The 128,143-nt window shown below is 51.6% G+C and overlaps 4 protein-coding genes and 2 pseudogenes across 4 annotated transcripts; 4 read left to right on the plus strand and 2 right to left on the minus strand.

Annotated features, from left to right (window-relative positions):
* Nucleotides 1-537: 537 nt before the first annotated feature.
* LOC110483738 (uncharacterized) lies at nucleotides 538-66,203 on the plus strand (annotated as a pseudogene).
* LOC146763994 (olfactory receptor 14J1-like) lies at nucleotides 35,068-36,000 on the plus strand. Its single transcript, XM_085565575.1, has one exon. The coding sequence runs from the start codon at nucleotides 35,068-35,070 to the stop codon at nucleotides 35,998-36,000; it is 933 nt and encodes a 310-aa protein (XP_085421701.1).
* Nucleotides 52,489-53,678, minus strand: LOC144246413 (olfactory receptor 14C36-like). The gene has a single exon (XM_077783811.2). The coding sequence runs from the start codon at nucleotides 53,595-53,597 to the stop codon at nucleotides 52,665-52,667; it is 933 nt and encodes a 310-aa protein (XP_077639937.2). The 5' UTR covers nucleotides 53,598-53,678; the 3' UTR covers nucleotides 52,489-52,664.
* Nucleotides 66,204-72,573: 6,370 nt separating the features above from the next.
* On the plus strand, nucleotides 72,574-74,127 carry LOC144246359 (olfactory receptor 14J1-like). Its single transcript, XM_077783744.2, has one exon. The coding sequence runs from the start codon at nucleotides 72,628-72,630 to the stop codon at nucleotides 73,654-73,656; it is 1,029 nt and encodes a 342-aa protein (XP_077639870.2). The 5' UTR covers nucleotides 72,574-72,627; the 3' UTR covers nucleotides 73,657-74,127.
* Nucleotides 74,128-89,047: 14,920 nt separating this feature from the next.
* Nucleotides 89,048-90,231, minus strand: LOC146763995 (olfactory receptor 14A16-like; annotated as a pseudogene).
* Nucleotides 90,232-101,724: 11,493 nt separating this feature from the next.
* LOC146763996 (syncytin-2-like) lies at nucleotides 101,725-107,252 on the plus strand. The gene is made up of 2 exons (XM_085565424.1): nucleotides 101,725-103,346; nucleotides 107,246-107,252. The coding sequence occupies exons 1-2, from the start codon at nucleotides 102,037-102,039 to the stop codon at nucleotides 107,250-107,252; spliced, it is 1,317 nt and encodes a 438-aa protein (XP_085421550.1). The 5' UTR covers nucleotides 101,725-102,036.
* The last annotated feature ends 20,891 nt before the right edge of the window (nucleotides 107,253-128,143 follow it).

Genomic DNA, 128,143 nt, shown 5'->3' on the forward strand with positions numbered 1-128,143 from the left:
GCTACCATCACCCTGATTATCAGGGTGTCAGGTTATATCCTGACTCTGTCAGGTTAAGGCAGTGTTTCTGTATCATTGCCTTGATCTTAATTTTCTTACTCAATTGTGATTCTGGCTTAGACTCTGTCCCTGTTTTGCTTTGAAACAGTACAAAACTCACTGTGCTCATCCCTTGTTTTCCTCCCAAAACAGGATTTCCCATCCCAAAACCTTCACGAAATGGAGAAGGAGGCTGCGAGGAAGAGGAAGGAGCCCTGGGACACCGAGGCGGGTGAGGAGGAAGTCAGTGCCCCTTTCTTCCTCTCTCCTGCTCCATCTCCCAGCCCAGCCTGGCCCCCAGCTGCAGGACAGCCCCGCTGCCGGTGCCCTCCTGCTGGGGACACACTGGGGGGATCTCCCTGCCCTTCCCTCTGGCACAGAGGCAAATCCCATCCTCTCCTTGTCCTTCCTCCCGCAGATGAGGTGCTGAGGGTGGAGAGCAGAGAGGACAAATCCCCATGGCAGAACCTTGTGGAAGACGCTGTTTTGAGTGGTTCCATGGTGCAGGAACCCAATGGGAGCTGCACGAGGAGGGGCTGCAAACGCAGATCGAGGGGATCTGAGGAGGAAAGATGCACTCTGGTCCAGGAAGGTGGACAGAGCTTCAGCCAGAGCTCAGGGCTGGTGGTCCCTGAGCAGCTTCATGATGAGGAGAAGCCCCATAAGTGCTCGGAGTGCAGGAAGAGCTTCAGGTCAAACTCCAACCTGATCCAGCACCAGAGGATCCACACTGGGGAGAAGCCCTATGAGTGTGAGGAATGTGGGAAGAGCTTTTTGTCAAATTCCAATATGATCCAGCACAAGAGGATTCACACTGGGGAGAGGCCCTACGAGTGTGGGGAATGTGGGATGAGCTTCAGGCGGATCTCCCACCTGAGCAGCCACAAGAGGATCCACACTGGGGAAAGGCCCTATGAGTGTAGGGAGTGTGGGAAGAGCTTCAGGCAGTGTGGTGCCCTGATTGTCCACCAGAAGATCCACACTGGGGAGCGACCCTACGAGTGTTCCAAGTGTGGGAAGGGGTTTCAGACTCACTCCTATCTCCTCTTGCACTATCGAGCTCATACAGATGAGAGGCCCTTCCTCTGCCCTGACTGTGGGAAGGGATTCAAGCACAACTCCTCCCTTGTCAGGCACCGGCGCATCCACGCTGGGGAGAGGCCCTACGGGTGTCCCCAGTGTGGGAAGAGCTTCACCCAGAGCTCTCACTTGACCAGACACCAACAGAGGCACCAGTAATGGAAGCCCCAAGAGTGTCCCGCCTGCAGGAAGAGCTTCGTGCTCTGCTCCAGCTCCATCCCCCACTGCAGGACTCACATTGGGCATAGGTCTGGTGCCCATGGATCACATTCCCTGTGATCCATGTTGGGAACAGACCTGGTTGCTTCTCCTTTTGGTTTGGCCCTAATTTTCCTCTGATTCATCTTTATTCTTCAAACACAGCCAAAACAGGGTTAAATTAAAGAAACTGATCAAAAATATCTGAAGTGTCACCATTTCATAGGAGTTTGAGGGGGAAATTAGGATTTAGGGACACATTCTGTGTGGAGTGCCCCTGTTGCTAAGAGGCAGGAGTTTGATCTCACCCTTCTTTGTGGGAACCCCAGGTTTGGCTGGGGTTCTCGTGTGGTGGTAGAGCTTCTCCTCCAACCCGCGTTCCCAAAGGAAAACTCCACAGTCTCTTCTTGTTCGGTCTCAAGATGTTTTATTGCTAGTTATCTAACAGATTAAGTTCTCGGTCTGCGGCCCTTTGGTCAGCGGCCCAGGCAGAGAGGCACACACTCCTGACACCCTGACTGTCTGGTGTCTTCTCCTCTCTCCCCGCCCAGGGCTGCTGCTATCTTTTATAAGATATATTACGTATAACATGTTTACAATTATTCCCCAATACCTATTACCTACGTTACCAAGTGTTTTTCTATTCTAAACCAATCTGTGAGTGCCAACATCACCAAGAACATGGAGGTAAGGAAGAAGAAAGAAGAAGGATGGGTTCAGCCCACTTTCCTCCATCTTAGAACTTCTCACCCCCATGTACAAAGTAAAAACCCCCCTGTACATGCACTAAAACCCCCCTGTACACTACCAAAAAATATTTCCCTCTACTTTGTGACTACATTTACTATACTATCTAGCACTTTGTGACTGCTTGTTCTACCTTCAAAGTTGGTAATTCATTCCATGGTTCAAACTCGAAATCACAGCTAAATCCAGCTGCCTGCTGGGGTCCAGACTGTGTCTGACCACGGCCTGGAACCTCTAAAAATGTCTGAGAGACATTTTGAGTTCCCACATCTCCCCTCCCTGTTTGAACCAAAAACACCTGCTTTGCTACTTTGTTCAAGGCCCTTCGAATACACATGAAAATGCATGGCATGACAAGCAGAAGAACTACAAGCCCTATAAGAATATATGATATTACTTTCAAAATTTCATTCCACACTGGTGAGAGATCAAAAAGGTTAAAGAAATCATCCCACCAGGACCCTGTTACTTTTTTCAGCTTGGTGATACTACTTTCTATTTGTTTTATATTTTCATGAATGGATTTTGAATGATCTGACAAGTTCATGCAGCACATCCCCTCAAATTCTTCACATCCGTGCCCATGTGACAGCAGCAAATAATCAGTTGCCGCCCTGTTTTGAAGCACTGCCTGTCTTGCACTGCTGATGTTTGTTAACATGTCACTCAGTGCAGACGAAATGGCACAACTGTGTTTACTCAACCAGCAAGCTATGTGGTCCAATTGTGTCAAGGCCACCCCCGATGCTGTTTGGGGCGAGAAAATTGCAACTGCAATTCTCCGAGCCTTGTCCCAGGTATAAACATCATCATCACAATTCGGACTATATTGATCAAGGGATCTTTTTTCCCTGCGTGTCTGCTCCTTTAAAGTTTTCAAATCAGGTGCAATCAATGAGAGTTCCCCAATGCTGCATGGACTGCCCTTGACTTTTGCAGGGATAGCAGGACAAACTCTGTCCCCGCAAATCAGAAACACTCCCTTTGGTAAAGTGGCTGGGTGTTGAAGGGATGCTTTGCTTGTCACCTTGGTGTAATTGCACCAGGATGATGCATTTTTATAAAAAGATTGATTTGGAGTGACATCTATTGTATGATTATCTGTCTTTGCCACTCCCACTGGATCAAATTTGATGCAATATTTCATTTTTGTTGACCCAAAAATGTCTAGCTCTGGAGGTTCCAGGTGAGCCACAGGAAGGTATGGTGTCCAAACATGCCATCCTTCCATAGGATCTGAAAAGGTTTTTAAAACCTTTAGAGGGATATTTTTTGGAATTGGCCACTCCTTCACTGGCACACCTACCAAACATGTTGAAAATGGTTTCCCTGGCTTTAAATGAGTCAGACAAATACTGTCCAGACCCGCTGCCTTTGCCAAAGTTTCCCACACATTTTCCCTTGGTTGTTTAATGGGAAAGTCTGTCTCATTGTCCAAAGCAACGGACAAGAGAATGAGACACATGAACACTGCCTGTCTAAACTCCATGTCCATGTCCCCAACCTTTGTGAAAAACCCTGCAATGCAGCAATATTCAAATGACACTTAATTTCCCCGAAAAACCCCAAGTCTCTGAATAATTAATTATTGTCTGACGAGACGTCTGCAGCGTCCTTGTCTGCCTCCGTCTGCGTGCTCTCTTCTTTGCTTCTCGGGTCTGTGTCCACCTGCGTCTGCACCCGAAAAGGTTTCACGTGCCTCACTGACACCCACTTCGGTCCTCGCTCTGTGGAAACACAAGCGAAACCCTTGCCCCAAGTTATTAATGTAAATGGACCTTCAATTTGTCCTGATTCCGGGTTTCTGATCAAAACCAAAGGATTTTCCCTAAACTTTGCTTGTGTACTGTTTGTAAAATGCCTAACAATTGGTGGTGTGGGCTCTGAGAAAGAACCATTTAAAAAATTCAATACATACAGAGCTTTGTTCAGCCGCATATAAGGTGTTGAACCTGCCTCTCCCCTTTTCTGTTTATCCAAAAGGGATTTCAGGGTGTGATGTGTTCTTTCAATGATTGCTTGACTTGAGGGAGAATAAGGAATACCAAAAATGTGCTTCACTCCCCATTTTTTCAGAAATTTGTCAAGCACTATGCCTGTATAAGTCGGACCATTATCTGTTTTTATTTCTTGTGGCACCCCGAGTGATGCGAAAGCTTGCAAAAAGTGTCTGCAGGCATGTTCTACGGTTTCCCCTGTATGTAATGATGCAAAAATTGCCCCTGAAAATGTGTCAACTGAAACATGGATATTTTTGAGCCTCCCAAAAGATGGGTATTTTGTAACATCAGCCTGCTAGAGCTGAAGACTCTGCAATCCCCTTGGATTGACAACTCCTGTAGACGCAGGAGGCTGCACAAGCTGACAGTCTGGACAAGCATTGATGATCTCCCTCGCCTGACTTTTGGAGAGGCGAAAGGATTCCATCAGTGCCTGTGCATTCTGATGGAAAAATGCATGGCTCAATTTTGCCTGCTCAAAAATATCCGGCAATGTCTGAGATATGGTCATTGTGAGTCTGTCTGCTTGAGCATTTCCCTCTGCTAAGAACCCTGGGAGTGATGAGTGTGCCCTGATATGTGTAACAAAATATTTGTGTTCTCTATTTTCCAAAATTGTTCTCATGCATGACAGATATGAATATAAAATTTCATTGTCAGTGTGTTTCAAAAGTGACCCCTCCAACCGTTTGACCACATTTGCAACATATGCTGAATCTGTGACCAGATTGAGAGGTTCCTGAAACAATTGAAAAACCCTGACAACTGCTGCCAATTCCACAATTTGTGGCGAACCCTGTACCATTCTTATGTCTTATTCCCACTCCCCTGTTTTTGAATTTTGCCATGTAACTACTGATTTATGAGTTTTTCCTGAACCATCGGTGAACACTGTCACCCCATCCACTGGTTCCTGGCTTATTTTTGGCTTTTCTCTGAGACTTACTTTCGCATTCAGCATCCTGTGAGCTGGAAAATGAACTGTACAAATTCCTGGATAACCTAACAAAGCAATTGCAAAATCCTGTGATTTCTGCATCGCCCATTCAAAATATACTTTTTTCAAAGGAACATGAATAACTGAGAAATCTCTGCCTGACATTGTCAACAACCTGGTTCTCGCCTTAATGATAATCTGTGCTACCATTTCTAGATCCGTAAGAATTGTTTTTGAGGGCCTGTAAGCTAAGAAAACCCACTCTATCAACAAAAGAGGGTCCATTTGAGACAAATCCCATTGGAAAATCAACCCATATAACTGTGCTGTTTCCCCCAACACTGCTAAATGAAAAGGCAATGATTCTACAAAGCGATGTGCTTGTCTCTGCTGAATCATGTCTGTGATCTTTTCAATATCCTTTTTTGCTTCAGGCGTCAGAGTTCTGGGAGATTTGATGTTATTGTCCCCTCTCAAAAGATCAAGCAACGACGAGATGTCATCATTGGTGATTCCCAGGATCGGTCTCATCCAGTTGATCTCCCCCAAAAGCTGTTGCAAGTCCTGGAGATTGGTGACCTTTGTGTTGACTTTCAATTTCTGTGGCCTTATTGTTTGTTTCATGATCTTCCACCCCAGGTATTTCCAAGGTGCAATTTCCTGTATTTTTGGTGTACTAATTTCCAGTCCTGCTTTTTGCACCTGCGCAATCATACAGTCACGAATTTCTTGCACCTCTTGTTTTGTTGGTGCTGCAATGAGCAAATCATCCATATAATGGATAATTTTTGCTTTTGGATGTTTTTCTCGTGCTGGATGCAAGGCTTGGGCCACGTACCATTGGCAAATGCTTGGAGAGTTTTTGAGTCCCTGAGGAAGAACCGTCCAGTGGTATCTCTGCAAAGGTTCTTCTCTGTTGATGCTTGGGACAGAAAATGCAAAGCGTGAAGCATCATCTGGATGAAGTGGAATGCTGAAAAAACAGTCCTTGAGATCAATGATCACAAGCGACCAGTCCCTCTGGATCATCGAGAGAGATGGAAGCCCAAGCTGCAGTGGCCCCATGTCCTGATGACCTCGTTGATTTTCCTGAGATCATGAAGCAGTCTCCAAGACCCTGAAGTTTTCTTGTGAATGACAAACACTGGGGAATTCCATGGGCTGTCTGTTGGTTTGATGTGTCCCTTCTGCAGCTGTTCCTGGACCAACTTTTTCAATGCACTCAATTTTTTCCGCTCTAGGGGCCACTGATCCACCCAAACAGGATCATTTGTTTTCCAGGTCAGTTTCAAAGTGCCACAGTGACCCCTGTTAAAAATCCAATTCTAATTTCAGTCCCCATTGTGCCAAAAGGTCCCTTCCCCATACTGTGATGGGCTTTTGCACGATGAAAGGACGGATAACTGCTGTCTTTTTTCCTGGGCCTGTGACAACAATTGCATTCTCACTCTGCATGCATAGGGAACTCCCCCCTATGCCTGTGAGAGAACCCAAAGGTGCAACCAAGTCCCATTCCCGAGGCCAAAAAATGTATGAAATAACTGTAACATCCGCTCCTGTGTCAAGCATCCCTGTAATAGCAATTGTCTTCTCGTTACAAGTCAACTGACAAGTAACAATGGGCCGATCCCGGCTCAAATGTTTCACCCAAGATGCATGCACCTCTGCTTGATCACCAGGAAAAGAGTCCCGTTTGTTGAACACCGGCATGGCTTGCCTTTCTGGATGAGATGGCAAAGCCATGGCTCGAGCAATCGGTGTGTTTTGTGGAATTGTCAGAGGTGGTCGCAAGGCTTTTGCCGTGACCATCAACTCCTCATTATGGTTTGCTGAAATCAAAGATGGATAAACAACAAGTCCAAGGATACTGCTCCTGTCCCTGGCCATTATTAAAAAGTCCTGCCTTTTCCAAGAAGTCCCTGTGACACCTGTAGGTATCACTGCATGGCTATTGTCCAAAAGACACGTCAATTTGGAGGTTGCCAAGATGCATTGGAATCCGGGTGGTACCAAGTCTGGGTCGCTGGGGATTTTGGAGATTGCTCTGCTGAGGGGTTCTGTTTGTTGCTCCCCGAGGATTGTCCCTGCTGGTTCTGTGTCACTGCCAGGATTTGTGTCTGAGAGCGCTAGCGTTGATTCGCGCTTTTTCCCGTTTCCCGGAATAGGAAGAAGTTTCCCATCCATATCTGTCTGTGAGTGACACTCACTTGTGAGATGTTTCCCTCTCCTGCATCGAGGGCAAAGGTCTGGTGGTTTGTTGGGCTTTGCAAGTTGTGGGAAGTTCCTTTTAATATGTCCTTTTGCCCCACACCCAAAGCACTGTCTCTCTGCATTGGAGTTGCCCTTTGTATAATTTGCAAGAGCTTCCCTAACACGTTTTTCAATTTGATCCCCCAAGTGTTCCTCCATGATGGAAGCAACATGTTGTGGTGTCCCCACCTTGCTGCAAGCCTTGATCATGTCTGCCAAGGTGGCCTGGTGCGCATCATTCTGATGATCCATCTGCACTCTGGATTGGCATTGGAGAACACGAGGCTTTTGACCAGGTGTGGTTTTGCTCCCTCCTCGGTCACCTGCCGCTCCACCGCCTGAGAAAGACGATCCACGAATGAAGAAAACGGCTCCAAAGGACCCTGTTTGATCTCGGTGTAGATGGTGTCCTGGACCCCCACTGGAGCAATCTGAAGAATCGCCCTCCATGCTGCCTCTTTGATGTCGCTGAGCACGTGATGCAGGAGTCTCACTGCCTGTTGAGTTGGATCGTCCTCAGGAGGATCACCAGCAAGCTGCGCCATGGTGAGGTTCGCATTCGGCCCGCCCTGGTATCTGGCTCTCAGCTCCTCCAGGGATCTCCTCCACACCTTCTGCCACACAAGAGCTTGGGTGTCTGTAAGAACTGATGTTGCAAGATATTTAGGATCGTATGGTGTTAAATCATACATGCCAAAAATGCTTTTTAACATCTGCTTGAAATATGGTGATGACAACCCATTGTCCCTAATGGCCTTAGCTAAATCTTTGATTGCTCCACGGTCCAGGCGTTCCCATCTCGGGTTTTGGCCCTGAGCGTCATAGCTCACCGGCATTATTATGTTTCCCGAGCCCTGCAATAAACCTTTCTCTTTCTCCAACTCTGCTTGAATGTCCTGCCAGTCCACTTTTGCGCTCTGCAAAGCTGTAAATTCAGTGGGTACTTGCCTGTAGAGTGGAGTCATCTGTTGTGGCTGCAGCTCTGGTGCAGCAGCACTCACCGATACTAACGGTGTCTGCAGCATCTGCGAAGATGAAGGCTGGAAGTCTCTGGAGAAAAGTGAAGCATCTGCTGTGGAGGAGAACACACGACTGCCTTGCATTATTTGGAAAATTTTTGGAAGATGAACCAACAGTTCTGGCTGTCACTCCAAGGCTGTGCTTAAATATTGTAAAAGAAATTCAACAACCCCCTTTGATATTAAAATTGACTCTCCGTGCCCCGAAAGTTTGGCAGACCTTGATTTTGGAATTGTCCAAGATGGGACACCCTCCGAAGCGGTGATGCGTATTGTTTCCTCCCGTTGCTGCGCCTCAGCAGAAGTGTCCTGAGTCCCGCACTGTTCCGGTGTCAGTGGAGGTTCCTGCTGCCGTGCAGATGTGACCTTTTTCACCCTGGAGTTTTTCTTATAAGAAACTGGAAAAAAGTCCTGCAATGTCACAGTCCCACCACTGGGTGGCGCAGTGCCTTGACCGGCCGAGTTCTGCGAAGCCTGTTGCAATGTTGTGGTTCCGCCGCTAGATGGCGCTGCCGCCTGACCAGCTGAGGTCAGAACCGCACTCTGCTCTTCAATCTGCACTTCGATAAACATTTGAGCATCTCTTCTGTCAACTGATTTACATTTGCAAATCCCGCACTAATTCCCGATAAACCTTTGAGCATTTCTCCTAATAACTGATTCACGTTTGCAATCCCTGCAGTTGGTGAAACTGACTCTTGTTGTAATAACTGTTCAAATTTGGTCATGTCAGAAGCCGACAGGGGTTGGCCATGGGCTTGGGCTGTCTGTTGCCATGGGAACTGTGACGGAACGGTGCCCTGAGGAATGTTTACCTCCTGGCCACCCTCCATCCCTGCCTGCGTCATCTCAGGGGAGTGAACGCTCCTGCTTCGAACCTGGCTATGCTTTGGCCTCTCTCTGCCCCGCACCGCCTCTGAATCAGAGCCACTGCCGTCTCCCCCAAGACTGACGTATCCACCCTCCTGTTCCCATTCCAGCCCCGATGTCTCCGTCTCACTTTGCCCTGGCTCCATGCCAGCACCCACAGCCTGCGCACGCCGGCTCCGCCCCCTGTGTGCCCGTCCCGCGCGTTCAAAATGTGAGAAATCCCCTCCACCCGTGGCTGTCGGGTTTTGCTCGACCTTCGCACACGTGCCCGCCGCCTGAGCTGCAGCGAGGAACGCCTCCCGCTGTCCCTCTGCCGCTTCCTCAGCAGCCCTGGCTGCCGCGGTCAGGGAGCTAAGTTCCCACGCCCTTTGGGCGGCCACTTCTGTGGCCTCACGGATTCTCGACACCGAACGCGTCCCCGGGCGCTCCGAGCGTACCACCGCCGCACTCGCATCCCCCGCTTTCGCCCCGATCCGTCCCGCCCCCGCCGCTCCCCCCGGCCTCACTTTCTGCGTGGGCTGTTTTGAACTCCCAGCCCGCGCAGATGTGGAGGCGCTTTCCTCTCCCTCCTCCCCCTGCTCTGCACTCACGTTCGCATCCTCCCCCACCGGAGCTGCTGCCGCCGCCGCTGCCGCCCCACCGTGGGTTTGGATTTGGGCAATGCCTTCCTCCCACTGAGGGTCGCGGCTGTGCCTGGCTCGCCTGCCTCTGTCTGGGGAATTTCTGCATCGGAGGAGCTTAGGGACTCTTGGGAAACTGAGGAACAGTGAGAACCCGGGGACACGGGACGCGATGGGGTATCATTTCCCTGATGTTCCACAGGAAGCAATCCTGCCTGTCCTGTGTCTGTGGTGAGAGGGGATGTCCCAAGCTGCTGGCTGGACTGTCCCCCGCTCTGTTTGTCACCAGGAGCCGTAGCTGCCTGGCTTGAGCTGCCGCGTTGTGAGAGTGACTCTAAAACTGTTCTTGCTGAAGATAAAAGTTTTGCAGCAAGCTTATAATTTTTTATAGCCTGATAATATAATTGCTTATTAATTTCCTGCCAAAAATTTGGCTCATACAATAAATCTGGATCTGAGTGTGGGAAGTTACACCTCACCCATAATAATAAATCTTTCAGCTCCTTTTGAGCAATCTCCACCGGATGGGCAGAGATGATGCCCTGGAAGGCAGATACTATTTCTTTTTCCTCTTGGGAGAATTCCCCCCCCATGTTCTTAATTTTGACCGTTCTCACCAAAAGCTGTGTCGGCCCGAGGTCAGTCTGGAGATGGCACTGATCACCATCCAGCAGGTCACAGGTGAGAGATCCCAGGCGCGCTTCTGGGTCGTCTCCTCCCTGGAAATTCCCCGAGACGAGTTGTTTCGGTGAAGGTCAGGTTCTTATCTCGAGCTGTCTGCTCCCTCTCTTCTTGGAATATGCAGCGAGTGTGTGTGCTCTGCTCTTCTTTTTTTTTTTCTTCTCCGCTGATGAAGGTTGGAGGTTACTTGATATTTCTTTTCGTTCTTCTTGCTGATGCCTGCACAGGGACGCCAGATGTGAGAACCCCGAGTTTGGTTTGGGGTCTCATATGGTGGTAAAGCTTCTCCTCCAACCTGTGTTCCCAAAGAAAAACTCCGCAGCCTCTTCTTGTTCGGTCTCAAGACAATTTATTGCTAGTTATCTAACAGATTAGGTTCTCGGGCTGCGGCCCTTTGGTCAGCAGCCCAGGCAGAGAAGCACATGCTCCTGACACCCTGACTGTCTGGTGTCTTCTTCTTCTCTCCCCCGCCCAGGGCTGCTGCTATTTTTTATAAGATATATTACCTATAACATGTTTACAGTTATTCCCCGATACCTACTTACCTATATTACAAAGTGCTTTTCTACTCTAAACCAACCTGTGAGTGCCAACATCACCAAGAACATGGAGGCAAGGAAGAAGGAGGAAGAACAGGATCAGCCCACTTTCGTCCATCTTAGAACTTCTGACCCCCATGTACAAAGTAAAAACCCCCCTGTACAAGTGTTAAAACCCCCCTGTACAATACTAAAAAAAAATTCCCCTCTGCTTTCTAACTACTTTTACTATACTATCTAACCCTTTGTGACTGCTTGTTCCACCTCAAAGGTTGGTAATTCATTCCATGGTTCAAACTAAAAATCACAATTGTTCCCAGCTGCCTGCTGGGGTCTAGACTGTCTCTGACCAAGGCCTGGAACCTCTAAAAATGTCTGAGAGACATTTTGAGTTCCCACAACCTGAGAGCCTTTGGCAGTCCCTGCCCTCAGTGGAGCCCAGTGATGCTCCAAGGGACTTGGAATTTTGCTTCTGACTCCTTGAGCAGCTTCTTCAGCCTTCTCTCAGTGCCTGAGTGTTCCGGACTCAGTCCCAAAACCACGGTGGGGATCATCAAAATACAGAAAGCCCTCAGGGGCGCTTTGTCTTCATTCAATGGTCTGCAAATCTCCAGGGCTTGTGCAGCTGATTGGAGTCAGTCTGCAGTTCTGTTAAGGAGGAAGATTTCCAAGTGCACGTCATGACCTTTTATTCTTCAATCAAATTAGTGGGGTTTTTTATTTCCCAGTTTGGAGAAGAGCGGATAGAAGCATTCCCCAGGTGATCTTGACACTGAAGTTCTCCTTAGGAGGTCTAGACATGTAGAAGAATGAGCCCCGTGAGGGCTGACCCTGTTTGGACAAGCTGCTCCTCACCCCCAGCCTCACCATGTATGACATCGCCCACCTGGCACTGACATCCCTGTGCCCTGCAGCAGAACCTTGTCCCTGAGCTCTGCAGCTCCATGTCCCAGCCCATTGCACCGTGTCCCACCTGCTCTCCTCAGGGCTCTGCCTGCACACAGGCCCAGGAGAAGTTTTCCTCTTGGGAAAGAAAGAACGGAAAAGCCTGAGCAGGTTTCCTGAACAACAAACCCCACTCAGGAACCACCTGCTCAGTACAGGCTGCCTGGAATGGTGTCACCTTTCTACAAGGCACAGTGTGACCAGAAATGACCTCTGGAATCAGAATTGTCTGAGTCTCCCAGCTGAATTCTCTGTCCCAGCCCTTTCCCTGGATCTCTGTTGCAGATGGAAGCTGCTGGTGCCATCCTCACCTTTAACCTCTCTTTGGAAGGCAAATAGATGTTTGCAGCTGTGTTAAGCAGGATTTTCTCAATCTTTCTATAAATCTTTTGTGCTCCCCATGGAACGAAGGGGCCATTTTGGCACTGAGTGGGTGACGTGGAAGCAATAAGTCAATTGTGACGCTGGGGTCCCATGGAACCAAGGGGCCATGGTGACACAGCAGGGCCATGTGGATCCAGTGGCCCATTGTGACACTGTGAATCCAAGGAGACCATGGAGACACCCCCAGAACCTCATGGAACCAAGGAGTCCATGGTGACCCAGTGGGGCTGCATGGAGCCAATGGTCCATGGTGACACTGCCCATCCAAGGAGGCCGTTTGGACACTGCAGAAGCTCATGGGACGAGGTAAGTAATTGTGATACTGAAGAACTTCATGACACCAAATATCCATGGGGACACAGCAGGGCATCATGGAACCCAGGAACTACTGTTGGCAGTGTGGAAACTCCTGGAACCAGGGGCTGTTGTGGCACTGCAGCACCAACACAGCTGCTGCACCTTGTCCCCTGTCCTGCACAGCTCCTTGGGAGGCACAGCAGGAGCAGCACCCTGGGAGCCTCGGGAATGCACCTCTGGGATCCATGGCACACACTCCCAGGGCCTGGAATTCCAGTTCCCAGCCAGGAAAAGATGTTCCTGCCCTTGAAGGAAAAGCTCTTATGAAGGAGCCAAAAGCCAAGTAGAGCAGGATCCTACAGTGACATTTCACTGCCAGCCTTCCTAACTTCACCCATGGTTGTCGTAGCTCATGGATTGGGAATGAAATCAGGACAGGGTCTTTGGTGGGAGCTGCCCTGGGTCAAAGGAGACACTGAGAGAGAAACAGAGCAGGCAAAGGAAGGCAGGAGAGAAAGGAGGTGTTTTAGTTTGGAAAGACAGGTGTCTTCTAAGGAAGGCAGGAGCCTCCCCTGAAATGGAAAAATGTAGAATCTTTCAGAATTGTTATAAATTTGAAATTAAGGGGGCCTGTCAGGTAAAAAAATATGGGAGCAGGAATAACAGTTTTTTATTAGGGAAGAAAATAGAACTATAAAATAAACAATGCAGTAAACTAAAACAACAATGACAGAGTGAGAATACAATGTGACTCCCTGTTGGACAGGGTGTTGGCTGGAGTCCAATGGGAACTGTGGGTGCAGTCCTCCAGGAGTGTTAGGTGTGGTTCTGTTGGAGAAGTGATCCTGTAGGAATGGGTGTCTTCTTCTGAAGAGGAAGAGGCAGCTGTTCCTCTGAGAAATCCAGCCCAGAAAAAGCTGTGTTGGTGGGCCAGAATCTCAAGACTAGATGCAGGTAGGAATGCTTGGCTCCTCCCTCTGGGCGGAACATCTCACAATGGGATGTTACAGTTCTTATCAGTCATGCAGTGACATTCAATAGCCCATTATCAGCAGATGTCTCCCCTGAGGGAGGATTGACTGTGGAAGAGATAAGGAAAAACTGCCCACTTAACACAGGACAACTGCCATACAGATGGCAAATAGAACACATCTTGCTTTTCAGTCAGGGACAGGAGGACACAAACACAATCAGCTGAGAAGGCAGCACTCTGAAAAGCAAACCAGAACTGACAGAAAATGAATGGGACAGAAATCAGTAATCCTGAAAGTTTTATTTATTATCAAAATAAATGACACCCACCCGTCCCCACACAATCCTGATCCCACACCCTCAAATTTGGATCTCACTTCTCCCAATCACCTTCCAACCCCATCTCATCCTGGAGGCTGAGGAATTGAGTAATTTTGGCATGGGAGTGAGGTGGGAACCAGCCATTTTGAGGTGGGATTGAGTCATTTTCGGGTGACAGACAAATCCACCTTGGCTTTTAGAGCGCAAAAATATGGAGAATACTCCCAGATAACCCCCAAGAACCCACAAATCCTCCAGAATATGTTCCCAAACAGTAAATTCCACCTCAAATACCTCTTAAATGGTGGGACTTTTGACATCTCTGGTCAATACTCTTTTTAGTCATTTTTCAGGTGTTTTTAAGTGATAAAGACAAATCAGAAGAAAATTAGGGCCAAACCAAAACCCAAGACCCCTTGAGCATCCCCTGAGCACTGGACAAAACATTCAGCAGAAATCAAATTTAACCCTCTATAAAATGCCTTGAGGAAGTTTTGCTCTTCCCACAAGTCACTTCTGATGGAAACACAAACAAATCCCAAATATTAATAGACCAACAACAGAAGCAATTCTGTGGTAATTCCAAATTTCATGAGTTCCAGCACAGCTCCAGCTCAGATGCTGGCAGGTTCCAAAAAACAAAACATTGAAATTTGTCCCAGTACAGATTATTAAAAGGAAGGGAACAGTCTGTGTGGCTGTCACAAAGGTGACAGGGATGAAGAAAATAATGATTCTCCCCCCAATCTTGTGAATTCAGGAGTTATTTCGGAATAACTTGAGCTGGGCTTCTTGTAGGACTTTAGTAGCCTTGTGTTCCTCACCTTGGGGTGAATGATCCTTGTCAGTCTCGCTGGTATCATTTGTTCCCTTTCCTCCAGTGATTTTAACAGACTTTTCAAAGCAGGAAAACAAAATATTTTCTTTACCCTGGCCACCCACAGCTTCCACTTTCCTCATAAGTTCTCCCAAAAGTTGCTCAGAGGAAGCTGCATCGAAGTTTCCAAGAGTTCCTTCGGAAAGAAGCAGAACCTCTGCAGAGGAGGGAACCAGGCTGTTGTCAAAGACACTTGGGGTCAGCCAACAGTGCCCTGAACTCACTGTGCAAAGTAATGCAGTTTGGTTAATAAAATTGTTAGAGAGATGCCCCTGCCCCAAATAAGGTGCTAACAACACCAAATCCAAAGTGAATTTTACTGACCAGTAAATGTGAGGTAGAGAGAGATGGAAAGGAAGAGAGAAGGGGAGAAAGCAAGGGAGTGACAGGGACAGAGATCTCCCCTGGTGCAGGGCAAGTGTGACATTGTCCCCTGTGTGAGTGGCCTTCCCAGGGTGGGGGTTTTACACCTGAGCCAGTTTGGGTAAGGGGGGTGGTGTTCACCCCCCACCCCGAGTAGGGATTGCCTCACTGTTTCAGGTTACAGTGTCAGATGTAACCAAAAGTGTTTTCAGTCACCATCTCCATAAACTGTTATCAACAGGTGGGGCAGTGTTCTTTATCTCTTCCATGGCTCAGCCCTGATAACGCCCTCCAGGGTCCATCTTCTCTTAATGGGCCATTGAGTGTCACTGCAGCACTGATAAAATTACATCATCCCATTGTGGGATGCTCCGCCCAGGGGGAGGAACCAAGCATTCCTGCCTGGATATAATCTCACCCTTGCAACACCACGATCACCTTGCCTACTGCATTCCCAGAGGACAAGAGCTCCATAACCACCACTGGATCTTCAGAGGAAGACCAGACCCTTCTACAGGATCGCCACTTTGACAGAATCACATTCATCACTCCAGCTGGACTGCAGCCACCATTTCATCAGACTGCTACCACCACCCTGACCAGCGGGGTGTCAGGTTATATCCTGACTCTGTGAGTTTAAACCAGTGTTTCTGCATCATTGCCTTGATCTTAATTATCTTATTCGATTGTCCTTCTGGCTTAGACTGTCCCCCTGGTTTGCCTTCCAACCAGTAACAAACTCACTGTGCTCATCCCTTGTTTACCTCCCAAAACAGGATTTCCCATACCCAAACATTCACCAGATGGAGGAGAAGGTTGCAAGGAAAAGGAAGATGCCCTGGGACACCGAGGCAGGTGAGGAGGAAGTCAGTGCCCCTTTCCCCCTCTCTCCTGCCCCATCTCCCAGCTCAGCCTGGCTCCCAGCTGCAGGACAGCCCCACTGCCGTTGCCCTCCTGCTGGGGACGCACTGTGGGAGATCTCCTTGCCATTCCATCTGGCACGGAGGCAAATCCCACCTACTCCTTGTCCTTCCTCCCCCAGACAAAGAGAAGAAGATAAAGACCAGGGAGGATAAATCTCCGCAGCAGAACCTCTTGGAAGAGGCCATTTTGAGCAGCTCCATGGTGCAGTAATACAACAGTGAGGAAAAGCCCCAGAGATGCCACAGGAGGAGGGGCTGCAATGCCAGCCCAGGGTGTTCTGAGGAGGAAAGTCCCACTCTGTGCCGGGAAGGTGGGCAGAGATTCAGCCAGAGCTCGGAGCTGGTGGTGCCTGAGCAGCATCATGATGGGGAGAAGCCCTACAAGTGCTTGGAGTGTGGGAAGAGCTTCAGGAGGAGCAACAACCTGATCCACCACCGGATGATCCACACTGGGGAATGGGCCTACGAGTGTGGGGAGTGTGGGAAGAGCTTCAGGAGGAGCAACAACCTGATCCACCACCAAGTGTGAGCAATGTGGGAAGGGCTTCAGCCAGAGGTCCAACCTCATCATCCACCAAATGATCCACACTGGGGAGAGGCCCTATGAGTGTCCTGAGTGTCAGAAAAAGTTTAAGACCAGCTCTAATCTCCTCTGCCATCAGCGGATTCACATGGATGAGAGGCCCTTCCGCTGCCCCGAGTGCGGGAAGGGCTTAAAGTACAACTCCTCCCTTGTCAAGCACCGGCGCATCCACACTGGGGAGAGGCCCTACGAGTGTCCCCGGTGTGGGAAGAGCTTCAGCCAGAGCTCTCACTTGACCAAACACCAACGGAGGCACTAGTAAGGGAAGCCCGGTGAGTCCCCCAACTGCATGAAGAGCTTTGTACACTGCTCCAGCCTTATCCCCCATGGGAAGACCCATGCTGTGCACAGGCCTGGTGACCCACATTCGCTGTGATCCATGTTGGGAAGACACCTGACTGGTCATCTTTTTGGTTTGGCCTTAACGTTCTTCAGATATGTCTTTATCAATTAAAACACCTGAAATAGGACTGAAAATAAAGTAATTATTCAGATATTCCCAAAGTCCAACCCTTTAACAGGTATTTGAGATTAAATTTATAGTCTGGGGACATATTCTGAAGGATTTGTGGGTTCTTGGGGGATTTCAGGCTGTGTTCTCCACAGCTTTGCACTCCTGAAGACAAGATGGATTGATCTGTCACCTCAAAATGACTCAGCCTCACTGAAAACACCTCAATCTTACCCCAAAAGAGCTCAATACCACATCAAAATGGCTTGTTTCCGCCTCAAAAAACTATAACCCATGACAAAATACCCAATTCCACAACCTCCAGGGTGAGATGGGGTAGGAGGGAAATTGGAAGAAGTGGGATCCAAATGTAAAGGGCGTAGGATTATGATTGTGTGCAGCTGGGTGTATGGGATATATTTTGAAAGTAAATAAAACATTCAAAATTATTGCTTCCTGTCCCATTAATTTTCAGTCAGTTCTGTTTTGCTTTTCAGAATGACACCTTCTCAGTTGATTGTATTTGTGTCCTCCTTTCTCTCCTGCCTTCCTTTGCCTGCTCTGTTTCTCTCTCAGTGTCCCCTTTGACCCAGGGCAGCTCCCACCAAAGACCCTGCCCTGATTTCATTCCCAATCCATGAACTCCAACCACCATGGGTGAAGTTAGGAAGGCTGGCAGTGAATGTCACTGTAGGATCTTGCTCCACTTGGCTTTTGACTCTTTCACAAGAGCTTTGCCTTCAAGAGCAGGAACATCTTTTCCTGGCTGGGAACTGTAATTCCATGCCCAAGGAGTGTGTGCCATGGATCCCAGAGGGGCATTCCCAAGGTTCTCAGGGTGCTGCTCCTGCTGTGCCTCCCAAGGAGCTGTGCAGGGCAGGGGACAAGGTGCAGCAGCTGTGTTGGTTCTGCAGTGCCGCAACAGCCCCTGGTTCCAGGAGTTTCCACACTGCCAACAGTAGTTCCTGGGTTCCATGATGCCCTGCTGTGTCCCCATGGATATTTGGTGTCATGAAGTTCTTCAGTGTCACAATGACCACCTCGCTCCATGAGCTTCCGCAGTGTCCAAACAGCCTCCTTGGATGGGCAGTGTCAGCATGGACCATTGGCTCCATGCAGCCCTGCTGGGCCACTATGGACTCCTTGGTTCCATGAGGTTCTGGGGGTGTCTCCATGGTCTCCTTGGATCCACAGTGTCACAATGGACCACTGGATCCACGTGGCCATGCTGTGTCACCATGGCCCTTTGGTTCCATGGGACCCCAGGGTCACAATTGACTCCTTGCTTCCACGTCACCCACTCAGTGCCAAAATGGCCCCTTTGTTCCATGAGGAACACAAAAGATTTATAGAAACATTGAGCAAATCCTGTTTAACGCACCTGGGAACATCTGTTTGCGTTCCAAAGAGAGGTTAAAGGTGAGGATGGCACCAGCAGCTTCCATCTGCAACATGGATCTAGGGAATGGGCCAGGACAGAGAATTCAGCTGGGAGACTTAGAGAATTTTGCTTTCAGAGATCATTTCTGGTCACACTGTCCCTTGTAGAAAGGTGACACCACTCCAGGCAGCCTGTACTGAGCAGGTGGCTCCTGAGTGGGGTTTGTTGTTCAGGAAACCTGCTCAGGCTTTTGCATTCTTTCTTTCCCAACAGGAAAACTTCTCCTGGGCCTGTGTGCAGGCAGAGCCCTGAGGAGAGTAGGTGGGACACGGTGCAATGGGCTGGGACATGGAGCTGCAGAGCTCAGGGACAAGGTTCTGCTGCAGGGCACAGGGATGTCAGTGCCAGGTGGGCGATGTCAGACATGGTGAGGCTGGGGGTGAGGAGCAGCTTGTCCAAACAGGGTCAGCCCTCAGGGGGCTCATTCTGGTACATGCCCAGACCTCCTCTGGAGAAGTTCAGTGTCAGGATCACCTGGGGAATGCTTCTATCCGCTCTTCTCCAAACTGGGAAATAAAAAACCCCACTCATTTGATTGAAGAATAAAAGGTCATGAGGTGCACGTGGAAATCTTCCTCCTTAACAGAACTCCAGACTGACTCCAGTCAGCTGCACAAGCCCTGGAGGCTTGCAGACAATTGAATAAAGACAAAGCACCCGTGAGGGCTTTCTGTATTTTGATGATCCCCACTGTGGTTTTGGGACAGAGTCCAGGACCCTCAGGCACTGAGAGAAGGCTGAAGAAGCTGCTCAAGGAGTCAGGATCAAAACTCAAAGTGACCTGGAGCATCACACGGCCCCACTGAGGGCAGGGACTGCCAAAGGCTCCCAGGTTGTGGGAACTCAAAATGTCCCTCAGATATTTTTAGAGGTTCCAGGCCTTGGTCAGAAGCATTTTTGACCCTGGCAGACAGCTGGAAACAGCTGTGATTTTGTGTTTGAACCATGGAATGAATTACCAAATTTGAAGGTGGAACAAGCAGTCACAAAAGGTTAGATAGAATAGTAAAAGTAGTTACAAAGTAGAGGGGAAATTTTTGTTAGTATTGTACAGAGGGGTTTTAGCACATGTACAGGGGCGGGGTTTTCTATTGTACATGGGGGTCAGAAGTTCTAAGATGGACGAAAGTGGGCTGATCCCATTCTTCCTCCTTCTTCTTCCTTGCCTCCATGTTCTTGGTGATGTTGGCACTCACAGGTTGGTTTAGAGTAGAAAAGCACTTGGTAATATATGTAGTAGGTATCGGGGAATAACTGTAAACATGTAATACATAATATATCTCATAAAAGATAGCAGCAGCCCTGGGCTGGTAGAGAGAAGAAGACACTGGACAGTCAGGGTGTCAGGAGTGTGTGCGTCTCTACCCAGGCCGCTGATCAAAGGGCCGCAGCCCAAGAACATAATCTGTTAGATAACTAGCAATAAATCCTCTTGAGACCAAACAACAAGAGGCTGCAGAGTATTTCTTTGGATGCACGGGTTGGAGGAGAAGCTTTACCACCACACGAGACCCCAAACCAAACCTGGGGTTCTCACATCTGGCGTCCCTTTGCGGGCATCAGCAAGAAGACCGAAAAGAAACATCAAACAACCTCCAACCTGCATTAGCGGAGAAGAAAAAAAAGAGAAGAGCAGAGCACACACACTCGCAGCAAATTCCAAGAAGAGAGGAAGCAGACAGCTCGAGATAAGAACCTGACCTTCACTGAAACAACTCGTCTCGGGGACTTTCCAGGGAGGAGATGACCCAGAAGTGCACCTGGGATCTCTCACCTGTGACCTGCTGGACGGTGATCAGTGCCATCTCCGGACTGACCTCGAGCCGACACAGCTTTTGGTGAGAACGGTCAAAATTAAGAACATGGGGGGGGAATTCTCCCAAGAGGAAAAAGAAATAGTATCTGCCTTCCAGGGCATCATCTCTGCCCATCCGGTGGAGATTGCTCAAAAGGAGATGAAAGATTTATTATTGTGGGTGAGGTGTAACTTCCCACACTCAGATCCAGATTTATCATTTGAGCCAAATTTTTGGCAGGAAATTAATAAGCAATTATATTATCAGGCTATAAAAAATAATAAGCTTGCCGCAAAACTTTTATCTTCAGCAAGAACAGTTTTAGAGTCACTCTCACAACGCGGCAGCTCAAGCCAGGCAGCTACGGCTCCTGGTGACAAACGGGGGGGGGACAGTCCAGCCAGCAGCTCGGGACAGCCCCTCTCACCACAGACACAGGACAGGCAGGATTGCTTCCTGTGGAAAATCAGGGAGATGATACCCCATCGCGTCCCGTGTCCCCGGGCTCTCACTGTTCCTCAGTTTCCCAAGAGTTCCCAAGCTCCTCCGACACCCAGTTTCCCCAGACGGAGGCGGGCGAGCCAGGCACAGCCGCGACCCTCAGTGGGAGGAAGGCATTGCCCGAGTCCAAACCCACGGTGCGGCGGCAGCAGCTCCAGTGGGGGAGGATGCGAACGTGAGTGCAGAGCAGGGGGAGGAGGGAGAGGAAAGCGCCTCCACATCTGTGCAGGCTGGGAGTTCAAAACAGCCCACGCAGAAAGCGAGGCCGGGGAGAGCGGCGGGGGCGGGACGGATCGGGGCGAAAGCGGGGGGTGTGAGTGCGGCGGTGGTACGCTCGGAGCGCCCGGGGACGCGTTCAATGTCGAGAATCCGTGAGGCCGCAGAAGCGGCCGCCCAAAGGGCGCGGGAAGGCAGCTCCCTGACTGTGGCAGCCAGGGCTGCTGAGGAAGCGGCAGAGGGACAGCGGGAGGCGTTCCTCACTGCAGCTCAGGCGGCGGGCACGTGTGTGAAGGTCGAGCAAAACCCGACAGCCACGGGTGGAGGGGATTTCTCACATTTCGAACGCGCGGGACGGGCACACAGGGGCGGAGCCGGCGCGCGCGGGCTGTGGGTGCTGGCATGGAGCCAGGAGACGGGCAAAGTGAGACAGAGACATCAGGGTTGGAATGGGAACAGGAGGGTGGTTGTGTCAGCCTTGTGGGGGACGGCAGTGGCTCTGATTCGGAGGCGGTGCGGGGCGGAGCGAGGCCAAAGCATAGCCAGGGTCGGAGCAGGAGCGTTCACTCCCCTGAGATGACGCAGGCAGGGATGGGGCGTGGCCAGGAGGTAAACATTCCTCAGGGCACCGTTCCATCACAGTTCCCATGGCAACAGACAGCCCAAGGCCACGGCCAATCCCTGTCTGCTTCTGACATGACCGAATTAGAACAGTTGTTACAACAAGAGTCAGTTTCATCAACTGCAGGGATTGCAAACGTGAATCAGTTGTTAGGAGAAATGCTCAAAGGTTTATCGGGAATTAGTGCGGGATTTGCAAATGTAAATCAGTTGACAGAAGAGATGCTCAAATGTTTATCGAAGTGCAGATTGAAGAGCAGAGTGCGGTTCCCACCTCAGCTGGTCAGGCGGCAGCGCCATCTAGTGGCGGAACCACAACATTGCAACAGGCTTCGCAGAACTTGTCAGGTCGAGGCACTGCGCCACCCAGTGGTGGGACTGTGACATTGCAGGACTTTTTTCCAGTTTCTTATAAGAAAAAATCCAGGGTGAAAAAGGTCACATCTGCACGGCAGCAGGAACCTCCACTGACACCGGAACAGTGCGGGACTCAGGACACTTCTGCTGAGGTGCAGCAACGGGAGGAAACGATACGCATCACTGCTTCAGAGGGTGTTCCAGCTTGGACAATTCCAAAATCAAGGTCTGCCAAACTTTCGGGGCAGGGAGAGTCAATTTTCATATCAAAGGGGGTTGTTGAATTTCTTTTACAATATTGAAGCACAGCCTTGGAGTCACAGCCAGAACTGTTGGTTCATCTTCCAAAAATTTTCCAAATAACGCAAGGCAGTCGTGTGTTCTCCTCCACAGCAGATGCTTCACTTTTCTCCAGAGACTTCCAGCCTTCATCTTCGCAGATGCTGCAGACGCCGTTGGTATCGGTGAGTGCTGCTGCACCAGAACTGCAGCCACAACAGATGACTCCACTCTACAGGTAAGTACCCACTGAATTTACAGCTTTGCAGAGCGCAAAAGTGGACTGGCAGGACATTCGAGCAGAATTGGAGAAAGAGAAAGGTTTATTGCAGGGCTCGGGAAATATAATGATGCCAGTGAACTATGACGCTCAGGGCCAAAACCCGAGATGGGAACGCCTGGACCGTGGAGCAATCAAAGATTTAGCTAAGGCCATTCGGGACAATGGGTTGTCATCACCATATTTCAAGCAAATGTTAAAAAGTATTTTTGGAATGTATGATTTAACACCGTATGATCTTAAATATCTTGCGACATCAGTTCTTACAGACACCCAAGCTCTCGTGTGGCAGAAGGCGTGGAGGAGATCCCTGGAGGAGCTGAGAGCCAGATACCAGGGCGGGCCGAATGCGAACCTCACCATGGCGCAGCTTGCTGGTGATCCTCCTGAGGACGATCCAACTCAACAGGCGGTGAGGCTCCCGCGTCACGTGCTCAGCGACATCAAAGAGGCAGCACGGAGGGCGATTCTTCAGATTGCTCCAGCGGGGGTCCAGGACACAATCTACACCGAGATCAAACAAGGTCCTGCAGAGCCGTTTTCTTCATTCGTGGATCGTCTTTCTCAGGCGGTGGAGCGGCAGGTGAGCGAGGAGGGAGCGAAACCACACCTGGTCAAAAGCCTCGCGTTCTCCAATGCCAATCCGGAGTGCAGACGGATCATCAGCATGATGCCGCACCAGGCCACCTTGGCAGACATGATCGAGGCGTGCAGCAAGGTGGGGACACCACAACATGTTGCTTCCATCATGGAGGAACACTTGGGGGATCAAATTGAAAAAGTGTCAGGGAAGCTCTTGCAAATTATACAAAGGGCAACCCTAATGCAGAAAGACGGTGCTTTGGGTGTGGGGCACAAAGACATATTAAAAGGAACTGCCCACAACTTTCAAAGCCCAACAAGCCACCAGACCTTTGCCCTCGGTGCAGGAGAGGGAAACATCTCGCAAGTGAGTGTCACTCACAAACAGATGTGGATGGGAAACTTCTTCCTATTCCGGGAAATGGGAAAAAGAGCGCGAATCAACGCCAGCGCGCTCAGACACAAATCCTGGCAGTGACACAGAACCAGCAGGGACAATCCTCGGGGAGCAACAAACAGAACCCCTCAGCAGAGCAATCTCCAAAATCCCCAGCGACCCAGACTTGGTACCACCCGGATTCCAATGCGTCTTGGCAACCTCCAAACTGACATGTCTTTTGGACAATAGCCATGCAGTGATACCTACAGGTGTCACAGGGACTTCTTGGAAAAGACAGGACTTTTTAATAATGGCCAGGGACAGGAGCAGTATCCTTGGACTTGTTTATCCATCTTTGATTTCAGCAAACCGTAATGAGGAGCTGATGGTCATGGCAAAAGCCTTGCGACCACCTCTGACAATTCCACAAAACACACCGATTGCTCGAGCCATGGCTTTGCCATCTCATCCAGAAAGGCAAGCCATGCCGGTGTTCAACAAACGGGACTCTTTTCCTGGTGATCAAGCAGAAGTGCATGCATCTTGGGTGAAACATTTGAGCCGGGATCGGCCCATTGTTACTTGTCAGTTGACTTGTAACGAGAAGACAATTGCTATTACAGGGATGCTTGACACAGGAGCGGATGTTACAGTTATTTCATACATTTTTTGGCCTTGGGAATGGGACATGGTTGCACCTTTGGGTTCTCTCACAGGCATAGGGGGGAGTTCCCTGTGCATGCAGAGTGAGAACGCAATTGTTGTCACAGGCCCAGGAAAAAAGACAGCAGTTATCCATCCTTTCATCGTGCAAAAGCCCATCACAGTATGGGGAAGGGACCTTTTGGCACAATGGGGACTGAAATTAGAATTGGATTTTTAACAGGGGTCACTGTGGCACTTTGAAACTGACCTGGAAAACAAATGATCCTGTTTGGGTGGATCAGTGGCCCCTAGAGCGGAAAAAATTGAGTGCATTGAAAAAGTTGGTCCAGGAACAGCTGCAGAAGGGACACATCAAACCAACAGACAGCCCATGGAACTCCCCAGTGTTTGTCATTCACAAGAAAACTTCAGGGTCTTGGAGACTGCTTCATGATCTCAGGAAAATCAACGAGGTCATCAGGACATGGGGCCACTGCAGCTTGGGCTTCCATCTCTCTCGATGATCCCGAGGGACTGGTCGCTTGTGATCATTGATCTCAAGGACTGTTTTTTCAGCATTCCACTTCATCCAGATGATGCTCCACGCTTTGCATTTTCTGTCCCAAGCATCAACAGAGAAGAACCTTTGCAGAGATACCACTGGACAGTTCTTCCTCAGGGACTCAAAAATTCTCCAAGCATTTGCCAATGGTACGTGGCCCAAGCTTTGCATCCAGCATGAGAAAAACATCCAAAACCAGAAATTATCCATTATATGGATGATTTGCTCATTGCAGCACCAACAAAACAGGAGGTGCAAGAAGTTCGTGACTGTGTGATTGCGCAGATGCAAAAAGCAGGACTGGAAATTAGTACACCAAAAATACAGGAAATTGCACCTTGGAAATACCTGGGGTGGAAGATCATGAAACAAACAATAAGGCCACAGAAACTGGAAATCAACACAAAGGTCACCAATCTCCAGGACTTGCAACAGCTTTTGGGGGAGATCAACTGGATGAGACCGATCCTGGGAATCACCAATGATGACATCTCGTCGTTGCTCGATCTTTTGAGAGGGGACAATAACATCAAATCTCCCAGAACTCTGACGCCTGAAGCAAAAAGAGACCTTGAAAAGATCACAGACATGATTCAGCAGAGACAAGCACATCACTTTGTAGAATCATTGCCTTTTCATTTAGCAGTGTTGGGGGAAACAGCACAGTTATATGGGTTGATTTTCCAATGGGATTTGTCTCAAATGGACCCTCTTTTGTTGATAGAGTGGGTTTTCTTAGCTTACAGGCCCTCAAAAACAATTCTCACGGATCTAGAAATGGTAGCACAGATTATTATTAAGGCGAGAACCAGGTTGCTGACAATGTCAGGCAGAGATTTCTCAGTTATTCATGTTCCTTTGAAAAAAGTGTATTTTGAATGGGAGATGCAGAAATCACAGGATTTTTCAATTGCTTTGTTAGGATATCTGGGAATTTGTACAGTTCATTTTCCAGCTCACAGGATGCTGAATGAGAAAGTAAGTTTCAGGGAAAAAACAAAAATAAGCCAGGAACCAGTGGATGGGGTGACACTGTTCACTGATGGTTTGGGAAAAACTCACAAATCAGTGGTCACATGACAAAATTCAAAAACAGGGGAGTGGGAATCAGACATAAAAATGGTACAGGGTTCACCACAAATTGTGGAACTGGCAGCAGTTGTCAGGGTTTTTCAATTGTTTCAGGAACCTCTCAATCTGGTCACAGATTCAGCATATGTTGCAAATGTGGTCAAACGGTTAGAGGGATCACTTTTGAAACACACTGACAATGAAATTTTATATTCATATTTGTCATGCATGAGGACAATTCTAGAAAGTAGAGAACATGAACATTTTGTTACACATATCACTCATCACTCCCAGGGTTCTTAGCAGAGGGAAATGCTCACGCAGACTGACTCACAATGACCATATCTCAGACATTGCCGCATATTTTTGAGCAGGCAAAATTGAGCCATGCATTTTTCCATCAGAATGCACAGGCATTGATGGAATCCTTTTGCCTCTCCAAAAGTCAGGCGAGGGAGATCATCAATGCTTGTCCAGACTGTCAGCTTGTGCAGCCTCCTGAGTCTACAGGAGCTGTCAATCCAAGGGGATTGCAGAGTCTTCAGCTCTGGCAAGCTGATGTCACAAAATACCCATCTTTTGGGAGGCTCAAAAATATCCATGTTTCAGTAGACACATTTTCAGGGGCGATTTTTGCATCATTACATACAGGGGAAACTGAAGAACATGCCTGCAGACACTTTTTGCAAGCATTTGCATCACTCGGGGTGCCACAAGAAATAAAAACAGATAATGGTCCAACTTATACAGTCAAGGTGCTTGACAAATTTCTGAAAAAATGGGGAGTGAAGCACATTTTTGGTATTCCTTATTCTCCCTCAGGTCAAGCAATCATTGAAAGAACACATCACACCCTGAAATCCCTTTTGGATAAACAGAAAAGGGAGGCTCAACACCTTATATGCGGCTGAACAAAGCTCTGTATGTATTGAATTTTCTAAATGATTCATTTTCAGAGCCCACACCACCAATTTTCAGGCATTTTACAAACAGTACACAAGCAAAGTTAAGGGAAAATCCTTTGGTTTTGATCAGAAATCCGGAATCAGGACAAATTGAAGGTCCATTTACATTAATAACTTGGGGCAAGGGTTTCGCTTGTGTTTCCACAGAGCGAGGACCGAAGTGGGTGTCGGCGAGGTACGTGAAACCTTTTCGGGTGCAGACGCAGGTGGACGCGGACCCGAGGAGCAAAGAAGAGAGCACGCAGACGGAGGCAGACAAGGACGCTGCAGACGTCTCATCAGACAATGATTGATTACCCAAAGACTTGGGTTTTTTTGGGGGAAATTAAGTGTTTTTTGAGTGTTGCTGTATTGCAGGGTTTCTCGCAAGAGGTTGGGGACATGGACATGGGGTTCAGACAGGCAGTGTTCATGTGCTTCATTCTCTCACCTGTTGCCTTGGGCAATGAGACAGACTTTCCCATGAAACAACAAAGGGAAAATGTGTGGGAAACTCTGGCAAAGGCAGAGGGCCTGGACAGTATTTGTCTGACTCATTTAAAACCGGGGAAACCATTTTCAACATGTTTGGTAGGGATCTTTTTTCCCTCAAACAATATAGTCCGAATTGTGATGATGATGTTTATACCTGGAACAAGGCTCGGAGAATTGCAGTAGCAATTTTCTCACCCCAAACAGCATCAGGGGTGGCCTTGACAGAATTGGACCACGTAGCATGCTGGATTGAGCAAACAAACTCGAGCCATTTCGTCTGCATTGAGTGACATGTTAACAGACATCAGCAGTGCAAGACAAGCAGTGCTTCAAAACCCTGTGGCAATTGATTATTTGCTGCTGTCACATGAGCACGGATGTGAAGAATTTAAGGGGATGTGCTGCATGAACTTGTCAGATCATTCAAAATCTATTCATGAAAATATAAAACAGATAGAAAGTAGTATCACCAAGTTGAAAAAGGTTACAGGATCCTGGTGGGATGATTTCTTTAACCTTTCTGATCTCTCACCAGTGTGGAAAGAAATTTTAAAAATAATATTTTACATTCTTATAGGGCTTGTAGTTCTTCTGCTTGTTCTGCCATGCATTTTCATGTGCATTCGAAGGGCCTTGAACAAAGTGGCAAAGCAGGTGTTTTTGGTTCAAACAGGGAGGGGAGATGTGGGAACTCAAAATGTCTCTCAGACATTTTTAGAGGTTCCAGGCCTTGGTCAGAAGCATTTTAGATCACAGCAGGCAGCTGGAAACAGCTGTGATTTTGAGTTTGAGCCATGGAATGAATTACCAACTTTGAAGGTGGAACAAGCAGTCACAAAGGGTTAGATAGTATAGTAAAAGTAGCTACAAAGCAGAGGGGAATTTTTTTTAGTATTGTACAGGGGGTTTTTAGCACATGTACAGGGGGGTTGTTATTTTGTACATGGGGGTCAGAAGTTCTAAGATGGAGGAAAGTGGGTTGATCCTGTTCTTCCTCCTTCTTCTTCCTTGCCTCCATGTTCTTGGTGATGTTGGCACTCACAGATTGGTTTAGATTAGAAAAGCACTTGGTAATATAGGTAGTAGGTATTGGGGAATAACTGTAAACATGTTATACGTAATGTATCTTATAAAAGATAGCAGCAGCCCTGAGCGGAGAGAGAGAAGAAGAAGACACCAGACAGTCAGGGTGTCAGGAGTGTGTGCTTCTCTGCCTGGGCCACTGACCAAAGGGCCGCAAACAGAGAACCTAATCTGTTAGATAACTAGCAATAAATCATTTTGAGACCAAACAAGAAGAGGCTGCGGAGTTCTTCTTTGGACGCACGGGTTGGAGGAGAGACTTTACTACCACATGAGACCCCAAACTAAACCCGGGGTTCTCACAATGAAGTTCTTCAGTGTCACAATGGCCACCTCGCTCCATGAGCTTCCACAGAAGCACAAGAGAAAGGCAGCAGATCTATAGAAAGACACGCACACAGGCACCAACTGCTCGGGTTCCAGAATCACCAACAGAGGAACCCCAGGAGAAGGCAGGATCCAGACCATGGGCTGGCCTCGTGCTCTGGCTTTTAACCCCCTGGGCCTCCATGGGCCCGCCCCTGGGTTGGGACTGCCAGGTGATTGACCAATCAGAGTCAGGGTAGGCACCAGCTGCTGGTGTGTGATTGGTTGACAGCTCAGCCAATCAGCACCGCCCCTGCTGTGTGATTGACAGCTCTGCCAGGCCAGGCTGGGGGCGGGGCTCTGTCCCACCACAAACCAAGGCCTGACCCGGCCCCGGCCCCACACGGGCATTCCGAGCATCCCAAGGTGTCTCGGGACATGGATCTCATCCAGCCTCTGACAGCGACCACGGGGACACTGGGGAACCTCATGGAACCAAGGGTCAGTTGTGACAGTCCAGGTCCAAGGACACCACGGTGACACTGCAGAAATTCATGGAACCAAGGAGCCATGGTGACACCATGCTCCATCATGGAATCAAGAAGACCATTGTGGAACTCAGAGAGCCCAAGGTACCAAGGGTCCATGGTGACCTTGTGCAGCCGCAGTGTCACAGCGAGGGCACACGGAGCCGAGGGGCCATTGTGACACATCAGGGCTCTGTGGAACCATGAAGCCATTGTGACATTGCAAGGGCTCATGGAAGCATGGGGCCATTGTGACACTGCAGAAGCAAGGGGAACATTGTAACACTCCAGGGCCTCATGGAACCAAGGAGACCATTGTGACACTGTGGGGTCCCACAGAACCAATGGAACATGGAACAGGTCTGGCTGCCTGGACCACCCAGGGGCCAATTCTCATCTGCCTATGAAACACTGGGACCATGTAGTTTTCTTTCTTATGGGAAAAAACATTCACCTCAACTAGGCGCACATGGCCAAAATTGGGCATCTGACACCAGAATTCCCTATATCTAAGGATAGCTCCCAGAAAAAAGGTGCCAGGACTGACAAGTTTGGCTGGCCTTGTCTTCCTGAGGGCTGGCACCTATCTGCTTCAGAAACATGGGGGCTCTTGGCTTTCCTTCCTAATAAAATGGCCAAAATTGAGATTCCACCTCCAAAATGCCATATGTCCAAGGATAGCCCCTAAACAAAAGGGGCCAGGAGAGCCAGATCTGGCTGGCTTGGCCTAAGGCAACCTCTCGTCTTCTTCCAGAACACTTGGAGTTCACGCTTCTCTTACCCATAGGAAAAAACCCATCCATCTTGACCAGGCGCCCATGGCCAAAACTGGGATTCTACCTCCAAAACTACATACCACCAAGGATTTCTCCCAAGTGAAATGCCAGGAAAGATAATTCTGGCTGCTTTTGGACCCTTGGGGGCTGCCTCTCACCTGCCTCGAAACACTGGGGCTTGCTGCTTTCCTTCCTATGGAAATTAACTGTCCTTATGTATGAAGAAATGACCAAAAACGGAATTCAACCTCCAAAATTCCCTCTATCCAAGAGTTGCTTTCAGAAAAAAGCTACCAGGACAGAGAGGTCTGGCTGCCTTAGGCCTCTAGTGGCTACCTTTCATCTGCCCCACAAACACCGGTGTTCCGTGCTTTTCTTACCATGCAAAGAACAGACCTTCTCCTCCGGGTGTCCATGTCTGAAACTAGGATGCCACCTCTAAATATCCCTATATTCAAGGGTTGCTCCCAGACAAAATCTGCCAGTACCATCAAGTCTGGCTGGCCTTGGCCTCTGGTGGCTGCCCCTGCCACACTGGGGCTCGGTCCTTTCCTTCCCATGGAGATCACTGTGACACTGTGGGCACCTCATGGAACCAAGGGGATCATTGTGGCACCACTGGAGCCCATGGAACCAAGGGGCCATGGTGACACCGTGGGGCTTCATGGACCCAGAGACCATTATGACTCTGTGGGGCCTGGTGGAACCATGGGGACCTTTCCGACCCTTCAGGGCCTGGTGTCACCAAGGGGGCATTGTGACACCTCAGGGCCTCCTGGAAGCAAGGGACCATTGGGACACTGTGGGGCCCCATGGGATAGGAGAACATGGACCAGGTCTGGCTGGCTTGGCCTGCCATGGGCCACCTGACCAGTCTAGCTGATCTTGGAATGTCAAGGCCTGCCCCTCATCAGCTCCTGGAGCACTGGGGCTCAGTGCTCTTCTCTGTATGGAAATAACTGTCTGCTATTTCAGATGTCCATTGCCAAAATTGGTACCCTCTCTAAAAAATTTCCTATTTGTAAGGGTATCTCTTAGAACACAATCAGGCAGCTCTGGATGGCCTTTGCCTCTGGTGGTCAACTCTCATCCACCCCTAAAACAGTGGCACTCTGTTTCTTCATTCATGTGGAAAAGAACTGGTCTTCATGTCCAGGGACCATGGCCAAAACAAGACTTAGCCACCAAGCTCAGCCGGGCTCACGGAACCATCTGCAGCCCCGGGAGATATTGACTCTGCCAGTGCTGCCATCCTCCCTCCAGTGAGAGAAAAGGACACAGGGCAGGCACACAGAGGAGCAACATGGACACACCGAGGGCAGGGAAGAGGAAGTTGAGTCCCAGGTGGGAGGGATGAGGAGATGCCTTGATCTTGGGGCTGGAATCCTCTGCTAAAGCTATGGAGAAGGATGTCATTGATACATCAGACTCTCTTTTTGCCTATAAGGCATTGAAAACTATGGGGAGATGACTTGCTCAGCAAAGGCCTCCATGCTAAAGTGAGCAAATGTTGCAGTAGCTGTGATCCCATGAGAAGTTTGAACCAAGAAAGAGAGCACAGTGATGAGACCCCGTGCCCTCAGGGAGAGAGGAAGACCTCTGTTCCCAGAGATGAAGATGATTTTAGAAATAGAAGGAGAGAAGTTTTGCTTTTAACAGCTCTTCTTTAAACTAATACCCCATAAACTGACATGGCCCATAAACACAGCTGTGAGAAAGGCTGTGAGAAAATTGGAGGGACTTCACAATTGCAGATTTTTCTGAGCAGCTGCTATTTGTGGAAGCTAAAAGCCATGCGATAACTGTTTTCTTGTGGAGATGCCTCCGTAACATAAACAAGAGGAACTTCTCTCCCTAAGTGAACAGAAGAAAGACAATTCTAGAGATGGTAAACTGACTGAAAATATTTGGTTTTTTCTCTTTACATTTTCAGGTTGTCAGGAGATAGGAAGTGTTCTGAAAGTTTTGTTCTGGTCCTTAATGCTCCTTCTTTTATTTACTGTTAGTAAACTTTTCTTTTTACTCTAAAAGTTTGACCTTTGCCTTTCTCCTAATCCTACCTCACAGCAGGAATTGAGTAAGTATATTCTAGTGTGTGCACTGATAATTAGCCAACACTGAACCCACTACACTAGTCGATGCATTGGCTGAGAAATCTCAAATTGGTGAAGCAAAACCAGTAAAGGAAATGTTCATGATGAGCTGCATTACAACAGTGGCAAATCAAGGCAGAAGCATGGTTTGTCAGGACTTACTTGATCCTAATGAGCCCCGTGGTGCACTTGGAGCTGAGCCTTGGAACCTCAGGGCCTGAGAGGAGATTGCAAAAAAACTTCCAGAAGTTAAAATCAAGAGGAAAAACCCAAAGTGTCACGAGGTACTAATGGGACTTACTTAGGTCCATCCCGAACACAGGCTCCTCATGGACTCCTTGGAGGAGAGAACTGGAGGCCAGGATGGCACAAAAACTTCTCAGTCTGGAAATGAAAATTCCAAAGTAGCTTACAAAAGTTAAGTATCTCAAAGCATTAAAGAGCTCCTCTAAGTGTCAGTGCAAAGCTCTCAAGGGACTCTTTAAAGCAAATCATTGGGGCCATGATTGCACAAACCTCCCATAGAGTCTGTATCAAAAGGGAAACACCAAGTTCCTTAAAAGAACTGAAGTACCTTGAAGCATTAATGAGCGTTGTTCCTGACAAAGCCTCTCCAGGGACTAATTACAGCAGATAATTGGAGGCCATGATTGCAGAAAGCTCTCAGAGACTCCAAGGCCAAAGGAAAAGCCAAAGTCCTTTGAAAAACCTGCAGTCCCTGGGAGCATGAAGGAGCCCCCAGGGCCATTCCTGACCAAGGCTCCCCAGGGACTCCTTCCAGCAGATCCTTGAGGCCACTGGGATGTAGGCATGGGGGGATGCTGAGGGCAGGACCAGGGGCTGACAGTGCCCAGCTTGGCTGGGGCTGTGCCAGGAGGCCCCAGGGCCTCAGGACAAGGTGTCTCCTCATAGCCCTTGGTAGCACAGACCCTGCTGTGCCCCAGGGCACCAAGACTTGGCTTCTCTTTGTCCTCACCTGGCATCAGTGCCTCCAGTTCTCTGCTCTGCCTGGGGCCTGGGGACACTTTCTCAGTCGTGTCCCTCAGTGGGACCCATTAAAAGTCCCAGAAACTTTGGAGCTGGATTGCGACTTGGAGTTCTGCAGAGGTTTCTGCAGCTCCCTGTCAGGGCCTGATGCTCAGGGCCTGAGCACAAAGCCCCAGAGGGTCATTAAAGTCCTTGTGCTGTGTCTGTGCTGCTGAGCTGGGCCGGGCTCCTGGCACAGAGGGTGATCCTGGTAACCAAGCAGAGCTTCAAAAGCACATTTCTCTTGCTGAGCAGCTCTTCTCCCAGCCCAGCAGGGCTGGGGCACTGCCTGCAGCCAGCCCGGGCACAGCACAGAGGCACAGAGAGCTTCAATCAGTCAGGGCTGGGAAGGGGCTGAGAAGTGCCTGGGGCAGAATCACTGCCAGCCCTTGGCACAGGAACCTCTGGCTGCAGGACAATGCAGCTGCAGCTCCTGCAGTGATCTCCTAAAGCTGGAACATCCCAATGCCCACAGACCCTGTGAGTACAACTCTGAGTATTTCTGGTGCAGGGCAGGTGAAATGCTCATGAAGCTCTGACATGCTGAGGGGTTCTGATCATTCATAGAATATTTCCAAGACAAAGATTTTGATAAAAATGAGAAAATATCGTAAGACTTTTTATTCACTTTCCTGTTATTGGAGAGTGGCAGGGAAGGGGGATTAATATTAATGGTGGATTATGAATTTTGACAAGCGCATGAGACATTAGAACTGTTATTTTAGTGATCAATAGATTCACAAGAGATCCCTAATGTGCTTTCAGCCTATCTGTCCATGGACAGCAGCAGCATCACGTTTGCTGGAGCCATCAGGCTCAGTCTGAGCTGTCCTTTCTCCAAGCTGCAAACAGAGCCTGCCCCCAGCCAGTGCCCTGCAAACAGGCAGGGTTCTGTCAGGCCAAGGAGAGTGCACAGAGATTTGGGGTCTGGGAGTGCTGGCACAGAGAGATCAGGCACAAGGAAACAGCTGCAGGAGGAAAATCTCCAGGAAGCAGAGAGAAGATCAGGGAAGGAGAGAAAACAAATCCCAGAAATGCTGTGGCAGGGAGGGTTTAGAGATGCCCAGAGGATCCCCTCCAGTGCAGCCCCTCCCTCTGCACAAGCCCCCTCCCTCCTGTGCCCCAGCCAAGCCTCTGCCCTCAGGGCCGGGGCTCCAAGGCGTGCAGCCCCTCCTGTGCAGGCAGAGCTGCAGCAGAGCCGTGGGGCAGCTCTGCAGCCCCGGGCCCAGTTCCCTCTGCAGAGCACAGGGCTGGGAGCAGCTGCCCGGCACTGGGGGTCTGGCAGGGGGCACAGCTGGCTCAGGGTGACACAGCTGTCCCCAGTGCCCGGCTCTGGGCAATGCTGGCAGTGCAGCCAGGGAAGGAGCTGCACCTCCCTTCATCCAGTGCCATCGGAAGGACACTTGGAAGTGTCCCTGAGATTTCAGTCCAAGCTGGGAGCTTCAATCCAGGGTGCAAACCTGTCCTAGAGCATCTCTGAGTTATAAGATTGATGGGAAAAGGCAGAGGTTTTGAGACACTGAAAATACCACTGGGTTGGTGAAATAAGCAATGTGAGTCCTTGGCTACAAATGTGGAGCTGGGCTGTGGTGGATCCATCTCCTCTCAGCTGTACCTGGGGGTTTTTTAGGGAAAATGTGGGAAGCTGATCATCCTCCTCGGGAGAAAGGTCAAAGCCCAGAGAAATTCTAAAAAGATCAGAATATCAGACCATCTCCCCTCACCCTCCTCTCATCACTTTGCCGCACATAATGTGCTCTGCTCTCCCTGAGTGTACCAGAAATGCTGAAGGTTTCTGATTTCCAGGAACACGAGGACTGATATAAGGGTGTTTATGAAGAAAACCCCAGAACTGTAGAACACAAAAGGCTGTCTATGTGTGCTCCAGGGGAGGGTGTATGGGAAATGTCTTTGATTTTGGTTACAGGTATCGCCTCTAACTCTTCACTGTCCTTTCTCCATGAACAGGTGCCCATGTGCAGCCACAGCAAATGTCCAACAGCAGCTCCATCAGCCACTTCCTCCTGCTGGCACTGGCAGACACGCGGCAGCTGCAGCTCCTGCACTTCTGCCTCTTCCTGGGCATCTCCCTGGCTGCCCTCCTGGGCAATGGCCTCATCATCAGCGCCGTAGCCTGCGGCCACCACCTGCACACGCCCATGTTCTTCTTCCTGCTCAACCTGGCCCTCAGCGACCTGGGCTCCATCTGCACCACTGTCCCCAAAGCCATGCACAATTCCCTCTGGGACACCAGGAACATCTCCTACACAGGATGTGCTGCCCAACTATATTTTTTTGCGTTCTTCATCTCAGGAGAGTTTTCCCTCCTGACCATCATGTGCTACGACCGCTATGTGTCCATCTGCAAACCCCTGCACTACGGGACCCTCCTGGGCAGCAGAACTTGTGCCCACATGGCAGCAGCTGCCTGGGCCAGTGGCTTTCTCAATGCTCTGCTGCACACAGCCAATGCATTTTCCCTGCCCCTGTGCCATGGCAATGCCCTGGGCCAGTTCTTCTGTGAAATCCCACAGATCCTCAAGCTTTCCTGCTCCAAATCCCACCTCAGGGAACTTGGGCTTCTTGCTGTTAGTGCCTGTTTGGCATTTGGGTGTTTTGTGTTCATTGTTTTCTCCTATGTGCAGATCTTCAGGGCTGTGCTGAGGATCCCCTCTGAGCAGGGACGGCACAAAGCCTTTTCCACCTGCCTCCCTCACCTGGCCGTGGTCTCCCTGTCCCTCAGCACTGCAGCATTTGCCAATCTCAAGCCCCCCTCGATGTCCTCCCAATCCCTGGATCTGGCCCTGTCAGTTCTGTACTCAGTGGTTTCTCCAGCCCTGAACCCCCTCATCTACAGCCTGAGGAACCATGAGCTCAAGGCTGCAGTGAGGAGACTGATGACTGGATGCTTCCAGGGACATTAAACGCCTGGCCAATTTCTGCAAATCACTTGTAATAAAAGTAATTTTTGATACTTCTTGTTGGTTTCATTTTGAAGGTGCTTTTTCTTTGTTTTACTTTTTAATGTTATCAACAAAGAAATGCCTTTGCTTGTGCCATTTCTCATTTTGTTTCTCTGCACCTTCCCTGTGGCCACAGACTGTGTCAATGAGAGTCTGCGCTCTCAGTGGCTTTCAAGGAACTAAAGGATCTCCCAGCACAGTTTTCTGCAGAGATGCCCTTTTGTTGCCTTCTCTGGAGCTGCAGCAGCAATGTCTGTGTGCAGAGCTGGGGCAGATCCGGGCTGGCACAGCAGCTGTGCCCAGGAGCAGCAGCACTTGGTGCTGCCAGTGCTGCTCCCGTGGCCCTGCCCCGCTGCCCTGGTGGCCCTGGTGTTGCTGCAGGGCCTGAGTGCTCTCGGGGCCGGGCACAGTCCTGGGGGTGGCAGTGCCGGGGCTGCAGCAGGGACAGGCCATGGGCACTGCTGGGGCAGCACTGACGCCTCAGGCCAGGGCCTGGGGGCTCCAGGCTCCTTGCCCAGGCTCTCTCAAGAACACGGCCAGGCCAATGCTCAGCACAGAAAACCCCCGTGAGCAGCCCCAGGCTGGCCGTGGGCAGGCTGGGGGCAAACAGCATGGCTGGTGCTCTGCAAGGGCCCTGGGGGAGACGAGAAGGAGCAGCAGAGCAGGGGCTGATCCATCCCCAGTGCGCTGGACAGCCCAGGGCAGCGTCCCAGAGCGTCCTCAGGGAGCTGCCAACAACATCCCCCCTCTGCAGCCCTGGCCTCTCCCCCAGCTCACAGAGGTGCCGCATCCTTGCAGGCACAGACACGGCAGCACTGGCTCAGCAGCCCCTGTTTGCATTGCACACAGCAGGCGGGAGCACCCCCATGCTGGGGCTGTGGGGACATGAACCTGAGGCAGCACAAATGCCATCAGCCCCTGGGGCCAGGAAGGGCTGGGGGATGCCAGGGAAACCACTCAGCTTTGTCCTGGCCTCTGCAGTCAGCCAGAAAGTTTGTTCCCATCAGCTGGGAGTTTCCTGTCCCACTGCAGACGCTGCTGCTCAGAGCCAGGGCTGCCTGGCAGCCACCCCCAAACTGCCCTGAGCATTTCCTTGGCTTCACCTTTGCTTTCTTTACTCTTCCTGATACAAATTTCTTCCTCTTGCCCAGTCCTGTTCCCTCCCCTGCACACAGCCTAACCCTGTTTGCCCTTTCCTCTCTGGCCCCACTCCCCATTGCAGTTCCTGACTTGGCACCATGGGAACATCCCTTGGGGAGCAGGATCATCCCACAAGTGCTGCAGGAATTGTCTGCAGGCTCCTGCAGTGCCTGGTGCTGTTCTTTTGCCAGAGGCACCCCGGGCCAGGGGGGCACATCTGGGCTGCTGTGTCTGGCTGTGGGGCTCCCTGTTCTGGGCAGTGAGGAGGAGCTGCAGAGGCTCTGCAGGACTGACAGGATGGGCTTTGGAGCTGTGAGGAGAAGCTGAGGGACCTGGGCTGCTGGAGCTTCTGAAGAGGAGGCCCAGAGCTCCTCCTGCAACTGCTCCAAGGGTGGTTTCAGGGAATCCCAGAATCCGTAAGGTTGGATGAGACCTAGGAGAACATCAAGTTCAAGCTATGCCCTGACACCACTTTCTCTCCCCTGAGCCTCCTCTTCTCCCAGGATCAACAACCCCAGCTCACTCAGCTGCTTCTCACAGGACTTTCTCTCCAGACACCTCCCTAGGCTTGTTGCCCTTCTCTGGACATGCTCCAGACCCTCCATGTCCTTCCTAAATTGGGGGCCCAGAACTGGACACAGCACTCGAGGTGCTGCCCAACCAGTGCCCAGCACAGGGGAAGAATCACTGCCGTGCTCCTGCTGGCCACACCATTCCTGATCCAGGCCAGGAGCCATTGGCCTTATTGGCCACCTGGGCGCTCTGCTGGCTCATGTCCAGCCTGCTGTCCATCAGTCCCTGCAGGTCCCTTTCTGCCTGGCTGCTGTCCAGCCCCTCTGTCCCCAGCCTGTAGCACTGCAGGGGTTGTTGTGGCCAAAGTGCAGGACCCGGCACTTAGACTTGTTAAACCTCACCTTGTTGGGTTTGGGCCCTGGATCCAGCCTGTCCAGGTCCCATGCAGAGCCCTTCTACCCTCCAGCAGATCTACACTCCCAGACAGCTTGGTGTCACCATGGTTCCAAGGGGCCCCAGAGTGTCCCAATGGTCTCCATGATTCCATGAGGCCTCCCAGTGTCACAATGTCCCTTTGCTTCCATGGGACCCCTTGATGTCACAAAGTTCCTTGGATCCTTGGGCCCTGCAGTGTCACAATGTCACCGTGGTCCCCCAAGGCCCTGCAGTGTCACAGTGGATCCTTGGTTCCATGAGGTCTGGCAGGGCAGCAATGCTCTCCTTGGTCCCACAGTGTCACAATGGCCTCTTGGTCCCAAGGGTCACCACAGTGTCAAACATGTTTCCTTCATTGAATGAGTCCCTGAGGAGCAGCTCAGGGCCCTTGGTTCCATGGAGCCCTGCAGGGTCACCATGGCCCCATCATGACATGAGGTCCTGCTCTGTCACAAAGCTCTGCATGGTTCCACAAGGCCCTGCAGGGTCACTGTGGCCTCTTGGTTCCATGCGGCCTTAGAATGCCACAATGAATTCCTTGGTGCTGCAGTGTCACAATGGAGCCCTGGTGATACAAGCCATGAGGGACCCTTGGTTCCATGGGGCACCACAGAATAACAGTATTTCCTTTCCTTCTCAGAGTCCTTGATTCTTGTCGGTCTCAGAAATGCCTCAGAATATAGTGGGGAGGGAGTGGGGACAAAGTGGTTTTGATTGTCAGACATGAAGAGTCTTGATTTTCATATCACTTCAGGCTGCATTACAAGGTTCTGGGGGTCAATATCAATTGGACATTGCTGATATCATTCTATATACAGGAAAAGAAAACAGGACAAAACAGTCCTCTCGGCATTGTTTTTAATTTAGTATATTGACTTTGAATACACTTCTGTAATCTGTTTCATTAAACAGAGCAGTATTGAAAACGTAATATATTCCCAGCAGCTTTTCTTTTTTGTGCATTTTGAACAAATATTTATAAGCTTTTCTCACTGAATTCTGTAACTGAAGAGCTCAAGAAAGAAGAGGTCTCCGGAGTAGGAAATTTGATCAGCAACCTCCAAGTGGCTGAGGGTGCATCCCCATCAGAGCAGCAATGAGCAGAAATGGGCACAGCTCTGTGGCTGCCCCAGCTCTGGGATGGGCCCTGGACCTGGAGCAGGAGCAGCTCTGGAGGGCCCCAGGGCCGGGGCTCTTGTGCTGGCCTGGGCAGATGGGATGGCAGGAGGGGCTGCAGAGCTCTCAGCACCTCAGGCAGAGGGGAGCAGGGCAGGCAGGGAGCTCCTTTGGCCTTGGCCAAGCCCCTTCCCCCATGGTGGGGCTGAGTCCTGGCTGAGCTGCAGCTGCTGCTGTGCCCTTGGCAGGGGCTGAGGCCGTGGGGCAGTGCCCAGAGCAGCCTGGGCTGAGCAGAGCTGTGGGGCCAGACCCGGCTGGGCTGTGCTGGGGAGAGGCCCTTGGTGCTGCCCAGAGCTCAGGGCAGCTGGCAGAGCTGGCAGGGAGCTGGGCTGGGCTGGGAGAGCCTGGCACAGAAACCATCAGTGTCCATGGCTGTACTGGAGACCAAGGCTGGAGCAGGGAAATGCAGGGCTGCTGTGCCATGGGGAGAGCATGGAATTCCAGCACACACCTCAGCTCTCTGATGGTCCCGGCACCGTGCTGGGCCCTGTTCCAGACTGGAGCAGAGCAGATGTTGATGGCACAGGAGCCCTGAGGGGCTGGCAGGGACCTGCAGCTTGCAAGGTGCTCTGCTCTCCCTCAGCTCCTCTCTGAGAGATCCAATCCCAGCTCGGCACCTCAGGGTGCAAGTGGCACTGCCTGTTCATGGGCACACAGCTGATGTCTGCCTGGAAAGGGGCTCAGGTGTTAATACTCATACATTTCATGTTCTGGAATCAAATTTTTATTATCTGGGTTACTTCAGTACTTTTAAGAAATGGAAAAATTTTCCCACCTGGAACAGGAATTTCCTAGAAGTGTACTGTTGGCAGGAGGAGAAATACTGACATTGCCTTCTACTTGTGTCACCAATATTCTGTTTATTTCCTCTCCCTCTTCCTTCAGGTGTTTCCCACTCTCCTTTTAAAATGGCCATGTCTAAGGACATCACTTCACTAGTCCAACTGGATTTATGTCCTTCCTGCTGCTCCCAGATTTCCTTCATCAGATGGTTTCTGGTCATTAAAGTGCCTCTCAACTGACTGGTTTCATGCTTTGAGCTTGCAGGAGTTGCCCAGTCTTTCAGAAGTTAATATAAATACCATATCAGTCAACATCCTTATTGTGCTTATATATATCAAAGAACTACCTTTTCTTATGTCTTTATCTGAAGTTGTTCCTGTACAGAAATCCCTTGGGTGTGGGGGACATGTCAGATGCTGCTGGGACATCCCAGAGAGCTGAGGGAAGAGCTGTGATGGTTATTAAACTGTTCCAATGTTCAACTTGTGTTTGTTGGCAAGAAACCTTTCTGTGCCTCTGAGTGTCACCATCCCTGAGCCCAAAGGACACAAACCTGATGAGTTGTGGTTCCCACTGCAGGGGCTGCACTTGGACCTTGACTCTGCACAGGAGAGCTCTTCATCCACTTTCCCTCTTTTCCTCCCTCTGGGCATGGAGGGAGCTTCTGCATTCAGCCTGTGACTCGTGTGTGCAAAGAGCAAATCTGGGCAGAATCGGGGCAGGGAGGGTTTGGGGGGACCTTGGGATCTGTGTTGGGCACAGAAGGTGTTTTCCATTGCTCTGAGACTGTCTGCTGTGCACAGTGGATTTAATAGCCAGCAGAGGAATGACTTTTGCATTTGATGGAGCTGTGCCTTCCCCAGGCTTTGTTGGTTGGCAAGAAATGAACATCCCTCTGTGTCTCGGGCAGCTCCTACTCCAAGGAAAGCTGGTGGGAGTTGGAGCCAAGGAGCTGAAACCTGCAGGTGCAGCCTGGACTGGAGGGAGCTGAGATTTGCACAAGGCTGCTCTGAGTGCCAGGGCTTGGATGGGGGAAATGGTGGGGTGGGGGTAGGGACAGAGTCTGATGGATTGTCAGCCATAAAGGCTCTTGATTTTCAAAACTATTCAAACTGCATGAGGAGGTACTTGGATTCAGTGTCCAATTGAGATTGCCCATATAAATGTATTAACAGGAAAAAAAAGCTAAATAGGATCTGAAAAAATATTTTCTCACTGTCTTTTTAAATATAGTGTATTCATTTTGAATACACTTCTGAAATCTGTTAAATCAACCACAAGAGATTTGAAAACTTAAATTATTCCCAGAGGCTTGGCTTGTTAAGGTGTTCTGAATGTTAATGAGCCCCAGGGCACTGAATTCCTGAACTGAAGAGCTGAAGGCTGAAGAAGCCTCTGGAGCAGTAAAATTCAGCAGCAGCCTCCAAGTTGCTGAGGATGTCAGCAGCCCCCACTGAGGCCATCCCTGCCCAGAGACCCTGGGGGAATGGGCAGACAAGGAGAGCATCCCTGGGGCTGGGGCAGCAGAACTCAGAGGCACCAGCGGCTCCAGCTGGGAAATGGAGTGTGGGATGGGGCTGTGAAAGCCCTGCCTGGGCTGTGCCAAGCAGGACAGTCAAGCCCTGACCCCCATCCACTAAAAAACTCTCTCAAGGAGACATTTAAAAGGAATTAAAATTGGTTGTGTCCTCTGATTTGGATGCACTGAAGCAATACTATCAAGAGTTTCTCAGGAGCTCCAAACAACAAAACAGCATTTACTGGGAAATTTAGAAAATCAGAGAAATTTTGGGAAACATTTTTATATGGCATTCAATCAACAAAAAACACTTCTCAAAGCATTATCTTGGCCCATTTAACTTCACAAACACTAACCTTGTTCAATTTTAAGTTAATCAAAATTTACAAGTGGATGGAAGTAGAACAAGAAAACAGAAAGAGAGAAAGACAAAAAATATTTAGAGAGGCACACGCACAGCTACCAGCTCCTGGATTCCAGCAATGTTCAGACAGAAATTCCAAGAGGAGGTAGGGTCAAGATGTGTGCTTGCCTTGTGGTCAGCCTTAAATACCCCTTGGTGTTCCTGGGCCCTTCCCCCAGGTGGGACTTGGGGTCATTTGGTCACTCAGGAGCTGGGCTGGGGCTCCAGAGGTGGCTGTGGAGCATTGCCTGTGCTGTGCCAGGGACTGGCAGACACTGCTGGGCTGGGATAGAGGCTCTGGGGGGATTGGGGTTCCAGGGCAGAGGGGGTTCCAGGGCAGGGCAAGGCTGGACTTGCCCTTTCCTCCCTCACACATGAAATTTTTCCAGCCAACATTTGCCTCCAGTCTGTCACAATCAGCACTTGAAGGTGAAATCCCAATTCTGGCCATGACCACCTGCAGGAGAAGGACAGTTCTTTTCCATAGGAAGAAAAGCACAGAGCCCCAGTGCTTGGGGGTCAGGTGAGAGCCTCACTAGGCCAAGGCCAGCCAGACATGGCAGGAATGGCAGATTTTGTCTGGAGGCAGCCTTTGGATATAGGGAATTTTGGAGACAGAATCCAAATTTTGCCCATGGGCACCTGGAGAAGCAGGACAGTTCTTTCCCATAGGAGGGAAAGCATGCAGCCTTCCCCAGTCTTTCGTGAACAGATAAGCAGTGACCCTTATGAAATGACTGCCAGCCAGATATATCCTGGCAATATTCCCATGGGAACAATCCCTGGATATAAGGAAACAGAGGTGAAATCTGAATTCTGGCCATGGATGCCTGGAGGAGAAGGACAGTTCTTTTCCATTGGAAGGAAAGCCCCGAGACCCAGTGCTTCAATAGCAGATGAGAAGAAACCCTCAAAATGCCAAGATCAGCTTTTAGGCAGCCCCTGGAGGCCAAACCAGCCAGACCTGTCCCATGTTCCCTTGGTTCCATGGGACCCTCAAGTGTCACAGTGGTCTCCATGGTTCCTTGAGGCCCCACAATGACAGGTGACTCCTCTGCTCCACGAGGCCCACAATGTCACGATGGACCTTTGGACCCTGGGGGTTTGTGGTGTCACAATGGTCTCCTTTGGCTCCACAGGGTCACAATGGAACACTGATGACACGAGGCCCTGCAGTGTCACAATGGACCTTTGGTTCCCTGCAGCCCTGCAGTGCCACAAAGGCCTCTTGATTTCACGAGGCCCCACAGTGTCACAATGGTCCTCTTGGTTATGTGGGGACCCCCGGGGTCACAATGGTCCTCTTGGTTCTGTGGGGACCTCCAGGGTCACAATGGTCTCACTGGTGCCATGAGGCCTCACAGTATTGTAGCATAATATCCCCATCGTGGTGATAGTTAGCATTGACTCCATGATTCCAGAAAGCTGATCAATCGCTTTATCATACTATACTATACTATACTATACTATACTATACTATACTATACTATACTATACTACACTATACTACACTATACTATACTATACTATACTATACTATACTATACTTATTAAGAAAAACTCATTGTGCTTACAGACAGTCCGATGCACTCAGACCAGATTGGTCATTGAATGCAAACAACAGCACCACTGGCCATTTAAGAAATCACCCTTTGGTAACAAATCTCCATAACACATTCCGCATGTTCGCAACAGCAGGTACAGCAAGAAAAGATAAGAATTGTTTCTCAATCTTTTCTCTGAGCTTCTCACAGCCTTCCCCAGGATGATGCCTGGGAAAGTTGTGCCTGCAGCTCTGTGGCCAGAGAGTTGCAGATACATCACAGTGTCACAATGCTTTGCTTATTCCATGGGGCCTCGTAGTGTCCCAATGGTTTCCATGATCCCATGAGTTCCCTCAGTGTCACAATGGAATCCTTGGTTCCATGGTGCCCCACAGTGTCACAATAGCCCCTTGCTTCCATGAGGCTGTGAAGTCTCTTAATGGTGTCTCCATGATTCCATGAGGCCTTGCAATGTCACAATGGAACTTTGGCTCCCTGGGTCTCGCCGTGTCACAATGGTTCCTTGGTCCCATGACACCCCAAAGAGTCATAATGGTCTCCACAGTTCCATGAGGCCGCACAGTGTCACAGTGTACCCTTGGTTTGATGGGGCCTCTCAGTGTCTCAGTGATCCCGACATTCCATGGAATCACACAGTGTCACAATGGACCCTTGGTTCCATGGAGCCCCACAGTGTCACAATGGTCCCTTGGTCTCACAGTGTCACAAAGGTCCCTTGGTCTCACAGGCCCCACAGTGTCACAATGGTCCCTTGGTCTCACAGGCCCCACAGTGTCACAATGGCCCCTTGGTTCCATGGTGCCCCACAGTGTCACAATGGCCCCTTGGTTCCATGGTGCCCCACAGTGTCACAATGGTCCCTTGGTTCCATGGTTCCTGTGCTGCTGCATTCCCCCCTCCCCTTCTCAGGCCGCCCTGCCAGCTGAGAAATGCTCGCTGGCCTCGGCCTTGGCCAGCAGCCCCTGGGCTCAGCTCCTCTGGAGCTCAGCACAAACACGCTCTGCTCCAGGCACTGCTGCTGCCCAGCCAGCTCCTGGCTGCTTTAGGAGCAGCCCTGGGAACTGTTTGTGTTCCCTCAGTGGCACAACATCCCTCTTCTCAGCCTGCCAAAGAAAGCTGCTGATGCCAAGTGCGGCCAGGATGAAACATGGCTGGGACTGCAGCCCCTCTCTTGGGGCCCTACAAACAGCACTCCAAAAGGAGTCCTTGGAGCTCTCCTGGGCCAGTGACTCCCTCTGAGTGGGGCCTCTCCGAGCCGGGAACTCTCCCGTTTGCTGCACTCGGGGATCCCCAACAACGAGGGAGCCTGGGCCGATCCCCCCACTCCTCCAGGCTCAACCCTTCCCTGCTGGGGAGATGCCAAAGCATCCCCAGGGAGCATTTCCCTTTGCTCAGGGGAATTTCTCACAGGTGCCCTGCACTGACTCTCTGTGTCTGTGTGCACACAGGAGTGCCTGTGCTGGGGAAATGTGGCAGAAATGCTGCTCTCTGAGGGGTCTGAGTGCCTTGGATAGCTGAGCCAGTCAGGCCTGTAAGTGAGGTTAAATCACAAGGTCTAAGTTAAGTTAAATGCTTCTAGGAGTTGTTGTTTTGATAAGTTGTTATGTTTAATATAAGTTATAGGTTGAGTTAAATAATGCTAAATGTAATTTCCCTGTTAAATTGCTAAGTTGTAGGTTATAAGTTAGGTTAAATAGTGTTAAGCTCTTCTCTTTTGCTAAATTGTGACTGTGAAACTATCATTTAAAGTTTAGATGTAAGTTAAGTCCTGTTAAGTTGGAGCTCTGTTAGGCTTTTAATCTATATTCCTTTTATCCTTGCTCTCACTGCCTTTTTGTCACACACACACACACACACACACAGTTCTTGGTTCATTTCTGGTTTGATTGCCTGGATTTTGTTTGGTTTTGTTGTTGCTTTGTTTCCTTGCTGTGCCTGAAGTGTCCAGTCAGGAGCAGAGTGACTCTTGCCAAGGAACTTTGTGCTGCTGTCACTTTAATATTAAATCTGGTTTTTGCTGGGGATTTTTTCAGTGCTCCCAAGCCCTCGTTGGTCACAGGGTGAAGGAGCCCTGGCCCAGGCTCTGGCCCTGGGGGACACGGGGACGCTGCCGGGGGGTCCCTGTCCCCCTGTCCCACCCCCCACGGCTCTAGCCCCGTCCCCGTGTCAGGCTCTGGGGTCGATCTCGTGGAACATCCTCTGGGGGAGGCTGCGGCACCAGGGGCAGGGGGACCCGGGGGGACAGGGGACCCCGCTGTGTACGAGCAGTGTTGGACTTCTCTGGAGGAACTGGGAGGGGAATGGGGCAGAGTGACCTCCCCAGTGACCTCACACAGCCCCTGTGATGTCACACAGCCCCTGTGATGTCACATCTCTATGACCTCACACAGCCCCCGTGATGTCACACTGTTGCACTAGGACACAAAATAACTCACGCACACGTATTTAGATTAAAAGAGTAAAAGGAAGTATCTTTTATTTTTGATTTATGTAATATACGATTTTTTTAAAGAGGAAATGATTTGGAGGATATAATTGCTACTTCTCTAACTTCACAGGTTAAACTAACAGTCCATCAAATCTCTCTTCTTATAATTAAAAATGTACAACAATTATTATTTACATGAACAGTGCATGAGAACTCTAGTAGAAATATGTAAACATTATGAGGCATAGAAAACCTTAAAAAGTGGATGGGGGTCAGGGTTTGTCTGTCCTGCTTGGCACAGCCCAGGCAGGGCTTTCACAGCCCCATCCCACACTCCATGTCCCAGCTGGAGCCGCTGGTGCCTCTGAGTTCTGCTGTCCCAGCCCCAGGGACGCTCTCCTTGTCTGCCCATTCCCCCAGGGTCTCTGGGCAGGGATGGCCTCAGTGGGGGCTGCTGACATCCTCAGCAACTTGGAGGCTGCTGCTGAATTTTACTGCTCCAGAGGCTTCTTCAGCCTTCAGCTCTTCAGTTCAGGAATTCAGTGCCCCAGGGCTCATTAACATTCAGAACACCTTAACAAGCCAAGCCTCTGGGAATAATTTGATTTAAGCTTTCAAATCATTTGTGGTTGGTTAGGCAGATTCCATTAGTGTCGTTGAAATGAATGACTTTTATTTACACAGGGAGTGAGAAAACATTTCTTAGATCCCATTTTGATTTTTTAGCTAATACATTGATATGTGCAATCTCCAATTGACACTGAATCCAAGTACCTCCTCCTGCAGTTTGAATAGATATGAAAATCAAGAGCCTTTATGGCTGACAATCCATCAGACTCTGTCCCTACCCCCACCCCACCATTTCCCCCATCCAAGCCCTGGCACTCAGAGCAGCCTTGTGCAAATCTGAGCTCCCTCCAGCCCAGGCTGCACCTGCAGGCTTCAACTCCTGGGCTCCCATTCCCACCTGCTTTCCTTGGAGAAGGAGCTGCCCCAGACACAGAGGGATGTTCATTTCTTGTCAGGCAACAAAGCCTGGGGAAGGCACAGCTCCATCAAATGCAAAAGTCATTCCTCTGCTGGATATTAAATCCACTGTGCACAGCAGACAGTCTCAGAGCAATGGAAAACACCTTTTGTGCCCAGCACAGATCCCAAGGTCCCCCAAAACCCTCCCTGCCCCGATTCTGCCCAGATTTGCTCTTTGCACACGAGTCACAGGCTGAAGTCAGGAGCTCCCTCCATGCCCAGAGGGAGGAAAAGAGGGAAAGTGGATGAAGAGCTCTCCTGTGCAGAGCCAAGGTCCAAGTGCAGCCCCTGCAGTGGGAACCACAACTCATCAGGTGTGTGTCCTTTGGGCTCAGGGACTGGTGGCACTCAGAAGCACAGAAAAGTTTCTTGCCAACAAACACAAGTTGAATCTTTGAGCAGTTAAATAACCATCACAGCTCTTCCCTCAGCTCTCTGTGATGTCCCAGCAGCATCTGACATGTCCCCCATCCCCAGGGGATTTCTGTACAGGAACAGTTTTAGACAAAGACATAAGAAATGGTAATTCTGTGATGGATATAAACACAAAAAGATCTCATTCATATTTATTAGAACTTAAGAAAGATTTGGTCACTCCCTGTTGCTCAAAGCATGAAACCAGTCAGTTGAGAAGCCCTTGAATGACCAGAGAGCCCCTAGAGGATGAAATCTGGGGACAACAGTTAGGACACAGAAACAGCTGGTCTGGTGAAGAGATGCCCTTAGACATGACCATTTCAACAGGAGAACTAGAAACCCCTGTGGAACGGGGGAGATGTTATAAAGAGAATATTGGTGACTCAAGAAGATGGGAAGATCAGTATTTCTTCTCTTTCCCCAACAGTACACCTCCAGGAAATTCCTGTTACTGGTGGGGAAAACTTTGATATTTATTAAAAGTAGTGAACTAACCCAGAGAATAAAAATGTCTTTGTATAACAAGATATCTTAAAACTATGCCCATTTCCAGGCAGATATCAGATGTGTGCCCATGGACAGGCAGTGCCACTTGTGCCCTGAGGTGCCGAGCTGGGATTGGATCTCTCAGAGAGGAGCTGAGGGAGAGCAGAGCACCTTGCAAGCTGCAGGTCCCTGCCAGCCACGCAGGGCTCCTGTGCCATAACATCTGCTCTGCTCCAGTCTGGAACAGGGCCCAGCACGGTGCCGGGACCATCAGAGAGCTGAGGTGTGAGCTGGAATTCCATGCCCTCCCCATGGCACAGCAGCCCTGCATTTCCCTGCTCCAGCCTTGGTCTCCAGCACAGCCATGGAGGCTCTTTGGGCTCCTGAGTGTTCCTGCAGCCCCCAAGGGCAGCTGAGCTCTGCCTTGGGCACAGGCAGTCCTGGCCAGCGCAGGCCATGCTCAGCAATTCCTTGTCTGTGCCCGGCCTTGCTGCCAGCCCCGGCAGCGGCTGCGTGGCCCCTCTGTGGCCCTGTGCTGGCCCAGCCATGGTGCCACAGCCCCTGTGCAGCCCAGCCCAGGACAGGAGCATTGTGGCTGGGAACGGCCCCTGTGCCGTGGGGCCCTGGGCAGCCTTGGGGCTCTGTGCCCCATGGCCTCCCTGCTGGGCAGCCTCTGCCAGCTCCTGCCGAGCCCGTGGCACCTGTGGGGCTGCACAGACAGCCCTGCCCGGGCTCTGCCGGCCTCGGGGCCAGCAGAGAGGCGGCCAGGGCTGGCCATGGCCGGGAACAGGCCCTGAGCCCCGCAGGAGGATGGAGCTGGGCCACAGCCAAACTCAGCCCAGGGCAGAGCTGGGCTCAGCAGCCAGGGCTGCCCAGGGCTGGCACAGACAGAGGCTGGCGCTGACAAATGTCCTGGGCCCCTCCCAGCTCTGTCCATGCCCCAAGGGCACAGAGCAGCCTCCTCTCTCGGGCTCTTGCCTGTTTTCAATGCCTGCTCAGGCGCTGGCCCTGCCCCACAAGGCCTGGGCTGAGTCCTGCCCCTGCCCGCTCAGCCAGGCTGAGATGGACACTGATGGTTCCTGTGCCAGGCTCTCCCAGCCCAGCCCAGCTCCCTGCCAGCTCTGCCAGCTGCCCTGAGCTCTGGGCAGCACCAAGGGCCTCTCCCCAGCACAGCCCAGCCGGCTCTGGCCCCACAGCTCTGCTCAGCCCAGGCTGCTCTGGGCACTGCCCCACGGCCTCAGCCCCTGCCAAGGGCACAGCAGCAGCTGCAGCTCAGCCAGGACTCAGCCCCACCATGGGGGAAGGGGCTTGGCCAAGGCCAAAGGAGCTCCCTGGCTGCCCTGCTCCCCTCTGCCTGAGGTGCTGAGAGCTCTGCAGCCCCTCCTGCCATCCCATCTGCCCAGGCCAGCACAAGAGCCCCGGCCCTGGGGCCCTCCAGAGCTGCTCCTGCTCCAGGCCCAGGGCCCATCCCAGAGCTGGGGCCGCCACAGAGCTGTGCCCATTTCTGCTCATTGCTGCTCTGATGGGGATGCATCCTCAGACACTTGGAGGTTGCTGATGAAATTTCCTACTCCGGAGACCTTTCTTGAGCTCTTCAGTTACAGAATTCAGTGAGAAAAGCTTATAAATATTTGTTCAAAATGCACAAAAAAGAAAAGCTGCTGGGAATATATTACATTTTCAATACTTCTCTGTTTAATGAAACAGATTACAGAAGTGTATTCAAAGTCAATATACTGTATTAAAAACAATGCAGAGAGGACTGTTTTGTCCTGTTTTCTTTTCCTGTATATAGAATGATATCAGCAATGTCCAATTGATATTGACCCCCAGAACCTTATAATGCAGCCTGAAGTGATATGAAAATCAAGACTCTTCATGTCTGACAATCAAAAACACTTTGTCCCCACTCCCTCCCCACTATATTCTGAGGCATTTCTGAGACCGACAAGAATCAAGGACTCTGAGAATGAAAGGAAATACTGTTATTCTGTGGTGCCCCATGGAACCAAGGGTCCCTCATGACTTGTGTCACCAAGGCTCCATTGTGACACTGCAGCACCAAGGAATTCATTGTGGCATTCTAAGGCCGCATGGAACCAAGAGGCCACAGTGACCCTGCAGGGCCTTGTGGAACCATGCAGAGCTTTGTGACAGAGCAGGACCTCGTGTCATGATGGGGCCATGGTGACACTGCAGGGCTCCATGGAACCAAGGGACCTGAGCTGCTCCTCATGGACTCCTGAATGAAGGAAACATGTTTGACACTGTGGTGACCCTTGGGACCAAGAGGCCATTGTGACACTGTGGGACCAAGGAGAGCATTGCTGCCCTGCCAGACCTCATGGAACCAAAAATCCACTGTGACACTGCAGGGCCTTGGGGGACATGGTGACATTGTGACAGTGCAGGGCCCAAGGATCCAAAGGACTTTGTGACACCAAGGGGTCCCATGAGAGCAAAGGGACATTGTGACACTGGGAGGCCTCATGGAATCATGGAGACCATTGGGACACTCTGGAGCCTCATGGAACCATGGTGACACCAAGCTGTCTGGGAGTGTCGATCTGCTGGAGGGTAGGAGGGCTCTGCACAGGGACCTGGACAGGCTGGATCCAGGAACCAAATCCAACAAGGTGAAGTTTAACAAGTCCAAGTGCCAGGTCCTGCACTTTGGCCACAACAACCCCTGCAGTGCTACAGGCTGGGGACAGAGTGGCTGGACAGCGGTCAGGCAGAAAGGGACCTGCAAAGACTGATGGACAGCAGGCTGGACATGAGCCAGCTGTGTGCGCAGGTGGCCAAGAAGGCCAATGGCTCCTGGCCTGGATCAGGAATGGTGTGGCCAGCAGGAGCAGGGCAGTGATTCTTCCCCTGAGCTGGGCACTGGTTGGGCAGCACCTTGAGTGCTGTGTCCAGTCCTGGGCCCCCAATTTAAAAAGGACGTGGAGGGGCTGGAGCATATCCAGAGAAGGGCAACAAGGCTGATCGGGGGTCTGGAACACAAGTGCTGTGAGGAATGGCTGAGGGAGCTGGGATTGTTGATCCTGGAGGAGAGGAAGCTCAGGCGAGACAAGGTAGTGTCAGGGCAAAGGTTGGACTTGATGGTCTCCTAGGTCTCATCCAGCCTTGCTGATTCTGGGATTCTCTGAAACCACCCTTGGAGCAGTTGCAGGAGGAGCCCTGGGCCTCCTCTTCAGAAGCTCCAGCAGTCCAGGTCCCTCAGCTTCTCCTCACAGCCCCAAGGCCCATCCTGTCAGTCCTGCAGAGCCTCTGCAGCTCCTCCTCACTGCCCAGAACAGGGAGCCCCACAGCCAGACACAGCAGCCCAGATGTGCCCCCCTGGCCTGGGGTGCCTCTGGCAAGGGAGTAGCACCAGGCACTGTAGGAGCCTGCAGACAATTCCTGCAGCACTTGTGGGATGATCCTGCTCCCCAAGGGATGTTCCCATGGTGCCAAGTCAGGAACTGCAATGGGGAGTGGGGCCAGAGAGGAAAGGGCAAACAGGGATGGGCTGTTTGCAGGGGAGGGAACAGGGGTGGGCAAGAGGAAGAAATCTGTATCAGGAAGAGTAAAGAAAGCAAAGGTGAAGCCAAGGAAATGCTCAGGGCAGTTTGGGGGTGGCTGCCAGGCAGCCCTGGCTCTGAGCAGCAGCATCTGCAGTGGGACAGGAAACTCCCAGCTGATGGGAACAAACTTTCTGGCTGACTGCAGAGGCCAGGACAAAGCTGAGTGGTTTCCCTGGCATCCCCCAGCCCTTCCTGGCCCCAGGGGCTGATGGCATTTGTGCTGCCTCAGGTTCATGTCCCCACATCACCAGCATGGGGGTGCTCCCGCCTGCTGTGTGCAATGCAAACAGGGGCTGCTGAGCCAGTGCTGCCGTGTCTGTGCCTGCAAGGATGCGGCACCTCTGTGAGCTGGGGGAGAGGCCAGGGCTGCAGAGGGGGGATGTTGTTGGCAGCTCCATGAGGACGCTCTGGGACGTTTCCCTGGGCTGTCCAGCGCACTGGGGATGGATCAGCCCCTGCTCTGCTGCTCCTTCCCGTCTCCCCCAGGGCCCTTGCAGAGCACCAGCCATGCTGTTTGCCCCCAGCCTGCCCACGGCCAGCCTGGGGCTGCTCACAGGGGTTTTCTGTACTGAGCATTGGCCTGGCTGTGTTCTTGAGAGAGCCTGGGCAAGGAGCCTGGAGCCCCCAGGCCCTGGCCTGAGGCGTCAGTGCTGCCCCAGCAGTGCCCATGGCCTGTCCCTGCTGCAGCCCCGGCACTGCCACCCCCAGGACTGTGCCCGGCCCCGAGAGCACTCAGGCCCTGCAGCAACACCAGGGCCACCAGGGCAGCGGGGCAGGGCCACGGGAGCAGCACTGGCAGCACCAAGTGCTGCTGCTCCTGGGCACAGCTGCTGTGCCAGCCCGGATCTGCCCCAGCTCTGCACACAGACATTGCTGCTGCAGCTCCAGAGAAGGCAACAAAAGGGCATCTCTGCAGAAAACTCTGCTGGGACATCCTTTAGTTCCTTGAAAGCCACTGAGAGCGCAGACTCTCATTGACACAGTCTGTGGCCACAGGGAAGGTGGAGAGAAACAAAATGAGAAATGGCACAAAAAAATGATTCTTCTTTGTGGAGAATATGAAAAAACTAAAACAAATGGAAAAAAATCCCCACAACTAAACGAACAAGAAGTGTCAAATATGACTTTTATTACAAGTTTTTTGCAGAAATTGGCCAGGAGTTTAATGTTTCTGAAAATATGCAGTCATCAGATTCCACAGTGCAGCCTTGAGCTCCTGGTTCCTCAGGCTGTAGATGAGGGGGTTCAGGGCTGGGGGCACTACTGAGTACAGAACTGTCAGGGCCAGATCCAGGGATGGGGAGGACATAGAGGGGGGTTTAAGGTGAGCAAATATAATAGTACTGACAAACAGGGAGACCACGGCCAGGTGAGGGAGGCAGGTGGAAAAGGCTTTGTGCCGTCCCTGCTCAGAGGGGATCCTCAGCACAGCCCTGAAGATCTGCACATAGGAGAAAACAATGAACACAAAACACCCAAATGCCAAACAGGCACTAACAGCAATGAGCCCGAGTTCCCTAAGATAGGATTTGGAGCAAGAGAGCTTGAGGATCTGGGGGATTTCACAGAAGAACTGGCCCAGGGCATTGCCACGGCAAAGGGGCAGGGAAAATGTATTGGCTGTGTGCATGAGAGCATTGAGAAAGGCACTGGCCCAGGCAGCTACTGCCATGTGAGCACAAGCTCTGCTGCCCAGGAGGGTCCCGTAGTGCAGGGGTTTGCAGATGGACACGTAGCGGTCGTAGCACATGATGGTCAGGAGGCAAAACTCTGTTCCCATGAAGAAGATGACCAGAAAAACCTGAGCAGCACATCCCTTGTAGGGGATGTTCCTGGTGTCCCAGAGGGAATTGTGCATGGCTTTGGGGACAGTGGTGCAGATGGAGCCCAGGTCGCTGAGGGCCAGGTTGAGCAGGAAGAAGAACATGGGCGTGTGCAGGTGGTGGCCGCAGGCTACGGCGCTGATGATGAGGCCGTTGCCCAGGAGGGCAGCCAGGGAGATGCCCAGGAAGAGGCAGAAGTGCAGGAGCTGCAGCTGCCGCGTGTTTGCCAGTGCCAGCAGGAGGAAGTGGCTGATGGAGCTGCTGTTGGACATTTTCTGTGGCTGCACATGGGCACCTGTTCATGGAGAAAGGACAGGGACAAGTCAGGAGAGGCTGCTTGGAGCCAAACCTGGGCCATTCCCTCCAGACAGTCCTGGTGGGACTCACCCACCCTTGTTCCTGCTCTGGGAAAACCTTCATCCCTGTCCCTGCCTGAGCTCCAGTTGTGCTGGCTGAATATGCCAGAAGCAGCCAGGCCTGTTCGTGGGGGCTCTCGAGGAGCCATCCCTGCCCTGCTGCCCTGGGTTTGTGGCCATGTGTCAGAGGGATAAGGCTGGATATTCAGAATTTGTCAGGGGAATCACTCCTGATGCAGAAAGGCTTGGTACCATCTGCATTCAGACTTCTGAAGGAATTTCACTTTATTTCCGAAGGAAATAGGTGGCAGGAGTTTGTTTTAGGAATTGTTTTTGTACCCACACATCATTCCTGGCTCTCTGAGGTCAGAAATCCCCAGCATTCCTGCTGCACTCAGAGTTTGCCACAGAGAGATGTGAGAGGCAAAGGATTCCTTGTGGCTGAGGGAAGCTGAGGGGCTGGATGGGCTTGTTCCCCCAGCACTGCTCTGTTCAGCCCCCTCTGCTTCCCTGAGCATCTCCCTGGGCCTGGACATCCCCTCCTGAGAGGTGCCTTGTCCCTGCCAGCGCTCACAGAGCCCATCCCACCCCGTATGCCCTCGGCCCGGCCCTACAGAAACCTGCCTGTGTGCAGGGCCCTGGCTGGGGCAGGCTCTGTGTGCAGCTGGGCAAGGGCAGCTCAGGAGAGCCCTGCTGGGCCCTACAGAGGTGATGCTGCTGCTGCCCAGGGCTGAGGAGTGGCTGAAGGCCCTTTGGGAGGCTCCCAGCAGAGAGACTGACCACCCAAAGTCACAATTCTGGAGTCTCTGTAAATGTTCAAACATTCCTTTGATCATCCCATGTGTCTCTTTCAACTGATCATGTTCTGTGACTCTGGGATTACAATTCCTGTTCTGCTTTTCTCATCCCCCTGTTGTCTATAATCCAAGGAGAAAAAATCCCCATGCAACAGTGTTAGAACGATAAAGTAAAAACCAGACCTTTATTGGAAGCTTCCAGGTGTCCCAGTGGGGATGGGGCACACGCAGACTCTGATTTCAACAATTTATTAAGGTTAATTAATTAGGATATTTAACAAGAACATCCAGTAGAAGATTCAGTTGCCCCAGTTACACATCCCTGGCTCAACACATTGCAGAAGGTCCAAGTATTTCTTGGCCCCAATTTAGTTATGACTGTTCACATTGTTGTCAAAAACCAAAATATTCTTCTTGTAGGCGCTCTTCCTGATAATAAGACTATACAGTATTTCAGGAATGTATTTAGACAGTCAGCTTATTGTTATAAAATCTAAGAGAAAGGTAGGAAACATACTACGGTCAGCAAAGATTACAGTTATATAAGTAAATATTAGTAGTTTAATAAAACTAATTAAGAGTTTAATGGAGTTAAGTAAGGATTATAGTTTTATAATTATAAAACAGTAATTCACAGAGCTATGAGTATATGAAAAATGTATAAAAAGCAAAAATCTTTTTGTCACCACCCCAACATCCCCATCCTGCTCCAAGCAGGAAATTGAAAACACCCTCAGGAAAGCTCCTGAACTTTAAAGCAATCCTAGGCTTACCTTCTTTGGGAAGGGTCCTCCGGAGCTGTGCCCAGGCTGGTCTGGAGCTGGGAGCAGCCCTGCCCCAGCCAGCCCCTCTCAGCAGCAGCACCTGCCCTGCTCAGGGTGGCTCCTTCCCCCCACAGCTCCTGGCCAGCGCTGGGAGCAGCTCCAGGGCCGGCTGAGAGCTGTCCCTGGCAGGCAGCAGAGTCCCTGGCCCAGCACAGCGCCCTGGGCTGCAGGACCCTGCTCTGCAGGACAGCCCTGGGCACCCCTGGCTGCTCTGCACAGGAGATGAGCAGAGAATGCACTCACAGGCTCTGTGGGCATTGGGATGTTCCAGCTTTAGGAGATCTCTCCAGGAGCTGCAGCTGCATTGTCCTGCAGCCAGAGGTTCCTGTGCCAAGGGCTGGCAGTGATTCTGCCCCAGGCACTTCTCAGCCCCTTCCCAGCCCTGACTGATTGAAGCTCTCTGTGCCTCTGTGCTGTGCCTGGGCTGGCTGCAGGCAGTGCCCCAGCCCTGCTGGGCTGACAGAAGAGCTGCTCAGCAAGAGAAATGTGCTTTTGAAGCTCTGCTTGGTTACCAGGATCACCCTCTGTGCCAGGAGCCCGGCCCAGCTCAGCAGCACAGACACAGCACAAGGACTTTAATGACCCTCTGGGGCTTTGTGCTCAGGCCCTGAACATCAGGCCCTGAGAGGGAGATGCAGAAACCTCTGCAGAACTCCAAGTCAGAATCCAACTCCAAAGTTTCTTGGACTTTTAACGGGTCCCCCTGAGGGACACAACTGAGAAAGTGTCCCCAGGCCCCAGGCAGAGCAGAGAACTGGAGGCACTGATGCCAAGGGGGGACAAAGAGAAGCCAAGTCTTGGTGTCCTGGGGCACAGCAGGGTCTGTGCCACCAAGGGCTGTGAGGAGACACCTTGTCCTGAGGCCCTGGGGCCTCCTGGCACAGCCCCAGCCAGGCTGGGCACTGTCAGCCCCTGGTCCTGCCCTCAGCATCCCCCCCATGCCCACATCCCAGTGGCCTCAAGGATCTGCTGGAAGGAGTCCCTGGGGAGCCTTGGTCAGGAATGGCTCGTTCATGCTCCCAGGGACTGCAGGTTTTTCAAAGGACTTTGGCTTTTGCTTTTGCCTTGCAGTCTCTGAGAGGTTTCTGCAATCATGGTCTCCAATTATCTGCTGTAATTAGTCCCTGGAGAGGCTTTGTCAGTAACAACACTCAGTGGGCTCATTAATGCTTCAAGGTACTTGGTGTTTCACTTTTGATACAGACTCTGTGAGAGGTTGGTGCTATTGTGGCTCCAATTATCTGCTTTAACAAGTCACCTGAGAGCTTTGTACAGACACACACTGTGGCTCATGAATACTCTGAGATACTAAACTTTTTTCTGGTACTTTGGATTTTCTTTTTCACATTGAGAGTTCTTTGTGCCATTTTCAGTCTCTGAGAGGTTTTTGTGCCATCCTGGCCTCCAGTTCTCTCCTCTAAGGAGTCCATGAGGAGCCTGTGTTGGGGATGGACCTCAGTGGGACTCATTATTGCCTTGAGAAACTTTGGTGTCTTCTTCTGATTTTGACTGCAAGAAAAGTTTGTGGAATCTCCTCTCAGGCCCTGAGGTTCCAGGGCTTAGCTGCAAATGCACCACGGGGCTCAGTAGGATCAAGCAAGTCCTGACAAACCATGGCTCTGCCTTGATTTCCCTCTGCTATAATGCAGTTCAAGAGGAAGTTTCTGTAGTGGTTTAGATTTGCCATTTTGAGATTTCTCAGCCAATGCATCAACTATTTTGGTGTGTTCAGTGTTGGCTAATCACCAGTGCACTCACTAGAATATAATTACTCTTTTCCTGCTCTGAGATAGGATTAGGAGAAAGGCAAAGCAGGCTCAGAACTTTAAAAGAAAAGTTTAAACTTTTTAAGAAAAGTATATTAACAGTAAGCAAAAGAAAGAGTAAGAAGGATTAGAACAAACTTTCAGAACTCTTCCTCTCTCCATAAAACCTTACAATATAAAGGGAACAAACCTAAAATTTCAGGTCAGTTCAAATAGGGAGAGAAGTTCCTTGTGTTAATGTTATGAAGACTTATCCACAAGAAAACAGTTATCTCATGGCTTTTTATTTCCATGGATTACAGCTGCCTCGAAAAATCTGCAATTGTGAAGTCCCTCCCATTTTTTCACAGCTTTTCCCACAGCTGTGTTTATGTTCCATGTCAATTTATGGGATATTAATTTACAGATGAGCTGTTTAAAAGCAAAGGCTCTCTTCATCTATTTCTGAAATCATCTTCATCTCTGGGAACAGAGGTCTTCTTTTCCTCTCCCTGATGGTACAGTGTGTCATCACTCTGCTCTCCTCTGTTCAAACTTCTCATGGGATCATAGCTACTGCAACATTTGCTCACTTGAGCATGGAGGCCTTTGCTGAAACAAGTAATCTCCCCATACTTTTCAATGCCTTATAGGGAAAAAGAGAGTCTGATATATCAATGACATCCTTCTCCACAGCTTTAGCAGAGGATTCCAGCCCCAAGATCAAGGCATCTCCTCATCCCTCCCATCTGGGACTCAACTTCCTCTTCCCTGCCCTCGGTGTGTCCATGCTGCTCCTCTGTGTGCCTGCCCTGTGTCCTTTTCTCTCACTGGAGGGAGGATGGCAGCACTGGCAGAGTCAATATCTGCCCGGGGCTGCAGATGGTTCCGTGAGCCCGGCCGGGCTCGGTGCTTGCGGCCGGAGCTGTTTTGCCATGGAGGTTTCTGCAGCGGCTGCGCTGGGGCTGTGTCAGGCTGGGCCGCGCTGGGGCAGGGCCAGGATCTCAGCAGCCAGGCCAGAGCCCAGCAGCAGCACGGCCGGGGCCGATGGCTTCTCCTGCCCTGCCCGCCGGCTGCGGGCGAAGCCCAAGGGCGGCAGAGCCTTGGCCGAGCCGGCCCGGCCCGGGGCTGCTCCTGGGGCCCGGCGGATCCTGGCCGGGCCCGGGCTGGCGGCGGGGCAGGGCTCGGCAGGGCCAGATGTCAGCACCCGCAGCCACGGCCCGGCCTCGGCCCCGCGGCCTCCCCTGCCCTGCCCGGCAGCCGATGGCGCCTGGCGGCTCCCTGGGAAGGGGCCCGGCCCCACGGCAGGAGCCGCCCGGCCCCACGGCCGAGACGGGGCTGGGCCAGCCTCGGCACCTCTGTGGGGCCAGAAGGGAGAGAGACCCAGCCAGGCTTTCTCATCTGTAACTTGTCCATATGTAGTGGTCATGTGCCCAAGCCCCCAAAACCTCTCATTGGGAGATCCCTGGGCCCTCTCCAAGGTGTTTTCTAATAAAAATATTAAGCTCATGATCTGTGAAAATTACCAGAGGACAGGGCTAACCCATCCTGTCTGTCCTGGCTACTTTTGTCTGGGAGCAATCCTTGGATATACGGACTTTAGGAGGCCACATTCTAATTTTGGCCATGGACCATGGACAAGAAGACCATTTCTTTTCCACAGGAATGAAAGAACACAGCCCCATTTTTTCAGGGGCAGATGAAAGGTGACCACCACAGTTCAAGGACAGCCAGAGCTGGCTGTTTTTTCCTAAAACATAACCTTGCATACAGGAAATTGTTTAGGGATAATACCAGTTTTGGCAATGGGCATCTGAACACAGACAGTTCTTTTCTATAGCAAGGAAAGCACATAGCCCCTTTGCTCCAGGAGCTGATGAGGGACAGCCCTTGGCATTCCAACATCAGCCAGACCTATCAGGTGGCCCCTGGGAGGCCAAGCCAGCCAGACCTGGTCCATGTTCCCTCGCTTCCATGGGGTCCCTTGCTTCCAGGCAGCCCTGAGGTGTCACAATGTCCCCTTGGTGACACCAGGCCCTGAAGGGTCGGAATGGTCTCCATGGTTCCATCAGGCCCCAAAGAGTCATAATGGTCTCTGGGTCCATGAAGCCCCGCGATGTCACCATGGTCCCTTGGTTCCATGGGCTCCAGTGGTGCCACAATGATCCCCTTGGTTCCATGAGGTGCCCACAGTGTCACAGTGATCTCCATGGGAAGGAAAGAACCGAGCCCCAGTGTGGCAGGGGCAGCCACCAGAGGCCAAGGGCAGCCAGGCTTGATGGTAGTGGCAGATTTTGGCTGGGAGCAACCCTTGGATATAGGGAATTTTAGAGGTGGAATCCCAATTTCAGACATGGACACCCGAAGTAGAAGGATGGTTCTTTTCCATAGGAAGAAAAGCACAGAACACCGGTGTTTCAGGGATAGATGAAAGGCTTCCACCAGCGGCCTAAGGCAGCCAGACTTCTCTGTCCTGGTAGCTTTTGTCTGAAAGCAACCCTTGGATATAGGGAATTTGGGAAGTGGAACCCCAATTTTGGCCATTTCTGTGTAGATAAGGACAGTTCTTTTCCATAGGAAGGAAAGAATAGAGCCCCAGTGTTTCAAAGACAGAAGTGAAGAGAGGGGAGGGGAGGGAGAGGAGAGGAAAGGAGAGGAGAGGAGAGGAGAGGAGAGGAGAGGAGAGGAGAGGAGAGGAGAGGAGAGGAGAGGAGAGGAGAGGAGAGGAGAGGAGAGGAGAGGAGAGGAGAGGAGAGGAGAGGAGAGGAGAGGAGAGGAGAGGAGAGGAGAGGAGAGGAGAGGAGAGGAGAGGAGAGGAGAGGAGAGGAGAGGAGAGGAGAGGAGAGGAGAGGAGAGGAGAGGAGAGGAGAGGAGAGGAGAGGAGAGGAGAGGAGAGGAGAGGAGAGGAGAGGAGAGGAGAGGAGAGGAGAGGAGAGGAGAGGAGAGGAGAGGAGAGGAGAGGAGAGGAGAGGAGAGGAGAGGAGAGGAGAGGAGAGGAGAGGAGAGGAGAGGAGAGGAGAGGAGAGGAGAGGAGAGGAGAGGAGAGGAGAGGAGAGGAGCAGCTCTTGTCATGGAGTAACCCTTTGATATATGGAATTTGGGATGAAGAATCTCAGTTTTGACCATGCACACCTTGAGAAGAAGGAAGGTCCTTTTCCATTAGAAGGAAAGCACTGAGCTCCAGTGTTTCAAAAGCAGATGAAAGAGGCCCCCAAGAGGCCAAAGGCAGCCAGACCTGTCCATTCTGGCAGCTGGCACTTGGGTGCAATCCTTGGATGTTCAGAGTTTTGGAGGTGGAATCCCAGTTTTAGCCATGGGTGCCTGGACAGGAAGAAGAGTTCTTTTCATTAGGAAGGAAAACACAGAGCCCCAGTGTTTCACAGGCAGATGAGTGCCAGAACTCAGGAAGCCAAGGCCAGCCAGACTTGTGATTCCTGGCATCATTTTTCTGGAAGCTATCCTTGTATATAGGGAATACTGGAGGCAGATGCCAAATTTTGGCCATGGGTGCCTGGCTGAGATGGATGCTTTTTGCCCATAAGCAAGAAAAGCACATGGATGCAGTGTCTGAAAAGCAGATGAGGTGGCCCCTGGATGGCCAAGACAGCCAGAGCTGTTTCTATTGGCAGATTTCATCAGGGAACAATCTTTGCATATAAGGAAATTTGGGGAACGAATCCCAGTTTTGACCATAGGCCCCTGGAGGAGAAGGACAGCTCTCTCCCATAGGATGAGTAAGCAAGGAGTCAATTGTGACCCTGGGGTCCCATGGAACCAAGGGGCCATGGTGACACAGCAGGGCCACGTGGATCCAGTGGCCCATTGTGACACTGTGGATCCAAGGAGACCATGGAGACACCCCAAGAACCTCATGGAACCAAGGAGTCCATGGTGACCCAGCGGGGCTGCAAGGAGCCAATGGTCCATGGTGACACTGCCCATCCAAGGAGGCCATTTGGACACTGCAGAAGCTCATGGAGTGAGGTGGCCATTGTGACACTGAAGAACTTCATGACACCAAATATCTATGGTGACACAGCAGGACATCATGGGAACCCAGGAACCGCTGTTGACAGTGCTGAAACTCCTGGAACCAGGGGCCCTTGTGGCACTGCAGCACCAACACAGCTGCTGCACCTTGTCCCCTGTCCTGCACAGCTCCTTGGGAGGCACGGCAGGAGCAGCACCCTGGGAGCCTCGGGAATGCACCTCTGGGATCCATGGCACACACTCCCAGGGGCTGGAATTCCAGTTCCAAACCAGGAAAAATGTTCCTGACCTTGAAGGAAAAGCTCTTATGGAAGAGTCAAAAGCCAAGTGCAGCAAGATCCTACAGTGGCATTTCACTGCCAGCCTTCATAACTTCACCCATGGTTGTTGCATCTCATTGACTGGGAATGAAATCAGGGCAGGGTCTTTGGTGGGAGCTGTCCTGGGTCAAGGGAGACACAGAGAGAGAAAGAGAGCAGGCAAAGGAAGGCAGGAGAGAAAGGAGGTGTTTTGGTTTGGAATGACAGGTGTCTTCTAAGGAAGGCAGGAGCCTCTCCTGAAATGAAAAAATGTAGATTCTTGTCCTGGGTTGTAAGATAAGCTTGTATTCTATTTGCCATCTGTTGGAGGTTGGGCAGGTTTGTTATCTCTTCCAAGAACAATGGTTTGCCCCGAAGAGGTAATCGTTTGTTAACGGGCCATTGACTGACTCACTGCAGGGCTGGTAACGTAACACCATCCCATTGCGAGATGCTCCACCCAGAGGGGGAAGCCAAGCACTCTTTTTATTGTATTAAGTGGTACCTTTTGGGGGACAGAGCAGCTCTCTCTTTGCGGGTATTCCCAGAGAAGCAGCTCCTTCAGCAGGACTCCTGAGAGAAGCGGCCAGAGCGCGGTGAGGCGGCAGCGGCGGGGCTCGGAGGCGGCCCCGTCACAGAGGAAGACCGGCCCCACTGCCACCAGATCTTCAGAGTAAACTATACCCTTCTAAAGATCACCGCTTCAGCTGCAATTCATCAGCCACTGCAAGAGGAGCAGCTATCATTTCAACCGGACTGCTACCGACACCCCGAATCCTCAGGTTGTGGACTTTTTTCACTAGTTTTGTTTGTACTGATTGCATTTGCCTTTTTAAATTGTTATATAGTTTTCTCCTAGTAAAGAATTGTTACTCCCATTCCCATATCTTTGCCTGAGAGCCTTTTAATTTAAAAATCCTTGTAATTCGGAGGGAGGGGGATTACCTTCTCCATTGCACAGGAGGCTTTTGACCTCCTTCACAGACTCCTGTCTTGTCAAACCAAGACAATCTTTCTTTCTGAATTGGTGTAAATTTGAAATTAATAGGGGCTCTCAGGTAAAAATATGGAAGCAGGAATAAAAGTTTTTTATTAGGGAAAAAAATGAAAATATGGATAATGCGGTGAGCCAAAACAACACTGAGAGAGCCAGAATACAACCTGACACTCTGTTGGACAGGGTGTTGGCTGCAGTCCAATTGGAATTGTGGCTGCAGTCCTCCAGGAGTGTGGTTCTGTTGAAATGATCCTGTAGAAAAGGGTGTCTTCCTCTGAAGAGGAAGAGGAAGAGGCAGCTGTTCCTCTGGGAAAATCCAGCCCAGAAAAGCTGTGTTGGTGGGCCAGAATCTCAAGACTAGATGCAGGTAGGAATGCTTGACTCCTCCCTCTGGGCGAGGCATCTCACAATGGGATGTTACAGTTCTTATCAGTCATGCAGTGACATTCAATAGCCCATTATCAGCAGCCGTCTACCCTGAGGGAGGATTGATTGTGGAAGAGATAAGGAAAAACTGCCCACTTAACACAGGACAACTGCCATACAGATGGCAAATAGAACACATCTTGCTTTTCAGTCTGGGACTGGAGGTCACAAAATCAGCTGAGAAGGCTGCACTCTGAGAAGCAAACCAGAGCTGACAGAAAAGGAATGGGACAGAAATCAATAATTCTGATAGTTTTATTTATTATCAAAATAAATCACAACCACCCAGCCCCACACAATCCTGACCCCACAACCTCAAATTTGGATCTCATTTCTCCCAATCGCCTTCCAACCCCATCTCACCCTGGAGGCTGTGGAATTGAGTAATTTTGGCTTAGGGCTGAGGTGGGAACCAGCCATTTTGAGGTGGGATTGAGCAATTTTGGGGTTAGATTGAGGGGTTTCCAGTGGAATTGAGTCATTTTGAGGTGAGAGACAAATCCACCTTGGCTTTTGGAGTGCAAAGATACGGAGAATACTACCAGATATCCCCCAAGAACTCACAAATCCTCCAGAATATGTTCCCAAACAATATATTCCACCTCAAACACCTCATAATTGGTGTGACTATTGACATCTCTGGTCAATAATAATTTTAGTCATTTTCCAAATGTTTTTAAGTGATAAAGACAAATTGGAAGAAAATTAGGGCCAAACCAAAACCAGAGACCCTTGAGCATCCTCTGAGCACTGGAAAAAACAAACTCAGCAGAAATTAAACTTAACCCTCCATAAAATGCCTTGAGGAAGATTTGCTCTTCCCACAAGTCACTTGTGATGAAAACGCAAACAAATCCCAATCATTAATAAACTAACAACAGAAGCAATTCTCTGGAAATTCCAAATTTCATCAGTTCCAACACAGCTCCAACTCAGATGCTGACAGGTTCCAAAAAAAGAAACATGGAAATTTGTCCCAATACAGATTATTAAAAGGAAGGGAAAGCTCCGTGTAGCTGTAACAAAGGTGACAGGGACAAAGAAAATAATGATTCTTCCCCCAAGCCTCTGAATTCAGGAGTTATTTGGGAATTTAGCTACTTGAGCTGGGCTTCTTGTAGAACTTTAGTGGCCTTGTGTTCCTCACTTTGGGGTGAATGATCCTTGTCAGTCTTGCTGGTATGATTTGCTCCCTTTCTTCCAGTGATTTTAACAAACTTAAGAGAGAGATGGAAAGAAGGAGAAAAGGGGGGAGAGCAAGGGAGTGACAGGGACAGAGATGTCCCCTGGGGCAGGGCAAGTGTGACATTGTCCCCTGTGTGCGTGGCCTTCCCAGGGTGGGGGTTTTACACCGGAGCCAGTTTGGGTAAGGGGGGTGGTGTTCACCCCCCACCCCGAGCAGGGATTGCCTCACTGTTTCAGGTTACAATGTCAGATGTAGCCAAAAGTGTTTTCAGTCCCCATCTCCATAAACTGTTATCAACAGGTGGGGCAGTGTTCTTTATCTCTTCCATGGCTCAGCCCTGATAACGCCCTCCAGGGTCCATCTTCTCTTAATGGGCCATTGAGTGTCACTGCAGCACTGATAAAATTACATCATCCCATTGTGGGATGCTCCGCCCAGGGGGAGGAACCAAGCATTTCTACCTGGATATAATCTCACCATTTGCAACACCACAACCACCTTGCCTACTGCATTCCCAGAGGACAAGAGCTCCATAAGCACCACTGGACCTTCAGAGGAAGACCAGACCCTTCTACAGGATCACTGCTTTGACAGAATCACGTTCATCACTCCAGCCGGACTGCAGCCACCATTTCATCAGCCTGCTACCACCACCCTGAGCAACGGGGTGTCAGGTTATATCCTGACTCTGTCAGATTAAGCCAGTGTTTCTGTATCATTGTTTGGATCTTAATTTTCTTATTCAATTATTCTGGCTTAGACTCTCCCCCTGGTTTGCCTTCAAACTAGTAAAAAACTCACTGTGCTCATCCCTTGTTTTCCTCCCAAAACAGGATTTCCCATACCCAAACATTCGCCAGATGGAGGGGAAGGTTGTGAGGAAGAGGAAGATGCCCTGGTGCACCTAGGCAGGTGAGGAGGAAGTCAGTGCCCCTTTCCCCCTCTCTCCTGCTCCATCTCCCAGCCCAGCCTGGCCCCCGGCTGCTGGACAGCCCCGCTGCCGGTGCCCTCCTGCCGGGGACACTCTGGGGGGATCTCCTTGCCCTTCCCTCTGGCACGGAGGCAAATCCCATCCTCTCCTTGTCCTTTTTAGCTCAGAGCAGGAGCTGAGAATGGAGACCAGGAAGGACAAATCCCTGCAGCAGAACCTCATGGAAGAGGCCGTTTTGAGCAACTCCACAGCGCAGGAATCCAACAGGGAGGAAAATCCCTGGAGATCCCACAGGAGGAGGGGCTGCAAGCCCAGCCCAGGATGCTCTGAGAAAGAAAGACCCACTCTGGGTCAGGAAGGTGGACAGAGCTTCAGCCAGGTCTTGGAGCTGGAGCTCCATGAGCAGCTTCACCATGGGGAGAAGCCCTACAAGTGCTTGGAGTGTGGGAAGAGCTTCAGGCAGAGCAACAATCTGAAACGACACCAGATGATCCACACTGGGGAATGGCCCTACGAGTGTGGGAAGTGTGGGAAGGGATTCAGCTGCAGCTCCAACCTTGTCATCCATCAGCGCATCCACACTGGGGAGAGGCCCTACGAGTGTCCCCAGTGTGGGAAGGGGTTTCACACCAGCTCCAATCTCGTCCTCCATGAGCGGATCCACACTGAGGAGAGGCCCTTCCGCTGCTCCGACTGCGGGAAGGGCTTCAAGCGCACCTCCCACCTCATCACCCACCGGCGCATCCACACCGGGGAGAGGCCCTACGAGTGTCCCCGGTGTGGGAAGAGCTTCACCCAGAGCTCTCACTTGACCAGGCACCAATGGACGCACTGGTGAGGAAAGCCCTGTGAGTGCCCCAACTGCAGGAGGAGCTTTGTGCACCACTCCAGCTTCATTCCCCATTAAAAAACCCACATTGGGAAGATCCCTGGTGATCCCTGTTCCCTGTGATCCATGCTGGGAAGACACCTGTACCTTCTCCTGCCCCTGCCAATGACCTGATGTGGGATTGGAGAACATGAGGGTCTGGCCATGGCCCTGTCACTACATTCACTCCCACCTCAGGTCAGTGCCAGGGGCAGGAAAGGGACTCTCTCTCTCTTCCCCTGAGGAGAAGGGTGTCCTTTCCCGACAGGAGGAAATACATGGCCAGGAAAAGACAGTCATTGATGTTGAAATTTTCCCTGTAAATAGTTTTTCTTATCCCTTCTGTTGTCAATATTTTTTCTGTTCCTGTTTGTTCTTTATCTCGTTGCTGTTCCCAGTAAATTGTTCTTTTCCCATCCCGGGATCTTTGCCTTTTGTGCTTTCCATGGGAGGCGGGAGGGCAGCCAGCGGCAGCGCGGTTTTAGCTGAAGCAGGAAATTCCTGAAGCCCGGCGTGTGGAAACCGAGCATCCCAGCTGGTGCCAGCCCTGGTGGCCATGGCAGCAGCCTTGGGAGAGGGTCCCTGGCTGGGGTGAGGGAACCTCTTCACTCTGGTGCCCAGGGACAGGAGTGGAGGGAGCAGCTGCAGCTGAGTCAGGGCAAGCTGAGGTTGGATCTCAGGAAAAGGTTTTTGCCCAGAGGCTGCTGGGGCACTGCCCAGGCTCCCCAGGGAAGGGTCACAGCTCCAGGGCTCTCTGAGCTCCAGCAGCATTTGGACAGCGCTGCCAGGCCCCGGCTGGCAGTGTTGGGGTGTCCTGTGCAGGGCCAGCAGTTGGACTCGAGGATCCTGATGGGTCCCTCCCAGCTCAGCCAATTCTGTGGTTCTGGGATCCATGACCCTGGGGATGGGAGTGCCAATGGTTGCCATGGCAACGGGCTCCAGGCCTGAGCTGGTGTCCATGGCAACCACCCCTGGCATGGGGTCTCCATGGAGCTGCCCAGGGACTGACCATAGCAACAGGGGCTGGGGTGGTTTCCATGGAAACTGACCATAGCAACAGGGGCTGGGGATGGTTGCCATGGAAACTGACCATAGCAACAGGGTTTCCTGGGGATGGTTGCCATGGAAACTGACCATAGCACCAGGGGCTGGGCATGTTTTCCTGCTAAGGATGAGATTTGTTCACAGGCCCTCAGAGGGGTTCCATGGGGACTTTCCAAGAGTCTCCAGGCTGTTCAAGAGCTGGAATGTCGCACACAGAGACAGGGGCTCCATGGAGCCCTCCCAAGGGTTTCTGGGGATGGCAAGAGCCGTGTGGTCAGAGGCAGTCACAGCCATTACTTGGTGATATCCCAGGGCACCTTGGGCTGTTCAGGCACCGATCTGTCACAGGCACTCACGGGGGCTCCACAGTGACATCCCAGGAGTCCCCAGGCGACCAAAGAGCCGGGATATCCCAGACACTCACAGGGTTTCCTGTCATGACCAGAGTGGGAGCTTCAGGCAAAGTTTATTAGAGAAGTTCCTGTTGGGTCACGAGGTGCAGAAAGGAGTCCCAACAGCCCCCTCAGATCCACAAATACCCCCAGGGACCTCCAGGCTTTCTAATCTCTTTCTGTGAGAAGAGCCTTGGAGCAGCTTGTTCGAATCCCAGTCCCAGACTTTTCAACAGTGTGTGTGTAAAGAATTATAAAGGTGGAATTAAACCTTTATAGAATTTGTCCCAATGGGTTAAGGATGGCAAACCAGGTCTATTGCTATAAATATATATTATCTATTATGGAATTGATTAGACAAAATTATCTTAATAAGATATATTTACACCAAGGCATAAGAGCTACAAAATTTTTATTATTATATATGATTATGATATGATTATGATATGATATATATGATATGATATATGATATATGATATATGATATATGATATATGATATATGATATATGATATATATGATATATGATATATGATATATGATATATGATATGATTATATAAGATGAGATTATATGATATGATATGATATGATATATTCATATTATGAACTACAAAGTGATTTCAAAGCAATTGTATTAAAGAACAAACAGTAATTAAGCAGAGATTGATGTCACTCCCTCAGAGCAATGACTGTGGGTAAATCTCTTTGGTTCAACCTGGAGCAGTGACCTTGAGGGGTGTCCCCAATGCAGGGAGGAATCTCCACATTCCCCAAGAAGGGAAAGGTCAGGAGACGCTGCTGTTAAAATCTGGGATGGGGCTTTTCTAGTCTGAAGTGCTGCCCTGCCAGTCAGATGTGCCCGGGCTGGGCCAGCTCAGCAGCTCTGCAGAAGCTCTCAGTGGTGTCCCTTGGTTGCTCCTTTCTAGGGGGATTTTTCCAGCTCTGCCACAGCTTCAGCTCCCTCTGAGGATGTTGAACTTTGGGATGGAAGAGTCAGGCTGGTTTCAGCATTATTCACCCCAAAAGCAGCGTGACCCCTCTCCTTCATTTCCCACTGGGGCTTTGCAAACAGGGCCTGGCTGGAGTGGTTTGAGCCCATTGCAGGCAGAGCCTCCTGCTCCATCAGGAACTGCCTTTCCTGTGCCAGGAGCAGGGCAGGTCCCACTGCAGGAACAGCCCCAGGCCAGCCCCAGCACAGGGAAGGCCTCGGGCACAAGGGCAGAGTGCCGTGCTGGGAGCTGTGCCAGGGACAGCTCGAGGCACCAAAGGCACCTTGGCAGCAGCAGCTGCTTGCAGGGCATGGCCAGAAGCCTCCCTTGGCACCCGGCCTGGTGGCCAGCGCTGCAGGGTCACTGCTGAGTTAGAAATGACACAGGCTCATCAGGAGGCTGATTGGCATAATGTGCCGTATATTTGGAACTGCTCCTTTTTATAAGCTGTTCCGATCCAGGGAGATTTGATTGGTCACTTCGTTAGTACATTTCACCTGATCAGCTAATTAACAAGTCGCCCTTCTGATAAACAATCTTTGAGAAAAACAAGAAAACAGAGAGTAGGAAAACAACATCTGCAGGTTGTTTATAATAATAAGCTATCTGTGCTTATCTTCAAGTCCCTGAAGTCTCACAGGCTGATTCTGTGAAAACTTACCCAGTTTTCTTGCTCTCTGACTAGGCTGTCACAACCACACTGCAGAGCTGCTGCTTCAGGGCTCATTTCTGGCTGGGCTCTGCCCCAGCCCACAGAGTGTGACCTCAGCCCTGCAGACCAAAGGTCACTGGTGCCAGCCTGGCTCTGCCAGCCCCTGGGGCAGGGACAGGAAAGGCAGAGAAGGGGCTGGATTTGGCTCTTGGATGTGGGCTCCAGCAGAGACAATGAGGAGTCAAGGGAGTGGATGGAGTCCACTGAGCAGCCCCTTCTCCCCATGCAATCCTGGAATGTGGATGGGAAGAGCTCTGCAGTGCGCATCTCATCCAAACCCCGTCATGAGCAGGGACATCTTTCACCAGATCAGGTTGTTCAGAGCCCTGTCCCTGCTGGACTGGAATGTTTCCAGGCATGGAGCATTGACCACCTCCCTGGCAACCAGCCTTAGTGTATCACCAACCCCATCATCAAAAATTTCTTCCTTATCTCTTCTTATCTGAATGTCCCTCTTTAGTTTAAAACCATCAGGCTTTGTCCTGGTGTGACAGGCCCTACTAAAACCTTTGTCCACTGTTGTATTTCCAATGGGCTGGGTTTCCATGGCAAGTGCCAGGACAGGTGACCCAGGTGTCATACCCAGTGAGGGCTGCCATGGGAACAGAGCCCAGCACTGCCCCTTTCTGTCTGCCTGACCTGGCCTTTGGCCCTGGCTCTGCCCTTTGCTGCTGGTTCCACGGCGCCCAACCAGCCAGCGCGGCACAGGACAGGTGGCCATGGCACAAGCCCCCGGCAACAGGACCCCCTCTGGCTCTGGGTTGTGACACCAGCCCTGAGCAAGGGGCCCAGGGCAGGTGTCCATGGCAAACAACCATCACAGTGGCTCCAGGCCTTGGCTGCCGTGGCACCAAACCAAGGAACGGGTCCCTGTGGCCACTGCCGTGGCACCTGGCGGCACCAAGGAGTGTCACTGCAATTGTACCTGGAACAGCTCTGGCACCGCTTTGTCCTGAGGGCTGCCATGGCAGCCGAGGGCAGCAGCAGCTCTGCAGGCAAGTGGCCATGGAACCTGGCTGCAGAAATGGCTCCTTGGGCTGGTTTCCCAGGAAACCTGAACTGATGAGCACTGCCATGGCACCCAAAGCCAGCAGTGGGGTCAGTGCAGTGACCATGGCAACAGCCCCTTGCAATGGCCCAGTGCAGGTTGGGATGATGATCCACCCTCACAGCTGGCCCAGGGCAGGCCTGGAAGTGTCTTGGTGGCACCTTGGGCTTGGCACACAGCTGAGGACATTGTCTGTTTTCAGTGGGGAAACTCAGGAGTTTTAGATTGCTCTGAAAATGAAGGAAGGGAAATCCCTCTTTCCTTGAGTGTAGCCAGCTCTCTGAGTAAAGCAGGTCCCAGGTGAGTGAGGACAGACAGGATGGGGGTGGGGAATATGGAGCAAGGCTGTCCACACTGGGTCAGACCTCAAGGCACAGCTTCTCTGACCAGGCCAGATCTCCTTAAGAGACTCCCTGGGTCAGTATCAATCACTGAATGATGCAACTACCTCTTCTCGAAGGAGAACAGGAATAAAATACATCCTTTAAAATAGGAATATATATTTCCTAGAAACTCTTTGAAATATTTCTCCATAACTGCAACAGCAAACCTTCCTGATGAACTGCCCCAGAGCACAGGGAAATCAAGGCAGAGCCATGGTTTGTCAGGACTTGCTTGATCCCAATGAGCTCCGTGTTTCCTTTGGAGCTGAGCCCTGGAACTTCAGGGCCTGAGAGGAGATTGCCCAAACCTTTCAAGGAGTCAAAGTCAGAAGAAACACCCAAAGTGTCTCAAAGCATGAATGGGTCCCACTGAGATCCATCCCCAACACAGGTTCCTCATGGACTCCTTGGAGGGAAGAACTGGAGGCCAGGATGGCCCAAAAAACTCTCAGAGACTCAGTGTATGAAGGAGAATCCAAAGTACCCTAAACACCTTGAGTATTTCAAATCATCAATGCGCCCCACTGAGTGTCAGTACAAAGCTCTCAAGGGACTCCTTAAAGCAGATAATTGGGGCCATTATTGAACAAACCTCTCACAGAGTCTGGATCAAAAGGGAAACACCAAGTACCTTAAAAGAACTGAAGTACCCTGAAGCATTAATGAGCCCACTGAGTTGTTACTGACAAAGAATCTCAGGGGAGCAATTAAAGCAGATAATTGGAGGCCATGATTGCACAAAGCTCTCAGAAAAGAAAAAGCAAAAGGCAAAGTCCTTTGAAAAACCTGCAGTCCCTGGCAGCATGAAGGAGCCCCCAGGGCCATTCCTGACCAAGGCTCCCCAGGGACTCCTTCCAGCAGATCCTTGAGGCCACTGGGATGTGGGCATGGGGGGGATGCTGAGGGCAGGACCAGGGGCTGACAGTGCCCAGCCTGGCTGGGGCTGTGCCAGGAGGCCCCAGGGCCTCAGGACAAGGTGTCTCCTCACAGCCCTTGGTGGCACAGACCCTGCTGTACCCCAGGGCACCAAGACTTGGCTTCTCTTTATCCCCGCCTGGCATCAGGGCCTCCAGTTCTCTGCTCTGCCTGGGGCCTGGGGACACTTTCTCAGTTCTGTCCCTCAGTGGGACCCATTAAAAGTCCAAGAAACTTTGGTGTTGGATTCTGACTTGGAGTTCTGGAGAGTTTTCTGCAGCTCCCTCTCAGGGCCTGGTGTTCAGGGCCTGAGCACAAAGCCCCAGAGGGTCATTAAAGTCCTTGTGCTGTGTCTGTGCTGCTGAGCTGGGCCGGGCTCCTGGCACAGAGGGTGATCCTGGTAACCAAGCAGAGCTTCAAAAGCACATTTCTCTTGCTGAGCAGCTCTTCTCCCAGCCCAGCAGGGCTGGGGCACTGCCTGCAGCCAGCCCGGGCACAGCACAGAGGCACAGGGAGCTTCAATCAGTCAGGGCTGGGAAGGGGCTGAGAAGTGCCTGGGGCAGAATCACTGCCAGCCCTTGGCACAGGAACCTCTGGCTGCAGGACAATGCAGCTGCAGCTCCTGGAGAGATCTCCTAAAGCTGGAACATCCCAATGCCCACAGACCCTGTGAGTGCATTCTCTGCTCATCTCCTGTGCAGAGCAGCCAGGGGTGCCCAGGGCTGTCCTGCAGAGCAGGGTCCTGCAGCCCAGGGCGCTGTGCTGGGCCAGGGACTCTGCTGCCTGCCAGGGACAGCTCTCAGCCGGCCCTGGAGCTGCTCCTAGAATTGGGGGACAAGATCTGGGGGAAAGGAGACAGCTGGTAAGTCTTGCAATATTCTCCTTGTGTGGTGAGGATGCTGCATTATTCAGGACTGTTCCCAGCATGGCATTTAACTCCAGAACTTTTCCAAATAGATTATACAGGGAGCGTAGCAAGACAGGAACTGCATAAATGGGAAATTTCTGTTTTCTTATGTACTAATCTTTGTTGCCTGGATGGGGAATTCCCCATAGATATGCATCTCTCAGTTCATATTGATAAAAAGAAAAGTTTTTTTTTCACATCTAAATAAACCAGGCAGTAACAGATTTCAGCACAGGGCCTCTTAGATGCAGCATCTTTGTGCTTTTTCCAGCCTCCTCAGTGTTGCTCTGATGTTGCCATCAGAGCCTGCAGAGCAAGAGCTGCCCCTGGGCTGCGACAGGTCTGGGAGGGGTCTGCAGGGCAGAGCTGAGCCCCCAGAGCTGGGCTGGGCTCTGGCAGCTCTGGCAGGGACCAGCCCTGGGCACAGGGAAGCAGCTGCTGGCAGGGACAGCCCCAGGCAGAAGAGCCCTGGGAAGGCATTGGGGGGAAGATGCCCCTAAGCTGTGCTGGGATATTTAAAGTGCTGTCCACACCCAACTATTCCATAATTATTTTTCTTATAGATTCCCATGTGCAGCCACAGCAAATGTCCAACAGCAGCTCCATCAGCCACTTCCTCCTGCTGGCACTGGCAGACACGCGGCAGCTGCAGCTCCTGCACTTCTGCCTCTTCCTGGGCATCTCCCTGGCTGCCCTCCTGGGCAACGGCCTCATCATCAGCGCCGTAGCCTGCGGCCACCACCTGCACACGCCCATGTTCTTCTTCCTGCTCAACCTGGCCCTCAGCGACCTGGGCTCCATCTGCACCACTGTCCCCAAAGCCATGCACAATTCCCTCTGGGACACCAGGAACATCTCCTACACAGGATGTGCTGCACAGCTCTTTTTCCTTCTGTTCTTCCTAGGAGCAGAGTATTTCCTCCTGACCATCATGTGCTACGACCGCTACGTGTCCATCTGCAAACCCCTGCACTACGGGACCCTCCTGGGCAGCAGAGCTTGTGCCCACATGGCAGCAGCTGCCTGGGCCAGTGCCTTTCTCAATGCTATCATGCACACGGCCAATACATTTTCCCTGCCCCTGTGCCATGGCAATGCCCTGGGCCAGTTCTTCTGTGAAATCCCCCAGATCCTCAAACTCTCCTGCTCCTATTCCTATTTCAGGGAACTTGGGCTCATTGTTGTTAGTGCCTGTTCAGTATTTGGTTGTTTTGTGTTCATTGTTTTCTCCTATGTGCAGATCTTCAGGTCTGTGCTGAGGATCCCCTCTAAGCAGGGACGGCACAAAGCCTTTTCCACTTGCCTCCCTCACCTGGCCGTGGTCTCCCTATTTGCCGGTACTATTATATTTGCTCACCTGAAGCCCCCCTCCATCTCCTCCCCATCCCTGGATCTGTCAGTGTCAGTTCTGTACTCGGTGGTGCCTCCAGCCCTGAACCCCCTCATCTACAGCCTGAGGAACCAGGAGCTCGAGGCTGCCGTGAGGATATTGATGACTGGTTGCTTCCAGAGACATTAAACTGATGGCGAATTTCTGCAAATCACTTGTAATAAAAGTAATTTTTTATACTTCTAGTTGGTTTATTTTGGTGGGTTTTTTCTTTGTTTAAATTTTTTCATATTGTCCACAAAGAAATGTCATTGTTTGTGCCATTTCTCATTTTGTTTCTCCCCACCTTCCCTGTACCCACAAACTGTGCCAATGAGGGGCTGTGCTCTTGGTGACTTTAAAGGAACTCAAGGATCTCCCAGCACAGTTTTCTGCAGAGATGCCCTTTTGTTGCCTTCTCTGGAGCTGCAGCAGCAATGTCTGTGTGCAGAGCTGGGGCAGATCAGGGCTGGCACAGCAGCTGTGCCCAGGAGCAGCAGCACTTGGTGCTGCCAGGGCTGCTCCCGTGGCCCTGCCCCGCTGCCCTGGTGGCCCTGGTGTTGCTGCAGGGCCTGAGTGCTCTCGGGGCCGGGCACAGTCCTGGGGGTGGCAGTGCTGGGGCTGCAGCAGGGACAGGCCATGGGCACTGCTGGGGCAGAGCTGATGCCTCAGGCCAGGGCCTGGGGGCTCCAGGCTCCTTGCCCAGGCTCTCTCAAGAACACGGCCAGGCCAATGCTCAGCACAGAAAACCCCCGTGAGCAGCCCCAGGCTGTTGGTGTGGGGACATGAACCTGAGGCAGCACAAATGCCATCAGCCCCTGGGGCCAGGAAGGGCTGGGGACACCAGGGAAACCACTCAGCTTTGTCCTGGCCTCTGCAGTCAGCGAGAAAGTTTGTTCCCATCAGCTGGGAGTTTCCTGCCCACTGCAGACGCTGCTGCTCAGAGCCAGGGCTGCCTGGCAGCCACCCCCAAACTGCCCTGAGCATTTCCTTGGCTTCACCTTTGCTTTCTTTACTCTTTCTGATATAAATTTCTTCCTCTTGCCCACCCCTGTTCCCACCCCTGCACACAGCCCATCCCTGTTTGCCCTTTCCTCTCTGGCCCCACTCCCCATTGCAGTTCCTGACTTGGCACCATGGGAACATCCCTTGGGGAGCAGGATCATCCCACAAGTGCTGCAGGAATTGTCTGCAGGCTCCTGCAGTGTCTGGTGCTGCTCCCTTGCCAGAGGCACCCCAGGCCAGGGAGGCACGTCTGGGTTGCTGTGTCTGGCTGTGGGGCTCCCTGTTCTGGGCAGTGAGGAGGAGCTGCAGAGGCTCTGCAGGACTGACAGGATGGGCTTTGGGGCTGTGAGGAGAAGCTGAGGGACCTGGGCTGCTGGAGCTTCTGAAGAGGAGGCCCAGGGCTCCTCCTGCAACTGCTCCAAGGGTGGTTTCAGAGAATCACAGAACCAGCAAGGTTGGAAAAGACCCTGGATATCATCAAGTCCAACGTGTGCCCTGACACCACCTTGTCTCCCCTGAGTCTCCTCTTATCCAGGATCAACAACCCCAGCTCCCTCAGCCGCTCCTCACAGGACTTGTGTTCCAGACCCCTCACCAGCCTCGTTGCCCTTCTCTGGACATGCTCCAGCCCCTCCATGTCCTTCCTAAATTGGGGGGCTCAGAACTGGACACAGAACTCGAGGTGCTGCCAAACCAGTGCCCAGCACAGGGGAAGGATCACTGCCCTGCTCCTGCTGGTCACACCATTCCTGATCCAGGCCAGGAGCCATTGGCCTTCTTGGCCACCTGGGCACTCTGCTGGCTCATGTCCAGCCTGCTGTCCCTCAGTCCCTGCAGGTCCCTTTCTGCCTGGCTGCTGTCCAGCCCCTCTGTCCCCAGCCTGTAGCACTGCAGGGGTTGTTGTGGCCAAAGTGCAGGACCCGGCACTTGGACTTGTTAAACCTCACCTTGTTGGATTTGGGCCCTGGATCCAGCCTGTCCAGGGCCCTGTGCAGAGCCCTCCTCCCCTCCATCAGATCCACACTCCCAAATAACTTGGTGTCACCAGGGTTCCATGAGGCCCCAGAGTGTCCCAATGGTCTCCATGATTCCATGAGTTCTCCCAGTGTCACAATGTCCCTTTGGTTCCATGGGACCCTTTGGTGTCACAGAGTTCCTTGGATCCTTGGGCCCTGCAGTGTCTCAGTGTCACCGTGGTCCCCCAAGGCCCTGCAGTGTCACAGTGGATCCTTGGTTCCATGAGGTCTGGCAGGCAGCAATGCTCTCCTTGGTCCCACAGTGTCACAATGGCCTCTTGGTCCCAAGGGCCACCATGGTGTCAAACATGTTTCCTGCATTCCGTGAGTTCCTGAGGGGCAGCACTGGCCCCTCGGTTCCATAGGGCCCTGCAGGGTCACAATGGCCCCATCGTGACACGAGGTCCTGCTCTGTCACAAAGCTCTGCATGGTTCCACAAGGCCCTGCAGGGTCACAGTGGCCTCTTGGTTCCATGAGGCCTCAGAGTGCCCCGTTGAATTCCTTGGTGCTGCAGTGTCCTGGACTCCGACACTTCCTAAATTGGGGACCCCAGAACTGGACCCAGCTCTCAAGGTGCTGCCCAACCAGTGCCCAGCACAGGTGAAACATGGATGAAAAATAAAAACCCCACAATTCCAATAAAGATTTGTAGGGAATGGTATGTTTATTTGCAGCGCTGTACACATGTAGGGACTCATCGCCCTTCAATGGACATGCACCCCCCTGAGAAGTCCCAAAACTTTTTTATTACCCTTAATTAATTTCCATAGGCATAGAATTTCACAATAGGTTCATGCATATTCATTCTGATGATTTCATGTTACACTTACAGCTAGTTACACTTGTTTTTGTCAGAAAGTACAGAAAGAGCTCCTGGGTCACTCTGTGTGGTCTGTTTAAAGGCCCAAGGAGTCTTTCTTATCTGTTTTTAGTGTGGAAATTTGCATTCTTTCTCTTTAGCTGGGGCAACTTTGCTAGTGCTGCAGTTACCAGACTAAACAGCATATTTCACTCATGTTAGCAAGCTCAAAGCAGCACATTTCACCTAAATCCAAATGGATTTCTACCCTGTTAAATTTTCACTCTGTCTCGCAGGGGAAGAATCACTGCCCTGGTCCTGCTGGCCACAAGATTCCTGATGCATAGGAGCGCCAGGGGTTGGATGAGGGAAATGGTGGGGGGAGCGTAGGGACAAAGTGTTATTGATTGTCAGCCATGAAGGATCATGATTTTCATATGTATTCAGATTGCATAACAAGGTGCTGGGGGTCAATATTAATTGGATATTGCTGATATCAAGATATAAGTAGGAAAAGTTAAAAGGACAAAACAATTCTCTCTGCATTGTTTTCAATATAGTCTATCCACTTTGAAGACACTTCTGAAATCTGGTCCTGTCCTGACTGGACCAAGGGCTACAGCATGAGCGATCTCCTGCTTGATCTGGGTGAAAGCTTGTTGCTGCTCAGGGCCCCAGTGGAAATCATTCTTCTTGCAGGTAACCAGATAAAGAGGACTCACAATCTGGCCATACTCGAGAATGTGCATTCTCCAAAAACCTATGGCACCTAGGAAAGCTTGTGTTTCCTTCTTGGTGCTGGGTAGAGACATCACGGTGATCTTATTGATGACCTCAGTTGGAATCTGACTCTGTCCATCTTGCCACTTTACCCCAGGAACTGGATCTCTCAGGCAGGTCCCTTGACTTTGCTCTTCTTGATGGCAAAGCTTCCAGCAGAATTTGGACGATCCTCTCTCCTTTCTCAAACACTTCCATTGCTGTGTTCCCCCACCAGTGATATCACTGATGTATTGCAAGTGTTCTGGAGCTTCACCCTTTTCCAGTGCAGCCTGGATCAGCCCATGGCAGATGGTGGGGCTGTGCTTCCACCCCTGGGGCAGTCGGTTCCAGGAGTACTGCACGCCCCTCCAGGTGAAAGCAAACTGAGGCCTGCATTCTGCTGCCAGAGGAATGGAGAAAAACGCGTTAGCAATGTCAGCAGTGGCATACCACTCTGCTGCCTTGGACTCCAGCTTGTACTGGAGTTCCAGCATGTCTGGCACAGCAGCGCTGTGGAGTTACTTTATTCAAGCCACAATAGTCCACAGTCAATCTCCATTCTCCATCAGACATGTGCACAGACCAGATGGGGCTGTGGAAGGGTGAGTGGGCCTTACTGACCACCCCTTGGCTCTCCAGCTCACGGATCATTTTGTGGATGGGGATCACGGCATCCAGATCCGTCCGATACTGCCGGCTGTGCACTGTCGAGGTCGCAATTGGCACTCGTAGCTCTTCCACCCTCAGGAGTCCTACTGCAGATGGGTTCTCTGACAGTCCAGGCAAGGTGTTCAACTGCTTAATGTCTTCTGCCTCTACAGCGGCTATTCCAAAAGCCCACCTGAGTCCCTTTGGGTCTTTGTAATATCCGTTCCGGAGGAAGTCTATGCCTAGGATACACGGAGCATCTGGGCCAGTCACTATAGGATGTTTCTTCCACTCCTTCCTAGTCAGGCTCACCTCGGCTTCCACCAGAGTCAATTGTTGTGATCCCCCTGTCACACCAGCAATGGAAACAGGCTCTGCCCCCACATGTCCCGATGGTATCAGAGTACACTGTGCACCAGTATCAACTAAAGCATCATATTTTTGTGGCTCTGATGTGCCAGGCCATCGGATCCACACTGTCCAGAAGATCCGGTTTTCCCGTGCCTCTCCCTGGCTTGAGGCAGGGCCCCTCTAACACTGGTTATTATTTCTTTCCTAAGCCCACATGGTATAGGTACTTTCAAGGAGATCTGACAGATCATACTTGGCAGCTTGGTCATGGGGGGTTCAGGCTGCCTTCACTTCACTGGAATTCCCTTGGTCAGTGCTTCCCTCCTTGAGCTGACACACCCACACTGCCAGGACAGAAATGGGTTTCCCATCCCACCTTCCCATGTCTTCCCCATGGTCACGCAGAAAGAACCCCAGGCCAGCCCGTGGGGCTTACCCTCTCTCTCTGGCTGGGGAACGTTGGGCTCTGACTCTGGGGCCTGTGACTCGCACTGGGGCAATGTGGGAACTGTTCCTCCTCACCTCCTCCCTCATCTCCCTCATCTCCTCTTTGAGTTCCTTGCCCACAGCAGAGCCATGAGCCTGCACTGGGCCATGGATCATACTCTCACAATTTCTCAGCTGTTGGCAGCAGAGCCCACTGTCTCTCGGCTGTTATCAGCATTGATCGTGGCAGTGAAGGTGGTGTACTGAGATGGCCCCAGCCTTGCCAGACTCCACAGCATTTGCTCTGTGCACCTGACCTTGTCAGGGTCATTATCATGCTGTCCATCCCTCCCAAAGAGTACCTCCAATGCTGCCACTTCCCTCAGCTCTTGGATCCCTTCCTCAAGGGTTTCCCAGCACGTTCTGTGCTGGTGCTCCTGCATTCTCTCCCTGTGGACAAACCTCTCTCTGACACTCATTAAAATCCACTCCCAGAGGGAAAGGGACCCTGGCTCCCTTACAAAAATCTGATTTATACCTGAGTCCTGGGCCAAGGGTCCCAAATTCCTTGCCTCACCACCATCCAGCTGGACACCTGTACCCATGAGGTCTCAGACTTGAAGCAGTCAGGTTGTATAAGCCTCACGTCTCCGTCATTCAATGTCCTTGTGCAGGTTACGGAGACTTTTGTACGTCAGGGACTCGGTGATGATCACAACCTCTGGCTCCCCTGTGGGTTGTGAGGGCCTTCCCTTATCTGGGTGCTCTGATTCCATCTTAGACCTCCTTGTTTCCACAGGGGTGACTGCTGCTGGCTGTGGCTGCCTTTGTGGCTCAGCTGGAACCTGGACAGTTGTAACATCTGTGGGTTCCACTGCTGCCCCATCAGAATCTCCTTTTTCGAGGCAGGGGGAGGGCTTCTCACCAGCTGGGGAATGCACTCCTTCAGCATCTCCTGCATCTCCCTCACCAGACCCCCACCCAGTCTGGGTGGTTCATATCTGGGGTGGCTGTGGGGCAGGGTCAGGCTCTGGGGCAGCAGCATCCCTGGTCTCTGGGGCCGTGTCAGGTTCTGGGCTGGGTGTCAGGGTGGTTATCCAGGTTAATCTTCCCTTGTCTCTCAGTGCCAAATAGAACAGGGCTAACAGCAACACAGCCCCTGTATGATATCATTGGTATTTGGAGTGGATCTGAGCCCTTCACAAACTGGTGGGGCAGCCCCAAAGAGATGGTTAAAGGCTTGGGCGAAAATTTCCCCCGGTGTCATTTCCTCACAGTAGGTGCCATTATTAAAGTAACCCCAAAAGCACACAGTTAGTGTGTGATAGCTGTGAATCCATGTGCCTGCTTCCCAGAGGAAGTTAAAGATCCATGAATTCTTCCCCTTATTCACCCATAAAACAAACCGGAGAACAGCCACAGCAGCCTTGGCTGTAGGAGCCGTGTTTAGATCAGGGCCTGCAAATGGAGAAATGCAGCCACGGTTCCGTGTCACCCAAACCAGGGCAGGCTGGAGCACAGGGTGCCACTGAACGAGGTTTCTGTGGCAGCACACAAAAATTGGATTACTCAAGAACTGTTATTCCCTTTTTTGTTCCTGTGCCCTCGAGCCGCACGTTGGGTGCCAAAATCTGTCCTGGTTTGCAAATAGAGGAGTCTGCTAAGGAAGGCAGGAGCCTCCCCTGAAATGGGGAAATAAATGTAGACCCCCTCCCTCTGAATTGCTACAAATTTGAAGTTAAGGGCGACTCTCAGGCAAAAATATGGGAGCAGGAATAACAGTTCTTTATGAGGGAAGAAAATAAAAAGATAAAATAAACAATGCAGTGAACCAACCTCTAACAGATGGCAATTGAATACATCTTGCCTTGCAATCTAGGACAACAACTTATTCAGCATGAATCACATCCATTTACCACATCCCCTTACCCCCTGATATTGCCCACCTGGGACTGACATCCCCAAACATTTTTAAAAAATCATGCATTTTTTTCATAATTAATATTTAGTTAAATTTTAATTAAATTATTTAAAATAATTAATTTTTGCTTAATAACAATTAAAATTTTATTTTGCTTATGCAAAAAAAATATTCAATATTTTATTATTTCATTTTAATGCTTGTATAAAAAAAAATCTCTATATGTTTTTTGCAACCAAAAACTTATTGGTCATTGGTTCTAAGTAACACAATTCCCTTCATTAATTCATTGACCACTATTGGCTATGGATTTTGCCCTCTTTATTCTAATTTTTGTTTATTTTTATTATTTTTGTCATCATTTTTTACCATTTTCACAGACAGGGTAAAAGCGGCCACTTTGGGGCCCACGGAGACATTTCTGGGCAGATTTGGGGCAGTTTTGTGTATGGGGAGGGAATTCAGAGAGAACTTGAGGGTCTGCGGGACCCCTGGGGGAGCCGGGCGGGCGCTTGGAGGGGCACTCAGGGATCCTGAGGGGCAGTTCGGGGTCCGGGGGAGCACTCGGGGGTCCGGGGCCCTGGAGGTCAGCGAGGGGAATTTGGGGCCCTTCGGGGTCCGGGGGAGCACTCGGGGGAGCTTGGGGAGATTTAACCGGGTTCCTCAGGGCGCAGGGCGCGGCAGGAATTTTAGGCGCGGAACTGTGTTCTGAGGGGCTCTGGGGCCGCGGGGGATGAGAGGAGAGGAATTCCCAGAAGTGGCTGTGCCGAGCATCTGTGGGGCTGGGAGCACTCAGGGGATCCGAGGACGCTTTTGGGGGGTCCCGAATGGGCGCTGAGGGCACTTGGGGATCCCGGAGGGTCTGGGGGACACTGATGGGACAGGTGGGGGCGGTACCGGGGTTCTGTGGAGCGCGGGGCATGACGGGCGTTGTAGTCCCGGCTTTAATGGGGCTCTATGGGGCTGCGGGGCATGACGGGAGTTGTAGGCAAAAGAAAAGATGGCGCAGACCCCAGGCACCGCCCCCAAAGCCATGATGCCTGTCGCTGATTGGTTGGGGCTGTGATGATGTGCGGGACCCTCCGCCAATGGGAGGCGGCGGGGGCGGGAACAGCCCATTCCCAGTGCAGCCCCAGTACCCCTCCAATCCCTCCCAGTACAACCCAGTCCCTCCCAATACACCTGAGTTTATTCCCAGGCCCTCCCAGTTCCTCCCAATGTCATCCACAGTATGCCCCAGTGTTGCCCAGTCTTCCCCGCAATGTCCCTAGTTTGTCCCAGTATCCCCCAGTTTCACTCCCAGTTTCACTCCCAGTATGTCCCAGTGTGTCCCAGTGTACCCCCATAGTCCATCCCAGCCCACCCAGATTCCCCCTCAGTGTTCCTCATGTTCCCAGGCTGTCCCAGACCCCAACAGTTTCACTCCCAGTATGTCCCAGTGTCTCCCACAGCATTCCCAGTGTTCCCCAGTATGTCCCAGTCCTCCCCAGTGTTTCCAAGGACAGTTTAATTTCTCAGGGCTGCCGTGGCAGCCAAACCCAGCAGTGGGGTCAGTGCAGTGCCCATGGCCACAGCCCCTTGCAGTGCCCAGTGCAGCTGGGGCTGATGATCCACCCTCACAGCTAGCCCTGGGCCGGTCTGGAGGAGTTTTGGTGGCACCTTGGGCTGGCACACACCTGAGGAGGGTGTCTGTTTTCATGGGGAAACTCAGGGGTTTTAGATTGTTCCAAACATAGAAAAAGGGAAAGCCCCTCTTAGGCTGGGTGCAGCCAGCTCTGCAGGCACAGCAGGTCCCAGGTGAGTGAGGACAGACAGGATGGGCTGGGGCAATGTGGAGCAAGGTTGTCCACGCTGGGCCAGAGCTCAGGGCACACTTCTCTGAGCAGGCCAGAGCTCCTGAGGGGAGACCCTGGCTCAATATCAATCACAGAATGCTGCAATCACCTCTGATCTAAAGAGAAATGTAATAAAATACACCCTTTAAAACAGGAATGTGTATTTCTTACAAGCAGATTGAAATCTTTCTCCACAACTGGAATAGGAAAACTTTAATGACCCTCTCAGGGCTTTGGTGTTGTTTACATCAGACTCAGTCCCTGAGAGTGTCTTCAAAAAACTTCTCAAGAACTCAAAGTTAAATTAAAACTCTGAAGTTTCTTGAAGTTTTAATCAGTCCCACTGAGGGACACGACTGAGAAAGTGTCCCCAAGTAGAGCATAATGCTGGAGCAGAGATGACAGCAAGGGACAAGCAAGGGAAAGGTGTCTCTGGTGCTGAGCAAACCTGGATGTGTTTCAGGAATTCAAAGGGCCCAGGCCTGAGCCCCAGCCCCTGGCAAGGCAGATCCTGTCCCTCCCTCATTGCTCAGGGCTCTTCCCGGGATGGGCACTGGCATGTGGGGATGTGCAGTGCCAAGGGCAGGACCATGGGGCGGCCCCTGCCAGGCTGCTGAGCAGGGACAAGGAGGCACTGAGGCCCCAGGGCTGCAAGGGTCACTTGTCCCCTCGTGGCCTCAGGCCCAGGGCCAGCAGCCATGGCCAAAGGGCTGCACAGGTTGGCTCTGTCAGGGCCTTGCAGCTGCTGCACATCCCTGAGCCCTCTGCAGCCCAGGCTGTCCCACGGTGTCCCTGCCCTGCGCCTCTGTCCCTGCAGGCTGTCGTCACCCCCGGCTGCCCCACCTCGCTGGCCCTTCCTTTGCTGGCAGCTCTGCCTCCTGCTGCCCCTGCCTGGCCACACAAAGCCTTGGGCTGATACCAAAAGGGTTAATTCCATTTTTACCGTGCCTGGGAACTTTTAACACAAGAACAAGGCGTGCAGGAGCTGCTTTTCCAGCAGGGACAGTTGGAAGTGTAGAAGACATCTGGCTCAAGGGTGCAGTGATAGAAAAAGCAAGGACTGAACCTGGGAACTTGGGGTGGGTTTTATGGAAATGGGTAAATGGTAATACACATTTAGTGACTGTGTATAAGCAACACACTGGTAGAGTTATGTGTCCACATGAGGTTAGGAGTTATCCCTCACTAGACCCAAGGCCTGAATAAATGATCCCCTCTTAAATAGCAAATTAGTGTTAAGGAGTCTTGTTCTGATATTTCAGAGATTTGGTGGCCATGGGGCCTCACAGAACCCAGCTGTCAGCTGTGACTCTGTGCAAACTCATGGAACAAAGGGTCCATGGTGACACAGCGGAATCCCATGGAACCCAAATCCATTTTGGCACCCTGGGGCCACATTGAACCAATGGCCCATTGTGACACCACGGATCCAAGGAGACCATTGTGACCCTGAGAAACCTCTTGGAACCAAGTGGCCATTCTGACACAGCAAGGCCTCGTGGAACCACAGGTCCATGGTGACACTGCAAGGTCACACGGAACCAAGGTGGCCATGGAACCAAGGTTCTGCCATGGAACCTCATGGAACAATGGGACCATGGTGACACTCTGGAACCAGGGAGACTGTTTTTGGCAGTAGGAAAGCTCATGGAACTCCAAGTCCATTGTGACACGGGGAGGCCTCATGGACCCAAAGGACCATTGTTAAACTGTGTGGCCTCATGGAACCATGAGCCATTGTGACACAGCATGGCACCTCATGGAGCCAAGAGTCCATTGTGACACTGTGGGGCCCTGTGGAACCAGGGGGAGCACAGTGACTTTGTGGGGCCTCATGGAACCATGGAGACTGTTCTGACACTTTGGGATTCACTGGAACCAAGGGGCCATGAGAGCATGGCAGGGCCTCATGGAATCAAGGGGACTGCAGTGAACACTGTGGGTCTCCGTGGGGTGAAGGGTCCAATGGAACCATTGTGTCACCATTGTGTCACTCTGGGGCATCCTGGAACCAAAGGTCCATTGTGACCCAGCAGGGCCTCATGGAACCATGGAGACCATTCCTACATTTTGAGGCCTTGTGAAACCAAAGGGCCTCTGTGGCACTTCAGAGCCTCATGGGGCCAAGGGGACCATCGTGACACTGTGGGGCTCAGTGACACCAATGGTCTGTTGTCACACTGCCAGGCCTTAGGTGTGGGTGCTCTGCTTGTTTTTTCTACCTGTGTTGTGATCAGGATTGAAGATACTTGAGACAATAGTTCGTGTTCAGACTCAGGTGCTTCTTGTTTCTTATCAGTGTTGCAGCCTCACAACTGAGTTCTGCAGTCTTTCATTAGCAAGTGACAAAATGGCCAAATATCTCTTGTTACAAGGTCTTTTAAAACTATCCAATCAAGAAATGACACCTAAATTATTTTCCCTTTTAACCCAATAACTGATCCCTCGAAGCCAGCAGTGCAGAGTTTTCTCTCCAATCACAAAATATCACCCAAACCCATAAAGGAGAAAGTAAATAAGAAGAACCTGTGTCCACCCTAAAACCTCAATATTGTATCATATTTATTATTATGTTCTAAAACACCAAACTCTATGTTTTCCACCCTGTGGTACTATGCACCTCTAACCAACTGCACACCTGTAACCCCAGTGCTATTAATCAATTTTGGAAGCCTTCTCCACAACCTCAGGTCAAATGCAGTGTTCCCTTGCAAGTCTGTGCCTTTCAGCACAGCGAGTTTAACATTCTCAGCATCCAGGGTTCTAACACTCATGGAATCAGGGACACTCCTGTGACACTAAAGGCCTCACTGAGCCATTGTGACACCACAAGGCCCCATTGAACCCAGGGGCCGTTGTGACGCTGTGGAGTGTTGGCAGGCCAAGGAGCAGCTGTCACACTGAATGGCACCATGGATCCAAGGAGCTGCAGGGCCCATGGAACTAAGGATTCATGGAACAGTGTGGGACCCCAGGGAACCAAAGGTCCATTGTGGCATTGTGGGGCCCATTGGAATCCTGGAGGCCATTCTGACACTTTGAGGCCTCGTTGAATCAAGGGGCTCTGCAGGGCCCCATGGAGCCAAGGAGACCCTTCTGACACTGTGAGTGCCCATGGAACCAAGGGTCCATTGTGACCCTGTGGCACCAAGGAGACCCCTGTGACCCTGCAAGGCCTCATGGAAGCAAGGGACCATTGTGACACTATGGAGCCCCATGGAAACAAGAGGCCCATCGTGACACATCTGGGCCTCCTGGAACCAAGGATCCAATATGACACCACCAGTGTGACACTGCAGGGCCCCATGGAAACAAGGGGCCGGTGTGACCCTGCAGGGCCCCATGGATCCAAGGGAACAGGTCACAGGTCTGGTTGGCTTGGCATGACTGGTCCAGCTGCCCTTGGCATGTCGAGGGTTTCTTCTCATGTACCCCTGAAACAGAGCCCTGGAGCTCTGGGCTTTCCTTCCAATGGAAAAGAACTGCCCTTCTCATTCAAGTATCCATGGCTGAAATTGGGATTCCCCCTCCAAAATTCCCAATATCCAGGGATTGCTCCTAAACAAAAGCTGTCATTACCAACAAGTCTGTTTGATCTTGTCTTCCTGAGACCTGGCTCTCACCTGCCTTCAAACACTGAGGCTCTATGCTTTTCTTCCTGTGGAAAAGAACCATCCCTCCTGCACAGGCAACCATGGCCAAAATTGACACTTTTCCTCCAAAATTCCCTGTATGCAAGGGTTTCTCCCAGACAGAAGCTGCCAGGACAGACAGTTCTGGCTTGCCTTGGCCTCTGGTGATCTCCCTGTTCTGCCCTGCAACATTGGGGCTCTGCCCTTTCCTTCCTATGAAAACAACTGTCCTTCTTCATCCTTCATCCATCTCCTTCTTTCAGCCAGGTGTCCATGGCCTAAACTGGGATTCCACCTCCAGAAGCCCTATAGTCAAAGATTGCTCCTGCACAAAAGCTGCCATTACAGACAGGTCTGGCTGGCCTTGGCCCCCTTAGTGGGGGGCTCTCACCTGCCTTCCAAACACAGGGGATCCATGCTTCCCTTCCTATGGAAAAGAACTGGCCTTCTCCTCCAGGCACAAATGGCTGAAATTGGGATTCAACATTCACAATTCCAAATATCCAAGCGTTGGTCACAGACAAACCTGCCAGGACAGACAGGTCTGCCTGGCCTTGGCCTCCGGTGAGTGCAGAGTTCATCAGATCCTGAAACACAGTGGCTCTGTGGTTTCCTTTCTGTGAGACCAGTGTGACACTGTGGGGCCTTGTGGAACCCAAGGGCCATTGTCACCCTGGGGGCCTCATGGAAGGAAGGGGCCACACTTCAGAAGCAAGCAGAACATTGGGACACTGCAGAGCTCCATGAAACCAAGGGAACAGGGAACAGGTCTGGCTGGCTTGGCCTCCCAGGGGCCACCTGACAGGTCCAGCTGATCTTGGAATGTCGAGGGCTGCCTCTCATCAGCTCCTGGAGAACTGGGGCTCTGTGCTTTCCTTCCTATGGAAAAGAACCATCCATCTTTCTAGGTGTCCATGACCAAAATGTATACTCCTCCTGAAAAATTCCATATATGCAAGGGTAATCCCACCCAAAATCTGCCAGGACAGAGAGCTCTGGCTGGCCTTGGCCTCTGATGGTCACATCTCATCTCAAGAAAGCCTTTGAAAGCCTTTGAAGGCATTTGAGCAGGTTTGGCTGCTGGAACATAAATGAGTCTCTCATCCTCTCAAAGACTCCGATGCTCCTCTGATCCTATGTGTATTTTTTTTTCTCACTGTGCATTATGTGTGAAATATAATTTTCAGCTAAAAAATATTATTCTTATCACTCTCACAGTGTTATATGACACTAAATACCTCATCTACATATGGATCCAGATAACCTGTATAAGCAAACCCAAGAAAGAGTCCACCAGGAGTTGTTTGTCTCTGCTCCCATCTGTCACATCTCCTCTGGAGCTGGAGGTGCAGCCCCAGCACTTGGGAGGGCTCAGGGGGTCACAAGCTCAGCTCCCACACAGAAAACTTGTGGACCTTGGATGATCTTCCTGGCCCCTGCCCACTCAGCCAGGCTGAGATGGACACTGATGGTTGCTGTGCCAGGCTCTCCCAGCCCAGCCCAGCTCCCTGCCAGCTCTGCCAGCTGCCCTGAGCTCTGGGCAGCACCAAGGGCCTCTCCCCAGCACAGCCCAGCCGGCTCTGGCCCCACAGCTCTGCTCAGCCCAGGCTGCTCTGGGCACTGCCCCACGGCCTCAGCCCCTGCCAAGGGCACAGCAGCAGCTGCAGCTCAGCCAGGACTCAGCCCCACCATGGGGGAAGGGGCTTGGCCAAGGCCAAAGGAGCTCCCTGGCTGCCCTGCTCCCCTCTGCCTGAGGTGCTGAGAGCTCTGCAGCCCCTCCTGCCATCCCATCTGCCCGGGCCAGCACAAGAGCCCCGGCCCTGGGGCCCTCCAGAGCTGCTCCTGCTCCAGGCCCAGGGCCCATCCCAGAGCTGGGGCAGCCACAAAGCTGTGCCCATTTCTGCTCATTGCTGCTCTGATGGGGATGGATCCTCACACGCTTGGAGGTTGCTGATGCATTATCCTACTCCAGAGGGTTCTTCTTTCTTGAGCTCCTCTGTTCAGGAATTCCGTGAAAAAGGCACATAAACATATGTTCTAAATACCTGAACAAGAAAAACCTATGGGAATAATTCATGTCCTCAATTCCTCTGTGGTGAATTAGACAGATTTCTGAAGTTTATTCAAAGTGAATATACTGTATTGAAATGCAGAGAGAATTGTTTTGTCCTGTTAAGTTTTCTTTTCCTGTTTATTGATTGATATCAGCAATGTCCAATTGATATTGATCCCCAGCACCTTGTAATACAGTCTAAAAATATATGGAACCAAGGGGCCAGTGCTGCTCCTCGAGGACTTGTAGAATTAAGGGAACATATTTGACATCATGGTGGCCCTTGGGACCAAGAGGCCATTGTGACACTGTGGGACCAAGGAGAGCATTGCTGCCCTGCCAGACCTCATGGAACCAAGGATCCACTGTGACACTGCAGGGCCTTGGGGACCACGGTGACATTGTGACACTGCAGGGCCCAAGGATCCAAGGGACTTTGTGACACCAAGGGGTCCCATGGAAGCAAAGGGACATTGTGACACTGGGAGGCCTCATGGAATCATGGAGACCATTGGGACATTCTGGGGACTCATGGAACCATGGTGACACCAAGTTGTCTGGGAGTGCAGATCTGCTGGAGGGTAGGAGGGCTCTGCACAGGGCCCTGCACAGGCTGGATCCAGGAACCAAATCCAACAAGGTGAGGTTTAACAAGTCCAAGTGCCGGGTCCTGCACTTTGGCCACAACAACCCCTGCAGTGCTACAGGCTGGGGACAGAGGGGCTGGACAGCAGCCAGGCAGAAAGGGACCTGCAGGGACTGATGGACAGCAGGCTGGACATGAGCCAGCAGTGTGCCCAGGTGGCCAAGAAGGCCAATGGCTCCTGGCCTGGATCAGGAATGGTGTGGCCAGCAGGAGCAGAGCTGCTGTGCCAGCCCTGATCTACCCCAGCTCTGCACACAGACATTGCTGCTGCAGCTCCAGAGAAGGCAACAAAAGGGCATCTCTGAAGAAAACTCTGCTGGGAAATGCTTTAGTTCCTTTAAAGCTGCCGAGAGCACAGCCCCTAATTGACACAGTCTGTGACCACAGGGAAGGTGGAGTGAAACAAACTGAGAAATGGCTCAAACAATGACATTTCTTTGTGGATAATATTAATAAACCAAAACAAAGGAAAAATAAAACCCCCAAAATGAAATGAACAAGAAGTATCAAAGATGACTTTTATTACAAGCAATCTGCAGATACTGGGTAGCATTTTAATGTCCCTGAAAGCATCCAGTTATGAGTCTCTACACTGCAGCCTTGAGCTCCTGGTTCCTCAGACTGTAGATGAGGGGGTTCAGGGCTGGAGGCACCACCGAGTACAGAACTGACAGGGCCAGATCCAGGGATGTGGAGGAGATGGAGGGGGGCTTGAGATTGGGGGCTTGAGATTGGCAAATGCTGCAGTGCTGAGGAACAGGGAGACCACGGCCAGGTGAGGGAGGCAGGTGGAAAAGGCTTTGTGCTGTCCCTGCTCACAGGGGATCCTCAGCACAGCCCTGAATATCTGCACATAGGAGAAAACAATGAACACAAAACAACCAAATGCCAAGCAGGCACTAACAGCAAGAAGCCCAAGTTCCCTGAGGTAGGATTTGGAGCAGGAGAGATTGAGGATCTGTGGGATTTCACAGAAGAACTGGCCCAGGGCATTGCCATGGCACAGGGGCAGGGAAAATGTATTGGCTGTGTGCATGAGAGCATTGAGAAAGGCACTGGCCCAGGCAGCTGCTGCCATGTGGGCACAAGCTCTGCTGCCCAGGAGGGTCCCGTAGTGCAGGGGTTTGCAAATGGACACGTAGCGGTCGTAGCACATGATGGTAAGGAGAGAAAGCTCTGTTCCAAGGAAGAAGATAATCAGAAAAACCTGAGCAGCACATCCTGTGTAGGAGATGTTCCTGGTGTCCCAGAGGGAATTGTGCATGGCTTTGGGGACAGTGGTGCAGATGGAGCCCAGGTCGCTGAGGGCCAGGTTGAGCAGGAAGAAGAACATGGGCGTGTGCAGGTGGTGGCCGCAGGCTACGGCGCTGATGATGAGGCCGTTGCCCAGGAGGGCAGCCAGGGAGATGCCCAGGAAGAGGCAGAAGTGCAGGAGCTGCAGCTGCCGCGTGTCTGCCAGTGCCAGCAGGAGGAAGTGGCTGATGGAGCTGCTGTTGGACATTTGTGGTGCCTTGGCATGTGGATCTGTAATAAAAGTAATCATGGAATAGTTGCGTTTGGAGAGGACTTTAAATATCCCAGCACAGCTTGGGGGCACTTCCCCTCACTGCCTTCCCAGGGCTCTTCTGCCTGGAGCTGTCCCTGCCAGCAGCTGCTTCCCTGTGCCCAGGGCTGAGCCCTGCCAGAGCTGCCAGAGCCCAGCCCAGCTCTGGGGGCTCAGCTCTGCCCTGCAGACCCCTCCCAACCCTGGCACAGCCCAAGGGCAGCTCTGGGTCTGCAGGCTCTGATGGCAACATCAGAGCAACCCTGAGGAGGCTGGAAAAGCGACACTGATGCTGCCTCTAAGGGACCCTGTCCTGATTTCTGTTCACTGCCTGCTTTATTCAGATCTGAGAAAACAACTTTTCTTTTTCTCATTATGAACTGAGAGATGCATATCTATGGGGAATTCCCCATCCAGGCAACAAAGATCAGTACATAAAAAAGCAGAAATTTCGCATTTATGCAGTTCCTGCTATGCTGTGATCACTGTATAATCTATTTGGAAAATTTCTGGAGTTAAATGCCATGCTGGGAGCAGTCCTGAACAGTGCAGCATCCTGACCACACAACAAGGACACTTCCAAACCCAACCAGCTATCTCCTTCCACCCACATCTCATCCCCCAGCGCTGGGAGCAGCTCCAGGGCCGGCTGAGAGCTGTCCCTGGCAGGCAGCAGAGTCCCTGGCCCAGCACAGCGCCCTGGGCTGCAGGACCCTGCTCTGCAGGACAGCCCTGGGCACCCCTGGCTGCTCTGCACAGGAGATGAGCAGAGAATGCACTCACAGGATCTGTGGGCATTGGCATGTTCCAGCTTTAGGAGATCTCTCCAGGAGCTGCAGCTGCATTGTCCTGCAGCCAGAGGTTCCTGTGCCAAGGGCGGTCAGTGATTCTGCCCCAGGCACTTCTCAGCCCCTTCCCAGCCCTGACTGATTGAAGCTCTCTGTGCCTCTGTGCTGTGCCTGGGCTGGCTGCAGGCAGTGCCCCAGCCCTGCTGGGCTGGCAGAAGAGCTGCTCAGCAAGAGAAATGTGCTTTTGAAGCTCTGCTTGGTTACCAGGATCACCCTCTGTGCCAGGAGCCCGGCCCAGCTCAGCAGCACAGACACAGCACAAGGACTTTAATGACCCTCTGGGGCTTTGTGCTCAGGCCCTGAACATCAGGCCCTGAGAGGGAGCTGCAGAAACCTCTCCAGAACTCCAAGTCAGAATCCAACTCCAAAGTTTCTGGGACTTTTAATGGATCCCACTGAGGGACACGACTGAGAAAGTGTCCCCAGGCCCCAGGCAGAGCAGAGAACTGGAGGCACTGATGGCAGGTGGGGACAAAGAGAAGCCAAGTCTTGGTGCCCTGGCGCACAGCAGGGTCTGTGCCACCAAGGGCTGTGAGGAGACACCTTGTCCTGAGGCCCTGGGGCCTCCTGGCACAGCCCCAGCCAGGCTGGGCACTGTCAGCCCCTGCTCCTGCCCTCAGCATCCCCCCCATGCCCACATCCCAGTGGCCTCAAGGATCTGCTGGAAGGATTCCCTGGGGAGCCTTGGTCAGGAATGGCCCTGGGGGCTCCTTCATGCTCCCAGGGACTGCAGGTTTTTCAAAGGACTTTGGCTTTTGCTTTTGCCTTGGAGTCTCTGTGGGAGGTTTGTGCAATCATGGCCCCAATTATCTGCTTTAAGGAGTCCCTTGAGAGCTTGGCACTGACACTCATAGGAGCTCTTTAATGCTTTGAGATACTTAACTTTTGTAAGCTACTTTGGAATTTTCATTTCCAGACTGAGAAGTTTTTGTGCCATCCTGGCCTCCAGTTCTCTCCTCCAAGGAGTCCGTGAGGAGCCTGTGTTGGGGATGGACCTAAGTAAGTCCCATTAGTACCTCGTGACACTTTGGGTTTTTCCTCTTGATTTTAACTTCTGGAAGGTTTTTTGCAATCTCCTCTCAGGCCCTGAGGTTCCAAGGCTCAGCTCCAAGTGCACCACGGGGCTCATTAGTATCAAGCAAGTCCTGACAAACCACGCTTCTGCCTTGATTTGCCACTGTTGTAATGTAGTTCATCATGAACATTCCTTTACTGGTTTTGCTTCACCAATTTGAGATTTCTTGGCTAATGCATTGACTAGTGTAGTGGGTTCAGTGTTGGCTAATTATCAGAGCACACACTAGAATATACTTACTCAATTCCTGCTGTGAGGTAGGATTAGGAGAAAGGCAAAGGTCAAACTTTTAGAGTAAAAAGAAAAGTTTACTAACAGTAAATAAAAGAAGGAGCATTAAGGACCAGAACAAAACTTTCAGAACACTTCCTCTCTCCTGACAACCTGAAAATGTAAAGAGAAAAAACCAAATATTTTCAGTCAGTTTACCATCTCTAGAATTGTCTTTCTTCTGTTCACTTAGGTAGAGAAGTTCCTCTTGTTTATGTTATGGAGGCATCTCCACAAGAAAACAGTTATCGCATGGCTTTTAGCTTCCACAAATAGCAGCTGCTCAGAAAAATCTGCAATTGTGAAGTCCCTCCAATTTTCTCACAGGCTTTCTCACAGCTGTGTTTATGGGCCATGTCAGTTTATGGGGTATTAGTTTAAAGAAGAGCTGTTAAAAGCAAAAGTTCTCTCCTTCTATTTCTAAAATCATCTTCATCTCTGGGAACAGAGGTCTTCTTCTCTCCCTGAGGGCACAATGTCTCATTACTGTGCTCTCTTTCTCTGTTCAAACTTCTCGTGGGATCACAGCTACTGCAACATTTGCTTACTTTATCATGGAGGCCTTTGCTGAGCAAGTCATCTCCCCATAGTTTTCAATGCCTTATAGCCAAAAAGAGAGTCTGATGTATCAATGACATCCTTCTCCACAGCTTTAGCAGAGGATTTCAGCCCCAAGATCAAGGCATCTCCTCATCCCTCCCACCTGGGACTCAACTTGCTCTTCAGTGACCTCGGTGTGTTCATGTTGCTCCTCTGTGTGCCTGCCCTGTGTCCTTTTCTCTCACTGGAGGGAGGATGGCAGCACTGGAAGAGTCAATATCTCCCCTCGGCCTGCAGATGGTTCCATGAGCCCGGCTGGGATTGGTGGCCTATTCTAATTTTGGCCATGGTCCCTTGTACATGAAGACCAGTTCTTTTCCATAGGAATGAAGGAACAGAGCCCCACTATTTTATGGGCAGATGAGAGGTCACCACAAGAGGACAAGGCCAGCCAGAGCTGCCAGATTTTGTTCTAAGAGAGACCCTTGAATATCAGAAATTATTTTGGCAGAATGTCAGTTTTGGGAATTGGCATCTGAAAAGACAGATGTTTCTTTTCCATACAAAGGAGACCACAGAGACCCATTGCTCCAGGAGCTGATGAGAGGCAGCCCTTGGCATCCCAACATCAGCCAGACCTGTCAGGTGGCCCCTGGCAGGCCAAGCCAGCCAGACCTGGTCCCTGTTCCCTCACTTCCATGGAGCCCCACAGTGTCCCAATGGTCCCTGGCTTCCAGGAGGCCCTGAGGTGTCACAATGCCCCCTTGGTGACACCAGGCCCTGAAGGGTCGGAATGGTCTCCATGGTTCCATCAGGCCCCACAGAGTCATAATGGTCTCTGGGTTCATGAAGCCCCGTGGTGTCACCATGGCCCTTTGGTTCCATGGGCTCCAGTGGTGCCACAATGATCCCCTTGGTTCCATGAGGTGCCCACAGTGTCACAGTGATCTCCACGGGAAGGAAAGAACCGAGCCCCAGTGTGGCAGGGGCAGCCACCAGAGGCCAAGGCCAGACAGACTTGATGGTACTGGCAGACTTTTCCTTGGAGGAACCCTTGGATATACGGAATTTTAGAGGTGGAATCCCAATTTTGGCCATTTCCTGAATAGATAAGAAAGTCAGTTCCTTTCCATAGGAAGGAAAGCACAGAGCCCAAGCATTTCAAAGGCAGAAGAAGAAAGAGGTGACTCCTGGGAGGCTCAGACCTGTTTGTCCTGGCAGCTTTTGTCTTGGAGGAATTCTTGGATATATGGAATTTGTGAGATGGAATCTCCACTTTGACCACAGACACCTTGAGAAGAAAGAAGGTTCTTTTCCATTAGAAGGAAAGCACCAAGCCCCAGTGTTTCAAAAGCAGATGAGACACAGCTCCCAAGAGGCCAAGGGCAGCCAGACCTGTCTGTCCTGGCAGCTTTCACTTGGGAGCAATCCTTGGATGTACAGAGTTTTGGAGGAGGAATCCCAATTTTGGCCATGGCCCATGGAGGAGAAGGAGAGTTCTCTCCCATAGGAAGGAAAGCCCAGAGCCCCAGTGCTTCAGGGCAGGTGAGAAGCAGCCCTCAACATGCCAAGGTGGCCAGGTGGTCCCCAGGAGGCCCAGACAGACAGACCTGGTCCATGTTCCCTTGGCTTGGTGGTGATGCCTTGAGAGGCTGCCTAGAACAGAGCTAGGCAGTGTTAAAGGAATAAAGCAGGTATTTATTAAAAGACCTTCAAGGGATACATCTTGGGCAGTACAAGAGCCTGGCCCTGGCTCCATCCTAGATGGAGCCCAGGTCACGAGTTTTCACTGGGGCAAACAGGGAGATTTGATCTGGCAGGATGTGTAAAACAATCTCCTGTAATATCTACCTGTTCTCACACAGAGCACTTGGCTGCAGGGACACATTCCCATCATTCCTGCCCAGGTTTCAGGATTCAAACAGTGCTGTCCTTCCCAGGAGCTGTTCCTTCAGCTGCCTCAGGAGGGCCTTTTGGCCCATGGACCCACACTCTGGCTCCATTATTAGCACTGCTGGATCCAAACCCTTTATCTCCATCAACAGCAGTGATTTGAGGTGGATCTCCTTTTTTCCCAATTGTTTTAAACACTGACAATATCAATAATTGTGCTACCCTGTCATGGGGTTAAGTAATCCAATCTTGTTCAATATTGTTTAACACAATTACTTCAATTTCTCCTTGATAATCAGTTCCTCCTCCCATGACATGAGCACTTTGCAAGGCCAAGCTCCAGTGAGCAGTTACCAAACCAAAGTGTCCTGGAGGAATCTGGATTCCTGTTCCTGTTAATACTCATTTGCTTCTGATTTATCCTGACTAATTCCAGTCGATGAAGGTCCAGCCCTGCAGCCTCTGGGCTGGCCCTGCCAGGGCCATCACACCCAGAACAATTTCCCAGGCAGTCCCAGTCTCACTGTCCAGGGCTGTATTTGCACACTGGGAGCAGCCGTGCACAGCCAGGGGGTTTCCATTTCCCCAGGGCCATTGTTAAGGGCATGGAGCACATCTGGAGATGGGTTCTCCATGGGGACAGGTTCCCAGCACTCATTCTTTAACTGCTCTTTTAACAACCCCTTCTCCGCCTCCTCCTCCTCATCCTCCTCCTCATCATCCTCATCATCCTCGTCCTCGTCCTCGTCCTCGTCCTCGTCCTTGTCCTTGTCGTCCTCCTCCTCCTCTTCCTCCTCCTCCACCTCCTCCTCCTCTTCCTCCTCCTACTGGTCTTCCTCATCCTTCTTGTCCTCTTGCTCCTCCTCGTCCTCCTCCTCTATTTACTTGTCCTCCTACTCGTCCTCCTCCTCCTCGTCCTTGTCCTGCTCATCCTTATCTTCCTCCTCATTATCATCCTCCTCCACATCCTCATTTTCATCCTCTTCTCCTCTTCCTCCTCCTATTCCTCCTCCTCCTCGTCTTCCTCGTCCTCCTCCTGCTTGTCCTCCTTTTCCTCCTGGTCCTCCTTGTCCTCCTCATCCTCGTCCTTTTCCTCATCCTTGTCCACCTCCTCCTCCTCCTCCTCCTCCTCCTCCTCCTCCTTATCCTCCTCAACCTTATCCTCCTCCTTGAAGAGAGCCTGACAGAGGAATGGTTGAACGACAAGGGACATGATACTGTAAAGTTAATCCAAATAGGGAGGGCTACGTGACTGCTGCAAAGTTCGCATGGCCCTGAAGAATAGATGATGTGCAGAAAGCAGGATATTGAAATTGCTTAGTATGTAGAAGTAGATAGAGAAGAACAAAGGGGTACTAAGCTGTTCTAACTGCAAGGCCAGCTGGACAGGCATGTATCGATCATAACGATACTTTTAAGATAATAGTACAAGTCACATAGCAACCAATCATGAGCTTGGCTTTTGCAATATGTATGAGCTAATTAACGAACATATATAAACTATGTAATCTGTTACAATAAACTGAGACTTGATGATCATGATATCATGAGTCTTGTCTCCCGCGGCATTTTCCTCTAACAACTGGCGCCCGAAAGCAGGGACCTGATCTGAGCCTAAGGCGAGAGGGGTGCTGCGTTGGAGTGCGGGTCCTGCGGCTGGAAGGACGGCGAAAATAAAGAGAAGAGGCGAAACGCTCTTCTCCGCGCCCTGAGTGACCGTAGAAGCGGGCTCAGCCGATACGTGCTGCCGAAGCCTGAAGGAGCCAGCAACGGTACCGACGTAACCATGGAAAGGCAAGCAGCATATGATTTATTTAGTGCTTCTCTTAGAAAAAGGCAGATTAGGGGGATTGACTTAGATAAGGATCTCCCTTCGCTATTGCATCATGCTGAGTCTTACGGCTTTTTCGTTAACCCCCATAGTGTTCATGAACTTTCCGAATGGAGGAAATATGGGGATAAGTTGGTGGAGTTAGTGTTAGATGAGGATAAAACGGGTAAGAAGATGGGTAAGCTTTGGCGGGTAGTTCATAGTGAATTGCTAATGTGTCAGGCAGAAAAGAAGGCGGTGGAAGGGATACGGACAGCCCGGGAAAAAAATAAGGAATATGAACCTCGCTTTCTTCTAGTGAGCCTAACCCTCCGGTCCTTACAAATTTCCCTGTCCCCATCTCTGCTCCTGAAATGCCTGCACCGCCCACAGATACTCGTGGCATTGAGGTGCTGCCATCAGCTCCCCCTCTACCCCCACCATCGCGTCCCCCTCCGGCAATTCAAAACGTTACCGTAGCACCCTCCTCGCGGCATCCGCCGTCTCCCGGCCAGGCGCCTGTCCCTAGGGCAGATTCTGACCTCGTGGAGGCCATGGCTAAGGGAAGACGTGAGTTATGGGCTGCTATTGCACAGGAGGGCATGCAGACGGGGGACGCTGAGCTCTTCACGGCAGCACAGGAAACCCTTGCGTTTCCGGTGATATTTTCGCCGAATGGCGACGGGGGGTACACTGCGCAGGTCCAGAGCATGGACTGGAAACTGTTGACACAGCTGCGCGCCACTGTGGGGAGCTATGGTATCACCAGTGAGCCTGCCAGGCAAATGCTTGATTTTATCTTTAATGCTCACACTTTATTGCCTTCCAATGTTAGGGGAATGGCCAAATTGATCTTCACGCCGCATCAACGCTTACTTTTTGAGGCACGCTGGAGAGAGGAAGCGGAGAGAAGTGCCAATTTACCAAGGGCTCAGGGGGATCCTTTGGCAGGGCTTACTGTAGCCGAGCTCATGGGACAGGGTAATCATGTACGCTTAGAACAACAGGCGGCACTAGGACCTGACAAATTAAGAGAAGCCACAGTGGTGGCAAGAAGAGCCATAGACAAAGTCAAGACCCCGGGTGGAATTCCAATGTATATGGGGATTAAACAAGGCAGGGAGGAGCCTCTTGGCACATTCGTAGATAAAATAATGGAGGCGTTGTCCAAAGCAGGGGTGGCTGATCATATGCAGGATGCCCTACTTAAGCAGTGCATACTCCAGAATAGCAATCCCACAACTAGAAATTTGATTACTTCTATCCCTGGGGATTGGACTGTCCAAGCATTGTTAGAAAAGGCTGCTTCAGTACCAGTTGGAACTCAGGCACTATTGGTTAATGCTTTGCAAGAGATAGGACAGGGATTACGAGAACAGGCAAGCTCTCAAAATCAGGTTTTAGCTTCTCAAAATCAGGTTTTAGCAGCCCTTGCTCCCCTTCAGGCTACGGCTGGGCGCCCCCATTCTAATACTACCGGGGGGGCACGTGTAAAATGCTACCGCTGTGGAAACTTAGGTCACACTCGAAGGGAATGCGGAGCAACAGGAGTCTGGTGTGGCAGATGCCAATCAAACACCCACAACTCTAACGCATGCAAAAGGAAGCAGGGAAACTTCAGGAGCAGCGCGATCAGCGGCCGCGCCGGGACACAAATAGCAGCTGCAGAAATGAGGCTACTCAGCAATTCCAGCCTGCCACCTGCGGGAGCCTCGGCCTGGACTTGGCAGCCGCAGTAGACACTGATCTCCTAACTTCAAGACCACATAAAATTCCAACTGGAATCCATGGCCCCTTGCGAATACACGGACAAGCTATGGGAGGACTCATTATTGGCCGCTCTTCAGCCTCTATTTTAGGCCTCTTTGTGGAACCAGGGATCATCGATGCCGACTGCTGCGGCGAAATCATGATCATTGCTCATACGCCATATCCCCCCGTGACAGTACCAAAAGGTCAAAGGATTGCTCAGTTAATCCCACTGCCACAAATGACCAAAGGATTGGAACCTATATCCCAAGTCCCCAGGACTCCAGAGGGATTTGGCTCAACAGGAGGTCTCGCATTGCTTACCTTGGATCTCAACACCCGCCCCAGGAAATCCTGTCGCTTGATCCATCAGGGACACAGCATTGTGCTTAAAGGACTTCTGGATACGGGTGCAGATACCAGCATTATTGACCCAGGTCATTGGCCTGCGTCTTGGCCCACCCAGCCCACAGCAACCACGGTGAGCGGCATCGGCGGAATGACACTCGCAAGCCGCACCCCAGTGCTGACTGTTGAAATTGAAGGGAGACAGGCGTCTGCAGCGCTCTCTATAACAACCTTACCACCTGCTGTTCAATGCTTGATTGGCCGTGATGTTCTGGCCCAGCTGGGCCTCGTCCTTACCAACGATCATTCTTTTCAGTAACGGCCATTGCTTGGATCTTCCCGCTACCACTTACATGGACTACTAACGAGCCTGTGGTAGTTAAGCAATGGCCTTTGAAACGGGAAAGTCTGGAGCAGGCACATTTGTTGGTTGATGAACAATACAAGCAGGGACATCTTAGACCATCCACAAGCCCTTGGAACACTCCGATCTTTGTTATCAAGAAAAAGTCGGGCAATTACCGGCTCTTGCATGATCTCAGAGCAGTAAATGATCAGATGGAACCTATGGGAGCACTGCAAACTGGGATGCCGAATCCTGCTATGTTACCACAAGAATGGCCCATCTTAGTTATAGATTTGAAAGACTGCTTCTTTACTATTGCTCTGCACCCTGCAGATACTAAAAGGTTTGCCTTTACTCTCCCTGCCCTCAATCATGGCGAGCCAGCCAGGAGATTTGAATGGACGGTTTTGCCACAAGGAATGCGTAATTCGCCTACAATTTGTCAGCTATATGTGGATGCAGCACTTCAGCCACTGCGACAACGCATGCCCGATACCATCATCTATCACTACATGGATGATATTCTGTTCGCACAAGCAACCCCCTTTTTAGACTCTCAAATCCATGATATCCTGCATACCTTAGAGAAGTCTTCTCTCGTCATTGCAGCCAACAAAATTCAATTTTCTGCTCCATGGAAATACTTGGGATGGACGATCACTCAACAGCGAATTACACCACAGAAGCTATCTATCCAGTCATCAGTCAACACCTTGCATGAAGCGCAAAGGCTTTTGGGCGACCTACAATGGCTCAAGCCAGTTACTGGAATTCCTAATATCCTTTTAGACAAACTGCGCCCACTCCTCAAAGGAACCGATCCCTGCACTCCAGTTCGTCTGACGTCAGATCAACGTCGTGCTTTACACGACATTACACACTGCATCTCTACTGGTTTTGTGAGACGTCTTGATCCTGATCTTCCTTTACATTTGACCATTTGGAACACTGAGGACCACCTATTAGGGGCTGTCACCCAGCATGAAAAGAAAACAGGGGAGACAGTGGTGCTAGAATGGATCTCACCCCCATTACAGCAAAAAAGAACAGTAACCTCCAAGGTCGACAGCCTGGCAACACTTATCAAGAAGGGACGTACTCGTATTTTAGAGATAAGTGGTTCAGAACCAGTAAAAATCAATATACCCATGGAAAAACCCACTTTGGACTGGTACCTTCTAAACTCTGCACCCCTTGCCGAAGCATTGCTTTCATCTGCAGCTACTGTTAGTACAGGACCCCTTACACCCAAACAATTACAATGGGTAGGAAAATGGACATGGATACAGAAACCCCTCAGAAAGGAGAAGCCTATTTCAAATGCCATTACAGCTTTCACAGACGCAGGCCGCAAATCACGCAGAGCGGCTGTGGTCTGGAAGACAGAACAACAATGGCATTACCAGATACTGGAAGCAACATTTCAGGACAACTTACAGACATTGGAGTTAAGGGCAGTTATTTGGGCTCACTTGTTGGGGCCGCTGAACGTTGTTTCTGACTCACTCTATGTCGTAGGAGTGGCATCAAGGATTGAAGATGCCGCCATTAAGGAGGTCCAAAATCAGCGCCTTTACGAGCTCCTTCTTCAATTAAAGCGCGCCTTAAGGAACAGAAGGGAGGCATATTCTATCATACATGTACGCAGCCACAAATGGAATGAAGGACTGGGAGCAGGCAATGCCAGAGCCGACAAATTAGTGTCAGTGTCAATTGCTCATCATGTAGTACTTCCACGGCAAACGATGGCCCGAGAGAACCATGCTATCTTTCATCAGAATGCCAAAGGCCTATCACAGGAGTTCTGTATTCCACTACAAGAAGCTAGAGCTATTGTTAAGGCTTGCCCCATATGTAGCCATCACAACAGAGGAGTGGGCCTGGGAATAGGAGTAAATCCGCGAGGCCTGCAAGCTAATGAACTTTGGCAGATGGATGTCACCCATGTACCTAGTTTTGGTCGTTTGAAGTACGTCCATGTGACTATTGATACTTACAGCCATTACATATGGGCTACTGCTCAGACAGGAGAACGGGCCCTTCATGTGGAGCGACATCTCAGCAGCTGTATCGCAGTTATGGGAGTGCCTCAGAAGATCAAGACTGATAATGGCCCTGCTTATTGCAGTAAACGTGTTGCCCGCTTTATGCAAACATGGAACATCACACACGTTACAGGGATTGCAAACTCCCCTACTGGACAGGCAATAGTAGAGAGAGCCAATGGAACTCTTAAACAATATCTGGAAAAATACATTGATACAGTCAGCGTGCAGGATAGGTTATTGAAATGCCTGTTTGTGCTTAATCACTTATGTATTTTTGGAGATGGGGGGTTACCCGCAGCAATTACTCATTTTGCCTCTAAAGCCCCTACCCCTCCGCAAATGGTAGTCAGGTATAGAGATCCAAAAACAGGGATTTGGCAAGGTCCAGCCAAAGTATTATACTGGGGCAGGGGCTATCTCTGTGTTTCTACACCAACAGGTACTGTGTGGGTCCCAGCTAAGTGGGTGCGGCCCACCAATGACCAGCCCGGAGCAGAGAAGGAGGCAGCGCCTACAGAGGACGATCTCCAGGATCCTGTATGAACTAGAAGAAGAGTTTCAGATTAAATTCCTGTTTGACTCGGAGAGAGAAGTTGAAGACTGCCTCTTGCCTCAGTTAGCTAGAGACTTTGACCGCTTTTGTTCGCTTGCTTGCTTGACTTGCAATAGTTATGACCACCAATCTTGGGTAAAAATATATTGTGGAGGGTGCTCTCATCGTTGGTGGATTCATCAGCACCACCTTACCTCTGCATTCTGGTGTCTTACCTGTCAGCGCCAGTGGAGCTTTGACTCACCACAGCGCGCTTTAACACGATTAACAGGTCAGCCTATCAGGGAGAGCCTGAGATTAATAGAAAATACAGAAGACCTGGAATTAAGAAGGCTAGCTTGGAGGGTACAGCACTTAGTAGAGAAAATTCTAGGTGTTAAAAGGACAGGGATTATAGATTCCTGTTGTCAGAATGGTATTGGCATCCCCATTCAGTGGCAAGTTGACCCAGAGGAATGGGACACGCAGTGTAGGAGGTTTCGTCGTCGCAGCCGTGCTGCTAAGTGTGCAGGCATACGTCCCACCTCAACCTAAAACAAATGTATGGGTCACAATGGCAAATCTAACAGGGCAAGAGTCCATCTGTCTTGCTTTATCTTCCCCAGGCAATCCGTTCTCCACCTGCCTAGTCGGTCTACCATTGGATACATGGCCATGTCCTACACGTGTTCCAACTTGTGATAATTTAAATTTGAATACTACTGTAGATAATTGGGACAGGTGGGTGCCCTACTTACCGATCGCCCCGGCAGAACCCCAGGAGCTAGAGCTACTGGGGGCAGTTGGCATGGATTGTTGTTTGTACTTTAACTGGACAAGCAAGCAACAGGGAATCAATGGGTCTGCAATTGTCGTTAATTCCACTTTGCCAATTTACAGAAACAGTAGTATCTGGTGTCAGTACACGGCCAAAAAGGTTTCAAAGTCAACAAATAATCCGCTTTCTTTGCCCCGAGGAATATTCTTTATTTGTGGTGACAGAGCTTGGGCTGGCATACCTTCCAGAATAAAAGGAGGCCCTTGTTCGTTAGGAAGATTGTCATTGCTGACACCCAACACATCAATGATATTAGACATGGCTCGGCGTTATCATGGCAGCAGATTGCGATGCAGTGTACATAACTTTGCCAGTAACTGTCAAGATAATGTTAGATTTTGGTCCCCTGAGGCGATTATTGCTGCCTCTTTCCTAGCGCCTGGTGTTGCCTCAGCAGGAGCATTAGCTCAACTCAACAAGCTGGGATGCTGGCTAGCTAAACAGACGAATGCTACATCGAAGGCCTTAAGTGACCTGCTTTTGGACGTAGACTCAGTAAGACATGCCACACTACAGAATAGGGCGGCTATAGATTTCCTATTGCTAGCCCAAGGTCATGGTTGTGAGGAATTTGAAGGAATGTGCTGTATGAACTTATCTGATCACTCTACATCCATCCATAAGCAAATACGAAAATTGACCGAGCTAACTCAACAGTTGAAGGTGGAGGACGGATTGGGCTTGGAAGGCTGGCTGAAAGGATTGGGGATTGGACCATGGTTGAGGGACATCATCAAATATGGCATAATAGTTCTAAGCATAATTGTGATACTTTTGCTTGTTTTGCCCTGTGTGTTTACTTGCTTACATGGCTTGATGCAGCAGCTTTTGCAGAAAATGTTGAATGCACACCTTCTTGTCCAAAAGGAAAACGGGGGAGATGAAGAGAGCCTGACAGAGGAATGGTTGGACGACAAGGGACATGATACTGTAAAGTTAATCCAAATAGGGAGGGCTACGTGACTGCTGCAAAGTTCGCATGGCCCTGAAGAATAGATGATGTGCAGAAAGCAGGATATTGAAATTGCTTAGTATGTAGAAGTAGATAGAGAAGAACAAAGGGGTACTAAGCTGTTCTAACTGCAAGGCCAGCCGGACAGGAATGTATCGATCATAACGATACTTTTAAGATAATAGTACAAGTCACATAGCAACCAATCATGAGGTTGGCTTTTGCAATATGTATGAGCTAATTAACGAACATATATAAACTATGTAATCTGTTACAATAAACTGAGACTTGATGATCATGATATCATGAGTCTTGTCTCCCGCGGCATTTTCCTCTAACACCTCCTCCTCATCATTCCTCCTCATCATCCTCATTCTCCTCCTTCTCCTCCTCCTCATCTTCCTCCTCCTCTTCCTCCTCGTCCTCCCCATCCTGCTCGTCCTCATCCTCCTCACCCTTCTCCTCCTGGTCCTCCTCATCCTTGTCCTCCTCCTTCTCCTCTTCTTTATTCTCCTCCTTCTCCTCCTCCTGTTCATCTTCATTTTCCTCCTCATCCTCCTCATCCTCATCCTCCTTGTCCTCCTCATCTTCATCCTTTTCCTCCTCCTCCTCCTCCTCCTCCTCGTCCTCCTCTTCGTCCTTCTCTGCCTCCTCCTCTTCCTTGCCCTCGTCCTCCTCATCCTCGTCCTCATCCTCCTTGTCCTTGCCTTCGTCCTCCTTGTCCTCATCCTCCTCCTCTTCCTCCTCCTGCTCCTCCTCTTTCTCCTCCTCCTCATCCTCCTCCTCGCCTTCATCCTCCTCATCCTTCTTCTCCTCCTCCTCCTCGTTCTTCTCCTCCTCCTCCTCATCCTCCTCATCATCCTCCTTGTCCTCGTTCTCTCTCTTCCTCCTCCTATTCCTCCTCCTCATCTTCCACCTCATTGTTGTCCTCATCCGCCTCCTCCTCCTCCTCCTCTTCCTTATCCTCCTTCTCATTCTCGTCCTACTCCTCCTCCTCCTCCTCCTCCTCCTCCTCCTCTGAGTGTGGTTCTCAGGATTCAATGACTCTAGGATTCCAGGAACCTGGAACTCTGGGATTCCATGGCTCTGTGACCCCATGGATGGATTCAGGACTGTCTCCAAGGCCATGAGGGAACGTTGGTGCCAGCGGGAGGGGCTGCAGTGCAGGGGCACCAACAGCTGAGAGGCGACTGCAGCTGCTGCTGCTGCTGCTGCTGCTGCTGCTGCTGCTGCTGCTGCTGCTGCTGCTTGTGGGGGTGCTGCTGGCAGGGGCAGGGCCCTGGTTTGGCTGAGCATTGCCATCTCAGCCTGGGAGCTCCTGGGAGCTCAGGACAGAGCCAGGACTGACCCAGGTTGGCACTGCACTTGAGGACAGACACAGAGAATGGAAAGTGCCCACAGAGTGGTTCCGAGCAGGTCTGTGGGAAGGAGGAGGGAGGGAGGATGGATGCCCTGCCCAAGGCTGCCAAGGGAAGGCTTTGGGAGGGAAAGGAAGCCTTGACCTGACACTAAGCCCTTCAAGGGCTCAGTTGCCCACGCGGAGCAGGATTTCATCGGGTTTTGTCTCATGACATTGTCAGGGTCAGAAGTGGTGGGAGCAGCTGGAAAGCAGGGCTGTGTATTCCCTTCCCCCAGCCCATTTGGGAACATCTGGGCAAGGTCTCCATTGTCTGCCTGCAGCCAGCTTGGGGGCCCTTCCTCTCCTTCTCCTGCTTGGGGGACTGGGCTTGGTTTCTTCTGCCATCTGCAATGCTGAGCTTCTCTCTCCTCAAACCTGGCTGCTCAGGTTCATGTCCCTGTGTCTCGCACCTTCCTCCTCTTCCTCCTCACCACGTGCTCATGGAGCCTCTTTGGGCAGCTGGACTGGAACTGGCAGCAGCAGGCGAGCCCTGAGGAGCACCTCTGGCCTCCAGCCTTTCTGCAGGGCTGGCCAGAGCCTTCCTGCCAGGGGCGAGCCTCTTTCCTGTCTCTTCCTGAGGCAATATAGTCTGGATCTTGGCTCTGTCCTCCTTTCTTTCTCTTTCAGGGAAGGATCAGCCATGGCTGAAGGAATCTTCCATAGGTACCTGGTGCTGATGGCCATTCTCAGCATCAACCAGCCCCCTGGAAAGAATGGGATTTCTCCTGAGGATGATAAAGGAATTGTCCAGAGGATGAAGGAGCAGGAGGTGATCCTTTGGCAGCACCAGCTGCACTTGGAGGAGGAAATTGCAGACCTGGAATCCAGACAGTAGTGTCTGGCATGGCCTCTGTGGGAACTGGAGGGAAAGATCCAATGGCACACATGCACGGTGGTTTGCTTGGCTGTCCCTGACACGTTCATGATCTGGAGGCAGCGTAGGAATGGAGCCAGAGGGGAGCACAGAGAAGAAAAGACTGACCCGGGGCTTCTGGGGAAAGCCTGGAAAGGATTGGCCTTCCTGACAAAGCCCTTTGTGCTGCTCAGGGCCATTTGCATCTCCATGGGAAGAACTGGAGGATATCTTCCAGCATTTATGGATAGACTTGTTGAATTACCTCTTCAATTGCTTCATTCCTGTAAGAAAAACTTGCTGCTTCAAATTCCTTAAGTTCCTTAGGTTAAGAATGTCCTTATTTCTGTGTAATGATTGTTAAATATACTGTATTGATTGCTATAATCTCTTTATTGATTGTTAGAAATACTCTACATTGTTAGAAATACTTTTAATTGACTGTTAGAAATACTCCATATTGATTGTTAGAAATAGCTTCTGTATTGATTATTAGAAATACTCTCTGTATTCATTGTTATAAACACTAGGCTTCCATTAATAAGAAAGATTTAAACAAAGGAATAAACTTTTCAGAATTGTTTGCTTGCAACCGGATGACTTCCTGTTATCTTTTACCTCTGGCATTCTCCTTGCACCCTGTGCTCCCCTTACAGGCTGAAATGCAAACACCACAGAAACAGAGACCCTGTGTGCAAAGCACAGCCAGGGGTGTGTGCTCCTCTGAAGGGACAGACATTTAGGGGAGGATGTTTCAGAAGGAGGCTGTGGACATTGTGGCTGGAAAGCAGGGAAGGAACAGTTTGGCAGGAGCTTTCCTTCAGCAGGAGGGGAGCACACAGAGGAGTTTGTGTCAAGTGAAGTCTGACACTGCCCTCCAGTGCTGGCAAGAAGGGTGGAGCAGAGAAGCTGAGAAAAGGGCCTCAGCATGTTTAGTGATGATGTCTGGACTTCAGTGATGGGGACAAAGCCTTCCTAAACTGAACATTGAATCTCAAACCCATAGCATTTTGGGAAGGAATGTTACTTTCTTCACAGTATCAATATATTTTCCTACCCTTTTCAGGTAAGAAAGGATTTCAATCCTTGTCTGCATAAATGGATGCTGGAATTCCTAGTGCTCCCTTTGGACTTCCAGGGATTGGAGGGTGCACTGCAGGCTCTGAGGAAACTCTTCCCAGGCATGGTCGAGGTTGTACATCTTTTCAAACAAAGGGGAACTGGAGAGGGTTCTTTCAAAGTGTGACTCCTCCCTATTCCATCAGCAATAGTCTCACAGGATTTATGGGTCAGGAACATGTACAACACATGGCAGGGAAGCTGGGCAAGCAGTGAGTGCTGTACCAGCAGGGCCAGAACAGTGCAAGAGCCAGCGCCAAACAGGCTGAGGCAGACAGGCCAATCCCAACTTTCCAGGGCTCTGGGCTGAACACACAGCTTCAATAACGTCAGGTGTGCTCCCCACAGAGCCTTCTGCAGAGCTCTGGGTTAGGACTGCCAGCTTTCCTCTTTATTTCATATCAGAAAGGGAAATTTTTCTCTCGTTTTGCCCATCTTACCTATGCAGATGTGATGGGAGGCCATCTCTCTGTTTGTGTAGGTGTTGAACCTGAGAAAGACAGTCTGTAGTGTCAGATGGATACCTAAGGGCTGTCACATAAGCAGTAAGTGTGAGCTGTCAATTTAAATCATGATAAGGAATGTAGTATGTTCCAATCCTTAACATTAAAATTCAGTGCCACCTGTGGCTCCAGTGGGATGTGGATCAGGCATGTGTTTTTACCAAAAATGTAATGGTTATTAAAATACCTTTCAATTGGGATTGGCTCAAAAGCAGGAGGGTCTTGGTGCGAAATTAGTATTCAGCCTAATCATTACAACTAATTATGAATTTTATTGAATAAATGCACATGCACAAATGTGCCAGCAGCTAGTCTCGGTGATGAATAGGTTTGAGGCATTTTTTCATTTAGTCTGTAGTGTGAACTTCAGTGCCTGAAGACTTACATATTAAATTTCTCTCTTGGTCACCACTTGATGATTATCATCACTAGAATTAAATTGTAGTGAGGAGGTGGGAAATAGATAAGAAAGTCTGTTGGGTTAGCATGGCCAGGTTTTGGTAGGTGAAGTAATGGTTTCTGTAAGAAGCTGTTGGAAGCTCCCCCATGCCCACAGAGCAAATGCCAGCCGGCTCCAGGAGAGGCCCACTGGCCTGGGCCGGGCCTGTCAGGGATGTGCTGATGCCTCTGTTATTGCTGTGAACATGTAAACTCAATGAGGAAGGGAAAAGCAATTGCAGCAAAGGAATTGTGTCCAGAAAGGAGCGAGGATGTGTGAGAGGAGCAGTCCTGCAGACAGCCAGGTCCCTGCAGGAGGGTCAGGAGGTGCTCCAGGCACGGGGATGCTGAGATTGCCCTGCAGCCCTGGGGCAGCCCTGGGGAGGCAGCTGAGCCCTGAGCACAGGGAGGGCACGGGGATGCTGAGATTGCCCTGCAGCCCTGCAGGAGCACATGCTCCAGCAGGAGGATGCCTGAGAGGAGGCTGTGAGCCCATGGGAGGCCTGTGCTGGAACAGATTGCTGGCAGGGACCTGCAGACCTGTGGAGAGAGGAGCCCACCCCAGAGGAGGTTTCCTGGTTGGACGTGTGATCCTGGGGGGACCCGAGCTGGAGCAGGCTGTCCTTGAAGGACTGCGCTCTGTGGAAGAGTGATCCCCGTTGGAACAGTTTGGGAAGAACTTGTCAGGAAAATTAATCCACAAACAACAGAGGTTTATGTCATTGTCACATGCCCCCAGCTGGGTAATAATTAGCATTGACCCCATGATTCACAGAAGGCTGATCAACCTCTTCATTATATTATATATCATTATTAAGAAACCCATTGCTTTTATACAGTTATAATACACCTGGACCTAATTGGTCCACCAATCCAAACACCACCACCATTGGCTAATTAAAAAAACACCCTTTTGGCAAACAAATCTCCATAACACATTCCATATGTTCACAACAGCAGGTGCAGCAAGTGAAGATAAGAATTTTTTCTCATTCTTTTCTATGATTTTCTCACAGCCTGCCCCCAGGACAATGCCTGGGAAAGTTGTTTCTCTCTGTGGCCAGAGAGCTGCTGCCACAGGTTTATGTCCTAAACAGAGACAGAGGAGTCCTTTTATTTTATTCAAATAAAGGGAGAGGCCATGGGGCATTCTCTTGAGGTCTTTCCAATTTTTGGAGGATGCAGCCTCCTTTTTATCCTAATTTCCCTTCTGTCTTCCCACACTGGATGAGGCACTTAAGCGGTACAGACTTCCTGATATGCCTGATACCAAAGATTCCCCTCTAATCTATGACCCTCACTTTTAGATTTTCATTTTCATGGAATCTATGTTTTTTCCCCATCGTTTCTTTCATCTTTCAATATCCAATTTCATTTATCAGTAAACATACAGTTTGTTTGCTGTCTGAGATTGAGAGGCCAGATGTTTTCTATTGCCATCTGTGTAGCAGTTGCCTCTGGACTGTTTTCCTTATCTCCTGTGAATGGGCCCATCAATGTTTCCCACATGGCTCAGAGATAACTCCCTCCAGAGCCATTTCTGTTTAACAGGGGATCAAGTGTTGCAGCATTTCTGAGCATTTCTGAGGTCATGATTTATGTTTGGAATGAGATTTGAGCTACTCCAGTCTGGGCCTCAGATTTGGGCCCTGTGAGGCCTTCCAGCCTCTGACGCAGTTAGAAATTAAGAGTTTGTGGTGCAGTTAGAAATTGTATTAAGGTGTGATGGGGAGCACTGGGCTGTCTGGGTGTGAAGTAGTATAGGTTTATAGTGTAAGGTTTCGGCCACTTTAAGACAAAGATAAACAATGTTAGCTTGCCAATCAGAGTGCCTTTGTAAATTGTAAACTATGTAGAAGTGTATAAAAACTGCCATCTTCTCTCAAATAAGTGGAGAACATTGCATTAATAATATTGTTTGGATGTGCGTTCTGTCCGGCCAGCTTTCTGGTTTTATGACGTCCCTGGCTTTTATCAAGGACCCACTGTGTTACTGAGAATGAAATCAGCCCATGGTGAGATGCTCCATCCAGGGGGAAGAGCTAAACATTCCCACCTAGATATATCCTGGGATTTCTAGACAGAGAGGCAGCCTTCCCACAGGTTTCCAAGAGGACACAGCTGGGGTTTTCCACTGGACCAACTACACCTTTTCTACAGGACCACTGCTCCAACAGAAACCAGCTTTGGCTGCCCTCGGGCAGAGAAGCCCTTTTGGGGCACAGGTTTCTGGGGCAGGAGACGGGCACCGGTGCTGCCAGGGCTCGGGGGAACTCTGCTTGGGCGGGGACTGTGCCTCACCTGCTGCTGTCAGTGCTGCCCAGGCCCCAGGGCTCAGAGCAGCATTCCTGCCCTGGCCCACACGTTCCCGGTCTGTGTCCAACGGCCGTGCTCAGGATGGCCACCATGTGGGACGTGTCCCGAGGAGGCCGTGCCAGCTTCTGTGGAGGCCCCGTGCCCTTCCCGCCGCGGCTGCGTCGGCAGCTGCGGGGGCTCCTGCTGCTCTGAGCCCGCAGAGCAGGGCAGCGTTTGCTGATGGGCTGAGCCCTTCCTAAAGATCCTGTTGGGCTGTCTGACACACCTGGGGCAAGGCATTCCTTCCACCCTGGGCCACTCTGGGGGGCTGGGGGTGGCCCCAGGGCAGGTGGCAGTGCGTGCAAGGGCCCTTGGTGACACGGTGGAGGATGCTCACCGTGGAATGGAACGGGACAGGGATTCCAAGGGCCCTTGGTGACACGGTGCAGCATGGTCACCGTGGAATGGAACGGGACAGGGGATCCAAGGGCCCTTGGTGACACGGTGCAGCATGGTCACCGTGGAATGGAACGGGACAGGGATTCCAAGGGCCCTTTGTGACACGCAGTGGCATAGGTGTTGGTAGTGACAAGGCCACACTACAGTGCTCGGTGCACGCGACGGGACAGGACAGGACAGAGTGGTGCTGTGAGGAGCCCTCGCACAGCCACTCGTTCCTGGCTGACTCCGAGGCTTTCCCGAGGCGTTACTCCTGCAGGTGATGTCGTGGGCAGAGCAGAGCATTTGGTGACCCTTGGCCTTCCCAAGGCATCTCTTCTGCAGCTGCCCTCGAGGGCAGACTGTGGCATTTGCTTTGCACCATCCTTGACAGGAGTCTCCTGTCCTTGTGGCTGGAGCCCCCAAGAGCAGAGTGCAGGACTTGCTGACTTGGACCTTTTCCGAGCCACCTTCTCCTACAAGTAGCCATGAATCCAGGTAGTGACGTAGAGCACAGACCTACAACTGTGCCCAGGGTGGCCTGGGGCAAGGAAAAGAAAGAAGGCCCTGGAGCTGCCCCAGCACAGCAGCCTGAAGAAGTGAAGCAGTTCCAGCCACGGCAGAAGGGTGAGTGGCAGAGCCAGGCCACTTGGACACAGACAGCTTGGCCCCATCCCATCCCATCCCATCCCATCCCATCCCATCCCATCCCATCCCATCCCATCCCATCCCATCCCATCCCATCCCATCCCATCCCATCCCCTGGGGACGTGCCCATAGGCAGGACAGAAGGGGGCCTGGGCAGACACCCCGCAGTGCCCGTGCTACATGCCCTGGGGCATCCCGGGTCTGTCCCTGCCTCGGCAGAGCAGGGCTGGGCTGTGTTCTCCGGCCTCTCCCGCAGCCCCTCAGCTCGGGCTGCGCTCGCTCTTTGCCAGGTGCAGCCGTGCAGCGCACACGAGAGCAGGAACGCACCCGTGGCCGCTTCCGCAGAACAGCGCAGGTACCTGCAGCCATCCCCACCTGGGCTGGGCCTGCTGGCACTGCTCAGCCCAGAAGCACGCCTGCAGCACTCCGTGGCTTCTTGACCTTCTCCAAAGCTCGTTTGCAAATTCATCAAGAGAATTCGGCAGGAAGAGACCAGCGCCATGGGCCCTGGGCTCAGAGCCTACTCAGAGCTCCTCGGACATGAGACCAGTGCCGCCCTGCTGGATTTGCTTGTGCAGAGGGGTGTTTCCAGAGCAGAGCAAGTAGGCAGCTGTGGCCAGGCTTCAATTCCCCCATGAGTCACACGGCTTCCCAAGCCACAGTGCTGGGCCCTGTGAGCCTTTGAGGCCATCGCAGTGTGGTGGGAAGGGAAACACTTCTCTGGGGACACTGGGAACACTGCTCCCTCTGGCAGCTTTCCAAGTCTCCCTGTGCCTTCTCCAGGTGCCTGCCATGGTGAGGTACATCCACCAGTGGCTCATGGCCAATGATTCTGCAGAGCACAGGCTGGACAACGCCCTGCTGTATCTCACAGAAGCACAGCCAAATGAGGCAGTAATGACACTCCTGCGTGTGGCCCCATCCTGTGACAGGTACGGGGCCCACCTGCCCAGAGGGCTCAGGGCTCACCCCAACCCATCGCCCTGCACAGCCTGGGCCAGGTTTCTGACCAACAGAGAGTCCCAGGGCCCTCTGGCTGCTCCCTTTGCCAGCCCTGACAGGTCATCCCCCGAGCCTGCTGCCATTCTCCCTCGCTGCCCCACAGGGGCCTGTCCCCACAGGGCTGGGCTGCCTGGCTGCTGCTGGAGAGGGGCAGTGAGCAAAGGCAGAGCCAGCAGTGAACCTGGGCCCCTAGAGATGCCCAGGCCATGGTGCTGTGTCTGAGATCCCCTGAGACAGAGCTCTAACCCCACAGAGCTGCCATGGCCATGTGGAAGACCATCATGTGCACACCCTGGACTGCAGAGCTGGCACAGCAGATACTCCTGGATGTGCTGGGGAGCTGGCCAGAGCACAGCACAGGCACCTCCGATGGGGACAAAATGGGTGTCTTTGTCCTGGCTGTGAGTTTCTGCCAGTGGCCTTTGCTGGCCCCAAGGTCACCTCTCCAGCAGCTCTCCATCCTCCTTCCCCCACTGCATCTCCCTGCCTCAGGCGCTGGGCTAAAACCTGGCCTCGGGGCAGCTCCAGGGCCACCAGGCCCGGTGCTCCCCCTGTGGCTCTCCGGGCCTCTCCCTCCCGTGCTCGGGCCCTGCCACACAAACACCTCGGCACTGAGCGCTGTCTCAGGGGGCTTTGTCCTTTGCAGGCAACTGTGGTGATATGGAAGATCCTCCAGGAGTCCTGTGTCCCAGATATAGTGATGGAGCATTTCCCACAGTTATTTGTGCATCTGCTCTTCCAAGTGCTCTTCAGAACCAAAGAGATGCCAGAGGAGGTCGATACCTTCTGGAAGGGATTCCAGGAAGAACACGGCCTTGCCACTAGCCCCAAATAGTGCTCCATCCCAGTCCTTCTGTCCCTGCCACACGGCCAGGGCAGGAGCCAGTGTTCCCAGTGTGACCCGGGCTTTGCTCTGCACTCAGGTTTGCAGTGAGGACCCTGAAGTCCCTGCTGTGCCAAATGGACTATGAGGATGTGGTGTTGTCAATGGAACGCAAGCGTGGCTAGGACACGCTGCTCTGTGCTGACAACCACCATTATGCCGTGGGTCTGCTGGCCAGGTGAGACCCCCTTCTCCCCATTGCTCCCGGCATTTGTGCTCTGTGTCTGGGGTATTCCACTCAGTCCCTGTGGCTGTGGGCCAGAGGCACGAGGGATGGCCAAGCAGACTGGGAAAGGCTGGGAGAGGAGGGTGCCCAGTAGCAGCCACATCTCAAAGGGCCCAGGTCCCCCTGCAGGGTGGGGGGTAAAGACAAGAACTCCGTCAGTCTGTCCTGGGAGGGGCTTCCCCCCCGGCTCAGGGTCTTAGTGTCATAGGAGCGGGCCCCCAGCCGGGTAATCATTTTCACTGACTCCATGTATTGCAGAAGTCTGATCAATAATTAACTTTATTAGGAAACCCATTGTTCTTATAGATAGTTATGATATAGGTAGATTTAATTGGTTTTCTAGTCTAAACACTATCACCATTAGTTAATTAAGAAAGAACCCTTTGGTAGACAAATCTCCATAACATATACCACATGTTCACAATACGAGGTGCAGCATGTTAAGATAAGAATGTTTTTTCTTTCTTTCCTCTGATCTTCTCAGACTTTCTCAGGCAATGCCTGGGAAAGTTGTCTGTTTCTCTCTGAGGCCAGAGAGCTGCTGCCACATCTTAGTGCCATTTTCCGCCTTCCAGGGAGATGCACAATGAATCCATCGATTTGTGTAAAAGCATCTCATGCTGTCTCCTTCAGTTGCTCAGCAAAGAGATGTCATACTGGAACTTCCCTGCCATGGCATTCCTTGTGGAGGTGAGTCTGAAGGCCGGCGCTGCCTCCCAGCTCTCTGCCCTCTCGTAGCCGCAGCTGCCTGGGACGGTGCCCACGCCCTGTGCTGCTGCCTGGTCCCCGCCCTGTGCGGTTCTGGGCTCCTGCAGGCCGGGTCCCCTGTCACTGCCCTGTGCCTTTCAGGTCCTGCATTGCCTGGACTTGAGAGCATGCAGTGACAGCATCATGGATCTCTTGTCGAGGCACTTGCTGAGTGAGCACACAGAGATGCGCCGCCAGGTTCTGAGGGCCCTCCTCTTGCTCAGGGATAATCCCTCGCTGGTAAGGAGGGGCAGCAGCTGAAGCCGTGCAGGCAGCGTGGGGCTGTGGAACGCAGTCGCTGGAACTTGGCTGGGCTTCAGGCACTGGGGCAGCCGCTCCCAGCTCTCCTGCCTCCCACTTCAGCTGCCCGAGGGCTGCGGGACAGGCCTTTGGCCTCTGGGCCCTGTGGCAGCAGGGTGGCCTTTCACACACCTTTGCTCTGCACAGGCCAAAAGAATGCGGAGCCTGACCGAAAGCCTCGGGGAGCTCCTGCAGGAAAATGATAGTGATGTGGTCAGGATGGCCATTGTTCTAGTTAGTGATTTGTTCCTGGACAATGACGCCCCAATACCCAGCCTCATCACCCTGCAGCTGGCTAAGGTGCTCCTGCCACTCTTTGAACACGTAAGGCTCTGTGCCCTCAGCCACGGCCACTGGCTGCTGCCCAGACACTTGGTGCCCTGTGGAGATGCAGGCCTGCACCAACGTGGGCCAGAATCAGCTGATGCCAAGGTCTTGTTTCCTTCCTGTTCCACAGGATGATAGCCACGTGCAGCAGCTCTCCATGTCTGTCTTTCGTACCTTGCTGTCTGCTGTAGCAGAAGAAGGAAAAAAGCCCCTGATGACACAAGTGTGTAAGAGCCTGCTGCCACTCTTCTTTCACTGCCATGAGGAGAATCAGTGTGTGGCAGAGGTGAGGACACCTGGGCTGCTGCTGTTCCCCTGGGAGGGGGCTCGGCTGCCTCCTGCCCTGGCGCCTGGCGGGCTGCAGCCTCCTCCTGGCCCTGGCACAGGGATGCTGATCCTGGGCCCTGGGCTGCGGGGCCATTTCCGTGTCTCTATTGCTCTCCAGTCTTCTCGGGAAACCCTGCTTTGTTTGGCCAAATTCCTGAATAGGAGAGACCTTGAAAAATCTGTAAAGAAGGAGAAACTGTGGAGGTTCATTAAGACCCTGGTAAGGAGGGCCGGGAAGCTGCAGCCCCAGCCTGGAGCAGCCCCTGAGCGCGGTGCCCGGTGTGCGGGCTGGCAGCTGTGCCCCTGCCCACTGCTGCAGCCCGAGGCCGCGTGGGCTCTGCTCCAGGCTGTGCTGTCAGTGTCACATCACAGACATGTCAGTGTGACATCACAGAGATAACCGTGTGACATCACAGAGAGCTTCATGGTATCATTGAGATGTCAGTGTCACATCACAGAGAGCTGTGTGAAATCACAGAGATGTCTCTGTGACATCACAGGAGCTTACATGACATCACAAAGATGTAAGTGTGACATCACAGACAGCTGTCTGTGTGACATCACAGACATATCATTGTGACATCACAGAGATGTCAATGTGACATCACAGAGAGCTGTGTGACATCACAGGGATGTCAGAGTGACATCACAAAGATGTCTAGGTGACATCAAGTGGAGCTTGTGTGACATCACAAAGATGACCTTGTGGCATGACAGAGAACAGTGTGACATGACAGAGAGTTGTGTGACATCAAAGAGATGTCCATGTGACATCACAAAAAATTGTGTGACATCACAGAAATGTCAGTGTGACATCACAGATGTGACCGCGTGACATGACAGAGAGATGTGTGACATCAAAGGGATGCCAATGTAATATCACAGTATTTTGTGCGACATCACGGATATGCCAGTGTTACATCACAGAGATGTCCGTGTGACATCACAAAAAGTTGTGTGACACCATAGAGAGCAGTGTGACATTAAAGAGAGTTGTGTGACATCACAGAAATGTCAGTGTGACATCAAAGAGAGTTGTGTGACATCAGAGAGATGTCTGTGTGACATCACAAAATACTGTGTGACATCACAGAGATGACTGTGTGACATCACAGGAGGTTGTGTGACATCACTGAGATCTCAGTGTGACATAACAGAGATGACCGTGTGACATCACAGAGAGCTGTGTGACATCACAAAGAGCTGTGTGACATCATAGAGATCTCCATGTGACATCACAGAAATGTCTCTGTGACATCACAGTAGGTTGTGTGACATCACAAAGGTGTCCATGTGACATCACAGACAGTTGTCTGTGTGACATCACAGAGATGTCATTATGACATCACAGAGTGTGTGAAATCACAGGGAAGTCAATGTGACATCACAGAGAGCTGTGTGACATCACAGAGATGTCAGTGTGACATCACAGAGATGTCATCTTGACATCACAGAGATGTTCATGTGACATCACAGGAGGCTCTGTGACATCACAGAGATGTCCATGTGATGTCACAGAGAGCTATGTGACATCACAGATATGTCAGTGTGACCTCACAGATATGTCTCTGTGACATCACAGGAAGTTGTGTGACATCACAGAGATGTCAGTGTGACCTCACAGAGAGCTTTGTGACATCACAGGGTTAGTGTGACATCACAGAGAGCTGTGCCACGTCACAAAGGTTTCAGTGTGACATCATAGAGATGTCATTGTGACATCATAGGAGGTTGTATGACATCATAGGAGGTTGTATGACATCACTGAGATGACCGTGTGACATCACAGAGAGCTGTGTGACATCACAGAGATGTCAGTGTGACATCACAGGAAGTTGTATGATATCACAGAAATGTTTGTGGGACATCACAGAGGGCTTTGTGACATCACATAGCTGTCACTGTGACATCACAAACAGCTATGTGACCTCACAGTTTCAGTGTGACATCACAGAGATGTCCGTGTGACATCACAGAGAGGCCAAAGGCCTGTCCCAAAGCACTGGGGCAGGTGAGGCAGGAGAGCTGGGAGCAGCTGCCTCAGCTCCTGAAGCCCTGACAGACCAAGGGGCTGCTTTGCCCAGCGCAGCTTCAGCCACTGCCCCCTTCTCACCATCCAAGGATCCTTGGTGAGCAGTGCGAGATCTCAGTCAGGCTCCACATTCTTTTGGCCTGTGTGGAACAAAAGTGTGTGAAAGGCCACCCTGCTGCCACAGGGCCCAGAGGCCAAAGGCCTGTCCCGCAGCCCTCGGGCAGCTGAAGTGGGAGGCAGGAGAGCTGGGAGCGGCTGCCCCAGTGCCTGAAGCCCAGCCAAGTTCCAGCAACTGCGTTCCCCAGCACCACGCTGCCTGCGCGGCTTCAGCTGCTGCCCCTCCTTACCAGCGAGGGATTATCCCTGAGCAAGAGGAGGGCCCTCAGAACCTGGCGGCGCATCTCTGTGCACTCACTCAGCAAGTGCCTCGACAAGAGATCCATGATGCTGTCACTGCATGCTCTCAAGTCCAGGCAATGCAGGACCTGATAGGCACAGGGCAGTGACAGGGGACCCGGCCGGCAAGAGCCCAGAACCGCACAGGGCGGGGACCAGGCAGCAGCACAGGGCGTGGGCACCGTCCCAGGCAGCTGCGGCTACGAGAGGGCAGAGAGCAGGGAGGCAGTGCCGGCCTTCAGACTCACCTCCACAAGGAATGCCAGGGCAGGGAAGTTCCAGTATGGCATCTCTTTGCTGAGCAACTCAAGGAGACATCATGAGATGCTTTTGCACAAGCAGATGGATTCATTGTGCATCTCTCTGCAAGGAGGAAAATGGCACTAAGATGTGGCAGCAGCTCTCTGGCCTCAGAGAGAAACAGACAACCTTCCCAGGCATCGCCTGAGAAAGTCTGAGAAGATCAGAGGAAAGAATGAAAAAACATTCTTATCTTAACATGCTGCACCTCGTATTGTGAACATGTGGTATATGTTATGGAGATTTGTCTACCAAAGGGTTCTTTCTTAATTAACTAATGGTGATAGTGTTTAGACTAGAAAACCAATTAAATCTACCTATATCATAACTATCTATAAGAACAATGGGTTTCCTAATAAAGTTAATTATTGATCAGACTTCTGCAATACATGGAGTCAGTGATAATGATTACCCGGCTGGGGGCCCGCTCCTATGACACTAAGACCCTGAGCCGGGGGGGAAGCCCCTCTCAGGACAGACTGACACAGTTCTTGTCTCTACCCCCCACCCTGCAGGGGGACCTGGGCCCTTTGAGATGTGGCTGCTACTTTGCACCCTCCTCTCCCAGCCTTTCCCAGTCTGCTTGGCCATCCCTCGTGCCTCTGGCCCACAGCCACAGGGACTGAATGGGATACCCCAGACACAGAGCACAAATGCCGGGAGCAATGGGGAGAAGGGGGTCTCACCTGGCCAGCAGACCCACGGCATAATGTTGGGTGTCAGCACAGAGCAGCGTGTCCCAGCCACGCTTGCATTCCATGGCCACCACCACATCCTCATAGTCCATTCGGCACAGCAGGGACTTCAGGGTCCTCACTGCAAACCTGAGTGCAGAGCAAAGCCCGGGTCACACTGGGAACACTGGCTTCTGCCCTGGCTGTGTGGCAGGGACAGAAGGACTGGGATGGAGCACTATTTGGGGCTAGTGGCAAGGCCGTGTTCTTCCTGGCATCCCTTCCAGAAGGTATCCACCTCCTCTGGCATCTCTTTGGTGCTGAAGAACACTTGGAAGAGCAGATGCACAAATAACTGTGGGAAATGCTCCATCACTATATCTGGGACACAGCGCTCCTGGAGGATCTTCCATATCACCACAGTTGCCTGCAAAGGACAAAGCCCCCTGAGACAGCGCTCAGTGCCGAGGTGTTTGTGTGGCAGGGCCCGAGCACGGCAGGGAGAGGCCCGGAGAGCCACAGGGGGAGCACCGGGCCTAGAGCTGCCCCGAGGCCAGGTTTTAGCCCAGCGCCTGAGGCAGGGAGATGCAGTGGGGGAAGGAGGATGGAGAGCTGCTGGACAGGTGACCTTGGGGCCAGCAAAGGCCACTGGCAGAAACTCACAGCCAGGACAAAGACACCCGTTTTGTCCCCATCGGAGGTGCACGTGCTGTGCTCTGGCCAGCTCCCCAGCACATCCAGGAGTATCTGCTGTGCCAGCTCTGCAGTCCAGGGCGTGCACATGATGGTCTTCCACATGGCCATGGCAGCTCTGTGGGGTTAGAGATCTGTCTCAGGGGATCTCAGACACACACCGTGGCCTGGGCATCTCTAGGGGCCTGGGTTGACCGACGGCTCTGCCTTTGCTCACTGCCCCTCTCCAGCAGCAGCCAGGCAGCCCAGCCCTGTGGGGACAGGCCCCTGTGGGGCAGCGAGGGAGAATGGCAGCAGGCTCGGGGGCTGACGTGCCAGGGCTGGCAGAGGGAGCAGCCAGAGGGCCCTGGGACTCTCTGTGGGTCAGACACCTGGCACAGGCTGTACAGGGCAATGGGTTGGGGTGAGCCCTGAGCCCTCTGGGCAGGTGGGCCCCGTACCTGTCACAGGATGGGGCCACACGCAGGAGTGTCATTACTGCGTCATTTGGCTGCGCTTCTGTGAGATACAGCAGGGCGTTGTCCAGCCTGTGCTCTGCAGAATCATTGGCCGTGAGCCACTGGTGAATGTACCTCACCATGGCAGGCACCTGGAGAAGGCACAGGGAGACTTGGAAAGCTGCCAGAGGGAGCAGTGTTCCCAGTGTCCCCAGAGAAGTGTTTCCCTTCCCACCACAATGTGATGGCCTCAAAGGCTCACAGGGCCCAGCACTGTGGCTTGGGAAGCCGTGTGACTCATGGGGGAATTGAAGCCTGGCCACAGCTGCCTACTTGCTCTGCTCTGGAAATACCCCTCTGCACAAGCAAATCCAGCAGGGCGGCACTGGTCTCATGTCCGAGGAGCTCTGAGTATGCTCTGAGCCCAGGGCCCATGGCGCCGGTCTCTTCCTGCCGAATTCTCTTGATGAATTTGCAAATGAGCTGTAGGAGAAGGGCAAGAAGCCACGGAGTGCTGCAGGCGTGCTTCTGGGCTGTGCAGTGCCAGCAGGCCCAGCCCAGGTGGGGATGGCTGCAGGTACCTGCGCTGTTCTGCGGAAGCGGCCACGGGTGCGTTCCTGCTCTCGTGTGCGCTGCACGGCTGCACCTGGCAAAGAGCGAGCACAGCCCGAGCTGAGGGGCTGCGGGAGAGGCCGGAGAACACAGCCCAGCCCTGCGCTGCCCAGGCAGGGACAGCCCCGCGACGGCCCAGGGCATGGAGCACGGCTGTGGGGTGTCTGCCCGGCCCCTATTCCATCCTGTCCATGGGCATGGCCCCAGGGGATGGGATGGGATGGGATGGGATGGGATGGGATGGGATGGGATGGGATGGGATGGGATGGGATGGGATGGGATGGGATGGGATGGGGCCAAGCTGTCTGTGTCCAAGTGGCCTGGCTCTGCCACTCACCCTTCTGCCGTGGCTGGAACTGCTTCACTTCTTCAGGCTGCTGTGCTGGGGCAGCTCCAGGGCCTTCTTTCTTTTCCTTGCCCCAGGCCACCCTGGGCACAGTTGTAGGTCTGTGCTCTACGTCACTACCTGGATTCATGGCTACTTGTAGGAGAAGGTGGCTCGGAAAAGGTCCAAGTCAGCAAGTCCTGCACTCTGCTCTTGGGGGCTCCAGCCACAAGGACAGGAGACTCCTGTCAAGGATGGTGCAAAGCAAATGCCACAGTCTGCCCTCGAGGGCAGCTGCAGAAGAGATGCCTTGGGAAGGCCAAGGGTCACCAAATGCTCTGCTCTGCCCACGACATCACCTGCAGGAGTAACGCCTCGGGAAAGCCTCGGAGTCAGCCAGGAACGAGTGGCTGTGCGAGGGCTCCTCACAGCACCACTCTGTCCTGTCCTGTCCCGTCGCGTGCACCGAGCACTGTGGTGTGGCCTTGTCACTACCAACACCTATGCCACTGCGTGTCACAAAGGGCCCTTGGAATCCCTGTCCCATTCCATTCCACGGTGACCATGCTGCACCGTGTCACCAAGGGCCCTTGCACGCACTGCCACCTGCCCTGGGGCCACCCCCAGCCCCCCAGAGTGGCCCAGGGTGGAAGGAATGCCTTGCCCCAGGTGTGTCAGACAGCCCAACAGGATCTTTAGGAAGGGCTCAGCCCATCAGCAAACGCTGCCCTGCTCTGCGGGCTCAGAGCAGCAGGAGCCCCCGCAGCTGCCGACGCAGCCGCGGCGGGAAGGGCACGGGGCCTCCACAGAAGCTGGCATGGCCTCCTCGGGACACGTCCCACATGGTGGCCATCCTAAGCACGGCCGTGGGACACAGACCAGGAACGTGTGGGCCAGGGCAGGAATGCTGCTCTGAGCCCTGGGGCCCGGGCAGCGCTGACAGCGGCAGGTGAGGCACAGTCCCTGCCCAAGCAGAGTTCCCCCGAGCCCTGGCAGCACCGGTGCCCATCTCCAGAAACCTGTGCCCCAAAAGGGCTTCTCTGCCAGAGGGCAGCCAAAGCTGGTTTCTGTTGGAGCAGTGGTCCTGTAGAAAAGTTGTAGTCGGTCCAGTGGAAAACCCTAGCTGTGTCCTCTTGGAAACCTGTGGGAAGGCTGCCTCTCTGTCTAGAAATCCCAGGATATATCTAGGTGGGAATGTTTAGCTCTTCCCCCTGGGTGGAGCATCTCACCATGGGCTGATTTCATTCTCAGTAACACAGTGGGTCCTTGATAAAAGCCAGGGACGTCATAAAACCAGAAAGCTGGCCGGACAGAACGCACATCCAAACAATATTATTAATGCAATGTTCTCCACTTATTTGAGAGAAGATGGCAGTTTTTATACACTTCTACATAGTTTACAATTTCCAAAGGCACTCTGATTGGCAAGCTAACATTGTTTATCTTTGTCTTAAAGTGGCCGAAACCTTACACTATAAACCTATACTACTTCACACCCAGACAGCCCAGTGCTCCCCATCACACCTTAATACAATTTCTAACTGCACCACAAACTCTTAATTTCTAACTGCGTCAGAGGCTGGAAGGCCTCACAGGGCCCAAATCTGAGGCCCAGACTGGAGTAGCTCAAATCTCATTCCAAACATAAATCATGACTTCAGAAATGCTCAGAAATGCTGCAACACTTGATCCCCTGTTAAACAGAAATGGCTCTGGAGGGAGTTATCTCTGAGCCACGTGGGGAGACATTGATGGGCCCATTCACAGGAGATAAGGAAAACAGTACAGAGGCAACTGCTACACAGATGGCAATAGAAAACATCTGGCCTCTCAATCTCAGACAGCAAACAAACTGTATGTTTACTGATAAATGAAATTGGATATTGAAAGATGAAAGAAACGATGGGGAAAAAACATAGATTCCATGAAAATGAAAATCTAAAAGTGAGGGTCATACATTAGAGGGGAATCTTTGGTATCAGGCATATCAGGAAGTCTGTACCACTTAAGTACCTTATCCAGTGTGGAAAGACAGAAGGGAAATTAGGATAAAAAGGAGGCTGTGTCCTCCAAAAATTGGAAAGACCTCAAGAGAATGCCCCATGGCCTCTCCCTTTATTTGAATAAAATAAAAGGACTCCTCTGTCTCTGTTTAGGACATAAACCTGTGGCAGCAGCTCTCTGGCCACAGAGAGAAATAACTTTCCCAGGCATTGTCCTGGGGGCAGGCTGTGAGAAGATCAGAGAAAAGAATGAGAAACAATTCTTATCTTCACTTGCTGCACCTGCTGTTGTGAACATTTGGAATGTGTTATGGAGATTTGTTTACCAAAGGGTGATTTTTAATTAGCCAATGTTGGTGGTGTTTGGATTAGTGGACCAATTAGGTCCAGGTGTATTATAACTGTATAAAAGCAATGGGTTTCTTAATAATGATATATAATATAATGAAGAGGTTGATCAGCCTTCTGTGAATCATGGGGTCAATGCTAATTATTACCCAGCTGGGGGCATGTGACAATGACATAAACCTCTGGTGTTTGTGGATTAATTTTCCTGACAAGTTCTTCCCAAACTGTTCCAGCGGGGATCACTCTTCCACAGAGCGCAGTCCTTCAAGGACAGCCTGCTCCAGCTCGGGTCCGCACAGGATCACACGTCCAACCAGGAAACCTCCTCTGGGGTGGGCTCCTCTCTCCACAGGTCTGCAGGTCCCTGCCAGCAATCTGTTCCAGCACAGGCCTCCCACGGGCTCACAACCTCCTCTCAGGCATCCTCCTGCTGGGGCATGTGCTCCTGCAGGGCTGCAGGGCAATCTCAGCATCCCCGTGCCCTCCCTGTGCTCAGGGCTCAGCTGCCTCCCCAGGGCTGACCCAGGGCTGCAGGGCAATCTCAGCATCCCCGTGCCCAGAGCACCTCCTGCCCCTCCTGCAGGGACCTGGCTGTCTGCAGGGCTGCTCCTCTCACACATCCTCGCTCCTTTCTGGACACAATTCCTTTGCTGCAATTGCTTTTCCCTTCTTCAGTGAGTTTACATATTCACAGCAATAACAGAGGCATCAGTACATCCCTGACGGGCCCAGCCCAGGCCAGTGGGCCTCTCCTGGAGCCGGCTGGCATTTGCTCTGTGGGCATGGGGGAGCTTCCAATAGCTTCTTACAGAAACCATTACTTCGCCTACCAAAACCTGCCCATGCAAACCCAACAGACTTTCTTATCTATTTCCCACCTCCTCACTACACTAAGAATTTAATTCTAGTGACGATAATCATCAAGTGGTGACGGAAGAGGGAAATTTAATATGTACGTCTGCAGGCACTGAAGTTCACACTACAGACTAAATGAAAAAATGCCTCAAACCTACTCATCGCAGAGACTAACTGCTGGCACATTTGTATATGTGCATCTATTCAATAAAACTCATAATTAGTTGTAATTATTAGGCTGAATACTAATTTTGCACCAAGATCCTCCTGCTTTTGGACCCAATTCCAATTGAAAAATATTACAATAAGCATTACATTTTTGGTAAAGACACATGCCTAATCCACAACCCACTGGAGCCACTGGTGGCACTGAATTTTAATGTTAAGAGGGAGCATACTACATTCTTTATAATGATTTACATTGACAGTTCACCCTTACTGCTTATGTGACAGCCCTCAGGAATCCATCTGACACTACAGACTGCCTTTCTCAGGTTCAACACCTACACAAACAGAGAGATGGCCTCCCATCACATCTGCATAGGTAAGATGGGAAAAATGAGAGAAAAATTTCCTTTTCTGATTGTCCAAGATTGGAGCACCAAGATGTTTCCTATTACCATCTGAGTAGGAGCTGCCTCTGGGCAGTTTTCCTTATCTCCTCTTAATGGCCCATCAATGTCTTGCCACATGGCTCAGAGACACTCTCCAGGAGACAGTTCTGTTCAACAGGTGATCAAGGACACACCTCGTGACTCAGAATAACATCAGCCAATTGTGAGATGCTCCGGCCAGGGGGGAGGAGCTAGGCATTCCCACCTGGATAAAACAGGGACTTTTTAGACAGAGAGGCAGCCTTTCCACAGGTTTCCAAGAAGACACAGCAACCACATCTGCAATTCCAAGAGGACTGCAGCCACTCCAATTTGGACTGCACCAGCATGCTGGCCAGAGAGGTGTTAGGTTGTATTCTGACTTTGTCAGTGGTTTTCCTTTTGTAGTATTGCACGTATTTTTGGGTTTTTTCTCTTTTCCCAATAAATTGTATTTCTGACTTAGAGTCTCTCACTGGTTTTGCTTTCAAACCAGAACATTGATACAAAATAAAGAGGAAAGCTGGCAGTCCTCACCCAGAGCTCTGCAGAAGGCTCTGTGGGGAGCACACCTGATGTTATTGAAGCTGTGTGTTCAGCCCAGAGCCCTGGAAAGATGGGATTGGCCTGGCTGCCTCAGCCTGTTTGGCGCTGGCTCTTGCACCGTTCTGGCCCTGCTGGTACAGCACTCACTGCTTGCCCAGCTTCCCTGCCATGTGTTGTACATGTTCCTGACCCATAAATCCTGTGAGACTATTGCTGATGGAATAGGGAGGAGTCACACTTTGAAAGAACCCTCTCCAGTTCCCCTTTGTTTGAACAGAGGTAATTCAACAAGTCTATCCACAAATGCTGGAAGATATCCTCCAGTTCTGCCCATGGAGATGCAAATGGCCCTGAGCAGCACAAAGGGCTTTGTCAGGAAGGCCACTCCTTTCCAGGCTTTCCCCAGAAGCCCCAGGTCAGTCTTTTCTTCTCTGTGCTCCCCTCTGGCTCCATTCCTATGCTGCCTCCAGATCATGAACATGGCAGGGACAGCCAAGCAAACCACCGTGAATGTGTGACAATGGATCTTTCCTCCAGTTCCCACAGAGGCCATGCCAGACACTACTGTCTGGATTCCAGGTCTGCAATTTCCTTCTCCAAGTTCAGCTGGTGCTGCCGAAGGGTTACCTCCTGCTCCTTCATCCTCTGGACAATTCCTTTGTCGTCCTCAGGAGAAATCCCATTTTTTCCAGGGGGCTGGTTGATGCTGACAATGGCCATCAGCACCAGGTACCTATGGAAGATTCCTTCAGCCATGGCTGATCCTTCCCTGAAAGAGAAAGAAAGGAGGACAGAGCCAAGATCCAGACTCTATTGCCTCAGGAAGAGACAGGAAAGAGGCTCGCCCCTGGCAGGAAGGCTCTGGCCAGCCCTGCAGAAAGGCTGGAGGCCAGAGGTGCTCCTCAGGGCTCGCCTGCTGCTGCCAGTTCCAGTCCAGCTGCCCAAAGAGGCTCCATGAGCACGTGGTGAGGAGGAAGAGGAGGAAGGTGCGAGACACAGGGACACAAACCTGAGCAGCTGGGTTTGAGGAGAGAGAAGCTCAGCGTTGCAGATGACAGAAGAAACCAAGCCCAGACCCCCAAGCAGGAGAAGGAGAGGAAGGGCCCCCCAAGCTGGCTGCAGGCAGACAATGGAGACCTTGCCCAGATGTTCCCAAATGGGCTGGGGGGAGGGAATACACGGCCCTGCTTTCCAGCTGCTCCCACCAATTCTGTCCCTGCCACTGCCTTGAGACAAAGCCTGATGAAATCCTGCTCAGCGTGGGCAAATGACACCTTGAAGAACTTAGTGTCAGTCAAGGCTTGCTTTCCCTCCCAAAGCCTTCCCTTGGCAGCCTTGGGCAAAGGATTCATCCTCCCTCCCTCCTCCTTCCCACAGACCTGCTCGGAACCACTCCATGGGCACTTTCCATTCTCTGTGTCCGTCCTCAAGTGCAGTGCCAACCTGGGGAGAAGTCCTGGCTCTGTCCTGAGCTCCCAGGAGCTCACAGGCTGAGATGGCAATGCTCAGCCACACCAGGGCCCTGCCCCTGCCAGCAGCACCCCCACAAGAAGCAGCAGCAGCAGCAGCAGCAGCAGCAGCAGCAGCAGCAGCTGCAGCAGCAGCAGCAGCTGCAGTTGCCTCTCAGCTGTTGGTGCCCCTGCACTGCAGCCCCTCCCGCTGGCACCAACGTTCCCTCGTGGCCTTGGAGACATTCCTGAATCCATCCATGGGGTCACAGAGCCATGGAATCCCAGAGTTCCGGGTTCCTGGAATCCTAGAGTCCTTGAATCTTGAGAACCACACACAGAGGAGGAGGAGGAGGAGGAGGAGGAGGAGGAGAAGGAGGAGGAGGAGAACGAGGAGGAGGAGGATGAGGACGAGGATAAGGAGGATGAGGACGAGGAGGATGAGGAAGAGGAGGACGAGGAGGACGAAGAGGACAAGGAGGAGGATGAGGAGGATGAGGAGGAGGAGGAAGAGGAGGAGGAGGAGGACGATGAAGAGGACGAGGAGGACGAGGAGGACGAGGAGGAGGAGAAGGAGGAGGACGAGTAGGAGGACGAGGATGAGGACGAGGACGACGACGACTACGGTGAGGAAGAGGATGTGGAAAATGAGGAGGAGGAATAGGAGGAGGAAGAGAGATAACGAGGACAAGGAGGATGATGAGGAGGAGGAGGAGAACGAGAAGGAAGAGGAGAATGAGGATGAGGAAGAGGAGGAGGAGGAGGTCAATGACAAGGAGGATGAGGAGGGGGAGGAGAATGAGGAGGAGCAGGAGGAGGAAGAGGAGGAGGAGGAAGACGACAAGGACTAGGGCAAGCACAAGGAAGATGAGGAGGAGGAGGAGGACAAGGAAGAGGAGGAGGCAGAGAAGCATGAAGAGGAGGAATAGGAGGAGGAAGAGAGAGGACAAGGACAAGGAGGGTGATGAGGATGATGAGGATGAGGAGGAGGAGGACAACGAGGAGGAGGAGGAGGAGAAGAAGGATGAGGATGAGGACGAGGAGGAGAAGGATGAGGATGAGGAAAAGGATGAAGATGCAGAGGACAAGGAGGACGAGGAGGAGGAGGACGAGGAGGAGAAGGACAAGGAGGATGGGGATGTGCAGGATGGGGAAGACGAGGAGGAGGAAGAGGAGGAAGATGAGGAGGAGGAGAAATAGGAGAATGAGGATGAGGAGGACAATGAGGAGGATGAGGAGGATAAGGATGCGGAGGATAAGGAGGAGGAGGATGAGGAGGAGGACAAGGAGGACAAGGACGAGGAGGACGAGGAGGACGAGGAGGAGGTGGAGGAGGACGAGGAGGAGGACAAGGAGGACGAGGAGGAGGACGAGGAGGACGACGACAATGACGACGACGAAGAGGAGGTGGAAGATGAAGAGGAGGAATAGGAGGAGGAAGAGAGAGAACAAGGACAAGGAGGATGATGATGAGAAGGAGGAGAACAAGGAGGAAGAGGAGGATGAGGCTGATGAGGAGGAGCAGAAGAAAAATGACAAGGAGGATGGAGGAGAGGGAGGAGAAAGAGGAGGAGCAGAAGGAGGAAGAGGAGTATGAGGAGGATGACAAGGAATGGGGCAAGCACAAGGAAGATGAGGAGTAGGAAGACAAGGAAGAGGAGGAGGCAGAGAAGCATGAAGAGGAGGAATAGGAGGAGGAAGAGAGAGGACAAGGACAAGGAGGATGATGAGGATGAGGAGGAGGAGGATAAGGAGGAGGAGGAGGAGGATGAGGAAGAGGAGGAGGAAGAGGAGGAGAAGAAGGAGGAGAAGAAGGAGGAGGAGGAGGACGAGTAGGTGGAGGACGAGGAGGAGGAGGAAGAGGAGGAGGACAAGGAGGAGGAGGACGAGGACGAGGAGGAGGAGGACGAGGATGAGGAGGATGAGGAGGACGAGGAGGAGGAGGAGGAGGATGAGGAGGACGAGGAGGAGGAGGAGGAGGAT

This window comes from Lonchura striata, chromosome 36, assembly GCF_050655825.1.
Source record: "Lonchura striata isolate lonStrDom1 chromosome 36, ASM5065582v1, whole genome shotgun sequence".
In the NCBI taxonomy this organism is placed as follows: domain Eukaryota; kingdom Metazoa; phylum Chordata; class Aves; order Passeriformes; family Estrildidae; genus Lonchura; species Lonchura striata.

Bases quoted from the DNA above. Each gene is read 5' to 3' on its own strand.
- LOC146763996 (XM_085565424.1), top strand. From the start codon at position 102,037: ATGGTATTGGCATCCCCATTCAGTGGCAAGTTGACCCAGAGGAATGGG.
- LOC144246359 (XM_077783744.2), top strand. From the start codon at position 72,628: ATGCCCCTAAGCTGTGCTGGGATATTTAAAGTGCTGTCCACACCCAAC.
- LOC146763994 (XM_085565575.1), top strand. From the start codon at position 35,068: ATGTCCAACAGCAGCTCCATCAGCCACTTCCTCCTGCTGGCACTGGCA.
- LOC144246413 (XM_077783811.2), bottom strand. From the start codon at position 53,597: ATGTCCAACAGCAGCTCCATCAGCCACTTCCTCCTGCTGGCACTGGCA.